The sequence below is a fragment of the Equus przewalskii genome, chromosome 12 (assembly GCF_037783145.1).
Source record: "Equus przewalskii isolate Varuska chromosome 12, EquPr2, whole genome shotgun sequence".
Lineage (NCBI taxonomy): Eukaryota > Metazoa > Chordata > Mammalia > Perissodactyla > Equidae > Equus > Equus przewalskii.
Window position 1 is genome coordinate 20497678 of NC_091842.1, and position 133927 is coordinate 20631604.

At 51.6% G+C, this 133927-nt stretch overlaps 9 protein-coding genes and 3 long non-coding RNA genes across 99 annotated transcripts in view; 8 read left to right on the forward strand and 4 right to left on the reverse strand.

Annotated features, from left to right (window-relative positions):
• The first annotated feature begins 14596 nt into the window (after nucleotides 1-14596).
• ATXN2L (ataxin 2 like) lies at nucleotides 14597-26935 on the forward strand. 33 transcript variants are annotated; one of them, XM_070568169.1, is made up of 24 exons: nucleotides 14597-15458; nucleotides 16978-17014; nucleotides 17226-17282; nucleotides 17369-17440; nucleotides 17832-17982; nucleotides 18396-18520; nucleotides 19667-19758; nucleotides 20204-20404; nucleotides 20961-21136; nucleotides 21298-21408; nucleotides 21968-22159; nucleotides 22248-22319; nucleotides 22565-22635; nucleotides 22802-23094; nucleotides 23176-23245; nucleotides 23795-23941; nucleotides 24067-24139; nucleotides 24232-24419; nucleotides 24775-24904; nucleotides 24994-25115; nucleotides 25284-25496; nucleotides 25631-25820; nucleotides 26147-26183; nucleotides 26426-26935. In XM_070568169.1, the coding sequence occupies exons 1-23, from the start codon at nucleotides 15157-15159 to the stop codon at nucleotides 26176-26178; spliced, it is 3117 nt and encodes a 1038-aa protein (XP_070424270.1). In that variant the 5' UTR covers nucleotides 14597-15156; the 3' UTR covers nucleotides 26179-26183; nucleotides 26426-26935. The 33 variants fall into 33 exon arrangements, 32 of the variants coding, with proteins under 32 accessions (XP_070424270.1, XP_070424271.1, XP_070424263.1 ...); XM_070568170.1 differs by having other exon boundaries at nucleotides 26449-26935; XM_070568168.1 differs by having other exon boundaries at nucleotides 14749-15458; nucleotides 21950-22159.
• On the reverse strand, nucleotides 24993-28414 carry LOC139074886 (uncharacterized). The gene is made up of 3 exons (XR_011524787.1): nucleotides 28204-28414; nucleotides 27682-27870; nucleotides 24993-25160 (listed from the first exon to the last, which is right to left on the reverse strand). It is a non-coding gene; the product is annotated as an uncharacterized lncRNA (long non-coding RNA).
• A 713-nt stretch (nucleotides 28415-29127) lies between these two features.
• On the reverse strand, nucleotides 29128-33574 carry TUFM (Tu translation elongation factor, mitochondrial). Its single transcript, XM_008537886.2, has 10 exons — nucleotides 32565-33574; nucleotides 32267-32461; nucleotides 31636-31802; nucleotides 31280-31384; nucleotides 31028-31192; nucleotides 30748-30880; nucleotides 30559-30663; nucleotides 30292-30443; nucleotides 30075-30194; nucleotides 29128-29498 (listed from the first exon to the last, which is right to left on the reverse strand). The coding sequence occupies exons 1-10, from the start codon at nucleotides 32602-32604 to the stop codon at nucleotides 29325-29327; spliced, it is 1356 nt and encodes a 451-aa protein (XP_008536108.1). The 5' UTR covers nucleotides 32605-33574; the 3' UTR covers nucleotides 29128-29324.
• Nucleotides 33575-43565: 9991 nt separating this feature from the next.
• On the forward strand, nucleotides 43566-52222 carry SH2B1 (SH2B adaptor protein 1). Of its 34 annotated transcripts, none has more exons than XM_070568205.1 (11): nucleotides 43566-43710; nucleotides 43818-43902; nucleotides 46068-47095; nucleotides 47365-47466; nucleotides 47711-47802; nucleotides 47907-48082; nucleotides 49762-49965; nucleotides 50160-50371; nucleotides 50511-50682; nucleotides 51150-51249; nucleotides 51430-52222. In XM_070568205.1, the coding sequence occupies exons 3-11, from the start codon at nucleotides 46157-46159 to the stop codon at nucleotides 51446-51448; spliced, it is 2016 nt and encodes a 671-aa protein (XP_070424306.1). In that variant the 5' UTR covers nucleotides 43566-43710; nucleotides 43818-43902; nucleotides 46068-46156; the 3' UTR covers nucleotides 51449-52222. The 34 variants fall into 34 exon arrangements, 32 of the variants coding, with proteins under 32 accessions (XP_070424306.1, XP_070424311.1, XP_070424297.1 ...); XM_070568210.1 differs by having other exon boundaries at nucleotides 43661-43710; nucleotides 47976-48082; XM_070568196.1 differs by lacking the exon at nucleotides 51150-51249 and having other exon boundaries at nucleotides 43661-43710.
• Nucleotides 52193-57005, reverse strand: LOC139074888 (uncharacterized). Its single transcript, XR_011524791.1, has 2 exons — nucleotides 56891-57005; nucleotides 52193-52523 (listed from the first exon to the last, which is right to left on the reverse strand). It is a non-coding gene; the product is annotated as an uncharacterized lncRNA (long non-coding RNA).
• ATP2A1 (ATPase sarcoplasmic/endoplasmic reticulum Ca2+ transporting 1) lies at nucleotides 52980-71966 on the forward strand. Its single transcript, XM_008537875.2, has 23 exons — nucleotides 52980-56550; nucleotides 56973-56990; nucleotides 57391-57473; nucleotides 58852-58956; nucleotides 59673-59811; nucleotides 61775-61855; nucleotides 62734-62819; nucleotides 62971-63268; nucleotides 63491-63657; nucleotides 65543-65631; nucleotides 65896-65998; nucleotides 66242-66373; nucleotides 67618-67740; nucleotides 67867-68085; nucleotides 68756-69091; nucleotides 69319-69539; nucleotides 69641-69843; nucleotides 70033-70118; nucleotides 70213-70346; nucleotides 70481-70598; nucleotides 70814-70931; nucleotides 71203-71247; nucleotides 71672-71966. The coding sequence occupies exons 1-22, from the start codon at nucleotides 56433-56435 to the stop codon at nucleotides 71205-71207; spliced, it is 2982 nt and encodes a 993-aa protein (XP_008536097.1). The 5' UTR covers nucleotides 52980-56432; the 3' UTR covers nucleotides 71208-71247; nucleotides 71672-71966.
• RABEP2 (rabaptin, RAB GTPase binding effector protein 2) lies at nucleotides 71921-83297 on the reverse strand. Of its 2 annotated transcripts, XM_070568220.1 has the most exons (13): nucleotides 82621-83297; nucleotides 81911-82120; nucleotides 79794-79951; nucleotides 77720-77830; nucleotides 77279-77632; nucleotides 76286-76381; nucleotides 76096-76194; nucleotides 74920-75075; nucleotides 73656-73833; nucleotides 73523-73534; nucleotides 73381-73436; nucleotides 73005-73121; nucleotides 71921-72565 (listed from the first exon to the last, which is right to left on the reverse strand). In XM_070568220.1, exons 1-13 carry the CDS (start codon nucleotides 82679-82681, stop codon nucleotides 72464-72466), a joined length of 1710 nt encoding a protein of 569 aa, XP_070424321.1. In that variant the 5' UTR covers nucleotides 82682-83297; the 3' UTR covers nucleotides 71921-72463. The 2 variants fall into 2 exon arrangements, with proteins under 2 accessions (XP_070424321.1, XP_070424322.1); XM_070568221.1 differs by lacking the exon at nucleotides 73523-73534.
• Nucleotides 83298-87158: 3861 nt separating this feature from the next.
• CD19 (CD19 molecule) lies at nucleotides 87159-95529 on the forward strand. Of its 15 annotated transcripts, none has more exons than XM_008537871.2 (15): nucleotides 87159-87316; nucleotides 87559-87816; nucleotides 88160-88363; nucleotides 88494-88784; nucleotides 89840-89950; nucleotides 90226-90274; nucleotides 90595-90683; nucleotides 91097-91210; nucleotides 91340-91444; nucleotides 91527-91595; nucleotides 91700-91759; nucleotides 91866-91922; nucleotides 92474-92566; nucleotides 92668-92769; nucleotides 95394-95529. In XM_008537871.2, exons 1-14 carry the CDS (start codon nucleotides 87229-87231, stop codon nucleotides 92757-92759), a joined length of 1680 nt encoding a protein of 559 aa, XP_008536093.1. In that variant the 5' UTR covers nucleotides 87159-87228; the 3' UTR covers nucleotides 92760-92769; nucleotides 95394-95529. The 15 variants fall into 15 exon arrangements, with proteins under 15 accessions (XP_008536093.1, XP_008536092.1, XP_070424323.1 ...); XM_008537870.2 differs by lacking the exon at nucleotides 95394-95529 and adding an exon at nucleotides 92903-93081; XM_070568222.1 differs by lacking the exon at nucleotides 95394-95529 and adding an exon at nucleotides 92917-93081.
• NFATC2IP (nuclear factor of activated T cells 2 interacting protein) lies at nucleotides 95475-109219 on the forward strand. 2 transcript variants are annotated; one of them, XM_070568236.1, is made up of 9 exons: nucleotides 95475-95526; nucleotides 99678-100237; nucleotides 100903-100969; nucleotides 102970-103087; nucleotides 103794-103874; nucleotides 103968-104154; nucleotides 105457-105601; nucleotides 105730-105839; nucleotides 107056-109219. In XM_070568236.1, the coding sequence occupies exons 2-9, from the start codon at nucleotides 99857-99859 to the stop codon at nucleotides 107212-107214; spliced, it is 1248 nt and encodes a 415-aa protein (XP_070424337.1). In that variant the 5' UTR covers nucleotides 95475-95526; nucleotides 99678-99856; the 3' UTR covers nucleotides 107215-109219. The 2 variants fall into 2 exon arrangements, with proteins under 2 accessions (XP_070424337.1, XP_008536091.1); XM_008537869.2 differs by lacking the exon at nucleotides 95475-95526 and having other exon boundaries at nucleotides 98376-100237.
• Nucleotides 109220-114459: 5240 nt separating this feature from the next.
• SPNS1 (SPNS lysolipid transporter 1, lysophospholipid) lies at nucleotides 114460-122866 on the forward strand. 3 transcript variants are annotated; one of them, XM_008537866.2, is made up of 13 exons: nucleotides 114460-115114; nucleotides 115347-115638; nucleotides 115733-115798; nucleotides 117476-117612; nucleotides 118769-118920; nucleotides 119019-119085; nucleotides 119877-120022; nucleotides 120330-120485; nucleotides 120813-121002; nucleotides 121343-121408; nucleotides 121680-121778; nucleotides 122109-122280; nucleotides 122548-122866. In XM_008537866.2, the coding sequence occupies exons 2-13, from the start codon at nucleotides 115398-115400 to the stop codon at nucleotides 122640-122642; spliced, it is 1587 nt and encodes a 528-aa protein (XP_008536088.1). In that variant the 5' UTR covers nucleotides 114460-115114; nucleotides 115347-115397; the 3' UTR covers nucleotides 122643-122866. The 3 variants fall into 3 exon arrangements, with proteins under 3 accessions (XP_008536088.1, XP_008536089.1, XP_070424336.1); XM_008537867.2 differs by having other exon boundaries at nucleotides 114490-115094; XM_070568235.1 differs by lacking the exon at nucleotides 114460-115114 and having other exon boundaries at nucleotides 115273-115638.
• A 60-nt stretch (nucleotides 122867-122926) lies between these two features.
• LAT (linker for activation of T cells) lies at nucleotides 122927-128784 on the forward strand. Of its 5 annotated transcripts, XR_011524790.1 has the most exons (15): nucleotides 122936-123246; nucleotides 123431-123470; nucleotides 123765-123867; nucleotides 124065-124092; nucleotides 124202-124236; nucleotides 124494-124581; nucleotides 124713-124777; nucleotides 124868-124897; nucleotides 124980-125043; nucleotides 125116-125216; nucleotides 126871-126933; nucleotides 127135-127197; nucleotides 127289-127372; nucleotides 127525-127773; nucleotides 127930-128784. XR_011524790.1 is itself a non-coding variant. In XM_070568238.1 (14 exons), the coding sequence occupies exons 1-13, from the start codon at nucleotides 123059-123061 to the stop codon at nucleotides 127363-127365; spliced, it is 945 nt and encodes a 314-aa protein (XP_070424339.1). In that variant the 5' UTR covers nucleotides 122936-123058; the 3' UTR covers nucleotides 127366-127372; nucleotides 127525-128784. The 5 variants fall into 5 exon arrangements, 4 of the variants coding, with proteins under 4 accessions (XP_070424338.1, XP_070424339.1, XP_070424341.1 ...); XM_070568238.1 differs by having other exon boundaries at nucleotides 127525-128784; XM_070568240.1 differs by lacking the exon at nucleotides 123431-123470 and having other exon boundaries at nucleotides 123117-123246; nucleotides 127525-128784.
• Nucleotides 128785-132755: 3971 nt separating this feature from the next.
• The window catches only part of LOC139074889 (uncharacterized), a 13529-nt gene continuing 12357 nt past the window's right edge, over nucleotides 132756-133927 (forward strand). Inside the window, exon 1 of the long non-coding RNA XR_011524792.1 lies at nucleotides 132756-133208. This is a non-coding gene — a long non-coding RNA (uncharacterized lncRNA). The remainder of the gene's footprint in view (nucleotides 133209-133927) is intronic.

Consider the following 133927-nt stretch of genomic DNA (forward strand, 5'->3'; position numbering starts at 1 on the left):
CTATCTTTACCACCAATCTCATTGGAAAAAAATTCTTTAAGTTTTGGAAGGCTGTCAGGATATTGGTAATGATACAAGTTTTTGAAAATACTAATTTTCACTTAAAAGGTAGAATTTTATCACTGGCAACAAACATTGTCAGGTTTTTTCCTTGGTGTGACATGCTTACTGAGTTCATTTTTGAAAAAATGTCCGCCAGATACCTAACTGGATAATAATAATAATTTGTTCTTCATTCTTATACGTAAAAACGGTGTTCCATTAAAAAAAGTGACTGGTTCAGCTCACAACTGCATCTCATGAGGGCCTTTCCTTGAGATAAACATTGTAGTTCACTGTGCAGCATAAGTGCTTTATCGCACTTCCCATTTTGACACACAAAATATTAGAAAGATAAGTACTCAAGAGTTGAGGTTTGGGGCCGGCCCCATGGCCAAGTGGTTAAGTTCGCGCGCTCCGCTTTGGCGGCCTAGGGTTTCACCGGTTCGGATCCTGGGCGCAGACATGGCACCACTCATCAAGCCATGCTGAGGCGGCATCCCACATGCCACAACTAGAAGGACCCACAGCTAAAAATATACACCACTATGTACCTGGGGGCTTTAGGGAGAAAAAGGAAAAATAAAATCTTAAGAAGAAAAAGAAAAAAAGGGTTGAGGTTTAATAAAATTGATCATTTTTACCGCTTCAATAAAGACATTCAAAAGTGAAACTGGCTTTTTCTTTTTACTCTAAGTACAGGCTGGTGAAGAGTGCAATGACTATTAGTACAGTGTGCCAGTTACCAATTTATTGCCTCTCAGCTCCAAAGCCATTAACTGCTCTGTTTGCTGCTGGATTTGGAACTGGTGAACATTTCTTCTTTGCCAGTAGAGGGTGTTAGAGGGACGGTGCAGAAAGAAGAGGTTTTCTCTTGCTTCCTGGTTTTTTTCTCTGCTGACTGTGGCAGGCAGCACAGCACCGACCACCCAGAAGCATTCAACTTCCAGTTTGCCAGTCTCAGTCTGTGGTTCCTTGCCTGACAGCCTTAGCACACCAGCACCCCAATGGAAGGGTGTCCTGCCTGTGGATCCCCGGACACCAGCCTCAGCCTGTTGGCTATGGACCTGCTCTGGCCTGGGGCAACCTAGCAAACTTCTCCACTATCCGTTGATCTATAGATCAGTCCAACGCAATCCCAAACAAAAGCCCAGCAGACTCTTTTGTAGAAATTGACAAGCTATTTCTAAAATGTATGTAGAAATGCAAATCTAGAATAGTCAAAACAACTCCGAAAAAGAAGAACAAAGTAAGGGCTACCACTATGGTAATTTTAAGTACTGTTATAAAGCTACAGTAATTAAAACAGAGTAGTCTTGTCAAGATAGACAAACGGATGTGAAACAGAATAGAAAGGCCAGAAATAAACCTACACACCTATGGACAACTGACTTTTGACAAAGGCACTAAAGCGATGCAATGGAGAAAGGGTAACCTTTGCAACAAATGGTGCTAGAATAATTAGACATCCATATTCCCCCATCCATAGAAAAGCCTTTGATCCATACCTCATACTATATTCAAAAAGTAACCCAAAATGGGTCATAGTGGGCTGGCCTGGTGGCAAAGTGGTTAAGTTCACATGCTCCACTTTGGCAGCCTGGGGTTCGTGGGTTTGGATCCCGGGCATGGACCTACACACTGCTTGTCTAAGCCATGCTGTGGCAGCATCTCACATATAAAATGGAGGAAGATTGGCACAGATGCTAGCTCAGCAACAATCTTCCTCAAGCAAAAAGAGGAAGATTGGCAACAGATGTTAGCTCAGGGCCAATCTTCCTAACAAAAGAAAAAAAAATGGATCATAGAGCTAAAACTATAAAACTTCCGGAAGAAAACACAGGAGAAAATCTTTGTGACTTTACATTAGGCAAAGATCTATTGGGCTCAACTCCAAAAAGACAATCCATAAAAGAACAGGTCCATAAATTGGACTTCATCAAAATCAAAAAGGTATGCTCTTCAAAAGGCACTCTTAAGAAAAAGAAAGCATGACCTATTAACTGAGAGAAAATCTTTGCAAAGCATATTTAGAATATTTAGAATGAAGAACTCTCAAAATTCAACAATAAACAGCAAACAACCCAATTAAAATATGGGCAAAAGATTTGAACAGACACGACCAAAGAAGATATACAGATGGAAAATACACACGTGAAAAGATAGTTGAATTGCAAGTTAAAACCACAATGGAATACCACTCTCTACCTATCAGAATAACTAAAATTTAAAGATTGACCCTAACGAGTGTTGACAAGAATGTGAAGCAACTGCAACTGTAGGGAGAAACAGTTTGGCAGTTTCTTGAAAAGTTAAACTTACACCAACCATATGATCCAGCTATTCCGATATGAGATATTTATCTAAGAGAAAAGGAAATATATGTCCATACAAAGACTTGTACATGAATGTTCTTAGAAACTTTATTTCCAATAGCCCAAAAAACTGGAAACAACCCAAATGTCCATCAACAAATGAATGGATAAACAAATTGTGATGTCCACATAAAATGCAATACTACTCTGCGATAGAAAAGGATGAACTATTAATACTCAACAATGTGGATGAATCTGAAAATAACTGTGCTGAGTGAGAGAAGCCAGACCAAAAAAAGTGCAAAATGCGTGATTCCATTTACATAGAACTCTAGAACATTTATATGTGACTTCTGCCTTGAAAGAAGAATTATAAAACAAATATTGAACTCTAAAAATATATGTACTGAAGTATTTAGGGTGAAGTGTACTGAGTTTATTCAGTTAACTTTAAAATGCATAAAAAACTACGATTGATTAATGTATCAATAGACGGATGGATAGATGGATAACTATGTGATAAGACAAATATAGCAAAATGTTAATGATAGAATTTTATTTATGGGTATTCATATGTTCACCATAGATTTACTTCAACCATTTTGTATTTTGAAATTTTTTACTATAAAATTTTAAGAGAAAATGACTAGGACTAGGGGTTTGAATGGCTTATTTTTGAGATACCCATAGGATCCAAATAGAGGTGTATTGACCTTACCAGATTAAGTACTCATTGTAATATTTCTAACTCAAAGGAAAACAACAGTCAGAAAAAAATAGAAAATTTAAAGTAGAATATCTCACCACAGCAGAGTTTCTTCACAAAAACGAAAAATGAGGGAGAGACTGCAATGAAAGTCAGTTTCCAAGTAGCTCATTTTCTAGTCAAGCAAGGAAAGCTATTTACTGTTCATTAAATCATATTTTATTGCAGTAGCCAAAGAAATGTGTTCAGAGAAAATAAACTTGTTTAAGACTATTAGCCATTAAATGAGAACACTTGCTCAAAATGTTGAGGAATTTGGGAGCAACGTCAATAATAATTAAAAAACAAGGGGAATGATTTGAAGTGATTTTTCTTGGCTCTTGATGATGTAACAGATGTTACCGATACTGTTCGGTTAGTGTTTTTATTTGAGGAATCAATGATTAGTTGGAAGAGACTCAAGAATTAGCCTCTATGAATACTCTGTGTAGGGTAACTACAGGCAAGAATATTTTTTTTTTTTTAATTTTAAAAAGGTTTTAAAATTTAATTTTTTTGAAGTTCTATAATTGGAAAGATATATTTATCTAAACAGTCATTTTTAGCATGAAAAAATGATGGCTATCTCAAATTACATCTGACAAGTTAAGATCCTGTTTTAAACTGGAGAAAGAAGAACTCTGTCTAAAGGACTGTAAGATAGACCTTCAAATCTTTGTTTCTCCCTTCCTATTCATTTGTTTTTCATTTTGCAGTCTGTACCTGCTATTGGTTTTTTTTTATATTTTTATTTTTATTTATTTATTTATTTATTTTTTAATTTTATTATTATTTTTTTTTATTAATGTTATGATAGATTACAAGCTTGTGAGATTTCAGTTGTACATTTTTGTTAGTCATGTTGTGGGTACACCACTTCCCCCTTTGTACCCTCCCCCCACCCCCCCTTTTCCCTGGTAACCACCGATCAGATCTCCTTCTCAATATACTAATTTCCACCTATGAGTGGAGTCATATAGAGATCGTCTTTCTCTGACTGACTTATTTCGCTTAACATAATGCCCTCGAGGTCCATCCACGTTGTTGTGAATGGGCCAATTTCGTCTTTTTTTATGGCTGAGTAGTATTCCATTGTGTATATATACCACATCTTCTTTATCCAGTCATCAGTTTCTGGGCATGTAGGCTGGTTCCACGTCTTGGCTATTGTAAATAATGCTGCGATGAACATAGGGGTGCAACGGACTCTTGAGATATCTGTTATCAGGTTCTTAGGATAGATACCCAGTAATGGGATGGCTGGGTCATAGGGTATTTCTATTTTTAACTTTTTGAGAAATCTCCATACTGTTTTCCATAGTGGCTGTACCAGTTTGCATTCCCACCAACAGTGTATGAGGGTTCCTCTTTCTCCACAACCTCTCCAACATTTGTCGTTCTTGGTTTTGGATGTTTTTGCCAATCTAACGGGTGTATGGTGATATCTTAGTGTAGTTTTGATTTGCATTTCCCTGATGATTAGCGATGATGAACATCTTTTCATGTGTCTATTGGCTATATTCATATCTTCTTTTGAGAAATGTCTGTTCATGTCCTCTGCCCATTTTTTGATCGGGTTGTTTGTTTTTTTGTTGTTAAGCAGTGTGAGTTCTTTGTATATTATGGAGATTAACCCTTTGTCGGATAAGTGGCTTGTAAATATTTTTTCCCAATTAGTGAGCTGTTTTTTTGTTTCAATTCTGTTTTCCCTTGCCTTGAAGAAGCTCTTTAGTCTGATGAAGTCCCATTTGTTTATTCTTTCTATTGTTTCCCTCAACTGAGGAGTTACAGTGTCCGAAAAGATTCTTTTGAAACTGATGTCAAAGAGTGTACTGCCTATATTCTCTTCCAAAAGACTTATTGTCTCAGGCCTAATCTTTAGGTCTTTGATCCATTTTGAGTTTATTTTGGTGTGTGGTGAAAAAGAATGGTCAATTTTCAATCTTTTGCATGTGGCTGTCCAGTTTTCCCAGCACCATTTGTTGAAGAGACTTTCTTTTCTCCATTGTAGGCCCTCTGCTCCTTTGTCGAAGATTAGCTGTCCATAGATGTGTGGTTTTATCTCTGGGCTTTCAATTCTGTTCCATTGATCTGTGGACCTGTTTTTGTACCAGTACCATGCTGTTTTGATCACTGTAGCTTTGTAGTATGTTTTGAAATCGGGGATTGTGATTCCGCCGGCTTTGTTTTTCTTGCTCAGGATTGCTTTAGCAATTCGCGGTCTTTTGTTGCCCCATATGAATTTTAGGATTGTTTGTTCAATTTCTGTAAAGAATGTTCTTGGGATTCTGATTGGGATAGCATTGAATCTGTATATTGCTTTAGGTAGTATGGACATTTTAACTATGTTTATTCTTCCAATCCATGTACAAGGAATGTTTTTCCATCTCTTTATGTCATCGCCTATTTCTTTCAAGAAAGTCTTGTAGTTTTCATTGTATAGATCCTTCACTTCCTTGGTTAAGTTTATCCCAAGGTATTTTATTCTTTTCGTTGCGATTGTGAATGGGATAGAGTTCTTGAGTTCTTTTTCTGTTAGTTTATTGTTAGTGTATAGAAATGCTACTGATTTATGCACGTTAATTTTATACCCTGCTACTTTGCTGTAGTTGTTGATTATTTCTAATAGTTTTTCTGTGGATTCTTTGGGGTTTTCTATGTATAAGATCATGTCGTCTGCAAACAACGAGAGTTTTACTTCTTCGTTACCTATTTGGATTCCTTTTATTTCTTTTTCCTGCCGAATTGCTCTGGCCAGCACCTCCAGTACTATGTTGAATAGGAGTGGTGAAAGTGGGCACCCTTGTCTTGTTCCTGTCCTCAGAGGGATGGCTTTCAGCTTTTGTCCATTGAGTATGATGTTGGCTGTGGGTCTATCATATATGGCCTTTATTATGTTGAGGTACTTTCCTTCTATACCCATTTTACTGAGGGTTTTTATCATAAATGGGTGTTGGATCTTGTCGAATGCTTTTTCTGCATCTATTGAGATGATCATGTGGTTTTTGTTTTTCATTTTGTTAATGTAGTGTATCACGTTGATTGACTTGCGGATGTTGAACCATCCCTGTGTCCCTGGTATAAATCCCACTTGATCATGGTGTATAATCTTTTTGATGTATTGCTGTAATCGCAGGCAAGAATATTTTTAAAGAAATTGAGAAAACACTAATTCAGTGCAAACTGAAGTGGAACCTGCTAAAATATGTCACAACTGATGTTGGTAAAAATATATGTGGAGCAGAAAAAGCTTTAGTTGGACAAATTTATAAAGTTTGTGAAAATGTAAGATATTTATAGCCTATAATTATTAATTGTATTATTCATCAACAGATACTTTGTGGAAATTATTTGAGTGTATCTATGATACTGAACCAGCACGGTCAATCGTGAACTTCATTTGCTCTTGTGGACTTAACCATCAAGAATTTTTGTTAGAAATAGAAGGTGAATACCCTGACTTACCCTACTACATAGCAATTTGATGCCTTATCGGTGCTAAAGTTTTATTGTGTGTTTTTTTTTAACTCGGGGCTTAGATTGAAATTTTTCTGGATAAGAAAAACCACACTCAGCCACTACTATCAAACACTGAATGGCTTTGGTAACTTGCCATCGTTGCAGACTTGACAAAGTTTATTAATGAATTCAACCTAAAATTACAAAGCAAAATAACACTTATAAACATAACTTATGCTGCTGTAAAGTAATTTTGTGCGATTGAGGCAATTCTGCCTGACCTTCAGTTGGAAGTGATCAATCTGCAATGTGGTGTCCCACAACACCGAAAATATTTACTATTTGGCCCTTTAACAGAATGTTTGCCAACTCCTGCTCTAGAAAATGCAACAATCTACTAGTGACAGAAAGCAGATCAATGGTTGCATGGAGAGGAGGGCTTGGAGAGGGGCAGGTGGTCTAAGGGTCACAGGGAAACATTTGGGGTGATGGATATGTTCACTATTGTGATTGTGGTGAGGGTTTCATGGGTTGTATATACAATTTTGCCCTTTAAGTATGTTCAATTTATTTTATTTTAATTATACCTCAATTAAGTTAGTTTAAAAAATGAATTCTGTGAGTCGATGAATTACAATAACAGTTAAATTCACAGTCTCACAAGTTTCTTATGTGTAATTCTGAGCACTTACTGGGAAAGAATGGGATCCTGAAACTTGGAAAATAGGGATGTCTTACTGAACCATGATGAAACTGAAAATCTTGAATACCCAAGTTTTCTGAGCCTCCCTTGCCAGTAGAAGTATCTTGCCTTCCAGTGTCCGAAGAGACTAATTTTCCTTGCTTGAAAACACTGTGATAGCCTCACCTGGGACAGATCCCTTGGAAGGGGATGTCCATCCTCCTTAAAACCACCACAACTACTGTTACCATTAGATCCATCACCAGGGTCAAATCTCAGTGAGCTCCAGAGAATTTAGGTGCACACTATAACCCTGGAGGAAATAACTTATACAGCAAAAGAATTGTAAGACTTTGCTAATATATATCAGCAAAAACCTGGGGAATATGTATGGAAGGGGATCCTAAGGGTGTTAGACAAAGTACAGCAAAGTATAGCACTAGGTTGAGTCAAATTCATTGATACGGGTGCACTTGCTAGAGAGCCTGGATTTGGTATGCTGCCTCATGCACCTGGAGGTGGCTCTACCACTTTACTTGGGAGGTTGACTGAAACTTGAACTCAGCAGTGGCCTACCTTTAATGAAGCTGAGATGCCAGAACTTCCCTGTCGTGATGTGGAGTAGGGAATCCAAAGGCTGAGGGTGATAGGAACATCAGAGTAGATTTTTCACATGCAATCAACACACTCGTCCCCTAGCTACATTCCACAAGAAGGCCTAGAAGGCACTTCCTTCACTGAGGCATTGAGAAATACATTAGCGAGGAAATCACCTGCACTACTGAAAAGCTGTGTTCTGGCTCTGGGCTTGTTTAAGCCAGGTATTACCAGGGAGGATGCCACCTTTAAGATGGGTTCCCTGAATTCAAGGGAAGGGAAGATCTTTCTCCTTGGAATAAGTGGGAAAGTCTCAAGGGAAAAGAGTTTGCTCCAGAGGTTTCAGGAAACTGACTCCCATTTCTTCCTTCTCCCACGGTCAGGAGACAGCAGCAGCAGCGGGGTTCAAAGTAATGAGGAACCAGAGGAATATCACCCTGGCTATTTTGATGAACATCACTACCCTGGCTGTGCGACTTTCTACATCTAAAGAAGCGTAGAGGTATCTAGGGTGGAGAAGGAGCAAGGTGCGTGAGGAGCCCAGAGTGAGAAAAGAAATGAAAGATGGGGGCATGGTGACATGGCCTGTGAAGGGCAGGACAGCTTGAGAAGGGCAGGAACCTTGCTGCCTTCCAGGGCAATGTGGGAATCCTGGGATTTGGGACATGGAGAGGAGGAAATTCGGCAATTGTTTCTTTTGAAGGAGAAACTTCTCTACTCCAGCAGCCTTATATATTCCCAGTCTCCAAGAGCTGAAGAGCAGCAGATGAAGAGGACAGGGAAGAGGTGTCACAGAAAACTGGGTTCCCATCCTTGAGGTGGACTTGGAAGCATAGTCCCTGTTATCACGTGGGCTGGAGCTTCCACGAGTAGGGACACTGGACCCCACTGTTCTCTGGGTTACTGGAAGATGGGGGAGAGATGAAAACAAGGTGTGCAAATGCTGAGATGCAAAGCCCAGGAAGGTGCAAAGGGATTGGGCACCAGATACTAACAGAGAGGAAGGTAAATTTTGAAGAATGAAGAGGTCCCTGGAAGGAACAAGTTTGAATTTGTGGGCAAAAATGAGATTGATCTTTGAGGCTATGTTCAGGAGGATAAAGATAAATGTGGGAGACTAGTCAGGGAAGACATTTATGAGAGCCAGGTCCTAGAAGCATAAAGTGAAGAAATGTTTGATGAATAGATGCCAGAAGAAGGTGAGGAACTTCTGGGAAACCTAAGGAAGTAGAGAAACTCAGTGAATTGAGTGGAAAAGGGTGGGTAGGGCATCTGTTATTGTGTCATCTCCTGCTGCCTCCCTTACTTTCTCCCTGAAGGATACAGTTATGGAGACCTATGCCTGGATGTCCATTGGGAGAGAAATGAGAAAGCCAGAGCCTTCTTTCAGAAAGAAGATGGAAGATATGCTCAGAGGGGCTGGCCTGGTGGTGTACTGGTTAGGTTCACGTGCTCCACTTCAGTAGCCCCCGGTTTGCCCATTTGGATCATGGTGCCAGACATATGGACCGCTTATGAAGCTATGCCATGGTAGGTGTCCCACATAGAAAGTAGAGGAAGATGGGCACAGATGTTTGCTCAGAGCCAGTCTTCCTCAGCAAAAAGAGGAGCATTGGCAGCAGATGTTAGCTCAGGATTAATCTTCCTCAAAAAAAAAAGATATGCTCAGGCGCTGGCCCCGTGGCCGAGTGGTTAAGTTCTTGCACTCTGCTGAAGGCGGCCCAGTGCTTCATTGGTTCAAATCCTGGGTGCGGACATGGCACTGCTCATCAAACCACGCTGAGGCAGCGTCCCATGTGCCACAACTAGAAGGACCCACAACGAAGAATATACAACTATGTACCGGGGGGCTTTGGGGAGAAAAAGGAAAAAAATAAAATCTTAAAAAATAAATAAACTTAAAAAAAAAAAAAGATATGCTCAGAAAGGGAGCTCCTTCACTAAACTGATTGCAAAGGCATTGCTAGGGTGTGCCCATCTTCTTCTGATAAAGGCTAAAGCAGCTCTACGTACCATATTTGGACGGCAGAGACGTTTATCAGCAGTAGAAGGGACCATAGCATGGGCTGCACTGGAAAGACCTTGGCTGCAGGGTTACAGTCTAATTGGTGAAGGAGAACAGCAGATCTCGGGGTTCATCCAATTCAGCGGCTGCACACTGGTGGCTTGCAGACACGCATTGTTTAGCACACAAAATATTTCCAAGAAAAAGAAAAATTGGGAGATTTCAACTTAAATTTTAAGTCAGTCCAGACTTCTGGCTTCTTTTTTAAGAAACATAAAAATCTCTGGCAACTCTGGGACACATCCCCACCTGGGAGAAGCTGGTTGGAGCTGAGAGGCACATGTCCCGTTTAGACAAGGCACACGCTGTCCAGTTTGCCTCGGTGCCTGCTTGCTTTGCTCTTTTTTATTGCCTGTCTGTCTCATGCATGCATTTGAGTTTAGGACCCCTCCTCTAATCCAGCTTCTCCTTTTACAGATCAAGACTGGGGTCCCAGAGGTAGCACTAGTAAGAGACAAAGGCAGAGCTAGAGTTCTTGTCTCCTAGGACATACCCTGTGGTCTTTCTGCTACCAGGTGTTGCCTCTTCTTGAGAAATGCTCAGGCCCTTTATGAAGAAAAATTGTCCCTGTAGGATGTGCCAGGGAGGAGTAATTGAATTGGCCTTCATCATAGTGAATGTCTCATCTTGCTGCCCTAGCCACTCTCTCAACGTGTCTTAAGTGAGGAATACGGCCTCATCATTTTGTATGAATGGGGTCCTCATATCATTTAAGCTTCAGACTGGGATGACTTCTCAGAGACACTGGATAAAATGCAGTGAGCCTAGGGGTACTGAGAGCTAAAAGCTGCTCACCTAATTTATCAATGAGTTTGTGGGTGTTCAGTATATATCATTAGGTGGAATATTCTTACTCCTTTCCCTAATTTTAGGGGTGTCTAATATTTTTTACTTATTTATATGTAAATTCCTTATTTTGAAAACAATTTCAAACTTAGAAAAGTTAAAAGGCTACTACAAAGAACTTCAGTATAACATTTACCCAGATTCACCAATTGTTAACATTTTGCTCCATTGGCTTCATTATTTTCTTTCTGTGTGTATATAAAGAATATATATACAGGGGCTGGCCCAGTGGCACAGCGGTTAAGTTCGCATATTCCACTTCTGCAGCCTGGGGTTCATCCGTTCCGATCCTGGGTGCGGACATGTGACACGGCTTGGCAAGCCACGCTGTGCCAGGCATCCCACATATAAAAAAAAGTAGAGGAAGATGGGCACGGATGTTAGCTCAGGGCCAGCCTTCCTCAGCAAAAAGAGAGGAGGATTGGTAGTAGAGGTTAGCTCAGGGCTAATCTTCCTCAAAAAAAAAAAATAATAATTAAAAAAAAAGAATATATATATAATTTGAACTATTTAAGAGTATGTTGCACATATCATGTTCCTTTGCCCCATAATATCTCAGTGTATATTTACTAAGAATATACTCTTACATATGTACAGTAGAGATATCACATTCAGGAAATTTATCAAGAATGCATGACTTTATAGTTTATATTCCAAATTCATCAATTTCCCCCATAATGTCTTTTACAGAAGTTTTTCTGGATCTAGCCCAGGATCAAGTATTTCATTTAGTTACTAGTCAGTTTAGCCTCCTTTAATCCAGAACAGTTCCTCAACCTTTGACTTTCATGCCATGGACATTTTTGAAGAATACAGACCAGTTATGTTTCTTCTGTTTATGTGTGTATGCATGAATGTTTATACTATTAGCAGGATGCGAATAGGCTCCATGCATTCTCCTTTTATGCAGACGGTTATATCCTATTACTATCCTTACTTATCTTGATGCTTAAATTGTGCCAGATTTGGCTTCTTCAAGCTGGCTCCTGTGTCTCTTTGATGCCCTTATAATTTCTTTTTAGTACTTTTATTTTCTGGCACAAGAAAATGTTCCAAGCTCATCTGGTACCTTCCTTGCTCCTGCCCAGGCTAGAATCAGCCCTTTCTTCAAGGAACCTGGGGTCCTTTTCATGGAATGATATCTAGAAGGCAAGATCTGGGAATTAAGGATGTGTAAATTTATCTATCTATCTCTCCATATATTTTATACTGATATTTCCCATTCCGATCCAATCTTACGCAGTTTTTGCTCACTTCTCGCATTCCACATTTGCTTCTCTCTGCTTCCCCAGTGACAACACTGGCCCCAACAATATCTATATATTTACTCATGTGCTCAATCCTACAATACACCCAAAATCATTTCAGAATTGCCACGCCTTTACCATAATAGCAAACCTGCTAAGAAGAATTCAAGATTTGTTTGCAGTTGTTTTTGCTTTAGATGGAGGGTGCTTGAAAGTTACTTAAATTAGTTTTATTTTCTCCCCTTCAGTAGGTTATCTTTATTCATCTAAAACAGAGTTGGGTTCATTTACGTGTGTATTCAGATTTTAGGAACCCCCATCTCTGTAGATTTAATTTCTTGAATATGTTGACCACTGATATGACTTGCAAAGGTATACCTGAGGAAGTGTCTCCCTGCTCCTGGCAGAGCTCTGTGCCTCCTTCTACAAGACTATCATCCAACAGCCAAGGAAACTTCATTTCCCTACCCCTCATAGGTAACCAATTTTTTTTACGTTTTGGTTTATCTTTCTTGTGTTTTTCTTTGCAAAAATTCGCAGACACATTTATTTTATTTTATTTTGCTGAGGAAGATTCGCCCTGAGCTAACATCCACTGCCAATCTTCCTCTTTTTGTGTGTAAGCCGCTGCCACAGCACGGCCACTGACAGAGGAGTGGTGTAGGTCCGCATGTGGGAACTGAACCTGGGCTGTGGAAGTAGAGCATGCCAAAATTAATGACTAGGCTACCAGGGCTGGCCCCTGTGTTTTCTTATTTTTCCTTCTTCCTTGCACAAAAGGTAGCATAGTTTATACTCTTGAACTTTGCTTTCTTCACTTAACACTATATCCTGGAAATCATTCCGTATCAAATCACAGTGACATAATTTCTAAATTGCATATGATGACACAACATTCCAGGGCCAGCCCCCATGGCCTAGTGGTTAAATTTGGCATGCTCCACTTTGGCAGCCCAGGTTTGGTTCCTGGGCATGGACCTACACCACTTGTCTATGGCCATGCTGTGGTGGCAGCTCACATGCAAAAAGAGGAATATTGGTGGTGGATGTTAGCTCAGGGCTAATCTTCCTCAAAAATAAATAAATAAATAAATAAATAAATAAATAGAATGAGACCGTAGGTGAAAAAACAGCACGTGTAAAGGAAGCGTTGAACAAGGGCAAGGGATGTTGTGGAAATAGGAGTTTAACAGGGCTAAAACTCAGAATTTGCGTGTGGGAACAGGATGTGGGGTGGGGGAGATGGAGTGCCCATAATGAGGCTGGAGAGGTGGCATGGCACCTGGTGGTGCAGGTAATGCTAAGCAAAAGCTGGACTATGTTATTTAGGCATCCAGGAGACATGGTGTTTAAAATACCACTTGGATCCTTCACTACACAAGTATTTAACTGACTGTCTGCATTGTGCTAAGTACTGCAGAAGGAGCAGTAAGATCCCAACCCTTAGGGAGCTGACACTAGCAGGAAGACAGAATTAAGGGAGTTCTTAGAATAAAGTGGAGTACTGTGCTGGTTAAGCACGCAGGAAGGAAACCTAACACACTTGAAGCTAGGAATGAGGCAGGGGTGAAGGAATACTTCCAAAAGAGTATGGCAGACTTTTAGCCAGCTGTGTGTGTGTGTTTGGGGGAGAGGGGTAGGGAAGAATTCCAATGCTAATGGCTGGAGTCAAGAGAGATTGAGATATTGAAAGTTTCACTGGAATTAAGACTACAGACCCACCACTGCTCCACTCTATTTTCCAAGTTGCAAAGAGTAATCCTTTAAAAATGCAAATCTGATCTCTTCATTTATCTGTAAAAGGCTCCCCAATGCTTTGAGGATAATGTCCAAGTCTCTTTAAAATCTGTTCCCAGGTTACTCACCTCTCTAGTCTCTTTTTTTTAACCTCCTCTCTCTTTAAATGTATGCTCCAGCCATGCCAAAATTTTCTTAGCTTGTCACATCTTATTCTCCCTGCCTAGAAATACATCAACCCATGCTGGATTAGGTGTCACTCCTATGTGCTCTCATAGTGCCCTGTGCTTCACCTAATCGAATTTTCTGAATCTACCACTAGCTTGAACTCCGTAAGGGCAGGAAGTGGTTTAATTATAGTTGGATCCAAAGCACCTAGCCTAATGTCCTAATGCCCACCTAATTTTGAATGAATGAAGGCTGGCTTTATTGCAGAGTTGGGTGGAGGATTTTGTACTGCTAGGAGCTTTGGCCTTCAGTTATTCTGTTACTACAGTTTAAGGGTTCATCCTACGGCACGGAGAAATCATTTAGGTGTAAAACCATTTAACTTTAAAATAATTTAGGATTAGACATAGATTTATCTGAAAAGATCAGCACGCTCAAACTGATTAATCTCCATCAGTCTTTTATTTTATTCAAAGCAGATAACGTCAACAGTAGGGCCCACAGGAAACATACCACCAGGTTGGGAGGCGCGAACACTAATCTAATCCCGGGATTTTTTTGCATTTAGACTCCGCCCACGGGCTCCCAAATGGCGGAAGAAATGCACGATACGGCCGGACATCTCACACTACTGCGGAGGTATCCCGATGCTACGCCGGCGGCGTAGGCGGGGCGACCGGTTCTTCCTTCCTCTCTGCGTCTTCGGCTCCTCCCCTAGCGCTTCACACGCTCATTGTGAGGCGACCGCGGCCGTCAGCCTCTAGAGCTATTTGAGATTTAGGGACCGTAAATTCTCGGCGCGCGTGAACGCCCGCGCTGCTCCTTCCCCACTGCAAAGACTAGGGGCGCGAGATTCACCTTTCTTTTTTTCTCCCCTCCCGCCCGGTGCTAACCGCCCCGGTGCGCGCGGACATCTCCCGCCGCCGCTCCCTCCTCCCCGCCCCTCCCCCTTCGGAGCTCCCGCCCGCGCGTTCCTCCCCCTCCCCTCTCCCCGGCGACGCGCACGCGCGCCAGGCCGGCTCGCGCCCTCTCGCTTTCCTCCGGCCCGCGAGACCCCCTCCCCTTCCGCCTCGCGGCGCTTCTTCACGCCGCGGTCTTCTCTATCCACCCCCGACACCCCGGGGCTCCCCCCGCCCGCCAACGGCGGGTCGCCGGCTTCCCAATCCCCCTCGCTTCCCGCGCTCCCCGGCGGGGGCCTAGCCCCGGCCTCCTCCCTCCCACCCTTCCCCCTAATTCCCCTTCCGGACGCTGCCATCATGTTGAAGCCTCAGCCGCCACAACAGACCTCCCAGCCCCAGCAGCCGCCCCCCACGCAACAGGCCGTGGCCCGCCGGCCTCCCGGAGGCACCAGCCCTCCCAACGGCGGCCTCCCGGGGCCCCTGGCCTCCACCTCGGCTCCCCCAGGGCCTCCCGCGGCTGCTTCCCCCTGCCTGGGGCCTGCAGCCGTTGCCGGGAGCGGGCTCCGCCGGGGAGCCGAGAGCATCTTGGCGCCGCCACCACCGCCGCCGCAGCAGCAGCATCAGGAGAGGCCAGGGGCAGCGGCCATCGGCAGCGCCAGGTGAGGAAGGATGGGTTTCCGGGCGCTGGAGCCGAGGCTGCAGGGCGGCGGCGGCGGCTCGGTTCCGGCCCGGCGGCCGGGAGCTTGGTACACTGCGCGAGGCGGGCCCCTAGCCTGGCTCCCTTTGAGGGGCGCCAAGGGGAGTGGGGGAACTTCCCGTGAAGCTGGGGGTGGGCCCCCTCAGGTCCTAACAGGTCGGAGGGACCGGGGCCCGGGGCGGCCACCCGGGCACTTAAGGGCCGTGCTCAGTTCTCAGAGCCTAGTTAGGACTCGGGCCCAGGCCTTAAGGGGAGGCGGGGCGCATCCCGTCAGCGCCCTTGGAGCGAGGAGTTGGGGGGGCAAAGAGGTGATCGGGGTCCTGGCTCCATTACCGCGAAGGGTCTCGCGGTCCCCCGCTTCAGCCAATGGGGAGTCAGCTGCTGGAAGGGGTCTCCGGCCGTAGCCAATGGAGGGGGGCGCGCGGGCCACAGTTTGGCCAATGGGGAGGGAGGGACTTGGGAGCGGGTTGCTACCTCCCCCTTCCCAGTCTGACCAGTAGGAAGGGAGCGGGCTGGGCGGGGGGACGGAAGGAGGGACAACTGGAAGGACTGCGGGTCGGTAACCTCCAGCGCGCGCGCGCTCTTCCCGTACGTGCGCGCTGATGCTCTCTTATGAGCCGGGCTTTCGCGAGCCCCGGGAAAATATAGAAGGGCTGGAAGTGTGCATGGAAGGGTTTGCCTAGTGGTCGCGGAGGCGTGGTGGACACCCAGCTCAGTTTCTTCTGTGTGTGGGTTAATAGAATTGAGAGCGGTGGTACACGCAGGCGCATTGGGTTCTGATCGCGGGAGGGGAGGTTTTCAAGAGGCCCGTGGGCTTTAGTGCGCAGGCTCAGATCGGGCGAGGCCTCCCGGTGGATGGCTTTTGCGGCTGCGCTGTCCCCCAGCCCCGCCAACGGCCCCCTCGTCGCCCTCCTCAACCGCTGGTTACATCAGCCAGCGAGGAGTAGGGTTACCGGGCGATCGATGACCCCTCCCAGAGTGGGTAGCAGACTGAATGAGTAAAGAAGTTGAGAGGGTGGGTTGTAGAGGGAGGACTCTCCTCCCAGGGTTTGGGGCATAGGGCTACTGAAAATGATGGTCTTTTCTCTGTGAGAGGTTTGTGTGTCTGAGCTAGGTAGTTCCGACTCTGCGCTCCCTGAGCTTTTCCACCTTTACATCTGGGCTGATTTATTGGTTACCGAATACTGTAGTATTGGTCTGTTGGAAGCATGTAGCCCTGGTCCCTTGGAGAAAGTGAGAAGATTGTGTTGAATTGGTTCTTAAAGCAATTGACAACGGTTGTTGATTGAGGTCTGTTTTACTCGGATTTGGAGGAAATGTGTTTACTAGCTTTTAATGCCTGCACGTTTCTTCCTCTGTAAGGTGAGAGTTTGAAAATCTTGTTGGTTAATTGGTTTTTGGTCTAAACCAGCATCTTTACATGGTATCACATGAAAGGAATTGAACATATTTAAATTACTAGTTTCTTGTTTCTCTTATAGGGGACAAAGCACAGGAAAGGGACCCCCACAGTCACCGGTGAGTGCTTTTTTCCTCTTCTGAGGTACAGAGACCTGAAAGTGTGTATGTGGGAATATAGGACAGAGTAGGTGCAGAAATAGGCACAGGTGCTCAGAAGGGAAGGGGGCCCAGCACATCTAAGGTGGGTGTGAGTGGAGTGTGGGTATCTAGAAGGAGGTGAGATGTTGCCTGACTGTTCCTTTATTTCTCTCTCCTGTGTTACTGACAGGTGTTTGAGGGTGTCTACAACAATTCCAGAATGCTGCATTTCCTTACAGCTGTTGTGGTAAGTGGGTACCTAACCCCTAGGTTGTTTGAGGAATGTAATGCATCAGTTTGCTGAAGACGCTCTGATTTTCCCCACTCTCCCAGGGCTCCACCTGTGATGTAAAGGTGAAGAATGGTGCCACCTATGAAGGTATCTTCAAGACTTTGAGCTCAAAGGTCAGTGTATTCAAGTTAGCTTATCTTGGGAGTTGCATGGAAGGAGGAGGAGGAGAATGAAATAGGCTCATTGAAGATGTGAATTGAGTGGTGTTGGAGAACACTGTGGCTGTTACTCGTTTCTTTAGGCCTGTGCTGGAGTGGTGCTGCAAGCAGTAAAAGGCATGAAATTTGAGGGCTGGGTACTTTAAAGTTAGAATGCTTAAATTTAAAAATGTACAATTTTGAACTTGAGACTTTTGCTAAGTCCTGTGACTGATGTTGAGAAGACAGTGTACATGAGAATGTGATGTTGGGAAAAGTTTAGAAAGGGTAAGAGAAAAATAGCCTTTTTTTGCCTCCAAATTTCTTGATACTGACCCTTGGGTGTTGGGAAATGGGACTTTTATAGTTTGAACTAGCAGTAGACGCTGTGCACCGGAAAGCATCTGAGCCAGTAGGTGGCCCTCGTCGGGAAGACATTGTGGACACCATGGTGTTTAAGCCAAGTGATGTCATGCTTGTCCACTTCCGAAATGTTGACTTCAATTATGCTACTAAAGGTACTGTGCCAGGCTGTTATGTCAGACCCACTCTGAGTAGAGGGCAGAGAGCAGTTACATGAGGACTTAAGTTTTGTTTTTTGGTTTTGCCCCTTTACCGTCTTAGTTTTTCCTAAGGAAGTTGGCTGGATTTTCCTTCTTGAGAATATGTCTTGATGTCTGAGATACAGTGGGATGAATTCCAGCCTATGTTGTGGTTCTTCATATTTTTCTTGATTTGTTTTCAACAACTCCTTGCTCCTTTTGAACTCATAAGATGAAGCTTTTTATGCTGTACTCACCCACGCCACCCCCTCAACCCTGACACACATAAACTTTTCTTTGCTCCTGATCTACGTGTAGGGGGTGAGGGATGTCGGAAATAAGGCTGTGAGATATCACCTGACGTGTTATCTTCAACTCTGCCCCCACAGACAAGTTCACTGATTCAGCCATTGCCATGAACTCGAAGGTGAATGGGGAGCACAAAGAGAAGGTGCTTCAGCGCTGGGAGGGGGGTGACAGCAACAGCGATGACTACGACCTCGAGTCTGACATGGTACAGTCTCCTTCCCTGAGAACCTGAGAGCTGGGCAGCTTTGCTGCCGGAGTGTGGGTTGTTCTCATTCTTAGAACCAAGAGTTCTAAGGGGGCGGTGGTGGGTGAGTGTTGGATCTTGTACTGTTACCTGTTGGTGGTAGTCAGATTCCAGATGGAAAGGTACAGAAAATAACAAAACAAAAATATATATTCTCTGCACACCATCTGTGATTTTCAGCTATTAACATTTGCTTCAAATTGATTTTTGTTTGTTTGTTTGTTTTTTCAATTTAACAAAATTAGAGACTAGTTTGAGTACCATGTAGGCCCATTTCCTGTCCCCAAAACAGCTACTTTGAATCACTTAAAATTTCTTCATGAGTGAATGCATTATTATTTTGGTATGTTTGATTTGCCTAAGAATTTACTTTTCTGAGTTTTTGTTTGTGAATTTTTGCATTTTCATACATAGATCTAGTTTTTACTCCTTTTAAGTATTGTGTACTGTTCTATTTATATACATACACGTGTATACACATCAGGTTGTATTTATCCCTTTACTAGTTGGTGTTTTGTTGCTATTGTTTAGCTATTAAAAATAGTGCCTTATTGAATTTTTAGAAAGCATATCCCCAGGCACATACGCCAGAATTTCTCTGGGATGCAAATCTGGAAATGAACTTGTTTGGTCTTAAGACTTTGGTTTTAGTAGTTATTGCCAATTTGTGCTGCAGTCAGTAGTATTATTTGATATTCCTACCAGGCATGTTCTATTTTTCCACTCTTGGTTTGGTCAGATTTTTAAGTGTTTCAACTTGATGGAGGAGAATGATAATTGGTCATCGTTTTCCTTGCTGGGTTTTCTTTCTTTCTTTTTTTTCAAAGATGGGCCCAGAGTTAACATTCGTTGCCAGTCTTTTTTCTTTTTCTCCTCCCCAAAACCTGCCAGTACGTAGTTGTGTACTCTGGTTGTAAAGATCCTTCTAGTTCTGTTGTGTGGGATGCCAGCTCAGCGTGGCTTGATAAGCAGTGCCATGTCTGTGCCCAGGATCCGAGCTGGCGAAACCCTGGGCCACCGAAGCAGAGTGCACAAACTCAACCACTTGGCCATGGGGCCAGCCCCTCCTTGCTGGGTTTTAAAATAGTCTCCCTCTTCTGTTCCTAGTCCAATGGATGGGATCCCAATGAAATGTTCAAGTTCAATGAGGAAAACTATGGTGTAAAGACTACCTATGACAGCAGTCTCTCTTCTTATACGTGAGTGTCTTGGTACTTCTCAGTTGGTACAGTTTGGGGCATGGGGTCACCAAAAGAAGGCAGATGTCTAGGTGGAACATAGCGTTTGTTCATGCTTTTCTGGGGATACAGCTTGCCCTCTGCTTACTCCTGACTGCCTTGTGAACTGTTCTCTCAAAGGTTTTCTCTTAATCTTGATTCCAGGCCATCTCGGGTAGAATTAGCTGCTTTCTTGTCATTCTGTCCATAGTTTTTCTCTAGAACTTAAAACATACTTACATACGTGTCCAAGTGTTCTCATATTCAGAGATGTTTTTCTGCTCTGCCTGGGATTCAGTGGATGCCCATTAAATATATGCTGAGTTGTTGAAGGGGTTAAAAACTCGCATGCCTGCGCTGGTGATAGAACTGATAGAAATATTTTTCCTTTTTCCCCCTTGGACTGGGATGGTGGTGGTCCTCTCAGGGTGCCCTTAGAGAAGGACAACTCAGAAGAGTTTCGTCAGCGGGAGCTACGAGCGGCCCAGTTGGCTCGAGAGATTGAATCGAGCCCTCAGTACCGCCTGCGGATTGCCATGGAGAACGATGATGGGCGCACTGAAGAGGAGAAGCACAGTGCGGTCCAGCGGCAGGGTTCAGGACGAGAGAGCCCCAGCTTGGCATCTAGGTAATTGCTGGGAGCAGCCTCTGTCTGATTGGGGCTCACCCTGTGGGCCTGGAATTCAGCCAAGAGCTTTGTACGCCCTTGTTTAAGCCTCACAGCCATGTAAGATGTAGATTAAAACATACTTAGTCCCAGTTTTTAGGTTTAGAAGATTAAAGGCCAGAGCAGGTAACTAATTTACCTGAGGTAACAAGGGTAAAGCTTAGGGATTTAGAAGAAAAATTTTCAGAGTTTTGATATCTTTATTATTTTTTCCTCTGCATATGCATCCATATATATATATATATATATATATATATATATATATATATGCTTATTTTTCCCTTTATGAAAATGAAATCAAACTGTACGTGATGATCTGTATCTTGTAAAAGCTGCACCTTGAATTACAATGTGATACGACCCTTCTCAGAGGTCAGGAGTGGTAGAATTGTGAAGCATCAGCTAGGCATGGTGTGTGTGTTGGGACGGGAAGTGGACTTTGGAAGGAAGGGTGTCATCTTGCCAAAATGTGTGGGTTTTGTGGCTTCTTAACCTTATTTGACCCCTCTCCCCCTAGGGAGGGAAAGTATATCCCTCTACCCCAGAGAGTTCGGGAAGGTCCCCGGGGAGGCGTTCGATGCAGTAGTTCCCGGGGCGGCCGACCTGGCCTTAGCTCTTTGCCGCCTCGTGGCCCTCACCATCTTGACAATAGCAACCCTGGCCCAGGTTCTGAGACACGTGGTATCAATGGAGGTGAGTGAGTTATGAAACAGACTTGAGAGGGTGGGAAAGGGGACGGTAAGGAGAAGAGAAGGATAATTGAAAGGGTTTAGGTGGGTTGGAAGAATTATGCATTGGTGATAATGTAATAGCAGGTACTCTGCCTTTTTTCCTCTATCTTTAAAAAAAAATAGGCCCTTCCCGCATGTCCCCTAAGGCACAGCGGCCTCTGAGAGGTGCCAAGACTCTGTCTTCACCCAGCAGTAGGCCTTCTGCAGAAGCTTCTGTTCCATCTCCTCCTGCAGGTAAAATTTCAGCAGTGTTATATGAAGAAATGGATATAAATGTGTAGAGGGATGTAAATATGTCAGTTGTTGGAATGCTGCAGTGGGAGAGGGTTTCAAGATATGAAAGATGTTTTGGGGGGTTTGGATTTATGCTTTTGAGAAAAGAATGTTTCATGTTCTTTCATGCAGAAATCCCAACGTCGTAATCCATGGATTGTGTCTGACTGGCAGGTGTCTTTAAATTAACTGCCAACATTTTAAAACAGGAGATATCCTAGAAAATTACCAGTTTATTTTGAAATACAGAAAGTTCTGCCAACACTGAACATGTCTTGCTGCATAGCTCTAGTTGGCTGGAAGTGAATTGTGACTGCCCCTTTAAGCATTCCAGTCTTTCATGGTGCCCATGAGGCCATTTTACCTGCTTAGGTTACTTGCCTTGCCCTTTTAGGCACTTAGGTTTGTGACTGTGTGTGTAAAGAAGTAGATAAATTTTCTTGGTGTTTCTAGTAAGTTGCGTATGCCCTTTGCTTATTGACCAGCAGTAATCATTGTACAGCTCTCTCTCTTTTTCCAGTGAGCCGAATGTACCCACCACGCTCTCCCAAGTCGGCTGCCCCTGCCCCAATCTCAGCTTCCTGTCCTGAGCCTCCCATTGGCTCAGCAGTACCAACTTCTTCAGCTTCCATCCCTGTGACATCATCAGTTGATCCTGGAGTAGGCTCCATTTCCCCCGCTTCTCCAAAGATCTCACTGGCCCCCACAGATGGTAAGAGCCAGATGGTTGAGGGCTGTGGACAATGCGAAGTGTAGTTCTGGACAGAGGGACCTGTAGGTGTCTCTCTCTTCTTGTTCAGTAAAAGAACTTCCAACCAAGGAACCTGGGAGAACTCTGGAGTCCCAGGAGCTGTCCCGGATAGCTGGGAAAGGTGAGGATTGTTTTTTCCTGGTGAGGTCTGATGCCTCTTTGATTAGGAGAGCATTTCAGTAGGAAAGTTGTTGAAATGTACAAATAGACAATATGTATCAGCTCTTTGATCCTAATTTTTCTTAGAGGATTCCCAAGAGTTTGTCTTTTTTCCTTGGTTTCTTTGTCCTTTGGGCTACTGGCACTCTGTAGCTACCTTCAAGAAAAGAAATGTGTGTTTTCTTCTTTTTTCACTGTTTCTCATAGTCCCTGGCCTTCAGAGTGAACAGAAACGCTTTCAACTGGAGGAACTGAGAAAGTTTGGGGCCCAGTTTAAGGTGAGAGAAGTGTGGGAACGAGCTAGGATAAAGTGGGATGTTGGGGGCCTTATAGGAGAGGCACAGGACTAGGGGGGATAGAAGAGATAAGAGCAAGCAAGGATGAAAGCAGCAGGGCCCAGGGTCTGGACTGGACAATACCGTGTGTGTGCTTCTCTCTTTCCAGCTTCAGCCTAGTAGCTCCCCTGAGACCAGCCTGGATCCTTTTCCTCCCCGGATCTTAAAGGAGGAGGCCAAAGGGAAGGAGAAGGAGGTTGACGGTCTACTGAATTCAGAGCCCATAGGGTCCCCAGTCTCCAAGACAGAGTCTGCATTGGATAAAGAGGACAAAGCACCCCTGCCGCCAGCAGGAGGCACTGAGGGGGCAGAGCAGCCCCCGCCGCCTTGCCCAAGCCAAACTGGCAGCCCCCCAGTGGGCCTCATCAAGGGAGATGACAAGGATGAGGGCCCTGTTGCTGAGTGAGTGAGGTGGGGAGCTGGGTTCGGTGTCAGGGGAGATAAGGGGCAAGCCATGAAGATTTATTTATTTTTCTCTCTTAGACAAGTCAAGAAGTCAACCTTGAACCCCAATGCCAAGGAGTTCAATCCCACAAAGCCTCTGCTGTCTGTGGTGAGATGGGATGGGAGAATGTGGACTTTGGTTTCCTTGAGGGAGACTTGGGAGCGGGTTAATAGAGCACAGGACGGGGGAGCGTCTAACTGTCAGGCAGTGAGAGGAGACACTGTGTAAGTGTGTAGGGATAGCAGCAGCTGGACTGGTTTGGGGAAAAGAGACAAGTCTCAGGCTTGGGTGGCAAGGGATCCTGATGTGTCTGACAAGCAGTTATGAGTTCCTTCCTGGGACTTAGTATTTGGCTCAGAGAGTATGTGAGTGGGGTAGTTATGAGCATAGGTTTCATTTCACTGACTTGGCTTGAACCCCTGTACTTATAAGCTTGGTGATTTTGGATAAGCCATTTAAGCTCTCTGCCTCAGTTTCCTCACCTGTAATGTGAGAATGCCCATCTCAGAGGGTTTAATGTGAGGCTTAACCAAGATAAAGCATAGAATGTTTCATTTCACATGCATTTCATGAATGCTGTTGCTGTTTAGTAGGTGTGGGAGCGGGGATACAAAAATCATAAAATATTTTATACCTGTCCTCCTTTGTCTCTTACAGAATAAATCCACCAGTACCCCAACTTCTCCAGGGCCCCGGACTCATTCAACTCCCTCCATCCCGGTGCTGACAGCAGGCCAGAGTGGGCTCTATAGCCCCCAGTACATTTCCTACATACCTCCGATCCACATGGGACCAGCTGTTCAGGTAAGAGAGGAGACTGAATGGGCCCAGGGTAAGAGGTTTGGTTGGGCTCGCCAAGGGGCCAAGTCAGGCCTGTTCTAGGCATTTATAAACAGGTCATTCAGCGTCAACCGTGTTCTTGTCCTTAGGCACCTCAGATGTATCCATATCCTGTATCCAACTCAGTGCCTGGACAGCAGGGCAAGTACCGGGGAGCAAAAGGTGAGCAGGGTTGGGAGGCTCAGTCACTAGGGCTGCCCAGCTACTTCTGGCAGATGGAGCTTGAGCTCGGTGCTATTTTTCCCCACCCCCAGGCTCCCTGCCCCCACAGCGCTCGGACCAACACCAGCCAGCTTCAGCCCCTCCGATGATGCAGGCCGCTGCCGCTGCTGGCCCACCTCTGGTGGCTGCCACACCTTACTCTTCCTACATCCCATACAACCCACAGCAGTTCCCAGGCCAGCCCGCCATGATGCAGCCCATGGCCCACTATCCTTCACAGGTGACTGAGGCACAGGAGGGAAGTCGGGGTACTGAGCCCCTGCTAGGGACCCCATCTTTTCCACCTCCTAGACTCGAGCTGGGTGAGAGGCAGGCAGTGTCCTGGGCTGGTTGTGTCAGTCCTGGCTCTGCTAGGGCTGTAGCAAGGTACTGAACACCTGAGCCTTAGTGGTTTTTTTTCTCTTTCTGTGAAGTGTAGATTGTTTAAAACAGCATGTACTTGGTAGGATTATTGTGAATGTTAAACAAGGTAAGTATGACAAGGCCAGAGTAGTGCTGTGCAAAGGTTATTGGGCAGCAGGGAATGCCTCTCAAGTCCTCTGCTATGTCAACTGCTCCTCTCCTTGCTCCTCCAGCCGGTGTTTGCCCCCATGCTTCAAGGCAGCCCACGCATGCTGACGTCAGGGAGTCATCCCCAGGCCATTGTGTCGTCCTCCACCCCTCAGTACCCTTCTGCAGAGCAGCCCACTCCCCAAGCCCTTTATGGTGAGTTCTCTTCAGGCCTCCCCTTCAGGCTGTGCTCCTCAGCCCCCTTTGGTGTGCTCAGCGTTGATTCTCCCTCTTTCCTGCTGTAGCCACTGTTCACCAGTCCTATCCACACCATGCCACGCAGCTCCATGCCCACCAGCCGCAGCCGGCCACCACACCTACTGGGAGCCAGCCGCAGTCCCAGCATGCGGCCCCCAGTCCCGTCCAGGTGCCTGCTATGTGGGATCCGAGTGGTTGGGGCAGGAACGGGTTGCTGGAAGAGAGGGATAGAGCTCGGGGTCATTTCCTAGTGGGGAGGATCAGGGGTCAATCAGCAGGCGGTAGGCCTGGGTACTGGAGAAGTGGGTGGTACTCACCCTTCCCCTCCCCCTAACAGCACCAGGCGGGGCAGGCCCCACACCTGGGCAGTGGACAGCCACAGCAGAATCTGTACCACCCAGGGGCCCTGACAGGCACACCGCCTTCTCTGCCACCGGGGCCTTCTGCCCAGTCCCCTCAGAGCAGCTTCCCCCAACCAGCCGCTGTGTATGCCATCCATCCCCACCAGCAGCTGCCCCACGGCTTCACCAACATGGCCCACGTTACCCAGGTAAGAACCCAAGGGACCTACTTCCTCTTTCCTGAATTCCTGGTGCCACCCTTACTTAGTGCTCCTGATGTTAGGATACTCAGAGCCCTTGTGAGGCTTCTGTGATGCTCCCAGCTGCTTTCTGTTCTCTGCAGGCCCATGTCCAAACTGGAATCACAGCAGCCCCGCCCCCTCACCCTGGGGCTCCCCACCCGCCCCAGGTGATGCTGCTGCACCCACCCCAGAGCCATGGGGGCCCCCCCCAAGGCGCGGTGCCCCAGAGTGGGGTGCCTGCACTCTCAGCTTCCACACCCTCACCCTACCCCTACATCGGACACCCCCAAGGTGAGCAGCCTGGCCAGGCGCCTGGATTTCCAGGAGGAGCCGATGACAGGATTCGTGAGTTCTCGTTAGCTGGGGGAATTTGGCATGGAAGAGCTGATGGGCTGCAGGTGGGGCAGGATGCACGGGTTCTGGGTGGGGAGTGAGGGGTCTTGGAGGCAGGGCTGTCCCACAGGGCGCCCGCCGACCTGCACCTGTCTGTGAAGTATGTAGGGTGGGCAGAAGCCACAGTCGCCGCCGCCAGGGGCTTGCTCCTGGCTCTGTCCTTTGCTTCCCTCCGTCCTCGCTCAGTTGTGATCCAGCAGCCCCCCTCCCCACTGCCTCCCCAGCTCTCAGTGACCCCGACTGTCTCCTGACTTAGCCGAGGTAAGGTCAGCGCAGCAGACAGGGCCAGGCTGGGGTGTGGGGGGCTGAGCTGGGCACACGAGTAAGGGCTCTGGCTCACTGGGAAACAGCGATTGATCTGTGCTCTGACAGCCCCATGAGACACCTTGAGGAAGCCGCTCCACCCAGACACTCCCCCACACCCCACGCTGGATGGCATTGGAGGAAGGGACAGCTGCTTGGGTTCTAATGCTCCTGCTCTCTTCTCTTTCCCCTCCAACCAGTTCAATCTCATCCCTCCCAGCAGCTCCCCTTCCACCCCCCGGGGAACTGAAGATTGTCCTGGCCGCGACCTGAGACCTCCATGAGTGGAGGGAAGAGTGATCTATGTCTCTTCCCCCAGCAGCTCGGACCAGTCCCAGCCCCCCACCGCCCCTTTTCCCCAGGGGAGCTGGGGAATTCCTGCCAAGCACCTTGAATGGGAGGGGCCTCAAAGTGGGCAGGGCCAGGGTCCAGTGGGGGTGGGGGGATTCCTGCTCTGGCCCTGCCCATCCACACCCTATCTTGCCCTCCCATCCTCATCTATTCCCCACTGGAGACAGAAGATCTTTTATTTTCTATTATTTATAACCTCAGACTTGGGCCCCCTGTTCTTTCTTCCCCATTAACTTGAGTGACCTGCCTGAGAGACAGACAGATGCCCCACAAGGATGGTTGGACAAGGACTTTTACTTTTTATTACATAAAAATATTTAAAAAAAAAATTAAAAAAATAAAATTTTAAACTAACTTAACCTGCCTGTAATTTCTTCTTTGGAGAATAGAGTAAGATCTTAGCTGGCAGTCTTGTGTGGTTCCCAAGATGGGGCAGGGTGGCAGCACGGTCCACAGGTGCTGCCCTTCTGGCTCTGACTGCTGCACAAGTCACCCAACCTCCCAGGCACTGTTTTCTCACCTCAAAATTGGCCTCATCTTGAGGTGTGATATTAAGTGTTTTTTCCCCCCTGCTTTTTCTCCCCAAATCTCCCCCGTACATAGTTGTATATATATTTTTTCAGTTGTGCCTCCTAGTTGTGGCATGTGGGACGCTGCCTCAGCACGGCTTGATGAGTGGTGCCATGTCCACGTCAAGGATCTGAACCAGTGAAACCCTGGGCCGCCGAAGTGGAGCACGAGAACTTAACCACTGGGCCATGGGGCTGGCCCCTAAGTTTTCATTTCTAATATAAGCGCTTCATGAATGATCTCTACCTCTATACTGAAAATTGCTTTAGTGTTCTTGGCTACTGAAGGTAAAGGCCTGAATGGTGCACAGCTGAAACGTGTTGGGTGAGAGCTATGAAGAGGAAGCTACTAGTGGGAGAAGACGGGAGAGGGCTGGGTTGAGGAGCCAGGTTAAGGGAGCAGGAATTAAACGGGATTATGGACAGGACAAAAGAGCCAAGCATGGGATGCAGAAATAAAAACAAACTTCAGAGGAGGGTTCCCCCCCACCACCATGGCAGCAGTTTGGAATTCTTATTCTGTGACCTGGCCTTACCTATAAAATGGAGATAATTTCACCCTTAGAGGACTGTGAGGATGCGACTGGTGTTCCATGGTAGGTACAGGTTTTTCAGATCAAAGCCACAGAAAATTGGCTGAGACCAGGGCAGGAACCGTGAAGGTTAGATGTTGGGGAAGAATTCCTAGGCTGTGAATCTGAGACCTGGTAATTGGTAGGCCTGGGCTAGGGGAAGAAGGGGAGAAGTACATAAAGAGGTGAGAAAAGGGATTATCTACAGCAGCCAATTGACAGCTAAAAAGGGGTGAGTTTGGGATTCTAAGTGGAAGAGCTCTCTTCGGGGACGTCAATTGGGGTTGGGGGGCAGTGATGGAAGAGGCAGGTGCAGGGAACCTTTCAACTAGGCTCAGGATGTTTCAAGTGGAAATGGAGAGACAGGTCCTTAATACGGTGAGAGAGATAATTGCAGGTGTTACTTTTGATGCTTTCTGGAAGGACTGCAGAAATCTCAAAGTTGGAAGGGAGTTTAGCCTTCATGCAGTCAGGCATCTCCCCGACCTTGGACACTGGAGGGTAAAACAAATCTGTTGTTGGACGACACTTTTCCGTGAAGTTCTTCCTTACGTCCTTCCCTCGAGCCTACTGTTTGCCTCTGCTCTGCAGTCACAGGTCAGATTCTGAATTTCTCAAAACAGCTCTCAGATTGGGCTCAAGAGCATCCTGTCTCTGGGCTGCTTGTCAGTGGGTTGTCTGTCCTGAGTATACTCCTCTGTCAGGATCCAAGAGTGAAAGCAGTGTCCATTAATCCTTGCCAAACATTACCTTTTTTGTTTGGGGTCAGCATCCTGGCCAGTCATTTCAAGTCTTTAAAAATCTACTCAGCATTTCACTCCCTGCATATTTAAAAGACAGCCCTTTTCTTAATTTTAAATCCCAGTAAATGCTGAAAATGAGACCTTCAGTCTGTAACTTCTCACTCCTGTATTTGGAATTGGTGACACAGTGGTGATTACCCATTAAGCACACAGATTATCTATTTATTAAGTACTTCTTATGTGCTAGTTCAGAAGAAAGATACAGTCCACATTATCAGCTTAAACAAGGGTACGTAGACATTAACAGCCTAGTAAGAGAGAGGAAATGAGGTGGGTTTGGCATCTGAGCTGAGCCCATGCTGACTCCAAGTGATAACCAAATCCTTTCCCACTAATGCCCAGTAGGATGTCCAGCAATATCCTACTGTAGCATTTTGCTAGGCAATTATACAAAGCTCACTAAACTGGCTTTCTCCTTTGGCTTCTCTGCCTTTCTCAAGTGTCACAGCAGTGCTGACAGCTTTATGAAGACAGGAGCTTTTCCAGCCTATAAGACAGAGATGAACTCTCAGGATATCTCACAAGCTCTTCTGTCCTGGGCTTCAGCTCCACTTTTTATACTCCTCAGTCCTCTCCACCTTACACAAAGGACACCAGACACACCCACTAGTTTACTATTCACGGAACAGTTTATTGACCTACCTCACCTGGCAGGCCATGTGGCCCCTTCTGACCAGGGAAAGTGTCAGTCTAGCTGCACTATGCTGGGTTGCAGCCTGTGCCCTGGGAAGGGGGGGCACCAGAAGGAGAGAACACTGACCAGTGCAGCCCTGAACACAAGAGAGCCTGAGCAGAGGTCCAGACTCAACTCCACTTGATGTTCTTGTCCTCCTCAGTCATGGTTGGCGTGTCAGTGACAAGACCGGTGCCGATGGTCCGGTTGCCATCTCGCAGGGTGAAACGCTGGCCTTTTTCTAAGATCATTGGCTGCCGCAAGATTAGGCTGAGCTTTAGATCCTCCCCAGGCATGGCAAGCTCCTGGAGGGAGCAGAGACAGGGAACACACATGGCCTTCAGGGTGCCTTCACTCCAACAGTTTGCTGACTATCAAGGAGGTTAAAACTTAGGGGAAAATGCAACAGGGCGATTCTTTCTGGGGATAGCCTCATCCCAGCTGTGAGGCAGACGCAAACGGCATATGCAAAGGCGGAAAAGGACCGGTGATCAGTGATAAGGTACATTCTTGAGAAAAAATATTGAGGAAATAGAGAGTTATGCAGGTTTCTTAGTCACAGGACTTCTCTGAGCCCTTGTATAGAGTCAAACTGCCAACAGGAACCACCTTCATTTTCTGGGAAATCTTTCTGTGGGTAAATGCTAGTATAGCTAAGTCTTTAACCTGCTTCAGCCCAAGGGATACTGGAAGACTCACCCCCTAAATCCACTGGTCCACACCCTTCCATCACTAGCTTCATCTACATCATTAGCCAGCCTCTCTCCAGCCTGACCAAGGGAAAGCCACCCACACTGTCACATCTGGGGAACCGTAAGTGAGGCAGAGCTAAAATCATAAGTGCCCCTTCTACTCTGTCACCTTTCCTGTACCCACCGTACCTTCCCTGGAGGCAAAATGACACGACAGGCCATGTCCCAAGTCAGGGAGAACATGACGGGCATGAAGTGGGATACAAAGGGCTTGTGACGGCCACCTTCCTCCTTGCTGAGGATGTAAACCTGAAAAAGAGCGTAGAGCTGGGCTTGGCTGGAAGCACTGCCTCTCTGCAGGGGACAGTTTGCCTCAGCCCTGCCCACCATCACCTGGAGCCCTCACCTGTGCCTCCACTTTCTGGTGAGGTTGGATGGTACCTGGCTTGGCCATGACCAGGCCTCGCCTCAAGTCCTCCCGCTTCAAGCCTCGGACCAGGGCCCCAAGGTTGTCACCTGCCTCTGCCCTCTCTAGGCTCTTGTGGAACATCTCAATGCCTAGGAGGAAGAGACAAGAGAGGAAGATCTGGGGGAGCAAGAAGACCCGAGGGATCTGCAAGGGGAGAGGTGACCCTGGAGCCAGCCCCTGGGTGCCAAGGCTTCTTTCCTATACCTGTCACCACCGTGCGAATGTTCTTGCTGTGTCCCAGGAACTCACACTCGTCTCCCTTTTTCAAAATGCCACGCTCTAGTGTACCTGTCACCACGGTGCCCCGGCCTGGGAGAAAACAGGACAGGACATCAGGGACCCTGGCTAAGGCTATTGCTAGGGGGAGAGAATGCCAATGAGCACGGTCCTCACCAGGGATAGAGTAAACTGACTCTACAGGCAGCAAGAAAGGCTTCTCCAGGTCCCTGGTAGGCACTGGGATGTAGGTGTCCACAGCGTCCAGCAGCTTCTGCACAGACTTCACGCCTAGCTCAGGGTCACGTTGCTATGGGTGGAGATGACAGGACTCTGAAATTTCCATTCTGCTCCACTTACTTACCAAGAGCCACTCCCCAGACTCAGAGCTGAGCTCTGGATGCCCATCCAACCCCATCCTCTGCCAGCAGCAGCCCTCGCCTGACCCCATCTTCACCTCGAGGGCACAGAGGGCAGAGCCTACGATGACAGGGGTCTCCTCCCCTTTGTAGCCAAACTCAGTGAGTAGTTCCCGGATCTCCAGCTCAACTAGCTCCACCATCTCAGAGTCCTGGACAGCATCTGCCTTATTCACATACACCACAACATGTTCTACTCCAATCTACAGATGGGAAAGAGACAGAGATGCTGCCTTGAGCGGCCCAACTCCCCACTCTTCTCTCTCCATCCCGACCCAGGCTCTGAATACCTGCTTGGCCAGCAGTAAGTGCTCTCGGGTCTGGGGCATGGGGCCATCATTGGCTGCCACCACCAGGATGCAGCCGTCGAGGGGAGCGGTGCCTGTGATCATATTCTGGTAGAGGGAGCAGAAGAAAAGCCTAGTTCAACAACCACCTCAGCTCCACATCCATCTAGCCAAGCACAACAGTTAGGAACCACTTTTCTCAGCTACCATGTTACCATTCACTATGACCGGCAATGCCCACAAATCCATGACCCCAAACTCATACATCTTTAATTGATTATCTTAATCTCCTCCCCACAAGTCTAACATTTTTCCTGACAGAAGGCAGCTCCTGGCCATGTCCCCAGCAACTCTCTCACCTTAACGTAATCTGCGTGACCCGGACAGTCTGTGTGGGCATAGTGGCGGGCAGCAGTGCTGTACTCCACATGTGCCGCATTGATTGTGATACCACGGGCTCGCTCCTCCGGGGCATTGTCAATCTCCTCATATTTCTTAAACTTGGCTCCACCTCCCTCAGCTAAAACTAACGGAGGGAAGAGAAAACACACCTTTCAGCTAAAGTTCCAGAGATAGAGGCAGGGCTCGAGCTACACCCCTGGGCCCTTCTCACCTAAACAAAGGACAATTGGGAGAATAAAGCTCCCTCAACTCCTCCAGCAGAGGTAACTTCGGGTCGGAAAGAAACGTTAAAGGGCCTCAAGGTCAAGCCGTGCGACTTCCCTAGGGTAAAGCCTCTGCACAGTGCACAAGGCACTGGCGAGGGCTAGGAGGAGGCTATTCCGGGTCCCCAATTTATGCATTACAAAGTTCTTCAAGTTTAGTGGAAATCTGTCTCCCGCATCTTCCAACCCACCGCCCGCCCGAGTTCTGGCTCCTGTGGCCACACGAAGCACCTCCAGCAGCCACTCTGCTGGCCCCATCTCCCTGGCTCCAGACCCCGCCAGCAAAGCAGATGCTGCTGGACGCCCCAACCCCAACCCCGCTTACTTTTAGTGATGGCAGCGGTCAGTGTGGTCTTGCCGTGGTCCACATGGCCGATGGTACCCACGTTCACATGGGGCTTGTCGCGCACATAGGTCTTCTTGGCCTCCACGGCCAGGCCGCGACACAAGTGGGACAGTGCTGGGACCTTCAGCGGCCGCAATAGACCCTGCAGTAGCGGGGTTGGGCCGGCGCCGAGACCTGCCGGGGCAGAGGCTTGGAGTCAGGACGCGGGTCCAAGCCCGGCCACTCTCGCAGACACCCACGTGACCCCAGGCTGCTATCGCCCTCCTCGCCCCCTCACCGCTGAAGAGAGGCGCGCGCAGCAGGGTGGCGGCCGCCATGGTGGTTGTACTCGCACCCCAAGCAGCCGGGGCCAGCGCGTGCAACAAGGAAAGGGCACTTGAGACCGGAGGCCACTTCCGGCGGAAGTGAGGGCTGGGAGGGAAAGTGTGGGCCCCTCTAGCCACCAGTTTTCATGGTCATCTCCGCCGACTTCCGGGCACAGGACAGAGACGTCATGGAAGGTGCTGGTATCTCGCGGGCGGGGAAGGATGGACAAGCTGTCTATAACGCACTTGGACCTGGCGGGCCGAGGCAGGCGACGCAGTTCTCTCTGGCGGCGCTGGAGAACGACGTGGGGCGTCCCATAATGCACCACGCCCCGAAGGCTCATGGGCGTTGTAGTTCCCAGGGCGGCAGGCTAGGTTTGCACTTAGCGTGGGAGGTAGGTGCGCTTTGCCGAGTCCGGAGGGAGGGTACCGGCCTCAGGGAGGCAGAGACGGCGGCCCTGGCTCGGACAGCTCAGGAACGTCCTGGTCCCGAATTCCCTAGAGTCCACCCCACTGCGCAGGTTTGGCGAGAGATCTGGAGGCTTTTGTGCCGCCGCTGGAGGTTGGACCAGGCACTGTGGCCAGGCGGAGGAAGACGATCTTAGGCGCGCTTCGAGAGTGGGGCTCACCTGTGACACATCTCTTACCTGAGTGTTTGTTTTCTTATCTGTAAGATGAAAATAGTATCTACTTCATAGGGAGATCTCGATGCCTGGCTCTGAGAGGAAATAGGCTGGACAGGAGGTAGGAATGGTGTCCTGAGACCCACAGTCCTTGACCCTCAAATACCCGCCCTCTTGGCTCACAGCCTGCGGGGACAGACAAACCTTTGCCATCCACCCCTGTAGCCCCTCAGCAGCTCAGGAAGTAATTCCCTTGATCATCGACCCACCTACCCACCAGATTTACAGATGACACTGAGGGCGAGGGACCAGCCTCGAATGCCTGTAAGGGCAGCCTGAGTTTTTCTTGTGCCTTCTGTGTCCCTAGCACCGAACACAGGGCGGGGCACGCGGTTAGTGCTCTGTAAATGTCTAACTGAATGAATGAGTGCAAGCAAAATGAATGACCTTTAACTTTAACATCCATCATCTCATCTCCCTGGGATGATGGTAGCAGCTGCTTGACTCTGATTAGTGTTTCCGAAACTCATCAGATCCTAATACTCAAATTGGTGTTTGTTTCAAATAGATTTCCTAATTCCTCCCTTGGAGATTATGATTCAGTAGGGTCTGGGCAGAGACAGGAAAACTATATTTATTTATAACACACACACACCTTTTTTAAGCTCAGAGGAGTTTGAGAAATTCAGAACTAGAGCTTTTTATGGATCAGGCATTGTGCAAATGCTTCATGTTCATTCGCATTCAATGCTCCCAATGTGATTCTGTGTGGTAGAAGCCATTATTTCCCCCATTGTACAGGCGAGAAAAGTGAGCATCAAGGTGATTAAGGAACCCAACACAGCTAAACTCCAAAAAAGTGTGCCCTTAACCACTGCACTGTGCTATAATTTGTCATTTTACTGCTCAGATAAAATGAGGAACTTGCTAAGACTTCTAGGCCATCACCTCTGCTTAGGAAGGGTTAGTATAGTATAAAAGGAAAGGATTTTCTTTGTCCCTACTCTGTACCTCAGTCACTCCACTCCTGGGAATTTATCCTGAGACACTATTGGCCACTACCAGCATGTGAGATTTTTGGGGGTGGTACTTGAACTAATGCTTTCTGTTTTAGTGGTGCTGGTTTTGTTTTTTTGTGCGTGTGTGAAGAAGATTGGCCCTGAGCTAACATCTCCTATCCATCTTCCTCTTTTTGCTTGAGGAAGATTGTCACTGAGCTCACATGTGTGCCAATCTTCCTCTATTTTATGTGGGATGCTGGCACAGCACGGCTTGAGGAGTGGTGTGTAGATCCATGCCTGGGATCCAAACTGGCAAACCCCAGGCCGCTGAAGCGGAACACACAAACTTAACCACTACGCCACCAGACCAGCCCCAGTGCTGTATTTATTTTAATGTGTATTAGTTTGAAAAAAAAAGACTAGCATAGTAAATACTGTGTTTAAAAATTAATCAGTTTAAAAAAATGGCATTTGGTAGATGATATTATGGGTGGTATGAATATATGGCAAATTTAGAGGACATGAATGAGTGAAATTTGAGAAACACAGTGCTCAGAAAAGAGTCCAAAGGGAGAGAATTTTTTGTAGAGCTGTTGACTTCAGCATCCTCTGTAAAAGTCAGGAGTCTTGATTGACAGGTAACAGAATTTACGTTGGCTGGTCTAAGCAGAAGAGGGATTTGTGTAAGGGTGCTAGGCAGCTTACAGAATTCTGGGGCGGGCTGGAGAAATAGCTCCCAAGCCATAGAACTGATCTGACCTGTTAAGAAAACTGCTGCTACTGCCACTGCCACCAAACACTAAATGCCAGGACTTAGTCTTGTCTGCAGCAAATACAGCTTGTGGCACTGAAGCCACTTTTGCATCAAGGAAATGACCTTCTCTCTCCCCTGGCCCCCAAAGCCAGGCAAATTCAAAGTCTCACATGGATGTGTCTGATTGGAGAAGCCTGGATCATCATATGTCAGTGTCCTTGTATCAGAGAAGGCTGAGAGATGTATTCTAAGTGTGATGTTGGGGAGCAGGACTGATGGCAGGAAGTTTGCCCAGATGTCCAGCCATGCCTAAGACCAATATCACAGTGAAAGAGCGGAATGAACACAAGTGTCCAGTATGTGGATATGGTAGCATGAATTTTGGCTTAGCCACTAAATATTAACTGAGTGGGCACAGAGTTGCAGAGACAAGGGGAGCCAACCACCTGTGAAAATGCTTGGGAGAAGTGTTAAATGAAGAAGGAAGGCTGGCTACCATAGAAAAATAGCATGCGTACAAGGTGGGAGTGGGGAGTGGGACAAAGGAAGTCAAAAACAATCATGGCTTTAAGAGGTTGTGAATTTGCTTCAAGAAAGAGAGATTTTTGTCTCTTTCAAACATTTATGTGATTACAGTGAAAGAAAAATTCTCTGTGCAGAATCTTGAAGTCTTAAAAAAGATGCTCTTAAAATCAAACTGCTGGGGCCAGCCCTGTGGCTGAGTGGTTAAGCTCACGCGCTCCACTTTGGTGGCCCAGGGTTTCACCAGTTCAGATCTTGGGCGCGGACCTAGCGCTGCTCATCAGGCCATGCTAAGGTGGCGTCCCAAATAGCAGAACCAGAAGGACCTACAATTAGAATATACAACTGTGTACTCGGGGCTTTGGGGAGCAGAAGAAGAAGAAGAAAAAGAAGAAGATTGGCAACAGATGTTAGCTCAGGTGCCAATCTTAAAAAAAAAAAAAAAGCTGTTAAAAATCAAACTGCCTTTTGGGTCACCCGCCCACCCTCACCCCCACCCCTCCCCCGCCCTCCCAGCAGTCCGTTCATTCTGTTGTGTGACAGACACTTTGAGCTCCTGCTGAACAGCCATTTTTCCATCTTCCTGCAGGCAAGGCCCTGATTTTGTTCAGGGTGGCCCTTTCCCCAGTTCTGGGAATAAGTCCTGACAGGTCTAGTACACTTCTGGTGGTCCTATTCTCCCTGCCAGAGGGCTTGTTTAGGGTTGGGTGTGTGACTCCTTTGGGGCCAATGATTGGCAGCAGATCTGCTTGCGGGTGGGTTGGGGCCTTCCAGGAAAGGGTCTCTCACTCTTAAGGAGACACCGAAGAGATGGACCTCATTCTGACTTTGGATGTTGCTGGGTCTGGATGGGAAGCCTGGAACTACTGTGCACACCTTGCTCCCAGTCGATGATGAAGCCGAAATTCAGAAGAGGGCAAAGCAAAGAGGATTTTAGAAGGCTGGACTCCTTGTAGTGTGTGACGACGGGGATCCTTATTGTTTAAGCTGGACTGTGTCAGAGTTGTCTCTTATTTGCAGCCAGATACATCCAAACAGATTCTGTCTTACAGCCCTTGGTACCCTGAGACATATTTCTTGGCTGCACTTGTCTGAGACAGTGACCTGAGTAGGGTCAGGACTGGGCTTCCTTTATCTCTATCCTCTGTGCCTGCCCACAGCAGGCCTCTGTGAATGTTTGCCCTTGAACTATTAATGAGTGTTCCAGACAGAAGGGTGCCACCACTGTGGTGCCACCGACCTAACATATCAAAACAGGACTCTCTGTTTTCTCCCACACTCTCCTTATATGTCTGAATAAGCAGCACCAGTTTTCTCCTTTCCTCTCACCCCTACATCTAACCCATCATCCAGTCCTGCTGGTTCTCTCTCCCAAATCTGTCTCAAATGTGACCACTTCTCTCTGTCTTCACTGTCGACACTGTGGTTCCATCTGGGATCATCTCTCATCTGGGTTCCCTCACAAACCTCTCCAGTGAGTCTCCCAGCTTCTGTTCTTATGCTCAATACCTGTCAAATCCATTCTCCACACAGCAGCCAGATCCATCTTTAAAATGTGGATCAGAGGGAGCCGGCCCCATGGCCAAGTGGGTCAAGTTCCACGTGCTCCACTTCAGCGGCCCAGGGTTCACGGGTTCGGATCCCAGGCCTGGACCTACTCCTCTCATCAGCCATGCTGTAGAGGCGTCCCACATACAAAATAGAGAAAGATTGGCACAGATGTTAGCTCAGGGCTAATCTTCCTCAAGCTAAAAAAGAGGAGGATTGGCAACAGATGTTAGCTCAGGGTGAATCTTCCTTACCAAAAAAAAAAAGTGGATCAGAAATTAATCCTCCCTCAATGATTCCTTGGTATAGTTAGAATGAAATCCAAACTCTTACTTTAAATGGCTGAATTGTATGGCAGGTGAGTTATCTTTAAATAAAGCTGTTATTAAAAAAAATAATCCAGACTCCTTGCTGTGGCCCACAAGGTGCATCACCTGCCCCTGCCCGCCTCTTTCGCCCCATCTAGTATGATGTTCCTCTCACTGCCTCCCAGCCACACTGGCCATCCTGTTCTGCAAACATCCCATGATTGTTTCTACCTCAGGGTCTTCGCAGATGTTCTTCCCTCTCCCTGGAACGCTCTTCCCTGTAGCTTTCCCCATGGCTTCCTTCTCACCCAGGTCCTACCTCAAGTGTCAATCTCTTCTATCTAAAGTAGCCCCAGGGCCAGCCTGGTGGCACAGCGGTTAAGTTTGCACGTTCCGCTTCTTGGCGGCCCGGGGACCGCTGGTTCGGATCCCGGGTGCAGACATGGCACCGCTTGGCAAATGCCATGCTCTGGTAGGCGTCCCACATATAAAATAGAGGAAGATGGGCATGGATGTTAGCTCAGGGCCAGTCTTCCTCAGCAAAAAGAGGAGAATTGACAGTAGTTAGCTCAGGGCTCATCTTCCTCAAAAAAATAAATAAATAAATAAAAATAAAGTAGCCCCAAGTCACCCTCTTACCAATGGTCCTCTTTGACTTTCTTCATAGCACCTAAGCATCCAAAATTATCTTCTTAGTTTGCTTGCTTGTTGTTGTTGTTGTTGTTTCTGTCTCACCAGCTCGTAACAGTAAGAACTTATTTTTTACCCTAAGAACAGTGCCTAACACTTAGGTGAAGAACTATTTGTTGAAGGAATTATGTGTCGAATCATTTCAGCTGAGCATTTGTGTTGGGCTTAAGTTCCTGGTGTTTTCTATGGGAAACAAATTTTATATTCACATTCATTTTAAAAATAAAGGTCAATCACTGTAACTTTTGGGGCCTGTGCTTTATTATCTATAAAATGGGGATGGAGGGACGAGGTTAAACTTTATGATCTCTTAAGATTTGTGGTAGCTCTAACTTCTAAAAGGAGGGTGGGGTCTGGCGTAATTGAAATGAGTCCTGGGCTGTCTAGCAACTTAGTAGCAAATTGGCAACTAGGACCCAGAGCTTTGTCCTCGGTGCCACTCAACAGACTTATTGGAAGCTCAGGGGCATCCATCACTCTTGTGTCCACCAACCATCCTGGCAATGCCTCCTCAGAAATCTCTCTGGACATTCTCCTTGGTACTAACCCCACTGCACTGCCCTGGCCCGGTGGCGTCAGCCCTCTCCAGGACCCTTGCACCCATCTCCTCTGCTTCCAGTCCTCCCCCACACTCCCCTCATACGGGCCCTGGATGCCCCTCCAAACACAGAACTCCGATCACACTCATGTCCCTCAGCTGTGACTGGAGACATTCCAATTGGAAACACTTTGTGAATGTCACACAAAGCTACTAAGTAAAAGGTACTTGAGAGGTGGCCTAAGTGGGTTGGCCATGCATGGCTTCCTAGAGGAGGCCATACTTTGAAGCCTGAAGCTGAAGGGAGGAAGACCGACAGGAGCGAGGGAAGTGGTGTGTGTAGGCTCAGAGGCAGAGCCTCAGTGAAGCCGGAGGACTTCAGGCTGTCAGAATGTCCCGAGTGAGCAGAGTATGATGTGGAGGGGTAGGAGGTCCCAGCCAAAGTACCAAGGCTGAACTTGATATTCCAGAAAAGAAGACAAAATAGGAGAAATCCCCATCTCTTGAGGTGGAGGAGGGTCAAGATGACCTCCAGAAGAATCCCACAAGCAACCACTTCCCCTCCGGTCAGAGACCCGGGTTTTCCTTTAAGGAGCCACCCTCTGCTGTGCTCAGCCCGTGGAGGTTGGTCGGCGCTGGGCCCATTCCAATCTCAGAGGAGGGGTCTGTGATCCGGTGTTTAACAATCAGCATATTCTATCCCTCTTGGTCACAAGTGTTGGTTCAGGGTTAGTATTCTGTTTCAACCCCAGCTGGTGTACTGAAGTTTGGTTCTGACATTAACTACCTAGAATTAACAGACCCCACAAATTATGACCTCACTCCTCCCCAAGCCTTCCCCCACTCCAGATGCCAGCTGCAAATGGGGTCCCCCAGCCATCAGCACTTGTTTTGTCTGGTTTCTTTTGCTGAGGGCGATTCACCCTGAGCTAACATCTGTTGCCAATCTTCCTCTATTTTGTATGTGGGTGGCTGCCACAGCATGGCCACCAATGAGTGGTGTGGGTCCAAACCCAGGCCACCAAAGCAGAGCACAGTGAACTTAACCACTAGGCCACGGGGCCAACCCAAACTCTTTTCTTTCTTTCTTTTTTTTTTTTTGAGGAAAATTAGCCCTGAGCTAACATCTGCCACCAATCCTCCTCTTTTTGCTGAGGAAGACTGGCCCTGAGCTCGTATCTGTGCCCATCTTCCTCTACTATTTATGTGGGATGCCTGCCACAGCATGGCTTGACAAGCAGTGCGTAGGTCCACACCAGGATTCGAACCAGAGAACTCTGGGCCGCCCAAGTGGAACATGTAAACTTAACAGCCACCAGGCTGACACCATCTGCATTTCTGACCAACGGTCCCCCAGCTATCTGCACTTCTGACCCTCCTCAGGTTTGATAATTTGCTAGAACAACTCATGGAATGTAGGAAAGTGCGATACTTATGATTATAGTTTTTTGGGTTTATTTTTTTTTAAAAGATTGGCCCTGAGCTAACATCAGTTGCCAGTCCTTTTTTTTTCTTCTTCTTCTCCCCAAAACCCCCCAGTACATAGTTGTATATTCCAGTTGTAGGTCCTTCTGGTTGTGCCATGTGGGACACCGCCTCAGCATGGCTCAATGAGCAGTGCCGCATCTGCACTCAGGATCTGAACCAGCGAAACCCGGGGCTGCCAAAGCAGAGCACACGAACTTAACCACTCGGCCATGGGGCCGACCCCCTGATTACAGTTTTATAATAGAGGATACAAGTCAGGAACAGCTAAATGAAAAGAGATACAGGGTGAGGTCAGGGAGGGTCCACATGCAGACCGTCCCTGCCCTCTCCCCATGGAGTCAGGGCATGTCACCCTCCTGCCACACCAATGTATTCACCAACCAGGAAGCCCCATTGAGCTTCAGTTTCCAGTGTTTTTACTGGAGTTTCATTACTTAGGCACAATGGTTAAATGATTGCCATGTGACTGAACTCAATCTCTAGGCCTCCTTCCCTGCCTGGACGTTGAGCTGGTTCAAAATACCAACCCTCTAATCACAAGGTTGGTCTTTCTGGTGACCAGCTTCCCACCCTGAAGCCATCTAGGGGCTTGCCATTAGTCACATTATTGACAAAAACTCAGGTGTGATCTAAGAGGCTCATGAATAACAGACACTTCTGTCACTTGGGAAAGTCCAAGTATTTTAAAAGTTCTGTGCCTGGACAGGAACCTGGGACAAAGACCAAATTCTCCATTATACAACAGATAGTAGTTGGGTGCCCCAAGCTGAGCTGAGACTCAATCCTGTTGCATTTGCTGGAGCTATTGGGAAAGCTATGATCTTTTTCCGCTATGATTGTTAAGCTGATAGAATGTACGTTTGGAGCTGCTCATGGCCATCTTGCTACCTATGAGGGGATAACCTGCCTGAGAATGAAGACAGTCCAGAGGAAGGCAGAGCTAAGAGACTGAGATCAAGTTCAAATGGACATTGTTTGTGCTTCTGGCTCCAGCCATGCCTGAAACCATTCTACCTCTGATTTTTCAATCCTGTGAACCAATAAACTCCCCTTTTCATGTTTAAACTACCTTAACTTGGGGGTAGGAGTTCTGTTACTTGTAGCTGAAAGAATCCTGAGTATTGCATCCCCCGTTCCTGAGGAAGAAGTGTTTCTCCCTTTCATATTAACATAGTAATACCTCGGATCCCATCTTTCCCACCTTCCCCAAATCTCACTCCTTCAATTACCATCCTTTCCACTGGTTCCCTTCCCCTTAGACTTCCGACATAATCAAGTCTCCCTCAGGACATAAACAAGCAAACCTGTCAACCCTCTCAAACTACAACCCTCCATATCTCTGTCCTTCCCTTTTTGGCCAAACCGTGTAGGACAGCTCTCCCCTTTCCTCCTCCCACTTCTTCACCTGCCATTCATTCCTCAGTCCACTACCATTTGGCTTCTGCTTCCACCACTTCCCTAAAGTTACTCCCACCAAAGTCACTAAGCAATCTTAGTCATCAATGTTTTCTATAGGAGACAATGGCAGTTCCATGGATCCCTTTTTATCATTTTTGTGTGATTTGTTTGCCCAACCCACCCCACACACATACACTCTATACTGCCACACCCCCTGGTCTTTGGTGTGTGGTTTCTCTTCCAACAGTTAGAACTTCTGGGTTTTTTTGGTATGTGGGGGGAATGCCCTCAGGCTAGTGGATGCTTTGCCTCCATGAAGTGCCTGGGAATTGACATCTCCCAGGGGTAGCCCTTAGTCCACAGCTGAGGGATGTTGGTATGTGAAAGGCCAAGCTCCCTTGTTTCCAGACAAATCTGAAGCATAACTGACATCCAGAGCTCCCCTGCAGGATCAAGCTAAACTACTCTCTGCCTGAGATCACATTTGCTTAGTTTCCTCTCCTTCCCTTTCCCGCTTCTCCTACTCCCTTACTGGTTCCTCCTGGTAGCACTTTTTAAATAAATCACTTGCACACAAATCATCACAGCGTCTGCTTCTAGGAAACCTGAGACATCATCTCAGCAGTTTCTGCTCCTCTCTCTGCCTACTTGTTAAAAGAGGTTTGTTCTCCAGAATTAGGTCCTGAGGCCTCTTCTCTCTACATCTATTACCTGGACAATCTCATTCATATCCATGGCTTCAACCACTACTCATGTCTGATCACCACTAAACTACTTTGTGCAGCTCAGACTGTAGCTCCATCTCTGCTGGACAGCTCCACATATTTGTCCATGGCCACCTCCTGCATTAATACCATGGTCATTAGCCATGTGTGGCTACAGTATTTTAATTTTAATTCATTAAAATTAAAACCAGTTCTTAGTCACACTTGCCACATCTCAAATGCTCAATGGCCACACGTGGCTAGTGGCTACCACATTGGACAGTGCCAATATAGAACATTTCAGTCATTGCAGAAAGTCTTACTGGACAGCTCAGACACAACCTTTCTAAACCTAACTCATCATCACCAGGGCCTTGCCTTTCTGTATGCCTCAACTGTGTCTCTCTCAACAATGGGCCAACTACAGAGAAAGGGTGTTGTAAGGGTATCGGGGGGAGGGAGGTGACCACAGAACTAGAGTCCTTTCCATTGCCACCTTCCTCTGAACTGGGAAGATTAATGGACAAAGATGGTGATGAAGACCTTAACAAAGGCCATCTGTGAGCCGATGTTAGTTTGGTTAGAGCCGGGGTAGAGCTGGGGGACTAAAGCTGGCTAGGCCAGAACTTGCCCTTCCCCAGTGACTTTTTCCAACTCCATTGCCTCAGCCTTGAACAAACATTCTTGTGTGAGGGCATTTATCCATCTCCAATCTCTTCAGTCACTTGCCTTTGTGTTCCAGGATGAGCACTTGATCCAAGCTAATTAGCTGAAGTCAGTTCTGGAAATTTTATTGCAAATCTCAGAAAAGAGGCATGCTCCTTCTTATTAGAGTTGCTAAGCCATTAGGACTTCAGTTTGGAGCTACGGAGAGCCATTTTGCCGCTAAAAGAGGAGAGCCCACCCTAGAGTGAAACCAAATGCATGGGGGAAAGCAGAGCTAGAGAAGATGAACCACAGGTTCCTGCTATCTTTTGGCCCTTTTATTCATCTGTTCCTGAAAGAGCTTGGTCCACTCTGGGCTTTTCAATTGCTCGAGCCAATAGATTCGCTTATTGCTTAGGGCAGTTGGAGCTGGGTCAGTGAGAGACCCGATTGATAGAGGATCTCATCGTGCTCACGATTTCAACTGCCCTCTATACCTTAATGATTCTCAATTTCTGTATCTGGCCTTGATGTCTCTCCTGATCTCCCGACTGTATGTCCACGTGCCTCCTGACGTCTCACAAGCACGTCCAAAACTGACCTTATTATTTCTGTCCCCATCTTTATTTCCCGTCTCTAAGATGGGCCCTGGTAGAACCTCCAGTCCTTTTCCTCAGAGAAGCCAAGGTCTAAGTTCAGGCCCCGCCTCCTCGCGGGGCCTCACCAAGGTCACCCGCGTCTTCCCTCGCCCAGCTCCTTGGGGGCGGTGTCCGCCCAGCAGCCGGGCCAGGCGCTCTAGGCTGCAGCGGGTCCTTCAAAGAACCTTCCCATCTCGCTGGTTCCCAGCACCCGGTGGCTACTCTAGCCTTCAATAGGGCCTCAGGACTCTATCCCCTAAGGTGGTTTCTCTATGGTTGACTTCTCTCCTTTGTCCGGAATTTCCTCCGGTTGGACACTCTGGTGGGATCCAGCCCCTCCTTACGGCTGCTTCTGTGGTTCCTTTTAGGTGCAACTGGGGCAGTCACTGAGCCCTCCGAGACTCACACCCTCTTAGCTCTTGAAGGGTTGCCCGGAGTGGGAGGATGGCGGAAGTGAGTGTGAAGGTGTCCTTCCCTGTCGCCGCTCTTCTCTATGGTTTCTTCCTTCGATGACGGGAAAAGGGGTCCCGGCGCCTGCGCAGAACTAAGCTGGGAGCTAGTCGCGGAGGTGGGGGTGGGGGGCAGGGAGCGGGAGCTGCCGCCGCCGCCGAAGCTAACCGCGGGGACCGAGATGCAGGTGGGACCGGAACCGGAACCCCCCTCTTCAAGTCCCTCTTCCCTCTCCGCGCCCCGGCCCCGGCGCCTGAGAGGAGCCCCGGGTGGGGACGGGGTTTGGCGGGGTGGGGGGGTGGGGTGCGGAGCGCCATAGGCAGGAGGGACGCCGGGCCCGGGGAGTGCAGCAGACAGGGCTGGCCCCGGGGAATGGGCTGGTAGAGCGTGTCCAGAGAGGAGAGTAGGGTCGGAGTGAATTGACCACCGGGCCCAGAGGGTCCGAGCCGAGAGCGGAGCCTGCACCCTCCACCACCCGCCCTTCGGGAAATAGCAGAACTGAGCCAAGAGGCAGGTGCATCGGGAAAATGTGTCTGAGTCCTGCTTGGCAGAAGAGAAACTGAGTCACCAGCTCGGGAGCCGCAGGGTCAGCAGGCCTGAAAGGGGCTGGGTCTGCCTGTGGTGCAGAGAGTTGGGTGGGCCTGTGTGAGCTGAGGTGGCCTCTGCCTGGAGATTGGTCTCTGCTGTGTCTGCACCTCTTGGCTCGGTTTCCCTGTGCTCCATGACTCTTGCGTCTCCTGGCTTCTTCTTGTTGGTTTGGAATTGTCCTTATGGTTGGAGCTATCTAAGTGTGTAGGGCCTAGGCCAAGGAGGAAGGGGTGGGGTCGCTGACTGTGGGTAGGAGTCTGAGATTTGGGGAGACTTTCCTGAGCTGCCCTTGCCCCAGTCCTGGTGCCAATCATCTTCCATATAATATGGGAGAGGAGCGTTAACAAAAGAGCCATGGATTGTAAATCCCAGCTCTGCCAGTCGCTAGTTGTAAGACCTTGGGAAGGCTCTTCGCTTCTCTAATTTTTCTTTTAGAAATTGGAACCCATAAAGATGGTCATAATGGCAGTCATTTATTGTGTGCTTACTTTGTGTCAAGCACTGACATGTTCCATTTAATGTTCCCAACAATTCTAGAGGATAGGGATCATTAGCTCTGTTTTATAGATACAAAAACTGAAGCTCAGAGAGGACATATAATTTGTTCAAGATCACACAGCTAATAGGTGGCAGAGCAGGGATTTCATCCCAAGTCTGATTCCAGAACCCATCACCTTAAGCACCAGGCTAACAAGCCTTTAGGGCGCACTCCCCAGTGAGAGAAGAGGAAGGTGGAAAATCTTAGGGTCCCAGCTCCCTGTTATGTTTTATTTACTTTGTGGCTAGCGAAGACTTGCCCTGACCCAACCTACGGTCATTCCTCGCCTGGTGCTGTTGCCTCTGGGCTCCAGATTGAAGGGGCACCAAAGAAGTGGGCTGGGGCCTTTCCAAGCTTCCTTCACACGGTGCTTGGGTGCTGGGCCCTGGGGTCAGCTTTCAAGACAATTGCTGTTTCAATCTGTGATCCATCCATCCTCCGTATGAACAACCTCCCTCAGAGCTGGACCTCAGGATGCACAAGGCAGGGTCTCTAAGCTCTGCAGGCCTAACTCTTCTGAGAGCTAGGGCAGTGAAGGGCTGTGACAGGCTGGCCCGGCCAGTTACTGGGGACAAGGACTATGCAGTGGGAAAAACAGTAGACTTGGAGTTCTGAAACTTTTCTGAGCTTCAGTTTCCCCATCTATTATAGAGGTTATTAAAATCTCTCACGGGGAAAGGTAAGAACAGAACGTGGAAAGCATGTAATGTTGAAGGATCTGCTTTAGAGAAGGGAGGTGATGTGAGAAAGATTCGTTTTTAGGGGAAGGTGCTCCACAGCCGGCTGTCGCTTCTGGAACCAAAGCCAGGGAAAGCGGCTTGGGAAGGCAGCAGGATAGGTGCAGGCTAGACTTTGGAGAGCTGGTCGTCTGGGGCTCGTGGGGTGCAAGGATCTGGGAAGGGGAAGGGAGGCAGTTTGATGTGCTTCCCCATTGCGTTCTGAGGAGTCTAGACCAGAACAGGGAGTCTGGCTCGGGGTGGGGCTCTGCCCCCAGTCCCACCTCAGCAGTGACTCGGTGTATGTGCCTCTCTTCCTTCTGCAGCTGCTGCCGCTCACCCCGTGTCTTCTGGCTGCTTCCCTCTTTGCTGCCCCTCCCCACAGGCTCCCCCTCTCCACCTCTTGGGGACCATCATGAATGGTGCCCCTCCTCCAGAGGATGGGGCCTCCCCCTCTCCTCCTCCCTTGCCACCACCCCCTCCCCCAAGTTGGCGGGAGTTCTGTGAGTCCCATGCCCGGGCTGCTGCCCTGGATTTTGCCCGCCGTTTTCGCCTCTACCTGGCCTCCCACCCCCAATATGCAGGGCCCGGGGCTGAGGCTGCCTTCTCCCGCCGTTTTGCTGAGCTCTTCCTGCAGCACTTTGAAGCTGAGGTGGCCCGGGCCTCCGGCTCCCTCTCGCCACCCGTCCTGGCTCCTCTGAGTCCTAGTGTGGAGATCCCGCCACATGACCTGTCCCTTGAGAGCTGCAGGGTGGGCGGGCCCCTGTCTGTGCTGGGCCCTTTTCGATCATCTGAGGACCTGGCCGGCCCCCTCCCTTCCTCAGTCTCTTCCTCTTCTACGACCTCCTCGAAGCCGAAGCTAAAGAAACGCTTCTCCCTCCGCTCAGTGGGTCGCTCCGTCCGCGGTTCAGTCCGTGGGATCCTGCAGTGGCGGGGGACTGTTGACCCTCCCTCCCCAGCTGGGCCCCTAGAGACCTCATCAGGCCCCCCAGTCCTAGGTGGAAACAGCAACTCCAACTCCTCTGGTGGGGCTGGGACCATTGGCAGGGGACTGGTTAGTGATGCAACATCCCCTGGGGACAGATGGACTCACCGTTTTGAGAGGCTAAGACTCAGTCGGGGAGGGGGAGCCTTGAAGGATGGAGCAGGGATGGTACAGAGGGAAGAGCTGCTGAGTTTCATGGGGGCTGAAGAGGCAGCCCCTGACCCAGCTGGAGTGGGCCGGGGAGGAGGGGCAGCTGGGCCTACGTCAGGGGGAGGAGGGCAACCTCAGTGGCAGAAGTGTCGCTTACTGCTTCGAAGTGAAGGAGAAGGAGGAGGAGGAAGTCGTCTGGAGTTCTTTGTACCACCCAAGGTGAGGCCCAGAAGAGGGTGGGTGACTGGGAGCAAGTGATTGAGCAGCCAGAGTGGTAACTCCGCCCACACACATAGCTTTGCTTACTTTGGTTTTTAAAGCCAGCTCCTGACTCTGGGTCAGGAGCTGTGGTCAGGACTGAAAAAGTAGTGTTGGTACCTTTTGTCCAACTCCCTTAGGATGTAGAAGGAAAGATGAATCTCTGGAGGGAAGGGAAAGATGGTCTCTGCACACCCAAAATCTGGATCTTGTTGTCTCTCCTGACCTAGGCGTCTCGGCCTCGACTCAGCATTCCCTGCTCTACTATCACAGATGTGCGGACTACCACAGCCCTGGAGATGCCTGACCGGGAGAACACATTTGTGGTTAAGGTAGGAGCCCTGAGCTCCCCTTCCCCCTTGGAGCGCTTGTGTTGGGGAGAAAGCTCCTTGCACATTTAAGCAAGGGACGCTGGTGGAAGGAGGTGTGTGTGTGTCAGGTGCTTTGTGAGCATGTCCCTGGGGCTGCGGCTTTTCTGGGAGGAGGGGACAGAGGGAGGCTGTTTTTCTTCTCCTTAGGGGTGGATTAAGGCCTCAGGACCTGGAAGTGGCCTGTGGGCCTCCTCTTGTCCCCTAGGTGGAAGGCCCCTCGGAGTATATCCTGGAGACAGCTGATGCTCTACACGTGAAGGCTTGGGTGTCTGACATCCAAGAATGTCTGAGCCCGGGGTGAGGAGCCTGACTTCTGTCACTGAGGGGACCCAGGCGTGGGGATGGGGAGCAGCCTTGTGCCTCTCACTTTCCTCCCAGCACCATTTTCCCTGTGTCTGCAGACCCTGCCCTGCTACCAGTCCCCACCCCATGACCCTCCCTCTGGCCCCTGGGACCTCATTCCTTACAAGGGAGAACATAGACAGCTTGGAGCTGCCCTGCCTGAATCACTCAGAGAGTCTGCCCAGCCAGGATCTGCTGCTGGGACCCAGTGAGAGCAACGACCGCCTGTCGCAGGGTAAGGGTGGAGCCTTAGAGAGCTATGAACCTCAGAACCTGCCACGCAAGACCCCCTGCTGTCAGGCCCAGGCCTTCTCTGCAGACTCTACTGTGCTCCCCATTCCTGCTCCTCAGCTGCCCACCCCCGCCCACTGAATGTTTATCTTTTGTCCCTGAACATGCCAGGCCACAGTTTGCCATTTAGAACCATCACCATCACGATCCCACACAAGCCCCAGGAAAACTCCTGTCCAACCTTCTGTGCCGAGCCTTGTCACCTTTTACAGAAGCTGAGTGCCAGCCAGCACTCTGGCTGGAGATAATGGTTCTCTTCTCCAAGCATCCAGAACACTTTGTACACATCTTTGGGTTGTTCTTACCCTGCATCTCTGTGCATATGTCAATGGTACCAAATTTTCCTTTGACTCTCTGTACTTCTTAGCCTGACTGAACACACGCACACATACCCTTCCCCCGACATAAACACACCAAGACATGTCTACCTGGCCCCAGCTCACCTTTCTAGACTCCACTACACCCTTTCCTCCTCACCTTCCATTCTGAGTTTCAGATTCACAGTACCTAGCACAAAGGCTATATTCAGAGAGTAAACAAGTGAATTATAGAATCTTAGAGCTAGAATGGACTTTACAAGTCATCAGTTCCAATCCCCTCGTTTCTCAGGCAACTAAGACAAGGGAGGGGAAGTGGCTTTTCTGAAGTCACCTGAGAGTCATGGACAAAGATAGGGGCTATGCCAGTCTGATACCTGAGCCACTGCTCTCTGCACTATATACCTGTCTTCTGAGCACTGCCCATGTACAACTTTCCTATAGGCTCCGGCCTGCCACTCAGCAGACATTCAGGAATGCCCTGGTACATAGCAGACCCTGTGCTAGCCTCTGGAGCAGGATGGGGGCACCCAGAGATGCCTGAGATGAGCTCCTTGCCCTCCATGGACTCACAGTCAGCTGAGTTGACAAGATGGCACTCCATCTAAAAAGCAGGACCAAAATGGAGAGCCTGTGCTCAGTGTCCTCTGAGCGGCACAAGCCAGTAGCACCTTGGGAGCTCAGAGGAGGAAGAGAATCGGAGAAGGTGGAATAGACAGGGAATACTACACAGAGAAAGTGAGAGAAAAGCACACGGCTTGGAGGAAGCAAATGGCAAGAGCAGAGACCACACATGGAGAGAGCCCAGGAGATTTGGGAAACTTGGGTGGGATAATTGAGCTAAAGTGGAGGATGCATGAATACAGGTGAACGTGAAGATCAAGCTGGTTAGGTTGGAGGGATTAGTAGAAAGAGGATCTTTGATGCCTCTGAGAGCTGGGGGCTTTGTCCTATAGGCCAAAAAAGAACCCCTTTTTAATGTAAAAATATTGAGTGCTTATCCCCCACCTCTGCACCAATGGCTGTAATTTCAGCACTTGATTCAGAAAGGATATAGGCACGCTTGGATTGTAGGATCTCCTTGCAGTAACTCTGCAGTGCCTCAGCAGTGCATGAAGCATAAGTTGGGAGCCATTGGTAAAAACCATCAGGGGTCACTGACTAAAGAAGGATCCAGCATTTCAGGCAGCTGACTCTGCCAGTGCACACAGGGTAGAATGGCTGGTGGGGAAGTGAACCCATGCAGACCAATCCTGCCAGAGAGTAGCTTCTCAAATTCTCAACTTTGCCCTCCGTTTTTTTCCAGGGGCATATGGGGGCCTCTCAGACCGCCCCTCGGCATCTATCTCCCCCAGTTCTGCCTCCATTAACGCCTCCCATTTTGACTCAATGGAACTGCTTCCCCCAGAGTTGCCCCCCCGCATCCCTATTGAAGAGGGACCCCCAGCAGGGACAGTTCATCCCCTCCCGGCCCCCTACCCGCCCCTGGACACTCCGGAAACAGCCACAGGTACCAGGGGTGTGAGTGTATGTCTGCCTCCAGGCCCACTTCCCCACCTTCTTGAAGCTCTTGTCTTGGGATCCTGAGGGATCTGACCCAGCGGGAGGGAAGTGACACGTGAGGGGAAAGCAAGTCTTTTCTTCTCCCAGGATGGGGGAGGCTTCCCTGACACCCCGGTTTCCCTCCCTCTCTCCTTCCTGAAGGGTCATTCCTGTTCCAGGGGGAGTCAGAGGGACGTGAGGGGGACCAGCCCCTCTCAGGGTATCCTTGGTTCCACGGGATGCTCTCTCGACTCAAGGCCGCCCAGCTAGTGCTGGCCGGAGGCCCCGGCTCCCATGGTGTTTTCCTGGTACGTCAGAGTGAGACAAGGCGGGGCGAGTATGTCCTCACTTTCAACTTCCAGGGCAAGGCCAAGGTGAGTGACTGAGTAAAAGGCTGTATCTTACGCAGCGAGCTTGCGGGTGGAGTCGGGGAACATTGCCGTCCAAGGGAGACGGCTTCTGTAATCGGCAGGGGCGTGGCCTCCCACTTCACCCTGCTCCTCCTGCCCTCAGCACCTGCGTTTGTCGCTGAATGAGGAGGGTCAGTGCCGGGTCCAGCACCTGTGGTTCCAGTCCATTTTTGATATGCTCGAGCATTTCCGGGTGCACCCCATCCCTCTGGAGTCTGGAGGCTCCAGTGACGTTGTCCTTGTCAGCTATGTCGTGTCCTCCCAGCAACAGCAGGGTGAGCAGAGCAGGTCTGCAGGGGAGGAGGTGCCCGTGCACCCAAGAAGTGAGGAGGTGTGTGTGCCAGAAAGACGGGGCGGGGGGCTATGAGGAGGAGAGGCTTGGTTAGGGAGAGCGGAGTAGAGAAGGTTCCTGTGTGTTGGGGTTTCGAAGGGAAGGAAGTACACTGAGAAGCTGTAGGAAGGCAGAGGGCTCCTTGCTGGAGTCGGGGAGGAAGTTGAGAGTTGGGTTGGTGCATTCCCATTCCATCAGACTCCTCTGTTCCATCATTTGTCTGTCTCCTAGATCCATCTTCCCCGGCCTTGTCTTTGCCCTTCGTCACAACCTTGCCTTGTGCCTGCCCTTCTTGGGGATGCTCGATCTGATCCCCTTCCCCCCTCCCTTGATGTCTGATTCCCCTGTCTGATCTCTCCCTTTTCCCCACCCCAACGTCCCATCTGTCCCCACGTTGCCCCTCCCCCCCAGGCCGGGAGCAGGCCGGGAGCCATGCAGGGGTGTGCGAGGGAGATCGATGCTACCCCGATGCCTCCTCCACCCTCATGCCCTTCGGAGCGAGTGACTGTGTGTAAGTGTGGTCCTCCTCTCACCACCGCCCATGATCCATCTTCCATGGATGGGGGGTTGCTCAGGAGATGGGATGTGGGGGAGATAGCACACGGCTCCTTGGGGGATGAGTGAAGGGGAGGCCGCTGCAAGAGCTTGCCTCTCTCCACAATCAGTCTGTCTTCTTACCGTTCCTATCCAGAACCGAACACCTCCCATGACCCACCCCAGCCCCCTGAACCCCCTTCATGGACAGATCCCCCACATCCTGGGGCAGAAGAGGCGCCGGGGGCGCCAGAAGTGGCGGCAGCAACAGCCACAGCAGCCAAAGAGAGGCAAGAGAAAGAGAAAGCGGGCACTGGAGGGGTCCAGGAAGAGCTGGTCCCCGTGGTTGAGCTGGTCCCCGTGGTTGAATTGGAAGAGGCCATAGCACCAGGAAACGAGGCCCAGGGAGGCGCTGGATCTGGTGGGGACCCTGGGGCAACCCCGATGGTGCAGCTCCAGCATTTACCACTAGGGGGCGATGGAGAAGAAGGGGGCCATCCCAGAGCCATTAATAACCAGTACTCCTTCGTGTGAGACACCCACCCTGCTTTTTCTCCACTCTTCTGGCTCCCTAGCCCTCAGTTCCTGAGACTGGGGCTGGGCTGGGACATAGAGGAGCGGTAGGAATCCCCTCCCCACATGCTTCCTGACCCTTGACGGCCAAGGGCATGTATGTTGGTACAAGAAGAGGTTCAAGAGCCCTATTAACTCCCCAGTTGATACACTACAGGTGCCCCATCCCCTGGGCAGGGGATTCGGGCTCCATTACCTCCCCAAGGGGCTCTTATGGTCAGCCCCACCCCTGGGGGCCATTTGCCCCATTAACCACCCCCTAACCCAAGAAAGGGTGAGGGGGAAGGGCTGTCAGTTATATTAAGGTGGTTGTTGTTGTTGTTTTAAACAAAATGGAGAAGCATAAATAAATAAAAGGGTTTATCTCAGTTCCATCATGATGGCTGTGGCCAGTGTTTGCAGTGGGGGCTGGGAGGTGGGGGTCAGGAAGGCAGCCCACTCAGCGTTGTGAACTCCAGACCGGAGGGGCCGGAGGGCTGGGTCAGATTGAGTCCCTGTGCAGTCGGCCCATCGCTCCGCTGTGGGTTGTCCTGTTGGTCGAGCGGTAAGTGCAGAGCCAAACAGTGCTTCTTGGGGTTTCCAGCGAAGTTCTCTTAATGGGACAGGATTATTAACAGCAGGATTGATGTTCTCCAAGGGCCTTTCCTGCTTTGAATTCTTCAGTTAAGCCTTCCTATCCTGGGGGAAAGCAGGCAGAGAAAGATCATGGGAGTGGGCCGGGGGCATGGTGGCTGTGTTAGGAGAGATTTAATGTGGCAGCCACAGAGTGGCTGCAGAGGGGCCCAAGGGCAGGCTGACTGCCCTCCTTCCCAGAGCCAAGCTGGGAAGCTGGAGCATGGATGACCAAAAGCACTGTCTTCCAGTCGTGGCTTTGCCTCTCACTTGCTGTGAGGCCCGGTCAAGGTGTAGCCCCTCCAGGCCTCAGTATCCTCATCTGTAAAATGGGAATTTTCATCTAGGTTGGAGCTGCTGACATGATTTGCTTGACCTGGATAATGTTCCCATTGGAGTTCACATAAAAGTTCAGATTATTGGCTTCTCATGAAAATCAGAAGACAGCCTCACAGAGTCTACCTTCTACATCTGCTCCATTCCCACCAGCCCACTTCACTCACATGGTGTGCCTGGCTCTATGGGCATCTGAGTGCAGCATCTTCCCTTCCTCCCACACTCCCCTCCTTAGACCCAGGCTCTGCTCTCTGAACTGAACTGTGGCTCTGCCCTGCTCCAATGGAGGGCACCCCTGGGCTTCCTTTCTGGGGGTGGTGGGTGCCAACAAGGAGGAGCCAGGTTCTGAAGACTCTCACGTATTTTCCTTGGCCCTCTCCCCTCCCTACCTCCATCCAGCTCTGCCTCTTACCATTCTGCCTCTCACTTTCCCTCCCAGGCAGCATGGAGCCTACATGCCCCTCAGCCTCTCCCCCCACCTCCAGGAGGCCCTACCCATGCTTATGACCTTGCTATTCTGGGCCTTGTGTCCTGTTGGGAGATGGACAGGAGACAGCTGGGCTCATAGGCCACCCACGCTGGGGGCTAGCTGGGGGAAGCCTTCTGGCTCTCCTGGTTTTGTCTAATCCCTGGGGCTCCCCCAAACCTTGGCTTCAGGAGACTGGGAATAGAATCGGCTTTGCAAAAATGGGATGGTTTGGGGATCTGGGTGCTGTGTTCTCAAAGTGAGATGGTGAGTGAAGGCTGTGGTGCTCTAGGGTAAGCAGGACCTGATCCTCTCCTAATCTAGCAGCAACTGTTGCTGTGAGGCTCCCCCCGCCCCCAAACCCTGCCAGCCTTCAGGGACTTGCCTTCAGAAGATGAGTGGGGGAGGGGTAGGAGGATTCCCTCAGCCCCCAAGATTTGTGTCTCTTGGCTTAAGGAGCCTAAGAGACTACTACTCCCCTCTAAGCCTTTCCTTATGAATTGTTAAACTGAAGTTTGGAACTGGTCAGAGATTGGCCAGGCTCTATCTCTATGTCCTTCAGAGCTAGGCCTCTACTGTTCTCAGCATCAGCCATCAGGCAGAAGAGGAAGAATGTCTTCCAGCTCTGGGCTTGGAGACCCCCAGTGGGGGAGTCCAGGAGAGCGCCTTATGTGCAGCCTTCCTCCATCCCAGTTCACACCCCCAGCCTCCCTGATGCTGATCCTTTTGCAGTTCTTGGCTGGTGGCTTTCCCTCTCTGGCTTCAGTTTCCCCCTCTCGGAAGTTGAGGGAGGTAGAAATGAATAACCTTAAAGGGCCCCGTTGGCAGTGACATCCTGTAAATCCTGCCTCCTTTCCTGGCTTCTTGCTCTCAACTCTCTTGAAGCTGCGATCTCTCCAGTCTTCTCCCCGTTCTCCATGTTTGGGCATTCCTGCTCCTTTAAGACAGTGCCCCTGTCACTCCTCCAGGTGGTGGTAGGGAGAAGCCAGCCAGCGCCAAAAAGCTTGGCAGATGCTAAGCCTGACTCTGGCCTAAGAAGGTGGGTGCTGGGCCAGGTGGAGGTGCCTGTCAGTGTGACCCCCGACACTCATACCCCATTGTCTAAGCCCCCCCAATCCCAGGTCACAGCAGGATTTTGCTTCAGGGGAGGGGTTTGTTAGAACCATGAAAAGGGGAAGGGAAGGAGCACGGTGTCCTCAACTCACCCTGGCAGCTGCCCCTCCCCCCAAGTCCAGGCATAGGAAGGGATGAGTATGGGGAGATAAATCCTTAAGTTCCATCTACCCCTGCTGTCCTACTCCCCAAAAGTAGGGCTTCCTTTCCTTTGCCCCGCTGTCTCCTATGGCATTGTCTGCTTAGGAACTTGAGCGCCGGAGAGGAAAACAGCCTTGAGAACCCTTTTAGTGGTCCATGTTTCTCATTGTTCATCTCAGGAAACTGAGGCCTGGAGGGAGGAAGGACTTGAGACCAGGGTCATGACGCTCCTTCTTCCCCTCGCTGACCTTTCACCATTATGCTTACTGAACCTCTCTCTTCTCTCTGCCCTCCTTTCCTCTGGCCTCACCCCATGCTACCCTCCGTCTGCTCCTCCAGCAGCTGCCCTGGTAGTAATCAAGAGACGCCCCCGTCCTGGAGTAGGGGTGGGGGTGGGGGGCTCAGACAGCTGCTTCTCTGAGGAAGCTGACACCAAGGCCAGCCGCTCAGCAACAACTTGTGGTTTTGCACCCAGCCCTGGGCCCCTGCTGCCCTGGCTGCTGCATGCCTGCTCTCTGCTGTCCCCTTTTCCCACTGCTCAGACTTCCCTCTGACCCTGGCACCCCCGTCTCTGCTCTCCCAGCTCTCTTCTGTCCTCATTTCCCCTAGACCTGACCCATGCATCTGCCTGCTCCCCATTCCTCTGTCTGGAGCCTCGGTCATACCCAGCTCACCCAGGCCTCTTTCCTGGATGCCCCCTCCCTCATGCCTCTTCTGGTGGGATGCGCCCAGCACCTGAGCACATGGCTCTGATCCTCTCTCCCCTTGAGGACAGATTCTTCACAGCCAGGGTGGAGTGCGGACCATACAGTGGGGTCTGCCTTGAGTTAAAGAGAGCACAGTGTGGGATGAGGTGACCCTCATTTCATGTCTTGGGGTGACCCCTGCCCCGATCCTGAAACATTTATCCCTCCCCCTCTGCCATCAGCACGTTCTGTAGCTTCTTGGGTTACCCTGCTGCTGGGGTATCCCATTTTCTTGGTGGGGGGGATTCTTTGTCAGGGATGGGGGGCCCTGAAGGCGATGTTCCCAGAGGCCGAGTTAGAGCGATGGGGAGGGGGAAGCTTGGGGGAGAGACAGACAGTCCTGGCTTTGCTCACCAGGGCCTGGACACTAAATCCCTTGTTGTTGGCTTTAGCAACCTCTCCCTGGGGTAGGGTTACCATCTTCTGCCCTATCCCTTTGACCCTCTCCCCTCTTGACTTCCCCTTGTCCCTCTAGAGGCACTTCCTCTGGTCCCCAAAGGATGTTCTCCTCTCTTCAATCCCCTGAAGTTTGGAGGATCTCTGCTGCCCTTTCAACAAAATAGGCGAGGAAGAAGAAGACTGTGACAGTAGAAACAGGTCCAGGGTGGATGAGACGGGAAGAGAGGTGCGAGGAAAGCAAAAGGCGAAGGCCTGAGAGGTGGAGCATGCTTACGGGAAGAACTAGGGGCGTGAGTTTGGAATAGGAAATCCAGTGCAACTGAGGAAGTCAAAGCAATTGGGGTCAGCAGCAGAAGACAGAGAGTGAAGTCTCTCCCTGCCCCCCCTGCCCCGGGGCTGGGGCCACCTTAGCTTCCCTCATGAGTGACATCTCAGGCTGCAGCCCCACTGTTCCCCCTCTGTCAGCAGAAATATCTCTCTCTTCTGATCCCTCCTGCTGAAGTCTCAGCCAGCCAATCCCTGATCTGGAGGAGGGGGGAGCCTGCCCCCCCACTCTCTCATAAGGACCAGCTGGGGGTTGGGGGGGTGGCCGGCTGCTGCAAGTGGGACTGGGTTAGAGCTTTGTGGAGGGAAGAAGAACCTGGGGGGGGGGCAGGAGAGAAAAAAGAAGAAACCCAGACAAACAGGCAGGTGGACTCACTGAGGAAGGCTCCCCACGCGTGAGAACCCTCCAGAAGGAACACACCGCCCCCTGGCCCCCAGGAAGGGAGCATAATGGAGGCTGCACACTCCAAGACCACAGAAGAATGTTTGGCCTATTTTGGGGTGAGCGAGACTGCTGGCCTCACCCCGGAACAAGTTAAGCGGCATCTGGAGAAATACGGCCCCAATGGTAAGTGTCCCTTGGAGAAGAGACTGCTAACAACTTCTTGTGCCCCCTACAATACACACACACACACACACACACACACACACACACAAATATGGCCTTAATGATAAGTGTCCCTTGGAGAAGAGACTGGTAACAACTTCTTGTGCCCCCTGCAACACAAACACACACACTGGAGCCTCACCCTTAAGGGTATCTTAGGGAAGAGCTGGGCCATGGTCCAATGACTGCAGGGGGGAAGAGGATCCTGAGAAAACGGTCCCTGAGACCCAGAGTTTTAGGAGGTTTTATGGGATGACCTTGGTGAACCTCAGATCGCCTTTTGGTGGCCTGATTCTCTTACCTTAGCCACAAAGTCCTTGATGCGGGGGGCATTAGACTGAACCTCAAATGAATATGTCCTTTTCTTCTTTTTCCCTGGGTAGAGCTCCCTACTGAGGAAGGTAAGTTGTTGGAATCCCTGAGCTCTGGTAAATGACCCTCCCTCTGCTCTGGGCCCCACTCCTTTCTCTCTGCCTTCATCCTACCCACTCCTGGGCAGATATCCCTCCCCAAAGGTTAGAGTCTGGCTGGAGGCAGAAGTTTCCAGGCACATTCTCCTTGAAGCATCCAGCCCTTGAACCACTGCCCACCACATTGAGGAGCCTGGTGGCTCCCTCAGTCCTTCTCTCAGTACCAAGTGGCCTTGCCCATCACCCCAGAACCTTCCTGCTCCAGGCTGTAATTCAGGGCACTCTCAGTCCCTGGACCCCAGCCTGCATCTGGAGTCCCAGCGCTTCATCCATCCATCCACCAGACCTTAACCCTGGGAGTGGGGCTGCCTCCTCTTGCCTCTTTCCCCAGGGAAGTCCCTGTGGGAGTTGGTGGTAGAGCAGTTTGAAGACCTCCTGGTGCGGATCCTTCTCCTGGCTGCCTGCATTTCCTTTGTGAGTGTGGTAGGACATCTGGGGGCTGGCTGGGTGTGTGGGTTGCAGGAGATCTGGACGGCCTGTTGGCAGAATGCTCCGAATTAACCTGTTGCCCTCAGCATCCTATTCTAACAGACCAGAACTGAGGGAGGTGGGAAGGCGCTGATTTGCATCTTCCTGTGTCCTCCCCCACACCCTGCAGGCAGGTTTTATTTTAAGCTTTAAGGGTGTTCTCAGCCAAAACACTGAAGCTAAGCCACCCCTGCAGCTTCAAGAGCTTCGAGGGCTCAGGTTACCCCCAGAGCCGGCTCCCCAGCCCAGAGACTCCCTGGCCACCACTACTCCCAGCATGCCCCGGGGCACACCACGCCCTGCTCCACCAATCCCTGAGCATCCTGACGCCCATGCCCCGCCCTCCTGACACTGATTGGTTGAGGCAAATACTCCCCCCTAGAGGCGGGAAAGAGCTCCTGGTGCGAGGATGGCTCCAAATGCCCCCGAAAGCCCAAACCCCTCATCTGTCTCCCAGCTTCGCCACCCTCCCTCCAATGAGGACTGGAACTCCTGGGTCCCCATCCTCACGCTCCTGGCCTGACCTTCTCCTTCCCCCGCCCCTCACAGCCTCAGCCCTGCCTGCCCACTCTCCAGGCCCTGCCGTCTCTCGGCCCCAGAGCTTCCCTCAGCACCCACCATCCCAGCAGTCCATCCTGCATTTGGGAGTTTCTTCCTTAACATCTTATTCCTGCCGGAAGACGAGACTCTAGAGGCAAAAGAAGTCTCCTCGTCTCCTGGTCTCCTTAATGGAGGCCTTGTAGGCCCCTGAGTCCTAGCTGGCAGGGCCTCCCTCCTCCCTTCTCAGATTTGCTCCTTGACATTTGCCTGTGGCTGTTGCCTGGCAGTGGCAACAGCTGGGGTGGGGTGTGTACAGGAGGCCCCGTAACACTATCCCCACCTCCTGCTCCCTCATGAAATCAGAGCTTCCCTGCCTTGGGCTATGGGGGAGGGCTGTGGGTGGGCCAGTCGCCTGCAAGGACCACAGGGTTTTTCCTATGGAGTTTTGGCTCCCATGGGATGGATGTAGCTTTGGGGGTAGTTGGCTCGGGTGTCCCCTGAGGTTTGTTTACAAGCCAGCAACTCAGTCAGGGGAACCTAAAAGCATTCCCAGTTAATCCCTAAGGTGTGCATGTCTGTGCCCGCCTGTGCCCGCTGAATAAGAGCAGCGGCAGTGCCTATGTGAGTATGCGCCTTGGAGCATGGAGAACCTCACACCCACGTGGGGCTGCAGCACTCGCATCGTGCCCTGCCCTGTTTGTCCACACATTCTCACCTCCATCTCCTCTCTTTACCCATTTGAGGGGCTTTCTTACCTGTTATTCTCCCTTCCCCTGCTCTCCAGGTGCTGGCCTGGTTCGAGGAAGGTGAAGAGACCGTCACTGCCTTTGTTGAACCCTTTGTCATCCTCTTGATCCTCATTGCCAACGCCATTGTGGGGGTTTGGCAGGTTAGCTTTGACCCCGCCTCACTCCTTCATGTCCTGACACCGACCGTGAAGCCGGCCTCCCTCCCTGTCTTCTCCTCCTCCATGACTTGCCCTGGGCTAGACTCGTTCTCTGGTCCTATTGCCCAGTTGGGAAATGGGACAGAGTGTTAGAAAGAGGTGGGAGACTGGTGTTCCCACTGTCACTTGCTGGCCATATAACCCTGGGCAATTTCCTTCATTTCTCTGAGCCTCAGTTTCCTTATCTGTAAAATGGGGCTAATGATCCTATCCCTCAGAGATGTGGGGAAATTTAACAAGATGGTGAGTGTGGAAGTGCCCAGCCTTGTGCCTGCCATACGGTAGAATTTCGATAAATGCTAGTTTGATTTCCTTCTTTCTCTTCCCTTCCCACCCTCTATTTTTCCTGTCCCCTGCTTTCTGATTTCCTTTGATTCTTCTTTCCTCTCTTCCCCAAACCCTTTACCCACTTTCAGCCATAGGGGACAGTTTCCTCAACACAAATACACCTACCCTCGTGTGGGGTTTGTCTGCTTCCCCATGTCAGGAGCCTGGGCTGTATAACATGCCTCCTCCCCTGTGATGCCTGGAAGGTTTCCCCCGAGACTCTTGCCCCTGCTCCTGCATCTCCACACCCCCTAATCCTCCCCCACCAGTCCCCTCCCATTCCACAACTTCCTTCCTCTGATGACCCTCCTCTCATCCACCCTGTCCCCCAGGAGCGTAATGCAGAGAACGCCATTGAGGCTCTGAAGGAATATGAACCCGAAATGGGAAAGGTCTACCGGGCTGACCGCAAGTCAGTGCAAAGGATCAAGGCTCGGGACATTGTCCCTGGGGACATTGTGGAAGTGGCTGGTGAGTGATGGAAATGAGTGGTCCAGGATGGAAGGCCTTGGGTTCGAGGCCAAGGAGATGTGTATATTGGGAGTCGGGGCTGGCCAGCCCCTGGTCGTGGTGTCCAAGATGTAGCCAGGACGGCAGAGTCTTTGCCTCTCCTTCCCAGACTCCTCAGGAGGTCACCCCAGGGCATTGTGGCCACAGCACCCCCTCCCTGCCAGAGTCTCAGCAGGAACAGCCAGTCCTGTCCCTGAAGCTGCAGGCAGACCCCCTGCTCCCCTCCTCTCGCCCAGCACTTGCAAGCAACAGGTGGAACCCAGTCTCTGCCAATGGCTCTGTCTCCACCCCCCTCCTGAGCCTGGCTTCCCTCTCCTTCCACCCACCCCCAAGCTTGGTCAGCTTTAAATCTTGACCTCTCAGTGTCCTTGAGGCCTCTCAAAGGGGAAGGAGCGAGGGTAGAAGGGAAAAGGGGGGCCGAAGGCTCAAGCCCCCGCCCATGTAAGGGAAACTCAGGCGCCAGCAGAGAGCACGGGACCTGGGAGCAGAAGAGCTCAAGGAGCGCCCCGCCTCTGGGCTGAGGGACACTTAATGCCTGACGGCAGGGTGGGGGCCGGGGGCTAAGATTACTGGGATTCTGCCCCCTTCAGCGGTTTTTATATTTGCCCTGTGCAGGCCTTCCCCCGTCTCCAGGCCCCTGGCATCGGGGAATATATCTTTCTAGGCCTGCTTGCCTCCACCAGACACTCAAGTCACCATCATGGGAAGCTTGGGGAGAGGGAGGGAAGGCAGGCAGAAGACCCTGGTGGGCCATCACAGGGCCATCTTGCCACAGTGAGGGTTTGGAATCAGCGCCATGAATCTCTATAAATATCTCTTCAGCTTGGGTGACAAGGGTGTCCCGCCCAACTCTGTCGCCAACCTGCTCCCTCTGTCAGCTTCCTCTGGCACAGGAGGAGGGACCTTAGAAACAGAGAAAGGAAAGTGATCAAACCCTGTCCCCGGTACTATCCATGGGAGCAGGCGGGATTAAGCAGAGGCCCTGGGAGGTGATTAACCTCCTCAAAGGTTTCTGAGTCTGGCGGGGCATCTGCCTCGTCAGCCTCCCCCCAGCATGGTCTCTGTTCTGACCCACTCTTTCTGTGCTTCTCCCTTGGCCTCCCCCCTCTTTCTCAGCTCTCTGGGCTGTGTCGCTGCCCTTGCCCCCCAACTCCTTGTTTCTTGCAGCCCTCCCCTTCTCTCCTGCGCAACTCCCCAGCTCACTCACCAGGGCTCCTGGCCTTCCTTCAAATGCTCAGACAGGGCCTGGCAGGTTTCTGATGTGCAGACCTGCGCCCTTTGCCTGAGCCGCTCCTCCCTCTCCAGCGTCCTCACCCTTGTATCTCCCTCTCCATCACTCTCTCCTGCTTCGCGCTCCACCTTTTGTCTTGGGTGACAATGACTTTTTCGCTTCCCCTAGTTTCTCCTGTGTCTTCCTGCCTCCCCAGCTGTTCACCTTCATTCTCTTCCCCCGACACACTTCTCTCCGACTCACCCTGTTTTCCTTAGTTCTGTTCTTGCCTTGCCCTCCTCACCTTTCTCCCTCTTATTTCCCTCTCTGTTTTGCTGTCATCCATTCTCAGTTGTATTTTCTCCTTATACAACTAGATTGTTCCTGATTTCCCCGTCAGTCACTCAGCACACGTTTACTGAGCATATGTTATGTCCAGGCGGGATGCCAGACCCTCCCTCACAGGGCTTCCAGCCCAGAGGGGGAAAAGCATGCAACCAGGGGGACAACTGGAAGGAGTGTTAAGAAGGAGATGCTTGTTGGGGCTGCAGGGCAACATGCCGGGACCCAACTCAAGCCCAGGGGGGCACCCAGCCTAGGTGACCCCTCCAAGACCTGAAGGATAAGGGGAAGTAGTCAAAGACTGGGGGTTTTCTTAGGAAGGAAGGAAGCCCCCTTCTCAGCTGACTTCACTCTTCTCTACTCTCTCCACAGTGGGAGACAAAGTCCCTGCAGATATCCGCATCCTCTCCATCAAATCTACCACCCTGCGGGTTGACCAGTCCATCCTGACAGGTCTGGTGGCCTGGGTGGGAAGACGCACCAAGGGGGTGTGGGATGAGGATTTGGTGAGGGAGGGGCTGGGTGCACAGGGATGAAATTCCAGGTGGATAAAAGAGAACACTCAGCAATAGGGCCCCCTCCTGGTTCCATAGCGGCAGCCGTGTCAGCGCTGCTCAGCTTTGTTCATTCTGTTGCAAGCCTGGCACAGGGGTCATGGGAGAGGGCAAGACAGTTGAACCCATTCTCCAGATGGTTCTTGACCCATCCCTTCCACACAGACATATGAACATACTCACCCAGAGAACTATCCTGTCTCCTGAAAAGTCCCCAAGTGAGGAACCATAGATTCTAGGACAAGATGGAAGGTTCGCATGTACTTGAAACCATGGCTGCTTCTGTTTCTCCTCTGGGAGAGAGAGGGTGAAGAGCCAGTGAGCATTCCCCATGGTCCAAGGAAGCAAGGCTAGGCTGGCCCAGGATGATTGCCTGAGCCCCCGCCATGTGGGTGAGGGAGGTAAGGTCCCAAGGGTGTGGGCCTCTCCCTCCCAGGAATGTGCTCCACAGTTGACAGTGCATTTTCACATACATCAACTTATCTGACTTTCACCAAGACCCTGTTCTGAAGAGTACGTATTATTGTTCCCATTTTATAGAGGAGCAAACAGAGGTTAAGTGACCCAGAGTCATGCAGCTTTTAAGTAGTCAAGCAAAGTCTTTTTACTTTAAATGAATGGATTTCCCATTTGCCTCCAGTGGCTTCTTCCAGAGTCCAGGATTGTTGCTTGGTCCTTACCTGGCCCTGTCCTGCCAAGCAGGGAGGGAGTTAGGGATGGGAAGTGTGGGAGAAGGACATGATGTCATCTGAAAATCCCTTGGCCCCTTCTCCACAGGCGAGTCTGTATCCGTCATCAAGCACACAGAACCTGTTCCTGACCCCCGAGCTGTCAACCAGGACAAGAAGAACATGCTTTTCTCGGTGAGCCATCCAGGGCCGGCTGTCATGCGCTCAAGCCAGAGGCCCTTTTCTGGGAGAGGCATGGCGATTGAGAAGAGATGAGGCCCACAGTAGGGAAATGCAGCATGATGGTTACCTCTTGCCTGATTACTTGACTTCTTCACCTTCCCAGGGCACCAACATTGCAGCCGGCAAGGCCTTGGGCATTGTGGCCGCCACTGGGGTGAACACGGAGATTGGGAAGATCCGAGACCAGATGGCCGCCACGGAACAAGACAAAACCCCGCTGCAGCAGAAGCTGGATGAGTTCGGGGAGCAGCTCTCCAAGGTCATCTCCCTCATCTGTGTGGCTGTCTGGCTCATCAACATTGGCCACTTCAATGACCCAGTCCACGGGGGCTCCTGGTTGCGTGGCGCCATCTACTACTTCAAGATTGCTGTGGCCCTGGCTGTCGCTGCAATCCCAGAAGGTATTTGTAGCCTCTCTTTCTCCTCCTACTTGCCAATCTCAACTGCAAAGACCCTTTTTCCAAAAAGGTAACATTTTTTTTTTTTTTTTTCAAATAAGGTAACATTTACAGATTCCGGGCATTCAGACTGATCGTCTTTGGGGTTATTATTCAGCCTGTCGCACTAGCTTTCCCTCCCGCCTCCATTATTCTTCCTTCCTTCTCTCTCCTGCCTCCCCACAGGCCTTCCTGCAGTCATCACCACCTGCCTGGCCTTGGGTACCCGCCGGATGGCAAAGAAAAATGCGATCGTGAGGAGCTTGCCCTCTGTAGAGACGCTGGGCTGCACCTCTGTCATCTGTTCCGACAAGACAGGCACCCTCACCACCAACCAGATGTCTGTCTGCAAGGTCAGGGAGTGTGGGGAACACCCCACTCAGAAGACTGCCTCTGGGGTGAAACGAGCCTCCAAAGACGGGGCTACCTATTCCTCACTGGCAGCTTCTCATTTTGGCCTTGGAAATGCTCAGAGGGCAGATCGACTGCCATCCTGTCAGCCATGAAGGGATCAGAGAGGCCCCTCCACCCTGGCCAGATAGCTCCCTCTAGCCACTGTCCGTGTGCCAGATGCTGACTGCCATGTGTTACCTCTAATCCTTCACAACAGCCCCGTCACGGGAAGGTCTCGTTAACCCCATTTTTCAGAAGAAGAAACTGAGGCTCTGGGAGATTCAGTGCGCAGTTAGCAGGTAGCAGAGTTGAGTTTCAAACCCACGTCTTTCTGGCCCCAGAGCTCCTGCCTGCGCACCAGACCACGCTCCAGCGTGGTCATCCATGACAGGCTTGGGCACCCAGCCACACTAATCTTGAACAGCATTTCCTAATCCGGGGCTCTTCATCTTTTCTGTGCCTCAGACTCTTTGGCAGTCTGGGCCTATTCTCAGTATAGTATTTTCTTTTTTCAGTATAGTATTTTAAACATATAAGATTAAATACATAGAATTCTGTTTTAAAAATATATCAGATTACAGAGGAAACCAATGATTAAAATACAGTTATCAAATATTTTAAAAACAAATTTGTGATTTGGTAGCACATATGCTTCTTTACTAATGTATTAAATAGCAAATTCTAGTGGTCAGTCTGAGAACCACTGCAATGTTGAATCAGTGATGAGGGCAGATGCTATTTTGAGGGCTCTGTGACAATGTGATGTGATAGGAAAGTATCTGTGGTTATATTGGTGGCAGAGTCACAGGTTTTGCAAATACTTGTGTGGTCCATTCATAATTGGAAGGAAATACTAAATGTCAGTTAGAGAGAAAATAAAAGATGTGATTTTTTTTTTTTTTTTTTTTTTTGCCATCAAGTTCACAGACCCCTTGGGAGGGCAGTTGTCCATGGACCCCAGGCAAAGAACCCCTGCCCTAAACAGAGTTCTGTGGAATAGCATGTCCACGAAATGTAAATTGCTGTTATGAGAAGCAAGGGCTGTGCGGTCAGATGAGGGTGAGAAAGGCTATACCCTTAGCCCCTTGGGTAGACCCACGTGTCTGTTGGCATTTGAAAGGCTCGAAGAAGCCTGATCGAAAAGAGGTTGGATTCTGCTTTGTTTAACCCAGAGTTTCCCAAACGTACTTGACCACAGAATCATTTTGTCTTGGAACACGTCTTAAGGCCAGTCCTGTCCGCACTTGCTCTGCTTCAGGGTGGGCTGCCCTCCTCTGGGCACTGCCTTCTCTACATCCCTCCAAAGCACAAGCTTCAAGGCCAGGCTGCAGGCTTGTGCAACTGGCTCCTGTCGTGTTTCACGAAAATGAATTAATTGCCCACATTTGAAAGTCAAGAGATTTCATAGGAAAATAACCTGACTTTCTAGCTCTTCCTGGAAAACTGGCAGAACTGGAAGATCTGGCCACGAGCAGCTGGAGCTGTAGATGGGCCATGTGCTAACAGGTGGACTGGTAGCTGCGTCCCCAGCACACCTTGTTGTGCACGTCTTATTTTATTAACTGATCTAAAGGAGTCTTGAGTGTGACCTGCAGTCACTTTTGTCTTAAGGCCACTAACACAGAACTTGGAGAATGATTGCAAGGGAGTAGGGGAGAGGGGAGGATGCAGGGAGGACAAAGGAAAGGCTTGGTGGGGGTTGGGGGGGCGGTGGTAGGAAGTTCGGTTAGTCAGTGCACATGGCTGGGCAGAGGGAGCTTAGGAGCACGGGCCTCCCCTCGGTGCAGATTGCCTTCAGGGATGGGGAGAGTTAGACCTCTGTGTGCACGCCCTTTTCCCCTGCAGATGTTTATCGTCGACAAGGTGGATGGGGACCTCTGCATTCTGAACGAGTTTTCTATCACTGGCTCCACTTATGCTCCGGAAGGGGAGATGTAAGTCTCCTTCGAGTCTTCTCCCCAGCTCCTCCTGCACCCCCCTCACCCTACATTTTCCCTAGCACCCTCCTCCCTAGTTTTGTCTTCCTTTCTCTCTCCTCTTCCTTCCCTGACCTTGTTCTCTCTCCCACTTGATCTCCAAGTTGATTGCCGTCTCCCTGGCCTGTCCCTCACTGTTTTCCCCACGCTCTCTCTGCATCTCACTCCCTGTTCTTCTCTACCTGTCTGTTTCCCTTCCTTCCTCCTCTACCCCACTGCCAGCTTGAAGAATGATAAGCCAGTCCGGGCAGGGCAGTATGATGGGCTAGTGGAGGTGGCCACCATTTGTGCCCTCTGCAATGACTCCTCCTTGGACTTCAATGAGGTAACCTCTTCACTCCTGAGGCAGCCCCTCCTTCCCCTTCCCACTGGCTCAGAGTCTAAGCCTCCTCAGCAGGCCATAAGGAAGGGGTCATGGGAAGAAAGTCCCTTGTCCCAAGTCCTTTCCTGGGTGTACGGGGAAGAGAGTGGCTCGCTCCCTTCCCATTCTAGGTGGAAGGTGGGTATGATAGGGCAACAAGGGGCCAGGAGCCCAGGGCACCTACTTCTTCCTCCTCTGCCCTCTCAGGCCAAAGGTGTCTATGAGAAGGTAGGTGAGGCCACTGAGACGGCACTCACCACCCTGGTGGAGAAGATGAATGTATTCAACACTGATGTGAGAAACCTCTCGAAGGTGGAGAGAGCCAATGCCTGCAACTCAGTGAGTCTGGGTGCCCCCTCCCCAGGATCACACAGACCAGGACCCAAGGAACCTCAGGAGGCAGAGGCCCCCAAGTTGGGCTGGGCAGGGCCTCCCGCCCCATGCTGGGACCCCAACCAGCACAAGCAGACGGCCTCTCCAGAGCTTTGTTGGCCGGATTGAGTTTGGCTGGGACCTACTGTCCCTGGATTTATACCAAAGCTTATACTAGGCTCTTTCTATTGCCTAGCTGCAACATCCCTAATGAATTTAAGATCACTTCTTCCTGTTGTGTCGCTAGGTGAAAGGAACAGAGCTGGACAGAGAAACCACAAGTGACCTATCCCGAGGCAGCCCCGATTTCGACTATTATCCCTTTGTCTCTAGAAGCATACTTGTTTTTATCAGATCTGAAGACCTGATTTAGGATTTGGGAAATATAACTAATGTGTATTCCTCTGCTTCCCCTTGTCCAGATGAACAAGCCCAGTCTGTTACTCTCTCTCTAAGCTCTGGTCTCTGTTGAATTCCTCTGGGGTGTTATGTTCCCCACATTCTTTTTTTTGTATAGCCAAGATGCTCACTGCTGCTTTATTTAATATAACAAAAATAAGGAAAACAATCTAAATATGTATCAATAGAGGATTCATTTAAAAAACTTACAAATGATAAGCATCAACTTATTTTTCATTTGTTGTTATTTCTGTTTAGTTTTATTTTATTTTGTGGAGAAATATCCATAATGCATTTGGTGAAAAAAGGCTCTCATTCATTTTTATAGCATATTACTGCGTGCCAGGCACTGGGTCTGCACTGTCCAACAAACACGTATCTCTAGAAGCACATATGGTATTTAAATTTAAATTAATTAAAATTAAATAAGAGTGAAAACTCAGTCCTTCAGTGGCACTGGCCACATTTCCCCTGCTCAGCAGCCGTTGCTCAATTGTGCCATATTGGACAGTTCAGATTACGGAACATTCCCATCAGCACTGGAAGGTCTGGATGGTGCTGTACTATGCGGTCCTGTTTCTGCTGTGCTTAAACTGGACACTGTAAGACAGTGGCAGCACTAGCCTTGGAATTCTCTCCGTTTGTGCTGTAGGTTCCAGACTTACCTTTCATCTTAGGGTCTGCTCTGACCTCTAGATCCTTTTTAACTATGTTTTAAGGGCTCTGGGACTCTTCACTTCTAGCACAGTACTGTCGCTCTTTTCCCACCAATCTCACGTCTGGCCTCTCCCTCCCTGTCTCCTCTCTCCCAGGTCATCCGCCAGCTAATGAAGAAGGAATTCACCCTGGAGTTCTCCCGAGACAGAAAGTCCATGTCTGTCTATTGCTCCCCCGCCAAATCCCGGGCTGCTGTGGGCAACAAGATGTTTGTCAAGGTCAGAAATCGGAATGTGCCTCAGTCCGCCTCTTCTTCCAAATGCTGAAGCCCTCTCCTATCCCTGCCCCCTCACTGTGCCCTGGAAGGAAGATGGTAGTCTCTGAATGCTATTCTGCTCTCCTAGGGTGCCCCTGAGGGGGTCCTCGACCGTTGTAACTATGTGCGAGTTGGCACCACCCGGGTGCCCATGGCAGGGCCCGTGAAGGAAAGGATCTTGTCGGTGATCAAGGAGTGGGGCACTGGCCGGGACACCCTGCGCTGCTTGGCCCTGGCTACCCGGGACACCCCCCCAAAGCGAGAGGATATGATTCTGGATGACTCTGCCAGGTTCATGGAGTACGAGGTGAGCAGATGGAGCCTTGAATTGTCCCAGAGTCTTTCGCCTCAACCCTCTCCCACCCTTGTCATTGCCTACTTCGTCACGGGTCCCAGAAGCACAGGACGTTAGAGTTTGAGAGAACCTTAGGAATCCTCTAGTTCGATTCGGGGACCTGTCTGCGACAGGGTGAGGTGCTTGCACCAGAACAGATGTCAACCAGGTCACTAAGCATACTCAGCTGACATACTTCCATAGTGACATCTTCTTGATGCAAGAAGCAGGGCATGACCTTCACGTGGATGTCAGCTCCTATTCTTGTAGAGGTCTGACTCTGTCCGCTCCCTTCATTTGACAGAGGGGACACTGTGACCCAGCAGGTAACATGAATTTGCCCAAAGTTGTAGACCAAGTGAATGACCCTGCTTAAAGCAGAAACCAGTGCTCTAACTTCCAGCTCGCGTTCTTTCTATGAAAGGCCGATGGGCCTTGCACTGCCAAGCCTGCAGTATACGTGTGAACAAGGGATATGTCCTCCCCCTGAGCTGACAAGGCCCCACTGAGGTCTGAACACCAGGCCCAGGGTCAGCTCTCCCTCTGGCCCGCTGACCCTTCTCCCCATCTCCCCTAGAGCTTCCTCCCTGGCTTATTTTCCAAGTCCCTCCTTGACCCTGTCATCTCTGCTCTGTCTCCCCAGACGGACCTGACCTTCATTGGCGTGGTGGGCATGTTGGACCCGCCCCGCAAGGAGGTCACAGGCTCTATCCAGCTGTGCCGCGATGCGGGAATCCGAGTGATCATGATCACTGGGGACAACAAGGGCACAGCCATTGCCATCTGCCGACGAATCGGCATCTTTGGGGAGAATGAGGAGGTAGCTGACAGGGCCTACACGGGCCGGGAGTTCGACGACCTGCCCCTGGCCGAGCAGAGGGAGGCCTGCCGCCGTGCTTGCTGCTTTGCCCGTGTGGAGCCTTCCCATAAGTCCAAGATCGTGGAGTATCTGCAGTCCTTTGACGAGATCACGGCTATGGTGAGGAGACCAAGGGGGCTGCCCAGGCTGGGGTCCGTGTGGAGTCTGGCACGGGGTGGTCTGCTTAAAGTCCGCTGAGATGATCATCTTGGGGAGCTGGGTGCCCAGGGAGGGGGGGGAGCTGAGTGGGGGCCCTGGGGAGATGCCCAGAAGGGAGGCCTCATGGAAGAGTCTGAAGGAGGGGTGTGTGGAAGGGGCCAGGTTCCACCTTGTCTTTCTTCTCTCAGACCGGTGATGGCGTCAACGATGCCCCCGCCCTGAAGAAGGCAGAAATCGGCATTGCCATGGGCTCTGGCACTGCTGTGGCCAAGACCGCCTCGGAGATGGTGCTGGCGGACGACAACTTCTCCACCATCGTGGCTGCGGTGGAGGAGGGCCGGGCCATCTACAACAACATGAAGCAGTTCATCCGCTACCTCATCTCCTCCAACGTGGGCGAGGTGGTCTGGTGAGCAGCCGGGGGGGCATCCAGGAGGAGCTCAGGGCCGGGGGGCGGATGCCCACAGATCCGGGAGGCAGCACAGACATGTGACCGCCTCCTTCTGGCAGCATCTTCCTGACAGCAGCCTTGGGGCTGCCTGAGGCCCTGATCCCCGTGCAGCTGCTGTGGGTGAACTTGGTAACTGATGGGCTCCCGGCCACAGCCCTGGGCTTCAACCCACCGGACCTGGACATCATGGACCGGCCCCCCCGGAGCCCCAAGGAGCCCCTCATCAGTGGCTGGCTCTTCTTCCGCTACATGGCAATTGGGGGTGAGCAGGATGGGACCCATGATCTTTCCCAACCCTTGGGATTGACCTTCTCTCTGGGACAGCGGCTCCCCCAGTGCAGCCACGCTGCTGGGCCCTCTTCCTCACACGGCTCTTCATGGCCACGAGGCCCTCTTAACACTTCCCATCTCCCCAGCCCTGACCCCGACTCCCATCTTCTCTCTACCACAGGCTACGTGGGTGCAGCCACTGTGGGAGCAGCTGCCTGGTGGTTCTTATTTGCTGAAGATGGGCCTCATGTCACCTATAGCCAGCTGGTAGGGGAGGATGGAGGAGGGAAGAGAAGTGGGAAGCAGGAGGGTGGCATGGGGGCTTCTGTGGCATCTCAGTTCCCTTCCCCGCCTCCTGCAGACTCACTTCATGAAGTGCAATGAACACAACCCCGACTTTGAGGGTGTGGATTGTGAGGTCTTTGAGGCCCCGGAGCCAATGACCATGGCCTTGTCTGTGCTGGTTACCATCGAGATGTGCAATGCTCTCAACAGGTGGGGCCTGCCTACCCTCCCCCTGCTGCCTTCTGGAGGCTGCTGCCTTTGTTCTCTGCCCCTGCTCTCTCTCCTCACCACTTCTTTCTTCTTGTGTCTCCTACCCTGGGCTCCACCTGGCGTCCCCCTTGCAGCCTGTCTGAGAACCAGTCCCTCGTGCGGATGCCACCCTGGGTGAACATCTGGCTGGTGGGCTCCATCTGCCTCTCCATGTCCCTCCATTTCCTCATCCTCTACGTCGACCCTCTGCCGGTGAGCCTTCTTCCAGGCACGGGCCGCCTGTTCCCCATTCCACAGGGAGCCTATGTAGGGGTCTGTGACCACTACAACTACAACTACAACTAGAGGCACTGACAAAGGGAGGGAGGTGGGGTCAGGTTAGGGCAGTGCCGGGTCTTCTGGCTCCTGCCCACCCGTCCTGAGAGGGGCACATGTGCTTCTCACTGCCACTGCCTGCCTCCTCCCAGATGATCTTCAAGCTCGAGGCCCTGGACCTCACCCATTGGCTCATGGTCCTCAAGATCTCATTTCCAGTCATTTTGCTCGATGAAGTCCTCAAGTTCGTTGCTCGGAACTATCTGGAGGGTAAGATGCTCCCTGCCTCTGAGCCCCGTCAGCCCTTGAGCCGAGCCGTGAGCACGGCCCTCCCTCTGCGCTGCGAAGGCGCCTGCCCCCCTCCTTTTCAGGTGGGTGTCCTTCCTGCCCACAGGCCCTTCCTCCTTGCCCCAGGCCTCCATGCCCAATGCAGATACATTGTCCTCGGTGCCCCTACCACCTCCTCAGCCCTCTTGGCCCTCTACGCCCACCTCTCTCCCTCCTTCGATAACGGCTGTCTCTCTGTCCTCTCTGGCCATAGGATAACCCGTTCCCCCTCCTCCATCTCTTTGAAACCGTGTCACAGGTATCGCCCCCTCTTCTTGCCCTTGTCCCAGCTGCTGTGCCCCCTGCCCGCCCTCTTTTCCCCCTTGGGTGGCACCCAAGGTCACTTGCGCTCGCAGCTCCACCCGGAGCCACTGCTGCCGCCGCCACTGCCACGCTTCTAAGTTGGGGTGGGCTGCCGCCCTTACTCCAGGGGTCAGCACTGCCCCTGCCCCTGGGCACCACTGTGTCTGCTGGGCTGCGCTGCGTTGCGCTGGCTGGGCGTTGAGCTGTCTGACGCTGGGGCTGCAGTGGTTGGGGAGTGGGGTCTAGGGACACAGGTAGGTATGGGGGGGGGGCCTCCAGGTGAGTGTGCCAGGGGATGGAGGACAGGGAGCCTGGGAGGGACTTTTCCTCTCCCCTCCTGTCCCCGCCACCTGCTTCATCCCTCCCCTCTCTCCTTGCAGATCCAGAAGATGAAAGAAGGAAGTAACCAGTCCTTCTGCCCCTTCTTCCCCACCCTCATAGCGACGCATCTTCAGCCAGAGCTGTGGCACAGACCCCCACGTACCTTGACTCCTCCCCACATTTTCTGTTTATAAACACAGTGTCCCCTTCACTTCTCCTCCCCCCTCAGCAACCCACCTCCTCCCTTCAAACCTTGTAAAACCTCCCCTTCCCCAACCCCGTGGGGCTTGCAGGGACAAGGCGACCGATGAGCTGAGCTGCTTATTTATTGAAAATAAATGACAGAAAAGTCTGGCCTTGCCTCCGTGCACATCTTGGGGACAAGCATCTTAGTGTCATGCGGTTCAGAAAGCAGCTGCCTGTCCCAAGGTGTGCGTGTGGAGGCACCCACTGACAGACACAGACAGAGGCTCCCAGCCACCACTCACAGCTCGGCTGTGCCTCGTGGAAGCGAATGGGCTTCTCCTGACAGGCATGGCTGTTAGTCCGGAGGGGACGGGGTCAGGAGCGTTGGGACTCAGGAGGCAGCATGGCAGCCAGAAAGCCGCAGAGCTGAGCCTGCACCTTTGGTTCCAGAAGGGGTTTGGGACCCTCACCCAGGTGTCATCCTTGGAAGCAGAAGGCCCAGCCACCCCTGGGAGGAGGCGCTGGAGGGATAGGGCAGAGGTGGCCCTGTCACCTCCATCCCAGGCTTAGAGAGGGTGAAGACTCCATTCTGAGACCCCCCAAGCTCAAGCCTCACAGTTCGGGAGTGGAGAAAGGCAGTCTCCCCAGGGCAGGTGGTTCTGCCCTCAGGTGTCCTGGATGTCCCTGACGTCCCTGAGAGGTGCCTCATCCATGATGCTACGCACTTGCTCCAGACTCTCTGCCTGGCGGATCCGTTCCAGGCGCACCTGTGGGGTCCAGCGAGGGGAGCAGAGGGCCCTCAGTGGGGAAATGCAGCCCCTGCCCCATCTCCAAGTCCCCAAAGGGCAAGGGCCCAGGACCAGTGTACCCAGGGGCCCCACCTCCCCCAATGCACAGTGAAACTGGGTTCATGGAAAGAAATGCATCCTGAGAGCAGCCTGAGGAAGTATGGGCTGGGGCAGGGGGGGCTGATGTAACGAGCATGCTGCACGTTTGTGGGCCAGGCCCTGTGCCAGGGTATTCTTGTGGCCCGCAGAGATGGACACACAAGATCTTCAACTTTTGCTGAGCAATAGCTCAGAGGAAAGGATCATGCCAGCCCCAGAAAGAGGAAGAGGACTCCTGTAGTTGGAGGACCGTCCTTACAAGAGCTAGGACAAGTCACCTGGAGTCATGCCAGCCTGGTGGGGAGGGGACATGCAGTACCTGCAGGGCCTGGGACAGTCGTACAAAATCCCTCTGCACCTGTTCGCTGGTCTCCAGCTCAGCCTGCAGCCGCAGCACCTTTGCCCTCTGTTCTGAGAGGAGGTCTGTGAGCTGGGCCTGTGGGACAGGATGTAGAGCTGAGGCCTTGGGCCAGATGGGAGGGTATGCGGCCAGAGAAACGGGATGTCTGGACAGGGTAGCCCCTTCCACATCATCCCTGACTCTGACCTCTTCTGTGCGGCCTGAGCCTGGTGGCTGCCTCAGAGCTTCCTGCCACCTGGCCTGAGGGAGACAAAGGCCAGCAGGGGCCAGATTGGGTCTTCTCCACACTGCCGCCCCTTCCCTTCATCCCAGCCTGGCCCGAGTTCTGCCTCACCTTGCTCTTTTCCTGCTGGATCCGCTCCACCTCCGTCCTCAGGCTGCACAGGGAGGCTGGGAAGTCAGGTAGGGGCAAGCCATCAGGCCCACACCCTCTCTCCTTCCCCACCTGCCCTGGCCAGGCTCCAGCCCATACTCACCCTCTAAGACCTCTGTGTGGAAAGCAAAGAAAGAGAGGTCAAGGCTCGTTCGCGCACTGGTGCCCAGGTGGTGCCCTGTGGGGAGGTCAGCCTCCCTGGGAGGGGTGGGGTGGCTTGTCTCCTCTTCGCTCACCTGTCTCCTCCCGCTGCACCCTCAGCTGCCCCTCCAGGCTGGCCCTTGCCGCCGTCTCCTCCTCCAGTGCCTCCCGCAACGTCACGATTTCAATCCGTAGGCGCTCGGCCTCGTGTTCCTGGGCTTGCTGGTGGGCCCGTGCCTCCTGCCGCGTGCGGCACACCAGCTGCTGCAGCTCCTGGAACGGATGCAAATCACCTGCTGGGTGTGGGGCAAGAGGAGTAGAGGCCACAGGGGCCACCTGCTGGATGGAGATTGTGGGGAGGGGAAAGGAAGGGAGGAAGAAGGAAACTTTAAAAGGAAACAGGGGCCGGCCCAGTGGCACAGCGGTTAAGTGCACACACTCCGCTTTGGCGGCCTGAGGGTCGCCGGTTCAAATCCCGGGTGCAGACATGGCACCGCTTGTCAAGCCATGCTGTGGCAGGCGTCCCACATACAAAGTAGAGAAAGATAGAGCTGTTAGCTCAGGGCCAGTCCTCCTCAGCACAAAGAGGAGGATTGGCAGCAGATGTTAGCTCAGGGCTAATCTTCCTCAAAAGAAAAAAAAAAACAATCATGGGGAGAGTGGACAAAGACACTGGGACAGCAGTGAATGCTCGGTAGGAGCCACACCCCTAGGGTGGAGGGCCCTCAGGAACAGTGGAGAGTGAAGGTGCCAGGAGATACCTAAAGCAAGATACCCTTTTGTAAAGCTCAAAAACACCCAAGGTTAGCACTCCCTTGTCTAGAAAGATATGTATATGTAATAAAAACGATCCCCCAAAAGAACAAGGGAATGATAAAGTTCAGGACAGCAGAAACAGAGCCAAGGAATACAGGGGGTGCACATAAGGAGAAATTAGCTGTAGTTCTCATGGTGGGCAATGGTTCTGGGTGATCTTCCTATTTTTAATAAATTCAATCAACCAAGGCCACGCACAGATCAATGATGACAGCTTGTTATGAATCAAAGATTATGATGAATTCAGTTTTGTGGCTCTCCTGTCACTTATGAATAACAAACAAAATCAATGCTTCCTTTCACGTCAAGCATTCTGTCAACTCATTTTCATGCCAATGTTGAGAAGGCAGTATGCTCCCATTTTCAGATGAGGAAACTGAGCCTTAGAGAAGTCAAGTTGAGTTGGCTGAGGTGACACAGCTAATACACAGCAGCCTGGGTCTGCCCCTGAGTCCAGTGGTCCCAGGTCAATGCTTTGCTGCGTGCAGAAAGGAAGGACCGACAGGGTGGTGCCCAGGCTCTCAGTGCCCACACTCCCCTTACCGGCACGGAGCTAGGCAGCGATGCCTCCTGGCCCTCATCCTGCTCCAGGCCCCGGCGGGCTGAAGACGGCAGCTGCTCAGCCCGGAGCCCTTGGTTTTCCTCAGTCAGCCGCTTCACCTCGCGGCTCAGGCACTTGTGGGAGGCAGCCAGCTCTGCCTGGGGACGGACAATTAGTACAAGGCAATAAGGGGGACAGAGTTTCTCCAGTCCCCTGTGAGGCCAAACCCTGAACCCTCCTCCGGACACCGCTGACGGCCAGAAAGCCCGTGCCCTCCTTCTCTACTGAGAAAGGAAGAAACACCCTTTGTGAAGCGTCTTTGGCTCCCAAGCACACCCTCCTTGATGACTTGGGGGTCACACAGTGGCAGCCACAGGCCATGTCAAACGTTTCGTTAAACCTCAAATTAGGGGCCGGCCCAGTGGCCGAGTGGTTAAGTTCGCATGCTCCGCTGCAGGCAGCCCAGTGTTTCATTGGTTCGAATCCTGGGTGCAGACATAGCACTGCTCATCGAGCCACGCTGAGGCAGTGTCCCACATGCCACAACTAGAGGGACCCACAACGAAGAATATACAACTATGTACTGGGGGGCTTTGGGGAGAAAAAGGAAAAAAAAAAAAACCTTAAATTTGCTGCTAACTTTAAAAATTGGGAGACTACTGTACACACAAACACGCAGATTTCTGGTTTCTCTTGACAAGTCAGAAACCCTGGCAGCACCAAGCCCACATTCCCACGAGGCTGTAGTTCGGGGAGCTGAGGAGCAGCTCAGCTCCTTTGCACACACTCTTGCTTTGCCACACTGCTCCTTCCAGGCTCACACCTGGCTCAGTTCAATCATTTACATCTTCCATCTGGCCTTGGGAAGTATCTGATTTTGCAATCCCTGCTTTTAATCCTCATGACTCTGCAAGCTAGGTCTCATTATCTCACTTTTAAGGTGGGAAGGCTGAGGCTCAGAGCTGTGGGATCAGCTCAAGTTCACAGAGTGAGTACATGGTGGGCTCTGTCTGAATGCAGAGCCTCTGCTCTGGCCACAGTGCCAGGTGCCCTGGAAACCCTTTTATCCACCTGGCACCAACTCCAGGGTGAAGCCTGAGCGACTTGGGGGCAGGACAGGTGCCTCAGCCCTCCATATGCCCCCCTCAACCAATTCCTGTCACACCCTGGTTCCTCACCATCTGCAGCTGAACCCGTTCCTGGGCCTGGCTCATGGTCCCCTGCAGGGTCCGCAGCAGCTGCTCTGAGTTCTGGACCTGGGCCAGGAGCACTTGCATCTGTGTGTGGAAGGGCAAGGGTGAAATTGGGGTCCAGGAGGAGACAGGGGGCCAGAGGCCCTGCTGGGGCTGGAGCAGAGGCTGGACCCACCTGTTTGGCGCAGTCCTCGTTGCTCCGTCTCAGACCCTCTTGCAGCTCGTCCCTCTCACGGCTGATAGTCTCCAGGTCCTTCTGCAGCTGCCGCCCCTGCCACAGACCCTGGCCTCAGGCTCAACCTCCAAGGGGAGGCCTTCCCTCCTCACCATGCCCCTCGTGCCTTGCCTTTTGCATCTCAGTGGGTGGCACCATCATCCAGGCAGTTGCTCAAGCCAAAAGCCCAGGAACTGAGGCTGACTCTTCTCTTTCCTCCACTCCCCACAACCAATCCATCGGCAGGCCCTGCCCGTTCTGCCTCCAAAGTGGATTCCAGATCCATCTTTGCTGCCGTCTCCCAGGCCCAGTCACTACCTTCTGCTAAACTGTCCAGCACCTCCCAACTAGCTGCCCCGCTTCTCCTGTTGTCCCCTCCCCCCATTACAGTCCTTTCCTACAGAGACCCAAGTGATCTTTTAAAAGCCTAAAGCAGAGCAGGCCTCTCCTTGGCTTCAACCCTGCAGAGGCTTCCCACTGCTCCTTGTCTAAAATGCAAATGCCACAGCAGCCCGAGGGCTGACCTCCTATGGACTCTGCCTTCTTTTCTGATCTCATCTCTGTCCTCCTCCTCTGTGGTCTTCCTGTTTCTCAGATACTATAGTCTGTCCATCCTCAGGGCCTTTGAACTTGCAGTTGCTCTGGCCCTGATCTTCGAAGAGCACCGCTTTGTCACTATCCGGGTCTCGGTCTCCTGTACTCCCAGTCTCTACCCTCTGACCCTACTCAGTCTTCTCTGGGCGCCCCACCCAGGGACACTGTCTTCCTCACGTGCTCATGTGCATGGCTGGGTCTGGCTCCCTCACTCGGAGGAAGCTCCCAGAGGGTGGGAGTTCTGTCTTCCCCGTGGCACCCCCAGCCCTAGCTCAGAGCCTGGACACAGCAGTGCTCAGTGAGTATCTGGTGCAGGGAGAGATGGCTGCGTGCAGGCAGGCCACTTACCCACACACTCACCTCCATTTGCAGCTGCTCCCACTGGTTGTCTGGGACAAGCTGGTAACCAGGGGGGGGCAAGTAGATGCCTTCGGGTACTAGGGTGCCCGTGGACACCAGGGAGGCTGTCTCTTCCTGCTCGGGGCTCAGGCCCTGGCGGCTACGGGGCAGGGAGGTGCTGCTGCTGCTGGCCCCGCCGCCAAGGGAGAAGGAGGAGATGGAGGCGCTGTCATCACAGTTGTGGGCGAAGGCCTCAGCCGCTGCACCCCCGTCTCCACTCAGCTCCTCGAGAGGCTCCAGTGGGGGAGATGGGTCCCGGGACAGGGGCAGCAACTCCGCGGAGCCGTGCAGGGAAGGGGGATGCCGGGGCCGTCTCTAGGGAAAGGGGGCAGGGAAGAGGCTGGGGGGTCAGGGTCCTGTGGCACCCTGTCTTCCATCAGTGGCCCCTGGCCGGCCCCTCACCTGGATCTCTTGAATCAGCTCCTCTGCCCTCAGCAGTTTCGCCTTCAGCTCCTCGATCTCCTGCTCCATGGGCAGCACAATCTCCCGCAGCTTCTCCGAGTCCTCATGGGCCTGGAGGAAGGGGGGTTGGGCAGTGACAGTCCCCCACCCTGATTGCAGGACCCCTCATGTCTGTTCAGAGCTCTCTCTCCAAGCACATCAACTCTCTAATCCTCCCAAGAAGGCACTGTCCACCCCCATTTTAGAGATAAGAACACAGAGGCTCAGAGAGCTTGCAGGACTTGCCCCAGGACACATGGTAGGTAAAGGGGCCAAGGTCACAACTATCTTCCTGTTGCCCACTTGCTCATGATATACTTCTTCCCCAGCATCCATTTCTTCTTTTATCATAGAACCTCATGTTTTTAGTTGGACACATGACCTAAATTCTAGACTACTATCTCTTTCTTGGCTTTCCTGTAACTAAGCATGGTCACATGACTAAGTTCCAGCTAATGAGATGTAAGCAGATGTGCCACGTGCAACTTCCAAGATAGCTCCTTAAAGGGAGAGGGTGTGCTTTTCTTTACTGTTCCTCCTTCACCTGCTGGCTGGAATGTGGACATGATGGCTGGCACTCAAGCAGTCATTTTGGACCATGAGACAGTAAGCTACGTATGGCAAAACAGCAACACATGAGGAGCCTGGGTTCCTAATGACTATTGAGCTACCACATCAGTCCTGGAAATGTCTACCTCTGGAATTTTAGAAAAATAAACTTCTGTCTTACCTAAGCCACTGATGACTTGGGTTTTCAAACCTCATCCTAACTGATATGACCTCCCACACTCCCATCACCATATTGCTGGCCATTTCCTTTTGGTCTCTTCAGGTTTGGGAATTTGCTGAACTTGCGTAGCCAACAGCCTCTGGACATCTCTACCATACAGCCAAATCTGAACCAGTTCATGACACCATTTCTCTCACAAACACTAGGTCAGGGAGAACGGCCCTGCTATCCACCCAGCTGTCCAGGGCAGAAATCTGCCAGTCACCCATCCTCTTCCAATTCAGGCCATTTCTACCTCTTGAATCACTCAAAAACTTGTCTCAAACAAGTTCCATTTAACTCTCCAATTGTCCTATGTGAACAGTTACAACAGGCAGGGTAAGGCGGCCCAAACAGAACACCTTTGAAGCCTGCAGATGCTGGGCCAGGACTGGCACTGCCCGCTGCCAGGCCTGCTGCCCCTTCTGCCATACCAGGTGCCTCTAATTTAGCTGAGCCCCCTCCTTCACCACCCTGTGTAGCTGTTCCCTAAGGAACACTGAACGCAAGCAGCAGCCTCTGCTGGGAAGCCGTGGCTCGGCAGCTTTCCTTTCTCGGGCTTCCGTTTTGATCTCTGTCTTTCCAACCAGGCGATTTCCTCCATCTCTCCGAACCTCAGTTTCCTCACACATAAAATGAGGTAAGTATCTACCTCACCGGGCTGCTGTGAGGATCAAACGAGGGAACGATGTGAACTCACTTTGAAAGATGAACTTTGGGAATATGTCCTTTCCACTATCATTAATAACAACAACAATAAGAAAGGTGATATACCATAGAGATTAAGAACAAGAATTTTAGAACCAGACTGCCTAGATTTTTAAATCCCATATCTGCTCCTTTTTATGTGCATAACCCGGGAAGGACGGAACTTCTCTGAGCCTCACCTTACTCATCTGTTAAGTGGATATAATGGACTTCCCTATCAGGAGAAAGACTGGGGAGACTAGGTCTGTCAGGCGGTCAGCACAGCGCCTAGTGCATGAGAGGTATCCTTAAGTGTTAGCTCCCCTCCCCCTACATGACTTTCCCCAATTTTGGAGGTAAACAAACCTGGCCCCCCGACAAGTAAGTGGCAAGCCAGGACCCTGCTGAGTATGGAGCTGGTATGTGCTATACTATATTTATTACTGGGTACCCTGCTCCCAGTGATCTGGGAAGGGACACCAACAATCCCTCTGCCCCCCAGTCACCTTTGGCTGCCTCAACATCTTTCCAAATCCAGGAGGGGTGGGGGTGGGGCAGGTAGGCCATCCCAACCCCAACCTTTTCCATCTGCTTCTCTAAGGAGTCCAGGGGGTGAGCCCGGGACAGCAGCTGCTTGAGGCGGCCCAGCTCCCGCTCCTTCTCCTCGCAATCCTGCTGCTGCTGCTGCTGCTCCTGCTTCAGAGAAGCGATCTGCGCTTCATAGCTGCTGATGGAGTCTGGTGGGGCAGGAAGGGCAGAGAAGAGTCAGTGCCCCGGCCCTACGTGTGGGCAAGTAGAGGGCTCTCCATCACGGACGCTCTCTACAAGGCAATTTACCATAGCAGTTAAGACAGGGGGCTTTGTGGAGAGACGGCCCTGGGCAACCAGTTAGCCTCTCTGCATCAGTGTCTTCAGCCACAAAATGGGGACATTTATGATTACCCCAGTGGGCGGTTACAGGATCAAATGAGATGACACCTGGAAGGTTTTCAGCCCTCTTCCTGGTACATAATAAATGTAGAAAATATGGTATCTATTCCTATTAATATGTACCAATAACAATCAATATCTAATAATAGTGATAAATATTTACTCTCGACCACACTCTGAGCTGGGCTCTGGAAATAGAGAAATTAATCAAACACAAACCCTGACACCAGGAGCCCACAGTCCAGTGGGGAAGGCTGCTGTGGAAATAGTTACGAGGCAGTGCGAGAAGAGCTGTGAGAGGACCATTCCTGGGCTTGCAGATCCCAGAGGAAGGAGCCCCTCGCTGCCTGCCTGGCCAGGAGAGGACAGCAGCAGGTGGTGAAGGAGGGAACAGACACATGAGGCCACAGGACCAGTGTGAGCCGAGGCTCAGGGGTGGGAAAGTGGATGGTATGTCTGAGGCACGGTGGGCATGTTGAAAGAGCTGGAGTGAAGGTGCATGAGGAGAGATGCTGGAAAGGGTGGAGAGGGTGGCAGGAGATGGCTCCTGAGGCCTTGAATGTCACCCCAAGGAGTTTGGAATTTATCCTACAGGTCAGTGGGAGGTGGAGATGATGTTGGGTGGAACGCAGTCATTTTTTTATTTGCTTAATTATTTATTTTAATGTGTACTAACACTAGAAGTAAAGGTTCTGCTGCCAGACTTCCTGGGTTCAAATCTTCTGCTGCTTTCTTGCTGTATGAGCTCAGCAAATCATCTAACCTCTTTGGGCCTTAGAGCTGCCTCTGTAAAATGGAGATGGACCATAGTTCCTCCTTCACAGAGATTGTTATGAAGACTAAATACTCATAAAGCATTTAGCTCAGTGCCTGGCATATAGTAAGTGCTCAATAAATGTTAATTATTATTAATATTTAGGACACAGTTTCTCTTACAGGGACAGGAATTTCCTTTAAGTAAATGTATACAAGTTTTTAAAAAGTGGGTCTACTTAAAGAACAAATATTAAGTAGATAATAGGGTAAGTCGTCCGAGGAGACAACCGCACTGCACAGGTTGTACGCAGATGTCTGAAATGTGAGAAATCCAGAGCCAAACACAGCGGTTAGAAAGGGAAATGACATGGTGAAATGGGGTTTTAGGACGTTTACTCTGGAAGCCAATGTCAAGACCAGACTGTAGAAAGAGACCTGTGAGAAGGCTGGCGCAACCATCCAGGGGAGTGGCAGCAGAGGAGTGGAACGGGACTGGAAGCTCTTTTGGAGACTACGGCCTGACTAGAGGAGAAGGGAAAGGAAAATTCCAGAAAGGAGCTGGAGGATCTGGGGCAAACGGAGCTGGTGCATAGACCAAGAGAGGATATGAGGGAGGGAGGGAAGTCGGTGCATGTGGGGGCGGGGTGCCCATTAAGGGGTGCCTGGGGAAGGAAGGAAACCAGAGGATTAGACCGGTTCAGGGAACTGAGAAGTTGCTCATCTTCAGGGTTGATCAGTCATCAGTGAGGGACAAGAAAAGAAACGGGGCAAAAGAACAGGGAGAAGCTCCGAGCTAAACTTAGCTAGAACTGACAGAGCTGTTGCTAGCACAGGCAGCGCCTCTATGCAAATTAGAAAAGGGCGCCCCTTCCTCTGGGCCCAGAGGCCGGCCCGGTGCTAGGCAGCCCTGCTAACCTACTCCATAGCTTATCTGTGCTCCCGACCCCTTTCTCGTCATGCACTCCTCCTTATGGGGCTGCTGGGGGATCTGGGAGGAGTCCCCACCTCACCTTTCAGGATGGCCTGCAGCGAGGCCACCTCTTCTTGGCAGTGCCGCTGCACTGCAGCCACAGCCTCGGCCTTCGTGCTCTCGCTCACCTCCGCCACAGCCTTCATGGTCTCCATTTCTGCCAGGGCGCCTGCCAGTTCAGCCCGAAGCCGGCCGAGCTCCCCGGACTCAGCCTCAACCCTTGCCCCATCCTGGGGCTGGGGACCCAGAGCTGCGGAGGAAAGGGATCAGCCTCTCTTCCCATCACTCCCGGATCCCCAAAACCTCAGGCCACCAAATTCGCAGGTCCTACAATCTAGTACGGCAGCCACGGTCCCCACCATCCATCCCAACCTGCACCTAGCCCCGCCCCGCTCACCTGGCCCCACCCCTTCCCGCCTGTCACTTAGCTCTGCGCAGTGTCGCCTATAGCCCCGCCTCTTTCCGGCCCCCCTTCCTTCCAATGGCCCCGCCCCTTACCCCCCGGTCCCGCTGCTTCCCGCGCTGGGTCCCGCCTCTCACCTGCCACTGGCCCAACCCCTTGAATCTCCCGACCACGCCCCCTCCGCCAGTACCCCCCCCCGGCCCCGCCCCCTCTTTCCCGGAGGCGTGGCCCCGCCCCTCTCTCCAGCCTCCCCTTCCCCTCCCCCCTCCCCGCATCCGCCGGCTGCTGAGCTCGGCCCCGCCTCCGGCTTCACCGCCCCTAGCGTGCATGGACGCACCCTCACGTACCGGCCCCCGGCCGCCATCCCTGGCCGTCCTCGCCCGCGGCCGTGGGCGCAGCTGCCGCCATCGCCTCTGCGCAAACGGCGGGTTCCCGCACTCCTTGGTGACGGCCCTCACCGCTTCCGGGGCCTCTCGGCTGTTTCCGGATCCGCTCGGCTGTTTCCGGATCAGCCCCGGGCTCCAGGCCGAAGCCAGAGTTGAGGAGGATTGCCGAGCCTCAGCCGAAGATTTCCGAGTGCACTCCGGGCCGCAGCTCCAGGCCCCGCCCCTCTCTGCCTTCTTTCCTGGGCAGCGCTTTGTGAAAAAATTCTTTCATCAAAGGCCTTCTGGTGTCTCCGTGTGACCTCAGAAGCTCTACTCAAATTACACCTCCTCCGGGACGCCCGCCGGCCTCAGCCTAAGGAGGGCGAAGCTCTCGCGTTCTCTCCCGAGCCCCGGAGCCGGTCCCTTGATCGGTGCCTGGCCGCCCTTCCGCCGGAGCCTGGTTCACATTACAGCGAACTGTGGCCTCCGCCCTCCTGAAGCGTCCCCCCGCCGCAGGGCTGGGTTGGCTGCACTTGTCTGGACGCCTGAGTCTCCGCGTAGTTAGTTGTAGAAATCGGAAACTTCCACGTCCCCACTGCCACTTTGACGTTCCACCAGTCACTGCTCCCTGCTCGTCCCTCCCCCACTCCCAGCGCCTCTCAAATCCCTCTTACCTCGGGCACTGCCCTAGGTCAAACTCTCATTAGCTGTGGCCTCTCCCTCCAAGAGCCGACCTGACATCCCCCCGTGGCCGGCGACAGGCCGCTCAAACTTAAGCCCAGAGCCTTGACTCCTCTTCTCCCAAACCCGTCTCTCCCTCTCTGAAGTCCACTCCAGGAGCCTGGAGGTCCTTGACTCTTCGTGTTCTCCTGCAAGTCCTGTAAGCTCTGCCTCCAGAGGACTGCATATTCCAGAACGTGTCCGTTTTGGTTCATCTCCAGCGCTAACACCCAGCCCCGGTCTCCATCTTCTCTCCTGAACTTCCACAGTGCTTCCTCACTGTTGCCCCTGTGTCGCCTTTTGGCCCCTTCAGTTAATTCTCAAAGCAACTAGAGTGATCTTCGTAAAACACAGATCGTGTCTCATAGCTGCTTAGAATCTTCTGGTTCAATCCAATTTGAAAATGGGCGAAGGACACGAATGGGCATTTCACTGATGTCACAGATGGCAAATATGTGCACGAAAAGATGTTCAACATCATTAGCCATTAGGGAAATGCAAATTCAAACCATCAGGAGGTAGCACTACACATCTACCAGGATGGTCAAAATGAAAAAAGAGTGATAATACCAATTGCTGGTGAGAATATGGAGAAATTGGGTTTCTCATACATTCCAGATGGGAATGTAAGATAGTCTAGCCACTCTGGAAAAGAGTATGACAGTCTCTAACAAAACTAAACATGATCTTACTTGAACCGACCAAGCTTTTCCCCACCTCAGGTCTCAGCTCAGAAGTCACCTCCTCAGCACGGCCTTCCTTGACTGCCGTGTCTAAATTAGCCACCTCTGTCACCTGTCTGCCATTAAGCATATCAGAGACTTCTTACCATCTGAAGCTGTTCATTGGCTAGCTCGCTTAGTACTTGTCCCCCTTAACCCTTCTGTGGCCCCAAAACTTGAATCGAAGCTCCCTAAGATTAGGAACCTTGTCTTGCTTGTCTCTTGCTGTTCGCCCAGCTCCTAGCCCAGTGCCTGATAAATAAACATAGTAGTAAATAAACATCTGGTGAATGAATGAACAAACACTTTCCTTACTTATCTCTCTGGCCTCCCTCCAATTGCCTGTCCACACTGTAGCCAGGGGGAGTTTTAGAAAATGCAAATCAGGCCAGGTCAACTCCTGGCTTAGGGATCCCCAGTAGCTTACTGCCCTCAGTAGCTAGTTTCCTGTCCTCACACTCTCTGTGTATGTGGCAGGGTCTTGGGAAGGGATGACTGTAAATAAGGCTCCAGTCAACTATCAGGCTTAGATTTTATCCTGAGGCCCTGGGAGATGCTGAAGGCTGTTGAGCACATGACTAATACTGAGGAAGCTCTCTCTGTGTAGCGCGCAGGTGGGAAGCAAAAGAGAGAGAAGATAGCCCACAAAAGAAACTGCTGAGATGGTTTTTTTTTTTTTTTTTTTGAGGAAGATTAGTCCTGAGCTAACTACTGCCAATCCTCCTTGTTTTGCTGAGGAAGACTGGCCCTGAGCCAACATCCATGCCCATCTTCCTCTAGTTTAAACGTGGGACGCCTGCCACAGCATGGCTTTTGCCAAACGGTGCTATGTCTGCACCTGGGATCCAAACCGGTGAACCCGGGCCGCCGAGAAGCAGAATGTGCGAACTTAACCACTGCGCCACCGGGCCAGCCCCTGAGATGGTTCTGGTTGGGAAGGGAAGAGACCAAAAAGAGGAGAAAGTTGATTCTGGAAATATTTAGGGTAGAAAATGGGCTAGCCTTGGTGACTGAGGGCACAGGGGGAAGAGAAAAGAAAGTTTTCTTTCATTCTTCCTAACTTCCTTCTTTTATACAACAAATAGTTATTAAGCACCTGCTAGATGCCATTGAACAAGACAGTAAAGATCCCTGCTGTCGCAGAGGGAACATTCTGGGGCAGGAGGCAGATGAGAAGACTAACAAATAAAGGAGCATGCTTTTGGATTGGGCAAATGCTGAGAAGGAAATAAAACAGGGGTGTGAGATCAAAAGTACCCCGAGGTGGGGGGGGGGGTAAGGGGGTGGGGTCAGGGAAGGCCACTCTGAGAAAGTAACACTTGAACTGAGACCTGAGTAAAGAAAAGGAGCCAGTGGAGCGAAGAGCTGGGAAACGTAGATAGGGGTGGCCTCACTCAGGCCTTTGGAGGCCATGTTTTAGTGTGTTTATTTTAAGTAGATGAAAAGCCACTGAAATGTTCTAAGCAGGGGACTGACACGCTCTAAGCAAGAGGAGTCTGCGCGTGAGGCAGCTGGGAAGCCAATGACCGGGTTAGAGAGATTTCATAGAATGAAAGGCAAATGGGGTCTTGCCATCTCACCCTCTCCAATCCCCGATGCCCCACTCATCCCCCCTCCCAGCCAACCCAACCCAACCAAAGGGAAGTGGGGGCCCTGCCAGCTGGAGGGTCCCCTGGGGTTTGCCTGAGGCAAACAGGAAGCCACAGCCCACTGAGCCGGGCCTGGGAACCAGCAACTAAGAAAGCGGGTCTTCTGGGTCCCTGGACCCTTTTCCTGAGTGACTGCAGCAGTGAAAGACATAGAGCTACACAAACAGAGAGACAGGGAGGGAGAGAGATGGGGAGGAGAAGAACAGATTTAAGAATCTGGACTCCTGGGGTTCTAGTGCTCAATGTACCACCAGCTTACCGTGTGATCTCAGGCAACCCCCTGCCCTTTGGAGGCCTCAATTTCCCCATCTCCAAATGAGTACCTTCCATAACTGAAGCAGGACTTCCTGGGAAAGAACTGGGAGAAAAACAGGCATTATCATCAGTTGTTTCTCAGGGCCGCTGCAAAGGAGCTGCAGTGGCAGTCTGGCTTGAGCTCTTAGCCATTAATTGATGCTGTCTCTCATTAACAGAGGCCTACTGTGTGCTAGTGGCTGGGCTAAAAATGCCATATGTATATTGTCCTGTTTTTGCTTTTTTTTGGGGGGGGGGGAAGATTAGCCCTGAGCTAACTGCTGCCAATCCTCCTCTTTTTGCTGAGGAAGACTGGCCCTGAGCTAACATCCGTGCCCATCTTCCTCTACTTTGTATGTGGGATGCCTACCACAGCATGGCTTGCCAAGTGGTGGCATGTCCGCACCCGGGATCCAAACCGGTGAACTCCGGGCCGCCAAAGTGGAACGTGCAGACTTACCCACTGTGCCACCGGGCTGGCCCCTTGTCCTGTTGGATCCTTGCAAACAATATTCTGATAGTACTATTATTATCCCCAGTTTACAGAGAGAAAAACTAAGGCTTAGAGAGATGAAGAAATTTAGTCAAGAGGCAGAGGTTGAGGATTGAACGTCAGGTCTGCTAGGTCCCAAAGTATGTGTGAGGGGCTGGTTGTATGGAGGTGGGAGGAGCCCGAGAAATGTTGGTTGAATGAATGAATGGTGTGTGTGTGTGTGTGTGTGTGTGTGTGTGTGTGAAGGGAAGTGGATTTAGAGCCTGGGGTTGAAGAAGAGAGGAGGAGGAGAAGGCGGAGCCCCTAAGACTGGATCCACTCATTCAGCAGATATTATTTATTGAGGGCCTGACATGCCAAGCGCTATTCCAGGGCACTGTGCATACAGTGGTGAACAGGACAAAGTCTCTGTGGCAAGGGGCTCAAGTTCTAGTTGGGGGAACAGAAAGTGACCCAACAGACGCACAAATAAGATCACTTCACATGGTGGCAAGTGCTGGGATGAAAATAAACCAGTGTAGCAGGGAAGAGATGAGTTTTGCAGGTCTGGAGGGGTGCACGGCGAAGGGAGCCTGAGATGTGACCACCCCTTCCTCCCCCAGGGGACTGCCTGCCCGCCCCCGCAGACACCCATGGTTCAGTGCCCACCAGGCCCCCACCTGCCCCAGCATCCCCCGCGGCGAAGCTGGGTGCCGCGGGGAGTCTGGCCACCATGCCACCTCCTCTCCTCCTCTTCTTCCTCCTCTTCCTTACCCCCACGGGAGGCAGATCCCAGGAAGCACTGCTGGTGGAGACTAAAGGTATGTCCAAAGGGCATGGATGGAAGGAGTCGGGGCCAGAAACCTGGGTCCTGCCTGGGTGCCCTTGGCCAAGTAACTTACCCTCGCGGAGCCTCCATTTTCTTATTTGTAAAATTCAGGGAGGGGTTGGAAGGACTCTGAGGGCTCATCCACTCCCGGCTGGTGGGGTCGTCGGGTTTGTAACCCAGTGTGAGGAGGGAAGCGGGCTCGGGACTCCTCCTGCTCTCCTTCTCTCTCCACAGAGGGAGACAATGCTGTGCTGCCGTGCTTCAGTCCCTCAGATGGTCCCCCTCAGAAGCTGGCCCAGTATAAGGAGACAGAAGCTTTCTTACAGCTGAGCTCAAAGTTACGAGACCTGAGCATTCAGAAACGGCCCTTGGGCATCATGCTGCTCGTCTTCAACGTCTCTAACCAGATGGGGGGCTTCTACCTGTGCCAGCCGGGGCCCCCTTCTGAGCAGGGCTGGCAGCCTGGCTGGACAGTCAGCGTGGAAGGCAGTGGTGAGGTCCAGGCTGGGGTAGGGAGGGCTGGATGAGAAGAGGGAGGCCTCCCATGGATGGAGGAGTTCCAGCAGCTAAAATGGATCTGGAGGGAGGGGCTAGAGGGCCTGAGGGACAAGCAGAGAGCCAGTTTTAGGTGGCTCCTAAAAACTCCTGTGGCTTTGTGACTTCAACACTGAGATGCTCTGTCTCTCTCCGTCTTTCACTCTCTGGTCTCTGTCTGAGTTACTGTTTCTTTGTCTCTCTCTGGGTCTTTTTCTTCGCTTGTCTCTGCCTTTCTGGGTCTCTGTATCTCTCTGCCTCTCCTGGATGTTGCCGTATTTGGTTCTGGGTCTTTTCCCAGGGAAGCTGTTCCGGTGGAATGCTTCAGACCTAGATAACCCAGGCTGTGGCCTGGGCAAAAGTTCCTCAGAAGGCCTCAAGACCTCTTCTGGTCACCCTGCAAGCTCCCAGCTGTATGAGTGGGCCAAAGACCAGCCTCATATCCGGGAGACAGCCCTTGAATGTGCCCCAAATAGGAGCAGTCTGAACCAGAACCACAGCCAAGGTAAGGTGCTGGGGACATGCCAGGAAGTAGGGGATCCAGGGATGGGGGATAGTGATTAGGAACTGGAGAGTTTGTGGAGGAGGACACTCCAAGGACTATGCTTTCTTAGCTTTGGCTCTCCCTGCCCTAGACCTCACTGTGGCCCCTGGCTCCACACTCTGGCTGCCCTGCGGGGTGCTCCCTGATTCCATGGTCACAGGCCCCGTCTCCTGGATCCACATGCATCCCGAGAAGACTGCCTCAGTGCTGCGCCTAAACATGACGAAGGATACCCAAGTCAGAGAGATGTGGGTATCGGGCACCCTCAGGGGAGGGGCTGTTCTGTTGCTGCCCCAGGCCACGGCTCAAGATGCTGGCACCTATCATTGTTACCATGGCAACACGACCAGGGAGGTGCACCTGAAGGTCACTGCTCGGGCAGGTAGAGTCTCTCCGAGTTGTGGGGCATCTGTGTGGGGCTACTGGGAAGAACTAGAAGCCAGTCAACCTTGGCCCCCCAACCTGAGGGCTAGTACCAGCCCCATCCTGAACCCTAACCTCTGAAGACCAACTTCACCTCCTTCCTCCCTGGCTTCCAAGACAAGGTCTTGGTCTTCCCCTACCACTGGTTGCTCCTTCCCCTCAGCTTTGGAAGAGTCTTCCTTCCTCCCTGACTGCTCACTGTTGGAGCCCTGAGCCCTCTTCTTCTCCCTGTCTACGCTCTTTCATCCTTGTCTACACACTTTTCTTGTTTGACTTCCTTAACTCTCATAAAGTGGCTCCTTAGGCCACTATGCTTTGGTGACTCGATTCTAGGCTCCATAACCCCCACACTCAGCCATCTCCTGGAATTGCCATTTGATGTCCCACAGACACAACAGGCTCAACATATACAAAATCAAACTCAACATCTTCCCCATGCATAGTCTTCTGGGTGGCCCTGTGTCAGCGAAGGACATTATCACCTGCCCAAGTGCCCAAGCCAAGAACCTGGGTATCCTTCCTTTTTCTCTCACTCATCCATCAAATTGGTCAAAATGTTCTGCCCATTCTGTCTCCCTTAATACAATTCTACTGTGCTACCCTAACCGCAATTCTCAAACTCAGCATCAACTTTCACTCCAAACTTGACCTCAGCGCATTTCTGCATCCCACTTCTAACCTTGTGAACTCGATTCTGCCCTTCACTTTGGCCATGGCTGTCCTTAAACTGCAGCAGGAGACTGATCATCACGCTTCCCTTAATCCTAACATTGCCTCTGACTATAGTCATGGTTTGTTTGTGGTTTGCTCAACAGATACTGCCCCAGGCTCCATGTCAGGCTCTGTGACACAATCCCTGACCTCGGAGGGAGGGAGAAGAGCCCTCCTTGTAGCTTGGGACTTTGAAGATCTGTGTGTTGCCCCTGTCCCCCAGACTTAGGGCCCTTTGAGGTCTTGATGCTGGGAAGCAAGATGCCAGCCTGAGGTCCTCGTCTCATAGCTCCTTCCCCCTAGCTGTGTGGCATTGGCTGATGGAGACTGGTGGCTGGAAAGTCCCTGCTGCAACTTTAGTTTATCTGATCTTCTGCCTGAGTTCCCTCGTGGGCTTTCTTCATCTTCGAAGAGGTCAGTCATGTCTCCCAGCTGGTCTGTCCAATCTTCCTCAGGAAAGCCTGCACTGGCCAGTCTGACAACCATCTTTCTCTCCTCTCATATCTCCCCCACAGACCTCAGAATCCTGCTCCTCCCACTCCTCCTCAAAGCCCCCTCCAAACTTCCTGGGCCCCTTAGAATTTGAACTCCTATCTCCTCCATTGACCCAAGTGACCTCCTCAGCACCCCCTAAATCTTCACCCTGCCAAGCAGGCTCTCCTCTGATTACTCCTCTTAACTCCTACCAGCCCTGATCCTGAGGAGGAAAAGAAAGCGAATGACTGATCCCACTAGAAGGTAATGATGCCGAGTGCCATCTCCCACCCCCTCAGTCTCCCACTCCTGCACTTTCACGTTCTGCTTCACTGTTCCTCGCCCAGGGTCTTTTATCCATCGCTACGGTTATTGCCCAACCTTCAAAGCCCAGCTCCAAAGCTACCCACTCTGTAAAGACCTCCTTGGCGTGATCCCAGACCCCTCTGTAGGCTGCCCCAGCACAGAGGAGCTAATTACAAGTGACTCTATTTTAACCTCTGAGGGCCTGGCCTGAATCTTTAGTGTGTCTCCCAGTCCCCTCCAGGCCTGGCCTCACAGGGCAACTCCCCTTCCTCCGCCAGGTTCTTTAAAGTGACGCCTCCCCCGGGAACCGGCGCCCAGAACCAGTATGGGAATGTGCTCTCCCTTTCCACGTCCTCCTCTGGCACGGGTAGGAGGCACCACCAGGTCTCTAACTCAGAGCTAGAGCCTCACCCATTTTCCCCATCCCTCCAATCCCCTGAGCCCCAAGCCTTCCCGACCTCGGAGCTCCGCCTTCAGAAAAAAGAGCCCGCCCCCGGGTGCAGCGTCCCGCCCTGGTTTGAGCCCCGCCCCCAGAGCCAAGTCCCACCCCCAGGGCTCGGGACTTAAAGTCCAGTTCCGAGAGCAGAACCATCCTCGAGACTTGAGGCCACGCCCCCTAGATTTAGATCCCGCTCCCGGGGCTTAAATGCCGGGCGTCGAGACCCGGAGTTCTTCCGCAGAGCCTGAAGCATCTTCTCCCCTTGCTGCGCCTCGCAGACCCTTAGCCCTAACCGCCCCCATCTCTACTCACCTGCCTCCCTACAACGCTCCTCTCGCCAGGACGCGCCCTGCGATGGGCTTCAGGCCTGGGGGCCACCGTCCCGCCCTACGGAAGCCCGCGCAGCCACGTCCAGGAGGCCAGAGCCGCCGGGTCCCGGAGCCCGCCCGGAGCGGGTGATTAGCGGCGGCGGGGGCGGGGAGCGTATCGTTGCTCACATCGGGGTTTTGGAGCCGTCTGTAGTGAACTGGGGCTTGGAAGAGGGGGCCGTGACTCGATTTCCCACCCGCATCCCCAAACCCCAGGCCCAGAAGAAGAGGAAGGGGAGGCCTACGAGGAGCCAGACAGTGAGGAGGACTCCGAGTTCTATGAGAACGACTCCAACCTTGGGCAGGACCAACTCTCGCAGGGTAAGACTGCCCTTCCCCAGGGCTCCCCCAGCTTCTCAGCGGTAGGCTGTGGGCCCTCACTGGACCCTGCCTCCTCCACCAGATGGCAGCGGCTATGAGAACCCTGAGGAGGGGGCCTTGGGTGCTGAGGATGAAGACTCCTTCTCCAACGGTAATTTGGGATCCTTGTGGGGCCTCAGAGACTAGGGAGGATCCCCAGGTCTGTGGAGCCCCTACAGGGCAGAAGTGGTCCCTGGAGTTCTCTTTTTTCTGCAGCAGCTGAGTCTTATGAGAATGAGGATGAAGAGGTGGCCCAGCCAGTCACCAGGACAACAGGTGTGTGAGAAGAGGGTCACATTCCTCCTGGGGTGGAGGGGGCCGGGTGGTGGTGGGTGTGACCCGGAGGCCAGGAGGAATAGTGACTTCCCTCTTCCTTTTCCAGACTTCCTGAGTCCCCATGGGTCAGCCTGGGACCCCAGCAGGGAGGCAACCTCCCTTGGTGAGAAATGCTTGGGACCTGCCTGCCTTGCCCAGATTGGGTTGACCTGGCCTCAGCTCTGACCAGGCCCCCCCTTGACCTTGACTCTGACCCCAAATCCAAACCCAATCCTGACCTTAGATTTGACTCCTAACTCTAACCTCAACACCAGCCCCAACCGCAGTCCTGGCTCCCGTATTTACCCCGTCCCTAACGGTGAACGTCAATCCGGTTCCAGCCTGGACTTGGATCTCCATCTCACTCCAGCCCCAGTACAGACCTCAGCTCTCTCTGCAGCATCCTCATGATCCTGCCTTTGACTCCTTCCAATTCTGTTCTTGACCCTTTCTCTGAACATGACCGTAATCTAACCCACACCTGATCGAATCCTACAACTACAAGGGCCCTGAACCTGATGGCGACCCTAATCACTCCTTCCTAGTACAACATGGGTCAAGCCTTCCACCTTCTTCTGCCCCTCAGACTTCCTCTATACCTTAGGCAGCACTTCCCTTCCCCAAGTCCCCAGCATAGCTCCCAGGCCTCCAACTCTCCATCCCCTGTCCAAGCAGGGTCCCAGTCGTATGAGGATATGAGAGGGATCCTGTATGCAGCCCCCCAGCTCCGCTCCTTTCGGGCCCAGCCTGGTCCCAATCATGAGGAAGGTGGGTGCTACTACGGCTGTCCCATGTTGTCCTCTGAGGCTCACCCCCTTCCAGCCTCTTCCAGCTCTGTCTGTATCTTACTCCTTCCTGGTCCTAACCAGATGCAGACTCTTATGAGAACATGGATAATCCTGATGGGCCAGAACCAGCATGGGATGGAGGGGGCCACGTGGGGACCTGGAGCACCAGGTGATTCCCTTCAGGTGAGCTGAGAACTTCCCTCTAAGAAAGGGGGAGGAGGGAGATGAGCAGGGGTGGAAGTCCGGTGCTGGATCTCAGGGCAGCTGAAGGGAAAGGGTTCCCACAGCCTAGCTCCTGTATTCCTCCCCATCACAGTTTTTTCTACCTAGCCTGGGCCTCTTCAGGCCCCTGAGATCTACACCTGACTCTGAAATCTGGGATCCCAAACAGATGGTGTCAACGTCTGGAACGATGTGTGTATCTCTGTGTGCGTGTACATGAGCGAAACTTCAGCCCCATCTATGGTCCCAAATAAACTCAATGAGCTCTTCCAATTCCGTGATATAGTGCCCTTGTGTGGGAGGGGAAGGGAAGGTGAGGATGGGTGTACTCCCATCCCCTCTTGAATCCAGCAGAGGCTTAGGGAGAGCTACATTTCCAGGTAAAACAGGGCCTTTTCCCTCCTGTGGGTTGGCCTGCCATTCCCACCTTCCACTTATTCAGTCATTGTCCATTCAGCAGTTGTGTGCTGGGTGCCCAGTGAAGAGGAAGCAATCCAAGAATCGCCACTGACATTTATTGAGCTCCTGCTGTGTTCTAACGTCAATTAACCCTTAATCCTTACGCTAACCTCACAAGGTTATTGAGCACTGATGTGCCAGGATTGTATCAAAGTATTTTGTATATATGTATGTTTATGTGTATTAGCTTATTGAATCTTCACAGACAACCCTATTTCACAGATGAGGACTAAGGCAGAGAAGCTAAATAACTTGCTCAGGCTTGCCTACTTAATAAGTGCTGGGTCAGGACTTAAACTCTGGCAGTCGAATTCCAGAGCCTATACTCAATCTTGGCTCTCCCCTCCTGCGTGCAGTTTTGTAGGTGGGAAACTAGTGTCAGAGAGGCCAAGTAACATGTCTGACATCACACAGCCAGCACTTCACAGAGCTGGATGTGAGTCCAGAAATCTGGCTGCGGTTCTACCCCTGTGCCTACTGCCTGATAGACTGCCTGCTTCTGATGTATACCATCAACACAACGACTTTCAGAGCTCAAAGTTGGCACGCCCTGCAGCCATTCTGTAGCAGGCTCCACCACACCCAAATTCTCGTCTCAGGCAAAGGTGGAATAGTCACTCACTGATGTCCCCAGTGTCTTCTCCCTGGTCGCCCTGCCACCATTCTCCCCAGCCCCAGTGGTCTTCTGAAACCCAGAGAAGTTTCAGTGCTCTTTGTAAGACTGACTTCTTTATCACCGAACCTTCAAAACTTGCTTTATGTGTATTAACATCATTAAGATGAACAAACAAACTAAACTAAAAAGGAAAAGAAAAAGAAAACCTTCTTATGTCCCTGGCATTGTTCTGAGTGCTTTACAGGGATAAGCTTGTTTGATCTTTACAACAATCCTATGAGGAAGATACGCTAAAATCACCACCTTACAACTGAGAAGACTGAGGCACAGAGAAATTAAATACTTCAATTGCTAACTGACCTTAGGCAACTTACGTAAGCTCGGCGACCCTCAGTTTCCCCAGTTATAGCATTAGGGAGGAGGCATGGTGTGGTTACGAACGTCTCTACACTGGGGTGAATTCTCCCATGGTGGTGTCACCATGGAAGGTTTCTTTGTGTTTCTAGGAGTCCCATGAGTTCACAGGGCCCCAGTGACACCCCCTGGGGCCAGAATGCTTTGGCTTCTGCCACAGTCTTACAGGCTCCACAGGCTTTTGACCATTTTGTTCATGAGTTCCTCAGAGCAGGTTTTTGCACCAGAGGTTTGGTCTGAATCCAAGCCCATACTTTGGTGACCTTTCTGATCTGATTTCCTGTGATGACTTTTTCCACCTACTGCCTACTGGGTGACTCGCTTCCATGCTGCATCCCAGGGTCTGGGGATGGATTTTTTTTCTCCATCTTCTGTGCCCAGAAGAGACAGCCCTTTGTCAGCTCCCAACTTTGTGCAGAGCACTGTTTCAACTCTGCTGTTCCTGAGGCCTCAGCCTTGACCTCTGTCCTCATGTCGGTGTTACAACTCCAATCCTAGAGATCCCAGCATCACCATGGACTGCCTGACTTCAGCCCCCTCTCACCGTTGTGGCTTTGATTTCCTTCTTTATTTCTAGCACCAGGAAGATTCTGTCTTGCTTTTGAGCTCAGGTATCTATTTGAAAAAAAAAAAAAGAGGGGCTGACCCAGTGGCATAGTGGTTTAGTTTGCACGCTCTGCTTCGGTGGTCGAGGGTTCGTGGGTTCTGGTCCTGGGTGCAGACATGTACACCACTCATCAAGCCCTGCTGTGGTGGCCTGCCATAAACAAGATGGAGGAGGACTGATATGTTAGCTCAAGGTCACTCTTCCTCACACACACGCACACACAAGCAATGCTTCCTGTTATATTTTGTGTAGTGTATGTTTGGAGTGTGGGAGGTAGGATATGAACCTCCAGCAGTTCCAGGCTTCCGTCTTGGATTCAGTCCCCGTGGCAAAAAAGAAAAGAAAGTGAAAATAAAATAAAAATAAAAATCCCAGATCTAGCTCAGCATTTACAGCCCCACTTTACCCTTCAGCTAAAATAAGCTCTCCATATTACCATAATCCAGCCATTCTCTATTATCTTTCACCCAGCCTGTTTCATTCATTTAGGTTTCCTGCCTGTGCCTGAAGCATTTGAGCATGTGACTCCTGGTGAAAGCATCCTGTCTTCTTGAGGGTGAATCCATGTCTGGGTCTTCTCTGTGCTCCTGGTACCCAGCCAGGGAATGGCAAAGATCAGGAAGTGAGTGGGGAAGGAGTGAGTGAGTGAAGGACTGGAGGAAGTCCTGAGATTCGGGGTGCAGAGGATGGAGCCACTCCTGCCACCCAGGGAAGTCTCCAGGGAAGTTGGGGAACAGAGATATGCTAACTCCGGCCCAGTGCTCTGGAATCAGACTATCTGAGTTTGAATCCCAGCTCCACCCCTTTCTAGCTGTGTAACTCAAGCTATCTGTCCTGTAGTTTCCTGGTCTGTAAAATAGGGATAATAACTATAGCTATCTTAACGAGTTTTAAATGACATGTAAAGCACATGACAGTGGCCTAGTAAGCACTCAAACATTAGCCATTATTATTATTTGTCATTTATTAAGGGCCTACTGTGTACCAGTAGCCAGAGGGCACCAAGACCATTTGGATTGGGGCTTCCTCCTGGGCAGAGAGACCTGCCCAGGAGGAAGCCGCACTCCAAAGCTTCTCTACTTCCTCCCCCATGACTCGGTTTTTTGGCAGGGGCTGGACTTAATAGCTCTTGAGCAAAGTTTAGGAAGGAGGAGGCTTAAGGGACGTTTCAGGCTCTCAGGCCCACCCCCTGCTTCTCTAGTTAGCAGTGGACTCCCAGGTGGGGCCCAAGGCTGGCAGAAGGGCTTTTGGTGCAATCTCTATGCTTCCACCCTGACTACAAAGAGTGGCTGAAGGTTTCCTGGGGCTGGAAGGTCCTTGGAGTCTCCTCTGTCAGAGCCTAGGAGCCTTTGTTTCCTGGGAAACAGCCTTATCTGCTGGGGTTGTGCGCCTTCAGTCTTGGCCTGGGCTGAGTCTGTGTGGAGGATTTGAGGTGTGGGCTGACTGATATGGTGTGTATGTGTTACCAAACCAGGTTCATTTTTCCCGCCACACAATTCTACCAGTCACCGAGATGATGAGTTTGCAAAGAGAAAGGATTTAATCACAAGGCAGTCAAGTGAGGAGGCGGGAGAATCAATCTCAGATCCACCCTTCTGAAAATGGGGACTCAGGGATATTTATGGGGTAGGGAACAAGGTGGTCTGAAGTGTGGGAATAGATGATTGGAGGTGGGGAGAAGTGAGGTAATTGACGATTTGCACAAGCATAGTCAAGCTTCATGCCTCTTCACAGGATGCATGTTCACAAAATGGCAGCATTACCATGATCTGAGGGTGGAGTTTTTAGCTCCTTGACGTCAAAAAGGTCACTTGTTGAGCATTTGTGCAGGCCTAGTTGATGGGTTGATGGTCTCTACTGGCCTGAACTGGACAAGGGGTCTCAGTCCCTGAAAAACCACCCTTAATTACTCTGTTGATAAGATGGGATCAGTTGAACCAGTCCTGGAGGGCCCGTGGTTATATTTGTAGGGGGATGTGGGTGATGGTCATGATGCTGTACTGGATGAATGTCTGAAGTCCGAGTTATGTGAACATTATGTGAGTGAGAGGCAGGTGGTATTGGGTGTATGCTGTGTGGGTATCATGTGTGAAGTGTGGTCTGGGCTGTATGGTGTGAGGTGTCAGGGGTCATACAGTTGGAAGTGATATTGGAGGTGTGAAGTGTTGAAGGAGTGTATCTGCTGCTGGGGTGCATTTCATGCAGGAATTGTGGGTAGGCTAGATGTGTGGAGGATATGTAGCCTCTGAGGTGTGTGATGTTGTTGGTGGGTGTTTCGGGGAAATATAGCGAACAAACAAAATCTCCCAACTCAGAAAACCTCCCCTCAGAGGTAGAAGAGACAGAAAACAGTTTTATTATTATTTTTCTTTTTTTTTAAAGATTGGCACCTGAGCTAACAACTGTTGCCAATCTTCCTTTTTTTTTTCCTTTTTCTCCCCAAAGCCCCCAAGTACATAGTTGTATATTTTAGTTGAGGGTCCTTCTAGTTGTGACATGTGGGATGCCACCTCAGCATGGCCTGATGAGTGGTGCCGTGTCCGTGCCTGGGATCCGAACTGGTGAAACCCTGGGCTGCCAAAGTGGAGCACGCGAACTTAACCATTCGGCCACATGGCCAGCCCCACAGTTTTATTATTATTACTATTATTATTTTTTTTTTTGGAGGAAGATTAGCCCTGAGCTAACATCTGCTGCCAATCGTCCTCTTTTTGCTGAGGAAGACTGGCCCTGAGCTAACATCCGTGCCCATCTTCCTCTACTGTATATGTGGGATGCCTACCACAGCATGGCGTGCCAAGCGGTGCCATGTCCGCACCTGGGATCCCAGCCGGCGAACCCCGGGCTGCTGAAGTAGAAGGTGCGCACTTAACCGCTGCACCACCGGGCCAGCCCCCTACAGTTTTATTATTGGATAAGCACTAAACTAGAATGTGATGTACATCACAGGCAGTCTGCCAAGAGATTGCAAAGGCAGAAGGAAATTTCAGCTTTTCATACAGCCAAGCAAGTACGACCACTTATCCTGTTTTCAAGATAAATTTTCAAAACCCGTGTCTTGTTTTCAAGAAAAACAATAACTAGGCCTCAAGTAAGAGGACTTGACAACACCTTTGGTCACGCATAGTTCATCCCAGCTTTGTCATATCATGGTAACTGACTTTTATCTGGGGAGAAACAAACTTCTCACTTTCTTTATGACAGGAGGTAGTTTTGTATTTTGCATTGTTGACGCAGATAAGCTATAACCAACCTACAAATCAGAATTGGGGTGAGTTTATTATGAGCCAGAGTGAGGATTATAACCCAGGCAGGCCGTCGAAGGCTTTCCGGAGAAGTGTGGGTTTCAGTACAGTCTTATATCTTTTTAGAACAAAGAACGTACATTAAACACACCCAGCATACATTTTCATAAAAATTTCGAAGAGGTATCCAGTTGCAAATTAGCAGGTCAACATGACGGACATGTCAGGAAGGGACTAATCCTGGCATTACCAACAGGCGTAGGAGGGGAAGTATGCATTCTTATCTTAAGAGAGTGCATCCTTTACTTTAATGGTTAAGCAGATGTACAATGTATGTTTGATAGGCCATAAGTCAGGGTTTTTAGTTCAAGCCAAATAAGTTTTTTTTTTTTTTTAAAGATTGGCACCTGAGCTAACAACTGTTGCCAATCTTCTTTTTTTTTTCCTTTCTGCTTTTTCTCCCCAAATCCCCCCAGTGCAGAGTTGTGTATTCTAGTTGTGGGTCCTTCTAGTTGTGGCGTATGGGATGCTGCCTCAACATGGCCTGATGAGCGGTGCCATTCCTGCGCCCAGGATCCAAACCAGCGAAACCCTGGGCCACCGAAGCGGAGCGCGCAAACTTAACCACTTGGGCACAGGGCTGGCCCCTCAAGCCAAATAAGTTTTGAACCCGAATAGTTACCCCATATACTTCAGTATGTGAGAATCTCTTGTCAGCAGCAAGACCCCCCCAAAGTTAGGCTGTTGTTCTCCCCCAGGAACTGGGAAATTGGCAGCTATCTCCCTTGATGTTTGCATTTCAAAAAGATGGCTACAAGGTCCCAGAGTTCCTGGGTTATGAGACTGGCAAGAGGCAGATTTAGCCATTATAAAGCTTTACACACATTTGAAAAGGACCGCGAAAGACAGTCTGAAAGAAAGGAGAGCAGGGAGAAGTCACATCCCTTATTTTCAGCAGGGAGAATTAAGCCTCTTGTTTTTCATTTGTATTTGCCCTTCCAGATGTTGTTTGTGAGGCGTGTAGTGCTTAGGTGTATGTTGTGTTGACATTGTGGTGAAGTGTGTCTGTCGGGACGTCTGCTGTGAGGGGGGTATGTATGCTGTTGGAGGTAATTCGGAGAGTTGGTTAGTGTTGAAGTGTTGGTCTGGGGTGTGTACTGTGAGGATTTTGCACGTGAGGAGGGGCGTGTGTGAGGGGGGTGGCGTTCAGTGGAAATACTCAGCTCACAACATGATTGGAGGAAACAATAAGGGGGATACCCAGGAGGTCTGAGGCCTAATTCCCTGGTTTCTAAAAAGCAATCCCCAATCCTCCTGCCTCCTCCTCTATAGCCGACGGCTTGAGGACTACAATTCCCAGGATCCCCCGCTCCTCCACCAACCAGGCAAACGGCTCTCTTTAGTGGGCGGGCCTGGGAGAAAGCTGATCAGGAAGAGAAGCAGCTTGGCCAATGGGGGAGCCGGGCCGAATCGAAACCTACGCTCATTGCGCCGAGGCTGATTGGAATCTTTGGCGCCTTGGTTTCAGTGGTAGATGCGTGATTGGCAGATGCCGCGACCAGTGAAAAGGCAGGAGGCGGATCCAGGGAGTGTGGGCGGGGACACGTGCTGACTAACGGGCGGTTTGCCCAATGAAGAGCGGAAGTCGCTGGAGGGGGCCGGGCGAATTGGCTGGGGGCGGGCCACTGTGGTGGCCGTTGGTGTGCCATGGCGGAGCCGGTGAGGAAACGGGGCCGGGGGTCCCGGGGCGGCAGTCGAAGGGCTCGGGGATCCTGCGGCGGCCGGGGCCGGCGTCCTCGCGCCCAGCGGTCTCCAGCCCGGCGCACCCTGGACTCGGTGCTTGTGGACTTGGTCAGCGACAGCGATGAGGATGTTCTGGAGGTCGCAACGGCGTCCAGCGCTGCGGACCCGGTGGAGTCCCCGCTCTCGGAGCCCCCCGTGCCGGCCGCGCCCCGGGACGACAGCGACAGTGACAGCGAAGGGGCTGGCGCACAGCCGCCTGGAGCCCCGCGGGCCCCGGTCAGGCGGCGGCGGCGGCTACTGCTGGATCCTGGGGAGGCGCCGGTAGTTCCAGTGTACTCCGGAAAGGTGCAACCGGGTTCCCGGGAGGGCGAGCGCGGAAGGGCTGGGTTTAGGGAGTGCTGAGGGTAGAGTTCGGAGGGTGGTCTTGCGGGACTAAACGGAAGCAGGGGCTAGGGCCTTGGAGGCAGAGAGATGCAGGGTTCCTGGAGTTTCTGCAGATTGGGGAGATGAAGAGGTTTGAAGTTTGGGATTCCCAGGAGCTGGAGTGTCGGAGGCATAGAGGGGCTAAGGGGCTGGGAGGACCTAGCATTGGGGTTTGGGGCATGTTGGGTTTTGATGTTGTGGCCCATTGCTAAGAATCCAGCAAGCTAAGGTATTGGGGCCTGGAGTCTATGGAAGTTCAGAGAGGACTGGGGTCCCCAGGTGGTAGAGTGAGCTGGTGGACTGGGATTTCCTAGGATTCTAAGATAGTGAGATGGCTGGCAACCTAGTGAAAAGAACTAAACTAGCATCCTCAGAGTGCCTTAGGGAAAGGCGATGTAGGAGTAAGGGTAGTCCGATTTTGGATCCTGGGGAAGCTGGACTCCTGAGTCCGTAGGAGAGGTCTGTGGTGTCTGTATCCTTAGGCAGGACTTGGGAGCTGGAGGAGGCCTGGGTGTGAGGGAAGAATCATCCCATTTTCCCTTTCAGTGGAGGGAGGATTTAGGACTGATCCACTTTTGTCATTACAGGTGAAGAGCAGCCTCCACCTCATTCCAGATCGCCTCCTAAAACTCTGTCCCCCAGGGGCTGAGGAAGGTAAGGGAGGGCTTCCAGGAAGAGGTGCCCATCCCAGCACTGGCCTATCCGAGGAGACTTCCTGGAGTTGACATCTCTGCAGTTAGTTTGTTTCCTGAGGCTCAGGGGAAGGGCATGGGAGAGGTGACTCCGGATTCCTAGTCAGAAAAAAGCTCCAGGCCTCAAAGGAGCTGGATTTTTAACCAGAAGGCACAGGAAGTGCTGTTGAACCACACATCTCCCAAATTATAAGCATAAGAGTGTGCTGATGTACAGATTTCCAGGCACCATCCCCAGAGATTCTGCTTCTGTAATCCTGGGGGTAGGGGAGGGGGAGGTGTCGAGAATCTGTAACATCTTGTTACATCTGCAGCAAGTTCCTTGGGAACACTCTGGAGTCAGCAGGACATTCTTTGCATCTTAGCAGGGCTGCCTAGCTTTTATCCTCCCCTAGTGATGTGCTTTTTGCAAACCGCCCAAGGACAGTGAATGAGAATCAAGTCTAATAAGGAAGTAATCCAGTAGGCAAATGCAGACCTTGGAGCAAGACTTCTGTACCATGAGAGAGTATGGTAGGGTGATTAAGAGCTGATTTAGGAACCAGCTGGCCTGGGTTTGAATCCCAGATCTACCCCTTAGTCGCTTCGCTATGTGACCTCGGGCAAGTTAATCTCATAACGCTTCAAATTCCTCATCAGGAAATTGAGGATAATAGTGGACTTATGTCAAAGGATTTTGGTGAGAATTAATTAAAGAGAATATATAGAGAGCCCTCTCATGGGCTTTGTATGTGGTTTAGGACAGTACGTGGTACGGACAAATGGTATGTAAAAGGTACCTCTGTCCTTGCTTCTCAAAATGTGCGCTCAGTAGTGTTGGGTACCCTCTGGGAGCTTGGGAGTCAGAAATGCAGAATCTCAGGCCTCTGGCAGCTGCCATATTTAACTAGGACAAGATTTCTCACCTTCAGCACCATTGACTTTTGGACTGGACACTTCTTAGTTGTGTGGGGCTGTTTTGTGCATTGTGGGATGTTTAGCAGCATCCTGACTGCTACCCGCTAGACGCCAGTATCATGGCCCAATCCCCTCCCCGCCTCATTGTGACAGCCAAAATAGTCTCCAGACATTGCCACATGTCCCCTGGGAGGCAGAATTACCTCTGGTTGAGACCCGCTGATCTAGGATTAATTGCCATTGTTTTGTTCTCACGGTATTTATTTTTATGGTTAATGACGATCTTTTATTGGTGGCAAGCAAATGGGAAAGAGCTTCTATGTTCTAGAATAATACTTGTTTTCCTTTTATAAGAAATTTAAGTTTAAATGAATGGTTTAAAGAAAGATATTAAACAAATAACACAGATATGGAAAAATGTGATAATGACACTCACATGGATGAAATTTGAGAAACATGGGCTTAGAGGACTGTATTTCTCTGTTTACCTCCCTGTACCCCTTTCCTGCTAGACTCACATAGTCTCTCTATGCCCACCTAATTGAGTATAGAAAGAAAATAGAAACATTTAAAAAAAATCATCCTTTGACAACATCTGTTTTAATGTATGTTTCATAACATACATAATTGTATGTCCATGTATAGTAAGTAGTAGGTGTGTTTTATTTACTCTGTAGTAGTATGTATGTAAATACATGTTTCCCAGGTTGTGTGCTCAGTATTTTTTATTTATGGGTGCATGTAATCAGAAAAGTGAAATGAGCTCTGCAGGCCACTTTCCAGTTGTCCACCCTCACTGCACTGTCTCATGCCTTAGCTCAAGGCTCAGACACTCTCTGGTTCTGTCCGATTCCAGCTCGTCCTTTCTCTGAGTTAGGCATTTCTCTTTTGACTCATGCCTGTTGAGCACTTCCCCAGTGTTATTGTGTGGTCCTGTGTGTGTCTGGGGGCCCTGCAGTCTCCTCCTTTCTCAGGACCTTCTGAAGCCCGTGACTTATGTCTCCTCGGCCTCCTGCTCCCCTCTCTTGGCTAACCTCTTTCCACTTTCTCTTTCTCTGTCCCCAGAGGCGGATATGGCAGATTCTAGCAGTTCACATGCTGAAGATCCCCCATTTCCAGATTCTCCTTGGAAGAAGAAGCTGAGGAGTAAGAATGAAGAAGAAAAGAAAAAGAAGGAGTTGCTGTGAGTGAGGCGGAGGCACTGGGGCCCTGGGAGCAGAAGGGGAGTTGGAGTGTTAGGCTGAGGCAGGCAGGACCCTTGGATGGGTCTTGAAAGGGTAAGGAGAAGGGATGGAAGGAGTCTTGAGGCCAAGGTGAAGAATGAAGCTCTGGGGAGAGGAGGTGGCCTACATCAGAGGATGACAGCAGACCCTTCAGGACCACCCCTCGGAGTGGAGTGTTTCATCCTTGTGTCTGAGACGGTAATAATGCAGGGGTGAAGGGTGCAGCCCTGGAGATAGCCCTTGTGGCTCAGAGCCGGCCACCTGCCTCTTACCTATCCTCTCTGTGCTTCATTTTCCTCTTCTGAAGATGGGGGTAATAGTGGTAGCTGTGTCCGAGAGTTTTTGAGTCAATTAAGAGTTAACCCTGGGCAGGTAGTGAGTGCTCAGTGTCTGCTGGATGTTATCAGACATTCACCTGGAAAGTGACTGACTTACCTTAAAAGTTAGGCATTTTCCTCCATGATATTTGGGTCACATAAATATAAAAATGATGACTCAGGTTTTCCCTGTCCTTACCTCCCCCTGTCTTCCAGTAAGGTAGATGTCACTAGAACATGCTCCCTCTTGATTCTCCATTTTGGTTCCCAGGGGTCCAGAGCCCATGAGGAAAGGTGGGGCCTGGAGTCTCTTCTCTTCCTCCATCCCACCAGTCTCTTCTCTCCGCAGGGCTCAGGATACCTCTCCTTTGCCCCCACCTCTGCCAAGGACCAAAAGCAGAAAGCACACTCAGGCACTCCAGAAGTTAAGGTGCCAAGGGCAGGGGGGCTCTGATTGGGTGGAGTGGGGCACTTGGGTGGAGTGGCCAACCCTGGCTGACCCAAAGTCCTTTCTGCACTGAAGGGAGGTGAACAAGCGCCTCCAAGATCTCCGCTCCTGCCTGAGTCCCAAGCAGTGCCAGGGCCAGGACCACCTGAGCCAAGAGGACGAGGTGGTCCTAGTGGAGGGGCCCATTCTCCCAGAGAGCCCCCGACTCCTCCCACTCAAAATCCGGTGCCGGGCTGACCTGGTCAGATTGCCCGTCAGGATGGTGAGTGCCTGAAGGGCCTGTGGGAGAAGGGCCCCAGGAGCTGCCTGAGTGAGACAGTGGTGTGCTGGCAGAGGGTACTGTGCCTTCCTTTGCCCATTCTGCTCTCTGGAGCTGCCAGGCTTTACAGGCCTCTGTGCCTTTGCTCTGACTGTCCCCCTTGTCTGAATTGTCTTTTCTTCACTCTCCCCTCTCTTTCTGGCAATCTTCCCACCTGTTCTTCAAGCCTCCATGGAAGCATCCTAAGAAGCTTCGCTTGGCAGCCCCTCTCCAGGGCACGTCCCTCCCTCCTTCCTTGCCTTGGACTGTGCACTGCCCTCTTGCGCTTGCCCTTACTGGATTAGACACACACATGTCCCTCAGTCATTCTGAGCTCCCCCACCTTCCTGGTACAGACTACCATTTTTGGAGGGATGACCCCGATTCCAGAACAAGAATGATAACAGAAATGACCATTTATTGAGTGGTAACCATGCACTGGGCAAGCAACTAAGCCAGAGGTTGCAAACTGGCAGCTCATAGTCTTATCAACAGTGCATCTTCTTTTTTTTTTTCCTTCTTCTTATCCCCAAAGCCCCCAGTACATAGTTGTATGTGCCTCTGGTTGTGTGCATCTTCTTTTTTTTAGTTCATCTTCTTCTCTTGCCCCATACAGTGCTTTTAAAATGTATGAGTTCATTGCCAAGCTTTGCAATGGGTAATTTCATACAAAGGTCCTGATGTCTGGCTTCTCTTAAATACGAAGGTGTAGTCACACTGGCCCGGATTCCCACATGGTGCCAATCCACTGGAGCTGCAGAACAGCTGGCCTGTTTAGATGGGGCATATGAGCTCCAGTTTGCCGCAGTCCCCACCACTCCCTTTTTTTCTTCTGTCCCGTGGCTGCTTCATGTCTTTTTTTTTTTTTTTGCTTTTTCTCCCCAAATCCTCCCCCCAGTACATAGTTGTATATTTTAGTTGTGGGTCTTTCTAGTTGTGGCATGTGGGATTCTGCTTCAACATGGCCTGACAAGTGGTGCCATGTCTGCGCCCAGGATCCGAACTGGCAAAACCCTGGGCTGCTGAAGCAGAGAGCGCAAACTTAACCACTCGGCCACGGGGCCGGCCCCTGTTTCATTTTTTTGTGTTACTTTCCTGAACCTTGTATTGACATGATTTTATTCTGTACTTTGCCAGGTAAATAGGATGACACTCACAGCTGAGAAGCTCAGCGAGTAGCAAAGGCCAGAAACTTGGGTTGGGGGTGGAGTGGGGTGGGCACAGCAAGGCAGGAAGGCCTCCTTTGCTTCTTGTCCCCCTCCCCAGTCGGAGCCCCTACAGAGTGTGGTGGACCACATGGCTGCCCATCTCGGGGTGTCCCCAAGCAGGATCCTCTTGCTCTTCGGAGAGACAGAGCTGTCCCCTACTGCTACCCCCAGGACCCTAAAGCTTGGAGTGGCTGACATCATTGGTGAGAGGAAGGCAGGGAGGCGGAGCCTCGAGGAGGCTTTGCCCCAGGGAGGGCTAAGGGGAAAGGCCTGGAGGGGCCCTGCTTCCAACTGCCACTCAGGCCTGGCTTCCTGATTCTGCCTCCCATAGACTGTGTGGTGCTAGCAAGTTCTCCAGAGGCTGCAGAGACGTCCCAGATGCTCCAGCTGCGGGTGCAGGGGAAGGAGAAACATCAGATGCTGGAAGTCTCGCTGTCTCGAGTGAGTGGGAGGGATGGCTCTCCAGGCCCCACAGCCTGTTCTCCGCCATCTCTCTTGTCAGTTAATGGAGGATGGACTCCTCCTAATCCTGACTCGGTGGGGACAGTCCCCTCCGTGGTCTTGGGTTCCTGCCCATCCTGATAGTGGGAATGCCCATGATTCTTCCCTCCCCTTCTGCTGGGAACCTCTACTCTAGTCTTCTAACTCCTCCTTCCAGTTAAAGTGCAAAGGACCCTTGGGCAGTAACCAATAAAACCCATCAAAATAACAGTTAAAGCCACCCTTCTAAGTGACAGTCCCTGTGCTAAGGATGATTACTTCACATGCAGGGTATTCTTGAATTTCACAATAACCTTACATGGGAACGCTCTGTCATTACCCTCATTTAACAAACAAGGAAGCCGAGGTCTAGGGAGGTGGAGTCACTTGCTGAATTAGTTTCCTTGGGCTACTGGAACAGCGTGCCACACACTGGGTGACTCAGATCAATTTCTCTCACAGTTCAGGAGGTTAGAAGTCTGAAATCAGGGTCATGCTCCTTCTGAGACTCTGGGTAAAATCCTTCCTTGCTTCTTCCAAGCTTATGGTGGTGGCTGGGAATCCTTGGCATTCCTTGGCTCACAGCTTCTGTCACTCCAGTCTGCCTCTTTTGTCACACGACCTTCTCCCTGTGTGTCTCTGTTTTCTCTTACAAGGACACCAGTCAAGTTGCATTAGCACCCACCCTAATCAGGTATCACCTCATCTTAACTTGATTGCATCTCCAAAGGCCCGACTTCCAAATAAGGTCACATTCACATTTACTAGGAATTAGGACCATAGGTATCTTTTTGGGGGACATAATCAACCCATGACACTTGCCTAAGGTCACATGCAGTTCAGTGGGAGATCTGGCCCCCAGCTGGGAGCATTCTCACTCTGGAGTCTGGGCTGTCTTTATCGTGCTACACGCCTCCATTGGTAGGTGACAAGACCAGGTTTTGGAGAACCTGCCTAACCCAGAGCCCACGCTCCTAAGCCTTGGGCTCCAGAGCCCCGTTCCGTAGAGAGGAACCCAGCTGTGCTGGTTTCTTCATCTGCTTGCCTTCCCCTCCTGGGCTCTGACTTGACTTGTCCTCTTGTCCTCCTTGTCCTCCTTGTCCTCCTATCCATCCCTACAAGTTCTCCCCAGCCCCTCTTTTCAAATTCTTACATCCATTTTGTCCTCTCCATCCAGGATTCTCCTCTTAGGACCCTCATGTCCCGCTACGAGGAGGCCATGGGACTCTCCGGCCACAAGCTCTCCTTCTTCTTTGATGGGACAAAGCTTTCAGGCAAGGAGCTTCCGGCTGATCTGGGCATGGAATCCGGGGACCTCATTGAGGTCTGGGGCTGAAACCCCACTCCCTGTTTGGAGGCCCAGCTTGCACTTGGGGAGAACAGCTGCCCCTTTTTGGCCCCATAAGGCCTAGCTGCAGCTGAGGTAGAACTTCTCTTTAAGCTGAAGCAAAATCAAGGAATGCTCTTTGACCCCCTTCCCATTGACCGTGGTTTGAAGCCGTTAGTTAGCTGGTTGGTTGTGTGGTCGTTGTTGCTGCCCTGGGTGCACTGTGGCTCATCCACGTGTGCTGAGCTCTGCAGCCGCCTGGGACGTGGAGAATGTATCCCTCACCCCCGTCCTTTCACCTCCACCATCACCCTGTCCTTCGTGAAGATGTCTATTTTATGAAACTGCTCATATTTAAAGAGTGAGTTAAAATAAGTAAGTGTTGGGTATGGGATTCCAGGCCTGCGATTTATACCATGTTTCGGAGCAGCAGTGGCCTTAATGTCATTTGGGGGTTGGGAGTGAAGTTTGCTTGAAGCACATACACAGGTGTGGTTCCTTGGCTTGCAGAAAAATAAAGGATCAAACTCACACACACGTTAGCTTCCGCAGAGGCTGACAGTTGGTTACTCTTTTGAAGGTTGTAGTGGATTCTCAGGCTTGGCTGTCTTCCTCCTCCCAGGACCCTTTATAACCACCTACTGATGCACACATATTATTAAAGGCATAATTGAGCACACCGAGCCTTTTGGTTTTGGATCTCAGGATTATAGTCCACTCAAGGCTTCTCTGGTTTTATGACTTTTTCTGCTTTCTTCACGCCATCCTCTCCCATAAGCACCCATTCTAATGTGGTGATTACATGTCTTTGAATATGAATGTATCCTTGTAAAACGCGGTGTTGTATGTGTGAATATACTTTTTACATCTGCAGCCTTGTGCTAGAGATCTTGCGTTGTATCCTTTTTCACTCAACATGTGTTGCTCATTCTCCGCCTGCTTCATTGCTTTGAGCTGCTCTCTGGTATTCCACAGTGGGTGTCAACTGCATTTTACTCATGTTTGCTACATGCTGGACACCTGGGTGCCTCTAGCTCCTCAGCACGTAGACAAGGCCACAACGAACATCCTTTCATGTGTCCCCTTCTGTGCTTGTGTGGAAAGTTCTCCAGCAGAGGTACCTAAGATGGGTTTGATTACGGGTCAGACAGGTTAATTTCTCTCTGGTTCTACCAAAGTTTTGTTTAGCTTGGTCACTGACCTTCCCACTTGAGGCTTCCCATTTCTCCTTATCCTCACCAGCACCTGTCATTGCCCAACTTCCTAATTTTTGGCAGTCTGATGAGTGTAAAATGGCACTGTGTTTTCATGTACATTCATCCGATTTGGGGAATTTTTCATATACCTGTAGCCTTTCTGGTTTCCCTTGCTGTGCACTGCTCATTTCTCTTTGCTTATTTTCTCATGGGAGCCTTCTGTCTTTTTTTGTTTATTTTCAAGAGTCACTTGTGTATCTCTGGGTGGTTGCAAATAAAGAATAGCACTTGTGTTTGTATATCTAGGGGTGCCCTTCACTGAACAGAAGTTCTTAATTTTAATGTAAATGAATTAACTATTTTGTCATATCATCTGTTATGTTTTGATTTCTTATTTAAAAGTAGTTAAGATGTTTTACATTTTCTTCTGTTAGCTTACTAGTTTTCCCTTTCACATATAGATCACTAAATAGGGCTGAAGTCCAGCCGGTACAAGCTGGTATGTGCACTGGCTGGCATCTCTTCTGCATGGTCAAACATTTGTTCTCATCGGTGGATGCCAGGCTGTACTGGCTGCTAAATATTTTAAACTATTGGAAATTCACCTTTGTATATGAGATCCAAGTTTTATTTTCACCCCATAATGAGCCAGTTTTCTCAGTGCTGTCTACTAATAAAACCATTTCCCACTGATATGTGGTATAATTTTGGCAAAAGTTTATCACCTTCCTAAAAATTTTTTTGTTGGAATATGGCATTCCTTTGAACTTGTAATGTGGGAAAAATACACATAATAAACCTTTATAACATTTAAATAATCCATGTTATGGTATAGCTCTCATTTTTTTCAGATCTTTTATGTCCATTAATAAGTTTGAACACATTAGGGGGCTGGCCTGGTGGCGCAGCGGTTAAGTGCTCACGTTCCGCTTCAGCAGCCCGGGATTCGCCAGTTTGGATCCTGGGTGCGGACATGACACTGCTTGGCACGCCATGCTGTGGTAGGCATCCCACATATAAAGTAGAGGAAGATGGGCATGGATGTTAGCTCAAGGCCAGCCTTCCTCAGCAAAAAGAGGATTGGCAGCAGTTAGCTCAGGGCTAATCTTCCTCAAAAAAAAAAAAAAGAAAAAAGAAAAAAAAGTTTGAACATATTAAAATTATGTATTCAGTCACAACAGAATAAAAGATAATACATTCAGTTTGTGTATACTTGAGGATTTCCATCTTTACGGCCCTTGTGGGACCCCCACTATGGCCCCTGTGACTGAGACCAGTAGTTGTCCCCTTGCATCCATTCTTCTTCCTTCCAGGGTAATAGAAGCCCTGGTTTTCAGCCAAGCACAGAGACTTGAGAAGGAAGACAGTACCTCCCAGCCTTCCTCGTCACCAGGTGTAGCCAAGTGCCAATTTAGGCTCATGGGGTGCAGGGGGAAGAGGGATGTGGCCTCCAGGATGTGTCCATAAGGGGGCGGTGTGTGTCCCTCGCCTTTGCTTTCTTCTGCTGCTGACTGGAAGTGGAGCAACCTTACTGACAAGAGGTGACCCTGGGGAAGGAGGCCACGCAGGGCAGGACACGGAGAGCAGCAGCCTGCGTGTCAGCCTCTCTGCAGCATCTTACCTGCCCCACTGACCTTTGGGCTTTCACGGGAAAGAGGAACTTCTGTCTTGTTGAAATCACTGCTATTAGAGGATTTCTGTCCCTGGTCACCAAACCCAGCTCTAGCCGCAGGATGTTGCTATTGCCTACAACTGCAGCAACCCTCTTGGATCCTGTTGGGCGCTGGGTGAGACTTCCTTCGGTTTATGTCCAGGAGTGGAATCACGAGCTGTTGAAATATGCAGCTACCCAGTTTCTCTTGAGTACTGAAGGACTGCTGATCCAAGTGGCTGGCCCTCTTTATAAGTACATTAGCAAGTGCTAGAAGGTTCCAGTTTCCTCTTATCTTCCCCAGCACTTAATCTGGGAAGGATATGAAAAAGACTACTCATTGTAAAAGAATTTGCACTTCTTCTATGATGAGAGAGATTGTTCATTCTCTTGATCAGAGATTGATCACTTGTCAGTGATCTTTCTAAAACTCTCCTGATTAGAAAACTTTAAAACTTTAATGAGCCCTTACTCAGTGCCACATACCAAGCTTGGCAATTTTCGTAATCTCATTTGTCCTCAGAGCAATCCTATGAGATTGGTGGTGGTGTTATTCCCATTATACAGAAGACAAGCAGAATCTTAGAAAGATTAATTAACTTGCCCCAGACTGTCACACAGCCACCGAATGCACAGCCAGGTGTAAAACCAGGTGGGCCTGACACCTGACTTCGAATTCTTAAGGAGACCAGTGCTCACACTTTCATGTGCACAAGAGTCAGCTGTGGAGCTGGGGGAAAGGCAGATGCGGATTCAGCCTCTCAGGGGTGGGGCCTGAGTCGCTGCCATTCTAACAAGCTCGCTAGTTTTGCGACACTGCTGACCACACTTCCAGTGGCAAGACACTGTGACTTTTTCCCGTAGCCTCACTTTTAAAGCCTCCCATCTCCCCACCCCAGCCATTCCCTCCAACTTAGGGGTCAATTCCCCCATAAAGCCCCCATAGGATTGGCCGTGTCCTCTTGTGTATCCCACCTCAGCCTGGAACAGGGGTCCAGCTCAGCACACCCTTAGACCCATTGGTCTATGTCTTGGTCTTCTCAAAGATCCCTAGCTTGGTGTCTGACACATCATAGTTACCTAGCAAATGTTTGTTGAATGAATAAATAAGTTTCTTGTCTCAAAGAATCCATCTCATTGCATGTGCCAGAAACCTAAAGTTTCACTCTTGACACCAGTTTGTCCCCATTTGCACTCCATCACCAGCCAACTTAACTGCCCCAAGCGGTTCTCAAAGCTGTAGACTTCTCTCACTCCATCCCATCCTGGTGCGAGCCATCACTGCCTCAAGCCTAGTCTAGTGCCATAGCCACCTACCAGGTTGCTCTGCTGCTCCTCTGGCCCCCTCCAATCTGTCTACACTGCAGCCAGAGTGATCTCAAACGCAAATCTGATTCTAATATGAAGGAGATCCTTAACATGGCCTAGGCCCTGCCCAGCCTGGCCTCTGCCTGCTCCCCAGCAGGCCTCCCTCTCTCTGTGCTCTCCACACTGCCCTTGTTTCAGATCCTTGTGTTCATTATGCTTCATTCTGTGGCAGGGCCTTTGCACATGCTTTCCACATGCTTTCTTTCTTTCCTCCTGGGCATAGTCAGTGATTACCCCTCCCCACATCTGAACTCAAGGGCCACTTCCTCAGAGGAGCTTTCAACCTCACTGACCAGGTCAAATGCCCCTGTTATCAGGTCCTTCTAACACTCATATGCTGGACTTTTTTGTGGCACTTGTCATAGGTAAACTTTTTTTTCAAGAAATTCCACATGTATTTATATTTCATGAATCACAATTTCCAAAGCAAATAGAGCAAAAGTTGGGGTCCAGTTTAAACCAATTATCTGTACATATTTATTTATCTGACTTTAAAAGAATTTTAATTGAGAGATCCATCAAATTAAAAAGCACCTGTACTCAGAGGGGAGCCAAATATTTTTTCCCATTTGGCAAAACTAATTAGCATTGAAATATTTACCTTTATAACTACAAAATTTTATTTTCATTAATGTCCAGTGCTATTGTGTTTGGACTACAGGGTTTTTTTTAAAAAAAAATTTATTGTTTAATTTACATGGCTAAACATGCACCCATTTTAAGTACCAGCTCAATGAGGTTTAGAAGACGTACAGTCGTGCAAATGTATGCACTCCTCCTCCCCCTGACCCCAGGCAACCACTCATCTGCTGTCACTTTAGTTTTGCCTTTTCTGAATTTTCACATAAATGGAATAACACAGTGTGCAGGCTTTTGTGTCTAGCTTCTTTAACTTAGAACAATGTTTTTTGAGATTTATCCATGTTGTGTGTATCACTGAGTAGTATTCCATTGTACATACAACTCACCTGTTGATGGACATATGGGTTTTTTTCATTTTTTGCCTATTATGAATAATGTTTCTATGAACATTTACATACAGGTGGGGTTTTTTTGTTTTTTTGAGATTAGCCCTGAGCTAACATCTGCCGCCAATCCTCCTCTTTTTGCTGAGGGAGACTGGCCCTGAGCTAACATCCGTGCCCATCTTCCTCTACTTTATATGTGGGACGCCTACCACAGCATGGCGTGCCAAGCGGTACCATGTCCGCGCCCGGGATCCGAACCGACGAACCCCGGGCTGCCGAAGTGGAACGAGTGCACGTAACCACTGTACCACGGGGCTGGCCCCCACATACAGGTTTTTGTTTGGAGGTGTTTTCATTTTTCGTTGATAGATACCTAAGAGTGGAGTTGCTGGGCTATATGGGAAGTATATGTTTAATTTTTAAATAAACTGCCCAACTATTTTCCCAAGTAGCTGCACTATTTGCATTCCCACAAGCATGGCATGAGGGTTCTAGTTGCTCCATATCGTTTCCGGTACTTGGTATTATCATGGCTTTTCTTTTTTTTTAGCTACTCTAGTACAGTAGTATCTTATTGTGGTTTTAATTTCTATTTTCCATAAAGACCAATGGTGTCATATACTTGTTGACCATTCATATATCTTCTTTTGTGAAATGTCTGTTTAAATCTTTTGCCCATGTAAAAACCTGTTTTTGTTCTTTTGAGTTTTCCTTTTGACTTGGACAAATTTTATTCCAGTTTTATTCACAAATAATCGACATACATCTCTGTGTAAGTTTAAGGCATACAGTGTGATGGTTTGATTTACATATATTCTGAAACAATTACCACAATAGGTTCAGCTAACATCCATCTTCTCTTATAGATACAAAAGAAAGAATAAAGGAAAAAAATGTCCTTGTGATGGGCACTCTTAGGATTTACTTTCCACAACTCTCCTATATACCACACAGCAGCGTTCCCTGCAGTCATCAGGTTGTACGTTACATCCCTAGTGCTTATTTATCGTATAACTGGAAGTTTGTACCTTCTGACCGCCTTCCTCCGATTCCCCCTCCTCCCGCCTCTGCCTCTGGTAACCACAAGTCTGATTTTTTTTTCCTATGAGTTTGTTTTTTAGATTCCACTGTTTATTGCATTTTAAGAGTTCTTTATACATCTGGATATAAGTCCTTTGTCAGATACATGCTTTGCACATATTTTCTTCCCATCTGTGGCTTGCCTTTTCATTTCACAGGTGCAGTTTACGTATGTATGGCTATGCCTCCTCCAGATAAGCTCCATAAGTGCAGGGACGAAATCTGTTTTTGCCTGACACCTGGTGCAATGCCAGGCACATAGTAGATGCTCAATATATATACATATATATATATATACACACACATTTTTTTTTTGAGGAAGATTAGCCCTGAGCTAACATCTGCTGCCAATCCTCCTCTTTTTTGCTGAGGAAGACTGGCCCTGAGCTAACATCCATGCCCATCTTCCTCTACTTTATATGTGGGACGCCTGCCACAGCATGGTTCAACAAGCAGTGCGTAGGTCTGCAGCCGGGATCTGAACCTGCGAACCCCCTGCTGCTGAAGCGGATGTGCGAACTTAACCACCGTGCCACTGGGCTGGCCCCTGATTTTTTTTTCAGGAAATTCAGTGACTACAATCTGAAGTTCGTCTCCATCTCTTTCCCTAAAACCCTTGGGGAGACCAGACTTAAGGTTGTGAAACATGAAGTATCTCCTGGGGCAACCCTAAGAGGGGTATTGATGACTCAAAATAGTTTGTGATAAGATGTCTTGGGAGCCCCATGCTCTCCCCATGAAACTCAAGAATTTCAGTAGAGGGGCTTAGCGGTCCGGTTGGAAGAGGGGTCTTGAAGCTGCATTTGCGTAGAACTAGACTAATTTTACTTAGTGTGTGTGTGTGTTAGCTGCAGCTTGGAGACTCGGGCAGGCAGTGAAGAACGACCCCAGCTGTCCTTTCGAGCCCGGGCTCTGTGGTCTTTCTCTGCCTCCAGCCGTGCAGCGAGGAGTCTCCCTAGGCCTCGAGCCCCTGCCTGCCCCAAATGAGACCACCAGAGGGCGCAAGGGCCTCGGCCCCGGTGGAGGTGAGGAAACCTGCTCCGGAGGGGCGGGTGGCGTCGGGGGACGCTTCCTTCACCGTCCACAGGGAAAGCCCAGGGCTTTACAGGGAATCCGAGCCACAGGGACCCGGCGGTGCGAGAGGCGGGGCTGGGGGCCGCTGCTCCACATCCATTCACTCAACACTCACTGGGCATGTACGGAGCCCAAACCAGGCACCGAGGAAGAGAGAATCATCACCGATAGCGAGAGCCGTTCGCTGGCATTTCCGGAGACATTTACCATTTCCAGAACTTTTCAAGAATCCTTTACCTCGTCTGACCTCGCTTGGTCAGAAGTCTGCCAAGTGGGGGTTGCAGATGAGGAAGCCGAGGCTCAGTGGGCGGAACGAGCTCACCACGCAGCGGGGCAGCCTCTAGGCTGGCGGGCTCGGCGGGACGCCGGGCTTGGGACCGGTCCCGGTTACCGTGGCGACCAGCGAGCCCGCGGCGGCTTCCGTAGTCGGCGGCGGTCACGGTCGCGGGCGCGCACCGGGGCGGTCTGCACCGCGCTCCGGCGTCACATGACCGGCTCTAGGGCAAGATGGCGGCGGCCGCGATGCAGTGCCGGGGCTGAGTGACAGCGAGTGTAGGGGGCTTCTATCCGGGGTGAGGGATGGCTTCCACCTGGGCGGGGGCGGGGGCGGGGGTGGGGGGGGACGCCCTCCTCGGCCCGCTCCCGTCCCCTCCGCGCGCTGTGTCTGCCGGGACGGGGAGGAGTGACCGGGCCCGGCTTCCATCCTAGCCGTGCTCTGTGCTTCGGGGCAGCTCCTGTCGGTCTCTGGGCGCACCTCGTCTGGGTTTCCCCCATCCTCCTTTCTGCAGCCTCCTCCCCTCGCAGGTGGAATCGTCGGTGGGACCGGAGCGCGGGTGGGCGCGGCCCCCCAGGACCATGTCCGGGTCCGACACCGCGCCCTTCCTGAGCCAGGCGGATGACACGGACGACGGGCTGCTTCCCGGCACCCCTGGGTTACCGGGGGCCCCGGGGAACCCGAAGTCCGAGGATCCCGAGGTCCCGGACCGGGAGGGGCTGCAGCGCATCACGGGCTTGTCTTCGGGCCGCTCGGCTCTCATAGTGGCCGTGCTGTGCTACATCAACCTTCTCAACTACATGGACCGCTTCACCGTGGCTGGTACCGACTTCTGGGAGAAAGTTAGACGAGGGGAGGGAGCGGGGTCCTGAAGGTGAGGCTACCTGGCGGAGCCCATCCTGAGTCTGTTTCCCAGGCGTCCTTCCAGACATCGAGCAGTTCTTCAACATTGGAGACAGTAGCTCGGGCCTCATCCAGACCGGTGAGTGCAGACTCTGCCTGGGCACACAGCGGCTCTTCTGCCTTTTCTACCCTAGTCGGGGCCCCATGCGGGCTGCCTGGGGCCTCTTAGTGGAGGTACAGTGGCCAGAGCTAGGGGAGGAGATGGCTCTGGGGCTGTTCTGTTTAGGGGGGACACCACATTTAAAGAGGAGTTAGTTTCGAGTGATAGTTAAAACAGACCTGGGTTGCAATCTCAGCTTTCCGCTTACAGTGTGATGGTAGGCAAGGCCCTCAGCGTCTCTAAGCCTCAGTTTCCTTGTGGGTGAGATGGAACTGGTAATAACCCTGATGACCTCATGGGGCTGATGTGAGGATTAAATGTGATAATGCCTGTGAAGTTCACAGTGCAGTGTTGGGGACATGGTAGGCACCCCATAAATGATGGCGAGAGAGGGCGTCTGGAATTGGGAGAGATGAGCTTTACTTGTTCAGGACTTTGGGATTTGTGGGAGAAGCAAAGCCAGGACCAAATCCTCTTTTCCTTCGTCCCTTCTTCCCTCATTTCTTGAATGTTTCTGAGCACCTGCACTGTGCCAGGCCCCGGAGGAGGTGGCGATAACGTCTACAGAACTTGCCCAAGACCTTTTATGCCCATTGTCTTCTAATCCTTCCATCAGTCAAGAAATAGGTGTTATTATTCTTATTTTATAGAGGAAGCAGATAATATTATCTACGTTTTTATAAGGAAACTGAGGCTTGGAGATGAGTTAAGACTTGCCCAGCGTCACACAACAAGTTAGAATCAGAACAGGAATTTGAAACCAGATCTTGCAGTATTCTTTACTCCACTCCAGGCCAATAAGGAGCTGGAAGTATTTAAGGCAAAGTTTTTGGAGAAATGAGAATGAGATCATAAGTCAAGGTCTGCAAAGCTCTAAAGAGTTACTTAGAGAAGAAGCGAGTTTTTCTCAACAGCCTTACTCATTTTTTCATTCCACACGTGTTTATTGAGCACCTGTTTTGTGCTAGGCCATGTGTTAGTGATGGAAACGCAGTCATGGCCAATACAGGCAAGGTCCTTGTCTTCATGAAGTCAACATTCTGTGCATGAGGGGAACAGTTCATAAAAACCTAAACTAATGATGAGATGATTTTCTATAAGAAAAGTGGTTATGTAAAAGAAAAGAGTAAAAAAAAAGAAAAGAGAGGGACTGGATGTGTGGTGGTTGGGAAGGTGTCTGAGCTGGAACCTCAAGGAGCTAAGCTCTGTGAAGTTCAGGGTAGAGGATAGAATGTTCCAGATGGAGAGGACAGCAGGTGTAAAAACCCTAAGATGGTATTGAGGTTGGCACTTGGGCCGTTGGGGTACGGAGAAGGGAAAGTGGTTGAACAGGAGGTTGGAGAGGTAGGGAGGGACTAGATGACCGAACTCCCTGGTGTGGAGTTTGGATTTTGTTCTCGGCTCGATAGGAGAAAGAGACAAGTCAGCTGGGCCATCCATTCTACAGTGGAAGGTCTGAACAACATGGAAGATGGGGCTGGGAGCTCTGGCGGTTTCAGGGTTGGGATATGCGGCGGGTATGAGCTCTTGGTGAGGAGAAGCTTGGGGATCTGTTCTTCTGTGGTTATTGCTGCCCCCGCTCTCCCTCCCTACGCTGGAGTGGGGGTTGGAGGGTAGGTGTGCTGGGCTGGGCCGTGACTCTCTGCTTCCCCCCAGTGTTCATCTCCAGTTACATGGTGTTGGCGCCTGTGTTTGGCTACCTGGGTGACAGGTACAATCGGAAGTACCTCATGTGCGGGGGCATTGCCTTCTGGTCCCTGGTGACACTGGGGTCGTCCTTCATCCCCAGAGAGGTAGGCCCCGTGCTGGTTCCTTCTTCCGGTCCCTCCTCCCTCCCCCATCAATCTTTGCTGCTGCTCCTGGGAATCCTTTCAGACTGGGCCTGGGGAACTTCTTCAGTTGCCTTGGTCTATGCCATCTTATACCTGCTGCTTGCCTGAGTTAATCCGCCCACGCCGTCCTCTCCCCTTTTCTTCCAGAACCTTCTTCTGTCCATCATCCCCTCTCTCCCTGACCATTGACTCTTTCCACTCTACACCTAAACACTCACATTTCTCTACCATGGAGAAGACATTACCTGGATTGCCCTCCCTCCCTCCCTCCCTCCCTCCCTCCCCTCCTTCCTAGTCAGACTTCCCGAGAGGCCCCCTTAACCTAGCTCCGGTCTGGGTGAGGGCACCCAGGGAGAGGCTCTCACTCTGCCTGCACTTCCTCTTCTCCTGCTCCCACCTTGAGCGCTGCTGGCTGACCTGCCGCCACCACTCCATTGCCAAAGTCAACAATGACCTCTTGGTTGCTAAGTGTAGCTCCTACTTTGTAGTCCTGCTCGCGCTATATCTCCTGGGAGGCTCTGGCTCTATTGACCCACTTCTTTCTTCCGGAAACCCTCTTCTAACATCTGTGATGCCACTCTTCTGGTTTTCCTCCTGCCTCCTGGTTGTTGCTTCTTTGCTCCTTTGAAATCTCCTTTGTCTGTTCTCACTCTCTGCCCCAGGACTCTGTCCTCAGCCCAGTCCCAGGTACTGCGTACTCTCTGTGGGTGATGGTACCCTGTTTTAGCTTCAAGTGTCTGTTAGACAAATAGCCCCCCTACCTAAGATCATCATGCCCCCTTGGGGTATCTTGGGTGGGGTGGGCAAGATAGAAGTTAAGATTTATTTTTGTACCTACTGGGTACTTTTTCTTGTCCCATCCTCACAATAGTTATGTGAACAAGTTGTTATTATCCACCTTTTGCAGATGAGGAAACTGAGGCTCAGAGAGGTTAAGTTGCTTTCCCAAAGTCACAGCTAGTAAGTAGTGGAGCCAGGATTCAAGCTCAGGTCTGTCTGATTCTAAAACCCAGTTCTCTCCCGCCATCCCTGCTGCCTCTCCAGAGCCGGCTGGTGAGGTAGGCTGGGAGGCTGGCTGCAGGGTGGGGTGCCACCTCCCCCATGTCTCCTTCCTCAGCGATTCTGGCTGCTTCTTCTGACCCGGGGCCTAGTGGGGGTCGGGGAGGCCAGTTACTCCACCATCGCACCCACTCTCATCGCTGACCTCTTCGTGGCGGACCAGCGGAGTCGGATGCTCAGCGTCTTCTACTTCGCCATCCCAGTGGGCAGGTGAGTGGACCTGGGGCCTGGTAGGGAGGCAGAAGGGCCTGGCGTGGGGGACACGGCTGACCAGCTGTCTCCTCTCCTTTCCCACCCCCTTCCCCCAGTGGGCTGGGTTATATTGCAGGTTCCAAAGTGAAGGATGTGGCTGGTGACTGGCACTGGGCTCTGAGGGTGAGTCCAGTCACGGCCTGTGGAGGGTCAGCAGCATTATCACTGATGCCCCTCTCCTACCTTCAGACATTCCCCTTTTGAGGCAGCACTCACTCTTTCAAGCCTTCAGGAAGCCCGGATGCCTTCACCATGAAGCCATGTCACATGCAACCAAGCCACAACTCTTGGTTGCAGGTGACAGAAGCCCATTGTAAAACTGTAAGCCCCAAAATGGGACTGTCTTGGCTCTCATAATGGAAAGTCCCAGGATGGGCTTCAGGTAAAGCTGGATCCAGGACTCCCACACTTCACAGGATCATCCTTTTCTCAGCTCTACTCTCTTCTGTGTTAACTTCATTCTCAAGCAAAGGAAAGCTCCACGTGTTTATCTTCCCATTTAGAAACACTGGCACCCTAAATACTTGGGCAATAGTCTGGATGGCGTCTGATTAAATGAACATGGGTCACATGCCTGCCACTGAATCAATCATGGAGGCTGGGAGGTTAACACTACTGTTCTTGGCCAAGCCCTGCCCTGTTTGCGCTAGGTGGATTGAAAAAAGGGGGAGTGGTTTCCCCAAAGAAGATTAGAGTACTGTTAGCAAAGAGGGAGCAGCTAGGCTTGCAGACATGGGCCCCTAGTGGCATTTGCCTCTCTCCCCAGTTGCAGGTTCAGCTTCCTTGAGCAGACACTTACCCAGGTGTTTGAGGTCTTGGGGCCTGAGTTGCCTTACCACCCCCTCACTTTCTCCCAGCCCCAGGGTTGAGTGTGTCCCTGCCTGTGCGTGTCCTGAAGCCCACTCTTCCCCTAGGTGACACCAGGTCTAGGAGTGGTGGCTGTTCTGCTGCTGTTCCTGGTAGTACGGGAGCCGCCAAGAGGGGCTGTGGAGCGCCACTTGGACTCACCACCCTTAAACCCCACCTCGTGGTGGGCGGATCTGAGGGCTCTGGCAAGAAAGTGAGTTTAGTTCCATCCTGGCCCAACATCTGGGGCCCCCAGGGGAATCCTGACGTCTAGTTTGAGATTTACATGGGTGTGGTCTTCATTTACTTTTTTGTCAGCTGGCCCTACCCCTCAGCCCGGAATTCAGTCACCACTGCCTCCTTGTGGCAGCAGCTTGAATTACAGGCCCAGATCCTGGGAGCCAGGACAGCCTCCACAGCCAGGGCCCTGACCCTATTAAAATAAGCCAGGAAGGGTGAACAGAGATCTCCTACCCTGACACCTCAGTGGAGTCTGACTCCTCCCTCCCACCTGTGTGCAGCCCTAGTTTCATCCTGTCTTCCCTGGGCTTCACTGCTGTGGCCTTTGTCACGGGCTCCCTGGCTCTCTGGGCTCCTGCGTTCTTGCTGCGTTCCCGTGTGGTCTTGGGGGAGACCCCACCCTGCCTTCCTGGAGACTCCTGCTCTTCCTCTGACAGGTACCCAGATTGAGGCTGGGCTGGGTGGCCTGCAGGTGGCAGGGGATGGAGTGGAGAGAGTCTGCAGCTCAGGCTCAGGCGGGGAGAGTTTGAACCCCAGCTCCAGAAGCTGCTTCCTCTCCCCGAGGCTCCGTTTCCTGGTCTGGGAAGCAGGTGATGGGGTGATGCCTTCATCTGGGAGCTCTGTGAACCATGAGGTCTGTGCCTAGATGGACCTGGGTTGTGAGGGGGCTTGGGATGCACCAGCTTCCTCTCCAGGCTGTGGGGGTGAGGCTAGGGGGCTTTGCAGGCAGAGGGTCCAACCCCCATCCACACCCCTCCCCCCAGCCTCATCTTCGGGCTCATCACCTGCCTGACTGGGGTCCTGGGTGTGGGCCTGGGTGTGGAGGTCAGCCGCCGCCTCCGCCGCTCCAACCCCCGGGCTGACCCACTCGTCTGTGCTGCTGGCCTCCTGGGCTCCGCACCCTTCCTCTTCCTCTCTCTTGCCTGTGCCCGTGGTAGCATCGTGGCCACCTATGTGAGTAGCCAGCAGGTATCAAGGGGGGTGTCGTGGATCCAAGATGGAGGAACAGGGCACTGGGGCAGGACTGGGGTCAACCAGCATAGTGGTTCAGAGCTGACTCTGGAGCAGGAATGCCTGGTTTTGCATCTCAGCTCTGGCCCTTCCTAGCTGTGTGCATTGGGCAAGTCACTTAACCTCTCTGTGCTCGGTTTCATCATCTGTAAAATGGGAATAATAGTAGTATCTGTCTCATAGAGGTGTTGTGAGGATTAAATGAGTTAACAGATGAGCCTGGTACATGGTAAACCGTCCATGTGTTTGGTCTTCTTGTGATGAAGACTCCCCCATCCCCCAGATTTTCATCTTTGTTGGAGAGACACTGCTGTCCATGAACTGGGCCATTGTGGCTGACATTCTGCTGGTGAGTAGCTGGGCCACTCCAGGGTTAGCCCAGAGGCTGATGAGAACAGGGAGTGGGGGCAGGAGGTCTCACTTCCCTTGAATTGTGGCCTTTATTTCATTTTCAAAACCAGCCCCAGACTGACTTCAGAGTCCAGCCCCCGATGGGCTTGTAGTCTTGGCCTGCCCTGCACCCCAGTCACACGTCTGAGCTGGGGTTCACCTCTGACCTCAGCCCAGGCTGAGCCTTCGCCCTGTCCTCAGCCTCTGCCTCCTGCCCCTCCTCCCCCCAGTACGTGGTGATCCCCACACGACGTTCTACCGCCGAGGCCTTCCAGATTGTGCTGTCCCACCTGCTGGGTGATGCTGGGAGCCCCTACCTCATTGGCCTGGTGAGCACTGCCCCTTGGCTTGGCCTGGGGTGGGGGTCAGGGGACCCTGTGTTCCCAGCACCAGCTGGTAGCCACCGGCCTGAGCCTGAGCCACGTTGGAAGGCCCCAGTTAGGCGTCTGCGCCCTCTGTGCCAGTCCCCCTTCACCTTGGATCCTTAACTGGACAGGAAGGATTTTGTCCTGGCAGAGTCCCACAGTGAGGCCACAGAGCTCACCTGGCGGTCCAGCCCTCCTGCCCTTCCTGGCTGCAGTCTGTGTTCTTCTGGAGTTCGGGGGCTCTCCCTGCGCCGCTGACTCTGTCTCCTGGCTTTCCTCTCCTGTCTCTGGCAGATCTCCGACCGCCTCCGCCGGCGCTGGCCACCCTCCTTCTTGTCCGAGTTCCGGGCCCTGCAGTTCTCGCTCATGCTGTGCGCCTTCGTCGGGGCGCTGGGTGGTGCAGCCTTCCTGGGCACTGCCATCTTCATTGAGGGTGACCGTCAGCGAGCCCACTTGCATGTGCAGGGTCAGTTGGGCCTTCCCTCTGTCTATCCACAGCTCCTTGCCCTGCTTGTCCATCCATCCGTCTGTCCAGTCCTGTGTGTGTGTCATCCCTCAGTCCATAGCCCTCCCCTCATCCAGCTTCACGTCTGCCTGTCCAACAAGCTGACGCCCGTGTGTCCACAGCCCTGGTGGCTCTGCTGCCTTGTCCAGTGCCCACTGCCTCTCGGTCTCCTCCCTGGCTTTGAGTCTATCTGTGCATCCAGCCCTGGCTCTGACCCCTTCCTGGCAGGTCTGCTACGTGAGGCAGGGCCCACAGATGACCGTATTGTGGTGCCCCAGCGAGGCCGCTCCACCCGGGTACCTGTGTCCAGTGTGCTCATCTGAGGGGCTGTCACTCACCCACCTGCACACCTACCCCATGAGGTGCCGGGCCCAAACCCTCAGCCTGGCCCAGCTTCTGGGAGGAGCCTTGGGCCGTGTTCCAGCTCCCACACACTACACGGGTAGCCAAGCGAGGGGTGGTGGGGGTCTGGGAGGGTGGTCCCCCTCCACTGGAGCAGCCCCAGGGGCTCGGTGCTATTTGTAACTAAATAAAATTTGTAGCCAGACCCCAAGTGCCTGTTGAGTCTCTCTGGGTGCTAGTGACTTCTGACGTCTGGCCTGCAGGGGATGCCCATCTCTGGCCCCAGGGTCCAAGGGCTCCCGGGGGCTGTTGGGTCACTCCTGTGGGGCCTTGGGCAAATCCTGGCCCTTCGGGGCTGCGTGAATGAGAGGGTGGAGTGAGCTGGCTTGGTGTGACCATGAGTCATGCTCACGTTTCCCCCAGAGCCTGCCCGTCTTGGCAGGTCGGCCAAAGGAGGGGTGGGGGTGGCCAGTGCTCTGTGCCTCTCTGGATTCCCAGTGGCAGAGCCTCCCTCCCTGCTGCCTTCTTGGGCCGTGGCTGTGGAGGCTCCGGCTGCTGGCCTGCCAGTCTCCCCTCCTCCTGCTGGTATGAGTTGCCACTTGTCCTGGAGGCCAGTAGACCCTTCTTGAGGGCCTGGGGGCGGCTCCTTGGGCCTCTTCCTCCCCCTCCCCACTGGCTAGGTGGGGGTGGGAAGGGGGCGGGTGAAGCCGGCTGAGGAGCCGGATGATTTCCTGCCCTCACCCGGCCTCACCACAGCTTCCTGCTGCAGGCGGGTGCGGAGGAGAGCCGGGTGTCGAACAGAGGGGCAGGTAGGGCTGGGGTGCAGGGTCCACGCAGGGTGGCTGGTGCCCCAGACTCCAGCCCAGGCCTTGGCTTGGCTGCCCTGGGATCAAGGGTCTTCCAGAGCCAGTCCTGACCCCCAGTCAGCCTAGCAAGGGGGGGCGATCCAGGGCCCCCAAGCAGGGCACAGCTGCCCCCCACCCAGCTCCAGCCTGGTACCTGCTGGGCCCTGCACCCTGCCGGCCCACTCCTTGCCCTGCACCAGCTCTGCCCCGAGGGGCCTGTGGCGAGCAGCCAGGCCTGGTCCAAGCTCTCTCCTGCAGATGGAGGCGGCCATCCTGATCCCCTCCGTGCTGGGCCCCCTGCTGCTGCCTCTCTTGGCCGTGTTGCTGATGGCACTGTGTGTGCGCTGCCGAGAGCTGCCAGGTGAGTGGGAGCTTGTGGGGTGACCCAATGTTTGGACACACTGACAGGGGTCCTCACCCCGCCCCCCCAACCCCTTACTCCGTCTTTAACCTTCCCTAATTCTGTCCTGCGCGCGGAGACGCTGAGAGCACCCGACGCCATCACCCTCAACCCTCTTCATTCCCTTTTCCTGCCTCACCAGCCCTCTCTTCCCCCAGGCTCATATGACAGTGCTGCCACTGATAGGTGAGTCGCCCCATTGACCCTGCGTCTCTCTCAGTACCCGTGTGGGGCTGGGCTGGGAGGCTGGCTGGGCCTCTCCTGGCCATTTCTCCAGCTGTGTCTCTCCTGCTAGCTTGACCCCAAGCAGCATCGTGATCAAACGGCCTCGTGAGTACACGGAGGGTCCCTCCCTTGAGGGTAGGAGAGAGGGTCCCCTGGAGTATGAGAGAGCGTGTGCCTTTGTTCAGATTCCCCCTGTGGTGTCCACATGGCCTTGACCTGAGCTGGGGATGGGGAGGGAAATGGGTGCCCTTAGGCCTGTCCAGGGCATGGGGGTTTCAGGGGTTAGCCTGCCCCTGAGGCCTCAACGAAGGTAGGGGCGTGATGTCTGGAGTCGTTCCTTCAACTTGGTCCTGTGTCCTCAGCAACACTTGTCCCATGGCCACCAGCCACTTCCTACCCGCCTGTTACCTCATTTCCACCCCTGAGCCAGCCAGACCTGCTCCCCATCCCGTAAGTAGCCCCTTCTTCTCCAGATTCCCCGCTTTACTCCTCACCTCCTTGGATTGGGGCCTCTTTCTCTCTTATAACCCCTGTTGTCCCAGAGCCCCACCCCAGCATGACCTCTAACCTTTGACTTCCAGGAGATCCCCACAGCCCCCCGGGGGCTCCCACCACATGCCATCTTCCCGGCAAGGCTCGGATGGTGGTAAGCATGGAGCGGGGCCTGGGGGCTGGGGCTGCGCGGAGGCTAGGCCCTGCCTGAGCTGACACAGTCTCCCTCACTCTCTCTTTGCAGCCAACAGTGTGGCGAGCTATGAGAATGAGGGTGCGTCTGGGCCGGGTGCCCTCGCTCGGGGGAGGCTGAGGCCTGCTCTGGGCTTTGCTGACCCCTGTGTCGTTACCCCCAGAGCCGGTCTGTGAGGACGCGGAGGACGACGAGGATGAGGAGGACTATCACAACGAGGGCTACTTGTGAGTGGCCAGGCGGGAGGAGGGGGCTGAGGCCGGGGGTCCTCGCTCACCTTCCTCTTGACCTCCCCACAGGGTTGTGCTTCCTGACCCTGCCCCGACCACCACCGCCAGCACCGTCGTCCCACCAGCTCCCGTGTCCAAGAACCCCGGCCTCCGGGACAGCGCCTTCTCCAGTGAGTCGGCCGTTTCTGGCCACTCTCCAGCGCCTCCGCGCCGCAGCCCCTCCGCTCCTCTCTCTCCTGTTATTTCTTTGCTGCTCGCTACCCCTCCGTGTTCTCTCCTCTCTCTAGAACTCTTGTCCTTCAGATAGTGGACTTCCTGCTCCAATCTTCTCATTTTCTTACTTTTTCTCTTCTCTTTCCTATCTTTTTGTCTTTTCCTTTTATTGTCGGTGAGATTTCCTTGACTTTCTTCTTCTTTTGACTCCATTCTTTTACTTTCTCTCTCAAAAAAGAAAAGCTCTTTCTTGATCTCTGACTATTCCTTTTTTATAGCCTCCTGTTCATGGAGCTAGTATCCTCTGGTACATCTCTAAGGGTATTGATTATGCGTTGTCTTTTTTGGGTTGTTTTGGGAGTTTTCCTCTGCCTCCTGCATTTCTTCCGTTTCCTTTGAGCTGCTTTTCCCCCTTTGCTTTGGTCGCCTCCTGCCTGTGAGCTGGCTTCCTCAGTGTCGCTGATCATCAGGGCTCTCCTACTGTCCTCTCCCTCTATCCTCGCTCTGGGCCATGCCTTCTACACCCTGGCTTCATTTGCTGTCCATATTCCCAACTTGCCGCCTCTCTCCTGGGCTCCAGATCATTTGTCCAAGTGCTTCTTTTCGTTCGTTCCTTCCTTCACTCACTCATTCATTTGTCATATTCACTGGGGCCTCTGATACAACAGCTAATGGGCTGGAGTCATGATAAAAGAGCTAGGGTTTGTTGAGGGCCTGCTCCATGCCCTGCTAAGAGTTTTCCATGTACTAACTTATTAAATGTCACAATGCCCAGGTGCTGTTGAGCCTGTCCCTTCCCTTCCTGTGCCTCAGTTGTCCCGTCTGTATGATGACAGCGCTTACTATATGACAGGCCCTGTTTTAGTATTCGCTGCTTTAATCCTCAAAACAGCCCTTGGAGGGGGGAACTGTTACTCGCCCTATTTTGTAGTTGAGAAAACAGACCTTGAGAATTAGGTAGCTTGTCTGAGGTTACAAAGTTAGTGCTGGTGCTGGATTTGAACCTGGATAGTCTGGCTCCAGAGTCTGCCTCGTGCATGGCCTCGTGGAGAAACAAGTCAACACGTAAAAGAGCACGATACTGTCGAAGACAATAGGTGCTCTGAAGGGAGTAAGACAGGAGTGGGGGGCAGGGCTGGCCTGGCTGGGGAAGAGGGGCCAGCTGAGCTGGCGGCACCTCTGACCCAGCCCACCCTGAGTGTCATCTACCCCTCCGCATGTGCCACCAGCCCCGCCGCTCCGAGCTTCTCCCCGTCCCTGCTCCCTAACTGCGGGGCATGCTGGGGTCTGTCTTCTGGTCTCCTCTTTCCCACAATTCCATTCCCTCCAATCAGTTCTAGTCAAGTTGCCCTACTTGTCTCCAGTACATGGCCTTTGCCCTCATCCAGCTGCTGGCATCGCTGGTCTGGAGCCCCGTCCCTGCATCCCTTGGGGGCCGACTCTGGTGATGGGCTCTAGGTGTCCGTGTGTGGGAGTCTTAGGCTGGTTATGTTGAAAGTCTTTGGTGTCCACAGTTGGGAGCCTCTGGGTGTCTTCCCTCGGGGGCCCTGGGAATCTATGCTTGAGGGCTCTGGGTAACGGTGCTGGGGGTCTCCGATGGTTTTCCTGTAGTGGAGTCGGGTGAAGATTATGTGAACGTTCCTGAGAGTGAGGAGAGTGCAGATGCGTCTCTGGGTGAGTGGCTGGTGTCCCCCTGGTGCCCTCTGAGGGTCCACCTTCTCTCCCTCACCCTCACTCCCCACCCCCACTCTCAGTGTGTCTGGGCCCCACCCCTGGGGGTGCCCACAACCTCTTCTACACCTCCCTCGCCCTCTGCCTGGGTGTTGTCCTGCTCCTTTCAGTGTGGCCGTCTCTCCTTCTGACCTGTCCCCACAGATGGGAGCCGGGAGTATGTGAACGTGTCCCAGGAGCTGCAGCCCACGGCGAGGACTGAGCCTGGTGTGTGCTGGGGGAGGTGGGGGCAGAGGCTGGGGGAGCTGCCTGGGGGAGATGGTTTATAAGCTGAGACCAACTTCCCCTGCTCTCACAGCCACCCGGAAAGCCCAGCGCGTGGAGGATGAGGAAGAGGGAGCTCCAGATTATGAGAATCTGCAGGAGCTTAACTGAGGGCCTGGTGAGAGTCCTGCCCAGCCCAGCCCTGCCCTGGGCCTGTGGGCTCCCATCCTCCTCCCCCAGCCTTGCCCACTACCTCAGCCCTGTCCTCTTTGACTCTGGGGACCCTTACCCCATAACCCCTCCCTCTCTCCCTGCCCTCTTGTGTTTCAGTGTGAGGTGTGCCTGTCCTGGAACCAGCCTTGCCTGGGAGAGCTGAGCTGGGCAGCTGGCAGTGGCTCTGGGGGGCCCCACTTGGCACCCTGTCCTGCCTCCAGCCTGATAACAGCCTGAGAATTTCCCCCCTAACTTATTGTCACTTTGGGGTCCAGTCTGTTTGCCCCCAACACTCTGCACCTTCTGACGCAGCCTGAGAATGAACTCCCCTGGGCCCAGCCCTACTCGGTCATAGAATAAAGGCTGGTATGGTCTGTAGTGCTTTTGGCTTCGGGGAAGCCCAGTGGGTTGGAGTCGGGCTGAGGGCGGGCTGTGCCTGAGGGCCACGTGTGCGTGTCTGTGTGTGTGTGTGTGTGTGTGCGGTGGGTCTCCGTCTTCCACAGACACATGTGCTCCCGCCAGTCCTGACAAGGTACTCCGTGAGTGACTGTGTGAACGATGGCGGGGACACATCACCTTCTGAACGAGACGAGTCTGACCCAGGCCGGCACTTCTGCGTCTCAGACGCATCTCCCCGTGAGACAGCCCACAGAGATGGCAGACAATGGCTGTGTCGAAGAGAGCGGGGCGTCGGGTAGCACTGGGCGCCCAGTGAAAGTCTAGAGCAAGACTGCTCCCCGCTGGCCCCCAGCTTCTCCATCTTTAAAACAAGGGGGTGGACTTGACCTCAGAGGGCTTTCTTAATTCTTACCTTTTATGGTTCTCAATAAAACAGAACTTAGAAATTGTCTAAGCAGCTCAAAAAGTCAGTGTGCAGGGCAGCACGGTTCAGACTTTGATGTGTGGCTGACTCAGCTGAGGTCCTGCTCAAACGTGGCTTCTGATTCAGTAGGTCTGGAGTGTGGCCTCAGAGTCTGCGTTTCTAAGGAGCTCCCAGGTGCTTCTGCTACTGCTGTGCGGAGAAGCACACTTGGAGTAGCAGCTTCTGGTGGATACTCTGGTCACTGATCGGCCCCGGTGTGGACATGTGGCCTAACCTGGGTCAGTGAGGACCAGCCCTGCGACTTGGGCAGAAAGTGGTGAAAGGAGAAGCTCTTTCTGTTCATGCAGTTGTTACGCTGGAATAATGTAGTCCCAGTGCCACCACTTGGAGAGCCTGCCTGAGAATGAAGCCAGCGTGGAGGAGAGAACGGCCCATAGACGGACCAGGCCCGTCTCCTGGGGATGTCACAACTCCCGGATCCAGTCACACCTTAAGCAGGACACCCCTTCAGACTTCCCAGTTACACCGGCCAATAAATTACCAGTTTTCTTCGACCTGCTTGACCTGGGGTTTCTGTCACATACAGCCAAAGTAGTCTTGAGTGATACACAAAGTTGTTGGCATCCTCTGTGGGCTCCAGAGGTGATAGCACCAGCTTCTCTAGGGAGTGCCTGCTGCACGTCCGTGCTTGTGTCGAGTCTCCGTCGTTCCCCTGTTGTGGTTGCTGTGGGCATCCCTATTTCACAGGTGATGAAACAGGCTCAGAGAGGAGCAGTGATTTGCCCAAAGGCACACAGCCAAAGTGGCAAATCTGGGATTAGCTCTGTCACCTCCAGGGTCACCGCCGCCAGTCTCTTACTCCGGGTGTTGTGCACAGCACTGGCTGCCCCAAACCGGGGAGCTCGTAAGACGCCCAGTTGGAGAAGTGGGGGAGGCAGGTCTGGGGAGGAGATCGGACAAGCTGGGCATCGACAGGTGGAGTTGAGTCATATTATTTGGAGGAAATAGAAAGAGGCAGAGGCACCTTTGTGTCTCTGAGGGACAGAGAACAGTTTACCAAAAAGGCACGTTGGTATAACCACCTTGGAGAACAATCTGGCAACATCAGTAAAGCTGAAAATGGCGTCCCTTTACCTAGCAAGTTCCCGGGTGTAAACCCTGACAACTAGCACACAGGCTAAGGGAGTGGGCGCAGGAGGCTCAGGCCAGCGTCGCAATGGCTGGAAACAACAGCCAGCCCTCATCGGGAGAAGGGGCAGGGAGCTGCCGTCTAGCCAGCCCAGATGCTCACCAGCAGGGAAAAACGTGTGAAGGGCATCAACACCTATCAGCACGGATAAATATCACCAACAGCTTGTGGAGTGAGAGAAAGAAAAGTTGTTTTATTTACATAAATTGCAAAACATGAAAAAACTGTAGCTATTGTTCAGGAATATGTATATATGTAAGGGTATCAAGGTGTAGGCAAAGGAATGAGGAGTGCTGGATTCAGCAGAGTGGTGAGTGGGGGCGGGGGGGAGGACTAATTGGGAGGAGTTCAGGAAGACCTCAGGGATACGTGTAGTGTCTTATTAAGCAGGGTACACAAGTAGTAGATGTGTAGTTCTTTTAAGCTTTTGCATATGTGAATGGCTTTGTAAGAAGAAGAGACCAAGGCCCAAGGAGGGAATGGATGGGGGCAGGAGGGTGGGGCGGCTTTAGTAGACAGTAAACAGGCGGCTGAGAGTTGCTGGTCTGTCCGTGCCAAGCAAGGGAGTTGCACATGCTGCTGCAGGCCTTAGGAGCAGCACATGCAAAGGCTGTGAGGTGGGAATAGTGAGGAGGCTGTTGGAATAATCCACATGAGCCATGGTGGTGGACTGGCCGAAGACGGGGCACGGACAATGGAAAGAGGTGGTAGAATGAGCAGATGTTTGGGAGGCAGAAGCAAGGGACAGGGCGATAGGTTGGCTGTGGACTGTGAGACATGGGGAAGTCCAAGGTGTCTCTGGTCCTTGCCTTGGTGGATAGTGGGGTCGGGGTGGGGGGGGCCATTCCCTGAGGCACTAAGCACTTTCCCATTTGTGTTTCTCGGACCAGGCAAGAGGATGTAGCTTTACTTCCACCAATCGATGAGCCAGGCAGGACAGACAGAGCAGAATCAATGTGACAAAGTCCACAGGGCTGGGTCTGGAGTTTCTTAGCGCACTGGGGTGGTCAGTGGGGAGAATCTCTGCAGATGGAAGCTGGGGAGCAGAAATAAATTTTTTCTTGAAGTCTGTTGTTGGACAAAAGGTAGATTTAGTGGTCAGTGAGAGAGTGTTTCTGGAATTGCTTGGGTAGACGTCTGGGTGCTTCTAAAAGCCATTGGGAGGTAACAGCTCTCTTGATCTGGGTTCTCTCAGAAGCAGTCCTTGAGGGTCCCAGTGCAAGTAGTTCATCTGGGAGGTGGTCCCAGGAAACACTGGCAGGGCAGTAGGGGAGTGAGACAGGAAAGAGAAGGCAGCCAGCAAAGGGTGTCTCATACAGCCAGTTACCACTGCGGGCAATGGGGTGCGGCCCTGCCAGGCCCGCTGGCAGCCATCTGGCCTGGGAGGGAGCTGGGGTCACTGGCTGAGGCTTCTCCTGGGGGATGTTAATTCTCCAGAACTTCTGGCCTGCCAGTCACATGGGCACGGGGCTCCAGTGGCCAGAACAAGCCCTGAGCAAAGGAAGGCGGGTGGTGGCAGCCGTGCAGGCCAGTGTGCACTGAAACATGCCAGGGCGGCCACAGTGCCTGCTACCAGAGCTTGCTACCAGAGCCTGGCTCTCTGCAGTGTTCAGTGCAGCTTTCCCACAATGCACTGTGTGGCCCGTGAGTCCTGGAGAAGCTTCTCAAGAAGGAATTCTGTGGTCGGGAGAGTTTGGGAAAAGGGGCATTCTCTAACGCCCCCTTGCAGAGTCAAATGCGCATCCACCAGTTAACGGCTCTTAGACATCCATGATAAATGTCTTTGTTTCTCTTTGCCTAACTCACTTTTTCCCAAATTTATTTGACTTCAGAACCTTTGAAAGAATGTTTTTAGCATTTTGCAGGCCACCTTTTAACATCCACAAAGGACATCTTTTCTTTTTGCCCTCCTGGCATCCATTCCTCCTCCTTCCAATGACGCCATTCAGATTTGCTTTGGAAATGTTTCTGAGGCTGAGGCGGGACTGACTGCTTAGCTGTGCCTGTGACCTAGGATTGGCCGATCATTATACCTCACTCTCTGGCCACAGTGATTGGTGGATACAGGGACACATGATCCAGTTCAGACCAATGAGACACATTCCTGAGACTTTGGTGGAACTAATTGGAAAGAACAGGGCTTTATCCATGGGGTGCCAAGCCCATAAGACATAGGCTTGGAGTTTTGCAGGCTTCCACTTGGAGAGAGGCTGCCAGAGAAGGAAGGCACCAGAGAGGAAAGCAGAGTCGATAGAAAGGGAAAATAGGAGAATTGAGTCCTGATAGCCTCAGCACCCAGATCCAATGTGCATGAAGCCATCACTCCTTGATGAGCAATCAAAAATATTTTTGTTTTTTTCTTAGGTCAATTTCAGCCAGGCTTTCTGACACTTGCAGCAAAAAGATTCTTAATGGATAACCATGGCTGCTATCATTTTCACCAAATCCCAACCACAATCAGGTCAGCCTGGCGGGGGATGAGCCCCTTGTAACCAATATGAGAAACTTCCAGACTCACTTTTTTCCTCCCTCTCCGTCTCTTCTACCTGCCCCTCAGAGACACCTGGACGAACATCCTATGCCAGGTGACCCATCTGTCCTGTGCACACAGGTCTGCCCCCAGTGCCTTCCTATTGTCCCATCTTCCTCCTCAAGCCCCTCAGGGAACACTCTCTGGGTTTTCCTTACAGTTGCTTTATTTGTTTGGTGTTATTGGTCTGAGAGCTGAGGGGCTCTCGATCCAAAATGAAGGCGGCATCTGGTGGCAAGAGCACTGGTGGGTGAGTGAGGAGACTTACGTTTTAGTCCCAACTCTGCCTCTACATGTCCGGGCTCTGGGGACCTGTGAGCAAGTGGGACCGAAGTTTTAAAACTTTCTCATTCTGGGATCACTAGCCCCAAAAGACGTCCCTAAACGTGAAAGAGTAGGACCCCTTGTTGCTGAGAAGGTTGGAAATGTTCAGGCTTGACTGGAGCCAGAGGCCTAGATACTATCACCAACTTTTCGTTTCTCTTCAGCTCTCCTTTCTCTGTTCACTCCGTTTTCACAGTCTCTCCCTGTTTTTTCACGTGATGGTCCTAGCAGCTCCAGGGACCATGTCCTCCCAGGTTCCCATCCCCGGGTTCCCATCCCCAGGTTCCCATCCCCAGGAATGGGTGGGAGGCGGCCAAAACATCCCAACGTCTCCAGCAAAAGCCCTAAACTTACTCTAAGCCCTAGCTTAGGACACATGACTCTCTGAACCGACCACTGGCCGGGAGAATGCCATGTGCTGACTGAGGGCTGTGTCATATGCTCCCCAACTCTGAGGAAGTGGGAATGGGGAAGGCACGCAAAGAAAACTAGGGGCTTTGCTGGTAGAAGGGAGGATGGCTGTTCAGATCCGCTTATTCCACACTGGTTATTTCATTGAGTCTCATAACACCCCTGTATATAAGGTAGAAAGAGCCCCTTTTGTAGAAAAGGAAACAGGCTCAGAGAGGTTAAGTAATCTGCTTAAGGTCACCCAGAAAATTCCAACGTTACTTATGGAAGTGCAGCCTACTTTGGGGTGGGGGACAGAGGCTATCTACTGATTAAAAACTGATGCCAAAGGAGAAAACAAAGAGGCAAACCAAAAGAGAAATTCCACAGAGAGTAAATTCTGCTTTGCACAGGAACTTTTGCTAGAACTCTTGGGAATAAGGCTCTCTCTCTCTTCCAGGATCACTCAGCAGGGAGGACGTGGGCCTGGAGCTTCTAGGGGCCACCACGTGGAGGGCACCCATGAGAGAGAAGGCAGCACGGAGGTGAGCAATGCTGAGGTGAGGGAGAAAGGTTCCTGAAAACGTGGGTTGAGGTCCTGGATCCATTTGTTCCTGAAACTGGATCCATCCATGATCTGTTCAGTTACAGGAGTTAATAACACCCTTCCTTCACTTGGCTCAGCTCCAGCTGGGTTTCTGTCCTTTGCAAATGAAAGGGCCCTGACTCATCTAGACAGGATGCTGTGGAGTATCAACCTTCAACAAGGCCCACCTTCAGGCACCTACATATGCCTTGTGTGGTGCCACATGCTTCACACATATTTGGTTCTTACTGTAACTGTGAGTAACTTGTCATTATCACCCTTTTACAAATGAGGAAACTGAGGCTCAGAGAGGGCAAGTGGCCAGACCAAGCAGGGTGCTGGCTTTCTCTCCCTGAGCAGTCCAAGGCAACTCCTCCTCCCCATGCCTCCTTCCTTGCCCACCAAGTCCCTCCTCAGGCCTCTCTGTCCACCTCTGGCCCTGGGCGGCACGGGCAGCTGAGGCCACTCAGAGCACACTCCCCTCCCAGACTTGAAACTGGGCCTGCCGGCTCTGGGGCTGAGCGCGGCTCCAGGGCTGGGCCTGAGCCTTCTCTCTTCCTGAGGTCACAAGGGCTGCTTGAGCCCAAGGGGTGGATGCTTAGCTCATCTGTGGCTCCGTGGGGCCTGGGAGGGCACCTGAGTTCTGAGAAAGAGGGGGATGTGGGGCTCCTGTTATCC

What these genes read in the sequence shown, in the direction of transcription:
- SPNS1 (XM_008537866.2), top strand. Translation starts at nt 115,398, where the DNA reads ATGTCCGGGTCCGACACCGCGCCCTTCCTGAGCCAGGCGGATGACACG. An exon ending in CTCGGGCCTCATCCAGACCG is followed by an intron (nt 115,799 to 117,475) that starts GTGAGTGCAGAC and finishes GCTTCCCCCCAG; the next exon opens with TGTTCATCTCCAGTTACATG. An exon ending in GTAGCATCGTGGCCACCTAT is followed by an intron (nt 121,003 to 121,342) that starts GTGAGTAGCCAG and finishes CCCATCCCCCAG; the next exon opens with ATTTTCATCTTTGTTGGAGA.
- NFATC2IP (XM_070568236.1), top strand. Translation starts at nt 99,857, where the DNA reads ATGGCGGAGCCGGTGAGGAAACGGGGCCGGGGGTCCCGGGGCGGCAGT. An exon ending in AAGAAAAAGAAGGAGTTGCT is followed by an intron (nt 103,088 to 103,793) that starts GTGAGTGAGGCG and finishes TTCTCTCCGCAG; the next exon opens with GGCTCAGGATACCTCTCCTT. An exon ending in TGGAGTGGCTGACATCATTG is followed by an intron (nt 105,602 to 105,729) that starts GTGAGAGGAAGG and finishes TGCCTCCCATAG; the next exon opens with ACTGTGTGGTGCTAGCAAGT.
- TUFM (XM_008537886.2), bottom strand. Translation starts at nt 32,604, where the DNA reads ATGGCGGCCGCCACCCTGCTGCGCGCGCCTCTCTTCAGCG. An exon ending in GTCACGCAGATTACGTTAAG is followed by an intron (nt 31,385 to 31,635) that starts GTGAGAGAGTTG and finishes TCCCTCTACCAG; the next exon opens with AATATGATCACAGGCACCGC. An exon ending in ACTTACTGCTGGCCAAGCAG is followed by an intron (nt 31,193 to 31,279) that starts GTATTCAGAGCC and finishes TCCCATCTGTAG; the next exon opens with ATTGGAGTAGAACATGTTGT.
- RABEP2 (XM_070568220.1), bottom strand. Translation starts at nt 82,681, where the DNA reads ATGGCGGCAGCTGCGCCCACGGCCGCGGGCGAGGACGGCCAGGGATGG. An exon ending in TAGAGAAGCAGATGGAAAAG is followed by an intron (nt 77,831 to 79,793) that starts GTTGGGGTTGGG and finishes CCCTTCCTCCAG; the next exon opens with GCCCATGAGGACTCGGAGAA. An exon ending in GACTGTCCCAGGCCCTGCAG is followed by an intron (nt 72,566 to 73,004) that starts GTACTGCATGTC and finishes TGGACCCCACAG; the next exon opens with GTGCGCCTGGAACGGATCCG.
- LAT (XM_070568237.1), top strand. Translation starts at nt 123,059, where the DNA reads ATGAGTCATGCTCACGTTTCCCCCAGAGCCTGCCCGTCTTGGCAGGTC. An exon ending in AGTCTCCCCTCCTCCTGCTG is followed by an intron (nt 123,247 to 123,430) that starts GTATGAGTTGCC and finishes TTCCTGCTGCAG; the next exon opens with GCGGGTGCGGAGGAGAGCCG. An exon ending in CCGGGACAGCGCCTTCTCCA is followed by an intron (nt 125,217 to 126,870) that starts GTGAGTCGGCCG and finishes GTTTTCCTGTAG; the next exon opens with TGGAGTCGGGTGAAGATTAT.
- SH2B1 (XM_070568196.1), top strand. Translation starts at nt 46,157, where the DNA reads ATGAATGGTGCCCCTCCTCCAGAGGATGGGGCCTCCCCCTCTCCTCCT. An exon ending in AGAACACATTTGTGGTTAAG is followed by an intron (nt 47,467 to 47,710) that starts GTAGGAGCCCTG and finishes CTTGTCCCCTAG; the next exon opens with GTGGAAGGCCCCTCGGAGTA. An exon ending in CAACGACCGCCTGTCGCAGG is followed by an intron (nt 48,083 to 49,761) that starts GTAAGGGTGGAG and finishes GTTTTTTTCCAG; the next exon opens with GGGCATATGGGGGCCTCTCA.
- ATXN2L (XM_070568187.1), top strand. Translation starts at nt 15,157, where the DNA reads ATGTTGAAGCCTCAGCCGCCACAACAGACCTCCCAGCCCCAGCAGCCG. An exon ending in CTTCAATTATGCTACTAAAG is followed by an intron (nt 17,983 to 18,395) that starts GTACTGTGCCAG and finishes CTGCCCCCACAG; the next exon opens with ACAAGTTCACTGATTCAGCC. An exon ending in GACACGTGGTATCAATGGAG is followed by an intron (nt 21,137 to 21,297) that starts GTGAGTGAGTTA and finishes AAAAAAAAATAG; the next exon opens with GCCCTTCCCGCATGTCCCCT.
- CD19 (XM_008537871.2), top strand. Translation starts at nt 87,229, where the DNA reads ATGCCACCTCCTCTCCTCCTCTTCTTCCTCCTCTTCCTTACCCCCACG. An exon ending in ACTGCTGGTGGAGACTAAAG is followed by an intron (nt 87,317 to 87,558) that starts GTATGTCCAAAG and finishes CTCTCTCCACAG; the next exon opens with AGGGAGACAATGCTGTGCTG. An exon ending in ATGACTGATCCCACTAGAAG is followed by an intron (nt 90,275 to 90,594) that starts GTAATGATGCCG and finishes TTCCTCCGCCAG; the next exon opens with GTTCTTTAAAGTGACGCCTC.
- ATP2A1 (XM_008537875.2), top strand. Translation starts at nt 56,433, where the DNA reads ATGGAGGCTGCACACTCCAAGACCACAGAAGAATGTTTGGCCTATTTT. An exon ending in TGACCAGTCCATCCTGACAG is followed by an intron (nt 61,856 to 62,733) that starts GTCTGGTGGCCT and finishes CCTTCTCCACAG; the next exon opens with GCGAGTCTGTATCCGTCATC. An exon ending in TTGACGAGATCACGGCTATG is followed by an intron (nt 69,092 to 69,318) that starts GTGAGGAGACCA and finishes TTCTTCTCTCAG; the next exon opens with ACCGGTGATGGCGTCAACGA.